General features: G+C 40.1%; 1 non-coding gene across 1 annotated transcript; it reads right to left on the reverse strand.

Annotated features, from left to right (window-relative positions):
- Window positions 1-124,145: 124,145 nt before the first annotated feature.
- Window positions 124,146-124,252, reverse strand: LOC111764241 (U6 spliceosomal RNA). The gene has a single exon (XR_002796903.1). It is a non-coding gene; the product is annotated as a U6 spliceosomal RNA (small nuclear RNA).
- Window positions 124,253-144,179: the final 19,927 nt, after the last annotated feature.

Raw genomic sequence — 144,179 nt, forward strand, 5'->3', positions numbered from 1 at the left:
TAACTAAAGGTTCAAAAAGAAGGGGCAGAAGAGCTGTGTGTAGGGAAATCATAACTAAGTCCAACTCTGTCACACTTGGGAGCATAAATTCCAAAGTAGGGCCCACTGTCAGGGTGCAAACTCCTGAGCAGTCTGTCCTGCCTGTGGTATCTGGATGTTTCCAGAGCCCTCAGGAGGCCTATTGTTTGAGGCAATATTTATTTTGGCAATCAATGGTTTCCTGCTGAAATGTGCATAAGCATAACTTCTGGAATGACCTCCCAACTCACTTTAAAGTCTCTTAGCCATATAAACTCATTTGTCTTTACCCTTTCCCCGTTTTGGTCAAGGTCTTTTTCCAATTGCATTACTAGTTGGTGCTTGGTAGTAATCCCTTACCACCTTTTGGTTATTGTAAATAATACTTCTATGAACATTCACATACAAGGATTTATTTGAGCTCCTGTTTTCAAATTTTTTTGTGTAAATACCCAAGAGTGGTTTGCTGTGTCATAGGATATTTCTGTATTTAACTTTTTGAAGAACTGCCAAACTGTCCTCCACAGTGACTACACCATTTAACATCTCCACCAACAATATATATGGATTCTAATTTCGAATGTTTTAATTCCTGATTTCAGGGTTGATTAATCTTTTTTTCAGAATTTCTCCAATGACTTTCAGCCTCTTACGTGGCAATTGAGAATTTTGATGGTGTTCTGACTCCTGATCTTTTATACATGAACTACATTTCTGTGACAGTTTGGCATTGTTTATGAATTCCAAAAATATATACTGGATTGTGTTTGTAAACTGGTCTGTTCCTCTGGGCATATTACATTGTTTTAGATTCAGAGGTTTCAGTTTTACTTCTTAAAATCAAGATTAGAGCTTTTATTTGACCATGTAATTAGGGCAACTTGGTTTGATCCCCAAGTTTGATACTCAGTCAAAGACAGGGAAGTAAATACATGGAGAAGGAGAACACAGAAAGTTGTTTTGGATGCTGGAGCCCTGGTGAGGGAGTCTCGCCTTTCAACTGATAGTTTGCAGCTAAAGAGACCAGAGCCCTGAACAGCTGAGGAAGCTCAGAAAGAAACAAGCCCTGGAGGGAGAGAAAAGTCCTGTCTATCCTATAGCTGAGATTGAAAGAAGATTGGACCACAGAGCCTTAGGAGGAAGAGGAAGACTGAACCCTTGCAGATATCGGCAGCCATCTTTCTCCAACACGTGGCAACAGACTTTGGTGAGGAAAGTAACTTACTCTTTATGGCCTTGTGACTGTAAACTTCTACCCAAATAAATACCCTTTTAAAAAGCCAAAAGATTTCTGGTATTTTGCATCAGCTACCCTTTGACTGACTAAAACATTTTCTCTTACCAGAAGTTTTGTTTATCCATAGAGCTGTGGCATTTTGTGATGATATTACTTAGTCTTTAAAAAAATTTTGTTGTGCCAGGAATTGAGGGGGCCCTTTCAGTTCTTGGGACTTGTATTTCTTTAATTTCTTCCCTTCAGCAGGATATCTGTTGTGTCCTTCCCTTTAACTTTGTCCTTGTGAGTTTACACCTCTTATATTGCTTTATTGTTATTTTAGTGGATTGCAAAAGAAGAGGAATAAATATTGGCCAGGTTTAACCAGGTGTTTCTGACCCATTGCTTTTTGAAGGTTTACTCAAAAAGAAACCCATTGTGAATCTGTGGCAAATGTTCATGGAAACACCAAAAATGGAAGTAGTAGAATATATTTAATTAAATGGTTTTTATAAGGGGAACATTTTAGAAAAGTCCACTTCTTCTTTTGAACCTTATTCTTGCTTTGATATCAGAATTAAAGTGGGAATTGTGGACACCAGAGAGAGGTAAAGTTCAAGAGAGACTGAGAATGATATCATCCACATGGCAATGTAAGACAAGCCTGGAAAAGTCTACTCTCAGAATATGCTAATATAAGGACAAATCCCACTTGCTTGGGAGTCTGGAGGACTCCACAAACACTGAATTGAAGAAAAAGAAAGGTAATCTTCAAGGACAGGTAAGGAATTTCCATCCTAAACCAGCAAACCTCTCTCCCTCCCCTCACTCAGTCCTGCACAGGTTGAGTCCTGCAAAGGCAGGATGGCCCCAGTTCCTTCAGCCATGATGTAGACTATAGAGCCACTCACAGCAGTGAGTTAGAACCTCACACATATTCAGAAATAATGACCCAAGTCTGCAGAGATCCAGGGCAGTCCACAAGTTGTTAACTGGCTGCATGCTGCACAAAAAGAGAGACTGCAGCAGAACTGTTGGCAAGATGTGTGCACTCTCAATCCAATTTCTGTTGGCTGGACCACCTAAACATGAAACAGACTTTTCTGAATTGACTCCACCTGGGTCCCTGGAGTGAGATAACCTAACTAGGAAGAAACTGGAGACAGAAAAGCCCCACAGAAAAAAAAAATAGTTGGGGAATCTGAACTGCTGAAAGAGGGGACAGGTCCCAGAAAAGTTTAAGGAAAAGGGGAAAACGAGTAAGGAAGAGAATTTAAACAAATCATAGGAGCTGGCAAGAAAATTCTGCACAAAAGCAGAAAAGTTCAAAATACCTGGAGAAGAAATAGAGGAAAGGAAGCTTTCTTGTGGAGGTGAAACAACTGCACAAAAAGTGCAGTCTTAAAAATTGTACCACCCATCCGGAGAAAGAATCAGATGAAAAAGAGCTGAGAAAATCTGAACAGTTAAATATGGGCTACTCTAAAGGTACAGAATAAGTTGGACAAAGCATCAAAGAAGAGCCTTAACACAAAGCCAATCAAAAATAAAATGCTACACAAGAAGGAGAAACTGACCTTTAGTGTTAACTCACCAAGATAACCAGATGCCCAGATATCAGCAAAAAATTAGAAGCCACATTAAGAAACAGGAAGATATGGCTTAGCCAAGGGAACAAATTAAAACTTCAGTGGAGATAGCATTTGGAACAACTAATCTAAGAAGTTCAAGCAAATCTCCTAAATCAATTTTAGGAGATGAAGGAAAATATGTATAAAGAGATGAAGGATATTAAGAAGACAAATTTTGAGTAAAGAAGAATTTGGAAGTATGAAAATAAACATAACAGAAATGATGGGGGTGGAAATCACAATAGTAGAGATTAAAATACACTAGAGGCATACAACAGATTTGAATAGGCAAGAGAAAGAATCAGCAAGCTATAAGACAAGAAAATTGATATCATATAGTCAGACGAACAGATAGAGAAAAGAACAGAAAAAATTAAGCAGTGTCTCCAAGTTCAGAGTGACAGCACAAAGCACATAAATATATGTGCCATGGGTGTCCCAGAAAGAGAAGAGAAGGGAAAAGGGATAAAAAGAATTTTTGAGGAATTAATGGCTAAAAATCTCCCAACTCTTATGAAAGACATAAATATACATGTCCAAGAACGCAACATACACCACTGAGAAAAAATCCTAATAAACCTATTTCAAGACACATACTAATCAGAATATTGAATGCCAAAAAAAAAGAAAGGATTCAGGAAGTAGCAAGAGAAAAGTGTTTCATCCGTGCAAGGGATCCTCTGTAAGTCTAAATGCTGATTTCCCATGAGGAACCGTGGGAGCAAGAAGGCAGTAGTATGATATATTTAAGGTACTGAAAGAGAAAAACAACCAGGCAAAATTCTTTATCTGGCAAAACTGTCCTTCAAAAATGAGGGAGAGTTTAAAATATTCACAAATAAACAGCAACTGAGAAACAAGAGAACTGCTCTACAAGATTAACTAAAGGTAATTCTACAGGTTTAAAGGGAAGTACAGGAGAGAGTGATTAATAGTAGTGTGAAGACATGATGATTATCAATGAGGATAAGTAAAACGATAAAGGCAAAACACAATAGTATTGTATCCTCAATATACAACTCTTTAAATCCTGTAAGAATCAATACAATAGAAAAAGAAAAAGGCATATTTTCTGCTAATGGACATGCAAAATATAAATGTAAAGTGGGACAAAAACAGCATAAAGATGTGAAACAGGGATAAAGGAACAGAGAATGTGTAGGCTAAATTGGTATCTTTTCAACTAAGTAGATTATAGATGTAGGTTGTGTAATAGAAACTCCAGGGTAACCATAAAGAAAGTATTTAAAATGTATACAGAAACAGAAATGAGGAAAAGATTGGTCAGACACATCACAAAAAATCAATTATACAGAAAAGGAGTTTGCAATAAAGGAAAAGAAAGATCTAAAAATATATAAAAACCAAAGGACAAAGTGGCTGAATTAGTAGGGCCTTTACAATAATAACACTGAATATTAATGGATTAAACTCCCCCATTAAAAGACACAGAATGGCAGAATGGATAAAAAGTATGATCTAACTGTATATTGTTTACAGTATACTCACCTAGGACCCAAAGGCACAAATAGGTTGGAAGTGAAAAGTTGGAAAAACATATTTCATTAAAATAATAATGAGAAAAGCTGGGGTAGTTCTACTAATATCGGAAATAATCAAGTTTAAGTCAAAGCTGTTATAAGAGACAAAGAAGGACACTATATATTAATAAAAGGGGCAATCCACCAAGAAGAAATAACAATCATATATATTTGTGCACCTAACCACAGGGACCCAAAATACATGAGGCAAACACTGGTAAAATTGAAGGGAGAATTAGATGCTTCTACAATAATAGTTGGAGACTTCAATACACTACTCTCATCAACAGATAGACCATCTAGACAGAAGATCAATATAGAAACAGAGAACTTGAATAATATGATAAATGAATCATACCTAACTGACACATACAGAACACTGCATCCCAAAAGAACAGGATATACCTTCTTCAAGTGCACATGGATCATTATTCAGGATAGACCACATGTTGGGTTACAAAACAAGTCTCAAAAAACTTAAAGAAGATCGAAATTATACAAGTACCTTCTCTGACCATGAGAGAATTAAGCTAGAAATCAAGAACACAAATATATGGAAGTTAACCCACTCAAACAATCAGTGGAGAAATGGAAAATTCACAAATATATAGAAGTTAAATAACACACTTAAAAATCAGTAGGTCAAAGAAGAAATTGCAAGGGAAATCAGTAAAAATCTTTAGACAAATGAAAACGAGAACACAACCTATCAAAACTTATGGGATGCAGAAAAGGCAGTGATGAGAGAGAAGTTTATAGCCCTAAATACTTACATTATAAAGAAGAAAGGGCTAAAATCAAAGACCTAACTGCACACCTGGAACAACTAGAAAAAGAACAGCAAATTAAACCCAAAGCAAGCAAAGGAAAGAAATAACAAAGATAAGAGCAGAAATAAGTGAAATTGAGAATAAAAAACCAACAGGAAACGTTAACAAAATGTTTTTTTGAAAAGATCAATAGACTGACCAAAAAAAAAAAAGAGAGGAAATGCAAATAAATAAATTCAGAAATGATATGGGGAATATTACTAATGACCACACAGAAATAAAAAAATGTCATAAAAGTATCCTATGAACAATTGTATGCAAACAAATTAGACCACCTAGATGAAATGGACAATTTCCTAAAAACATGAAAAATTTACACTGACTTTAGAAAAAATGGAAGCCCTCAATAGACCAATTACAAGTAAAGATATTGAGTCAGTCATCAAAAACCTCCCAGAGAGTGTGGGCTATGATGTGGACCATTGACCATGAGGTGCAGTGGTGCTTAGAGATGTATTCACCAAATGCAATGAATGTCTCATGATGATGGAGGAGATTGTCGTTATGGGGGGAGCAGTGGGGTGAGGGGGGTGGAGGGTATATGGGGACCTCATAGTTTTTGAATGTAATATTAAAAAAATAAAGAAAGAAAAAAAACCAAAAAAAACCACAAAACCTCCCAGAAGGGGAGCAAGTAGCTCAGTGGTTGAGCACCTGCTTCCCATATACAAGGTCCTGGGCTCAATCTCTACTACCTCCTAAAAAACAAAAACAAAACAAAAACAAAACCCAAAAACTCCCAAGAAAGAAAAGCCCAGGTGCAACTGGCCTCACAGGTGAATTATACCAATCATTCCAAGAAGAATTAATACTAACCTTTCCAAACTCTTCTAAAAAAATTGAAGAGGTGGGAATGATACCCAACTCATTATATAAAGTCAGCATCACTCCAATACCAAAGCCAGGTAGAGATACTGTAAGAAAAGAAAATTACAGACTGATTTTCTTATGCACATAGATACAAAAATCCTCAACAAAATACTTGTAAGTCACTCAGATAGCACTTTTTTAAAAAAAAAGATTTATTTATTTATTTAATTTTCCCCCCCTCCCCTGGTTGTCTGTTCTTGGTGTCTATTTGCTGCGTCTTGTTTCTTTGTCCGCTTCTGTTGTCGTCAGCCGCAGGGGAAGTGTGGGCGGCGCCATTCCTGGGCAGGCTGCACTTTCTTTTCATGCTGGGCAGCTCTCCTTACGGGCACACTCCTTGCACGTGGGGCTCCCCTACGCGGGGGACACCCTTGTGTGGCACGGCACTCCTTGCGCGCATCAGCACTGTGCATGGGCCAGCTCCACACAGGTCAAGGAGGCCCAGGGTTTGAACCGCGGACCTCCCATGTGGTAGACGGATGCCCTAACCACTGGGCCAAGTCCGTTTCCCTCAGATAGCACATTAAAAGAATTATACACCATGATCAAGTGGCTTTTATTCCAGCTATGCAAGGGCAGTTCAACATAAGAAAATCAATTAATGTAATACACCACATTAACAAAATGAAGGGAAAAAACTCTACGATCATCTCAGTTGATACAGAAAAGGCATTTGACAAAATCCAGCATCCTTTCTTTACAGAAACACTTAGAAACATAGGAACAGAAGGAAACATTTTCAACATTATAAAGGGCATATATGAAAAAACCCAGAGCTAGCATCATACTTAATGGTGAAAGACTGAAAGCTTTCCCTCAAAGATCTGTAACAAGACAAAGATGCTCACTATCACCACTGTTATTTGGCATTATACTGGAAGTTCTAGCCAGAGCAGTTAGGCAAGAAAAAGAAATAAAAAGCATCAAAATTGGAAAGGAAGAAGAAAAAGTTGCACTATTTGCAGATGAAATAGATCCTATATATAGAAACTCCTTTAAAAATATACAACAAAGCTACTAGAACTAATAAATTCAGCAAAGTGGAGAGATACAAGGTTGATACACAAAAATCAGTAGTATTTCTATACACTAGTAACAAAGAATCTGAGGAGGAAACAAGAAAAAATTCCATTTACAATAGCAACTAAAAGAATCAAATATCTAGGAATACATTTAATGAAGGATGTATAAAGGACATGTACACAGAAAACTACAAATCATTGCTAAAAGAAATGAAAAAAAGATCTAAATAAATGGAAGGATATTTTGAGTTCATGGATTGGAAAGTTAAATATCATTCAGTTGTTAATTCTACCCAAAATGATTTAGAGATTCAATGCAATCCCAATCAAAGTCTCAACAGCCTTCTTTGCAGAAATGGAAAACCCAATTATCAAATGTGTTTAGAAGGGTAAGGGCCCCTGAGTAGCTAAAAACTTCTTGAAAATGAAGAACAAGATTGGAGGACTCAGCCTTCCTGATTTTAAAGCATATTACAAAGCAACAGTAGACAAAACCTCATGGTATTGGCATTTAGGTTTCAGAAGTAGACCCTCACATTTATGGTCAGTTGATATTTACAAGGTCCCTCAATTGGAAAAGATAATCTCTCCAACAATGGTGTTTGGAGAAGTAGATATCCATATGCAAAATGGTGAAAGAGAACCCCTCTTTCACCATATACAAAAATTAACTCAAAATCGATCAAAGACCTAAATATAAGAAACAGGATTATAAAATTCCTAGAAGAAAATGTAGGGAAGTGTCTTGGGGCTCTTGTGTTGGGCAGTGGTTTCTTGGACTGTACATCCAGAGCACAAGCAACTAAAGAAAAAATAGATAAATAGATAAAAATTAAATACTTTTTTTTTTAAGATTTATTTTATTTACTTCTGCCTCTCCCTCCTTCCCCACTCCCCGGTACTCCTGTTGTCTACTCTCTGTGTCCATTTGCTGTGTGTTATTCTGTGTCTGCTTGTATTCTCATTAGGCAGCTCTGGGAACTGATCCTGGGATCTTTTGGAGTGGGAGAGAGGTGATTACTCTCTTGACTTTGTCATGAAAATGAGAAGACAAGATATTTGAAAACCATATATGCAATAAGGGTTTAATATCCAAAATCTATAAAGAAATCCTACAACTCAACAATAAAAAGACAACTCAATTAAAAATGGGTGAAAGATATGAATAGACATTTGTCCAAAGTGGATATACAAATGGCTAAAAAGCACATGAAAAGATGCTTAACATCACTAGCTATTCAGGAAATACAAATCAAAACCACAATGAAATACCATTTCATACCCACTAGAATGTCTACTACTAAAAAAAAAAAAAGAAAATTGGCAGTGTTGGAGAGAATATGAAGAAATAGAAGCACTCATTCCATGCTGGTGGTTGTGTAACATGGTGCAGCTGCTGTGGAGACAATTTGGTAGTTTCTCAGAAAGTTAAGTATAGAATCACTACATGACCCAGTGATTCCTCCTTTAGGGGCAGTGGTACTTTGGTACTCAACTACTTTGAAACTCGTTGAATTTGGAACTTGATGCATTTTGACATGAAAATTTTGTCCCAGTACTCATCTTTTGTTTGGTATTCAATGCACAATCTAGAACTTGTTGTGTCAGTTGCCTCATGACTTGCAAACTTTTCAAGTGAAACAAAGGGTCACATTTTTGTGATAGCTCTTGCCCTGTGCACCTCCCATTGTGGTTTTATCTTAGGTTCTGTGGTCATTTTGTGTATTTTTGTGTTTTTTTTTTCTCCTCATACGTCCTAAGAAAATGAGCAGTGATAGTGCTGAGCAGAAAAGAAAATTATTTCACACCACCATTGAGCAAAAAAAGAAATAGTAGGTAAATATGGGAGTGGTGTTCTCATTACGGATCTTGCTAGGGAATACGGTATGCCTAGAACAATGCTCTCCACCATCATTAAAAATAAAGAAGTGATAAAAAAAGACTGATGTTGCCAAAGGAGTTAAAGCAGTAACAAAGCAGTGTTCCCAAACAGTTGAGGAAGTTGAAAAGCTGCTATTGATTTGGGTGAATGAGAAGTAGTTAGTGGGTGAAAGTGTATTGAAAGCCATGATAAGTGAAAAAGCAAAAGTGTTGCATGCTGATCTTTTGAAAAACAAACCAGAACTGAGTGATGAGAGTGTTGAAGTTTTTAAGGCCAGCCATAGCTGGTTTGATGATGTTTAAAAGGGGACCAGCATTCATAGTGTCGTGAAGCATGACAAGGTAGTGAGTACTAATAAAAAGACTGCTGATGAATTTTTCAGTGAATTTCAAGACTACATAGAGATTGAGGGTTTTATTCCTCACCACGATTTTAACTGTGATGAGACCAGAGTTTTTGGAAAAAATGCTGAGTAGGACTTACATCACAAAAGAGAAGGCATTACCAGGCTACAAACCAATAAAGGACAGGCTCACTCTGTTGTTGTGCGGGAATGCAAGTGGGACTTAAAACTCAAGCCTCTACTAGTCTATCATAGTGAAAACCTGTGAGTTTTCAAGAAGGATAATGTCATAAAAAGCAAACTCCATGTGATGTGGAGGGCAAACAGCAAAGCTCGAGTCACGGAGTGTTTGGTTCTTCATTTGCTGGAGAAAGATTTGCCTCTGAAAGCTCTCCTGCTTTTGGATAATGAACCTGCCCACCCTCCAGGCTTGGAGGATGTCTTTCTGGAGGAGTTCAGCTTCATCACTGTATGGGTCCTGCCCCCCAACCCTGCTTCTCTCATCCAGCCCATGGAGCAGCAGGTCATTTCAAACCTTAGAAAGTTGTACACCAAGGTGCTTTTCCAGAGGTGCTTTGAGATCACCTCTGATACACAGTTGATCCTCACAGACTTCTGGAAGGAGCATTTCAATATCCTGCACTGCTTTAACCTTATTGAGAAGGCCTAGAAGGAAGACTCTTGTAGGACAATGAATCTGGCATGGAAGAATTTGTGGCCAGCAGCTGTGACTCAGAGCCTTCGAAGGGTTTGGGGCTGACCCCAAGCCTGCAGGTAGAGGGTGCAGTTGTGCAGGATATTGCATCTTTGGGCCCGTCCATAGGTCTGGAGGTTGATGCTGCTGATGTTGAGGAGTTAGTGGAGGAACATCATGAAGAGCTCAGCACTGAGGAGCTGCAGGAACTACAGAAGGAGCAGCAACAAGAGGTGACTGAAGAGGCTTCTTCAGGTGAGGAGGAGATAAGGGAGGCTGTCCCCAGTTCCTTGATAAAAGAAATGTGTGCAAAATGGGCAGAAGTTCGAAACTTTGTGGGGAAGTACTATCTCGACAAAGCTCTGACAAGCAGAAATGTGAATTTATTGAATGACCAAATAATTTCACACTTTTGAGTAATTCTGAAAAGAAGACAGAAGCAGTCCTCATTGGATAAGTTTTTAGTGAAGGTGACAGTGTGTCAGAGCCTATGGTGCAAGTTGAAAAAAGGCAAAAAAGAGAAAGAACACCCAACTGCAAGTGCTCAGTGTTCTATTGGAGGGGCCTCTCCTTCCAAGCAACACTCCGTGTAGCCTCAACTCCTCACGCTCTCCTCCCACCATCCCATTAGGCCATGCCTCGTCTCAGTACAGGTAAAGTGAAGTTTTCATTTTATTTAATCTAAGTATTTATTAATTTTTAGGTTTATTTCTCATGTAAAGTAACGATATACAACCCGATCTTTTTACATATTGCCTTAAAAATGTGCATTGTTTTGGTTTGGAAACACATTAAATTTATTTACATTATTCCTTATAGGAAAAATTTGGATGGTACTCATTGTGATTGGTACTCATTGTGCCTCCTGGAACCAATTAATGATGAGTACCCAGGTACCACTGTATATATAGTCAAAGGAATTGAAAGGAAGGGCTCTAACAGATATTTGCACACAGACGTTCACAGCGGCATTATTCACAATTGCCAAAAGATGGAAGCAACTGAAGCGTCCATCAACTGATGAATGAAAAAGCAAAAGGTGGAATATACATACAGTGAATACTATTCAGTCATTAAAAACATGATGCCCTCATACATGTGACAACATGGATGAACTTTGCAGACATTGTGCTGAGTGAAATAAGCCATACAAAATGGACAAATATTGTATGATCTCACCGATATGAAATTAATAGAATAAGCAAACTCATAAAGTTAGAATCTGGAATGTAGGTTACCAAGTGCTGAATTAGGGGTAGAGAATGTGGAGAAAAATTCATGCTTAATTTGAATAGAATTTCTATTTAGGTGGACTGTAAAGTTTTGGAAATGGATGGTGGTGATGGTAGCACAATATTGTGCTTGTAATTAACAGCACTGAATTATATATGTGAACGTGGTTAAAAGGCAAAACTTTAGGTCATATATATGTTGCTAGAATGAAAATTAAAAGGAAAAAAAGAGAAAATTAAAAGACAAAACAGGACTGTCTAACACAGTGTGCCCTATGGTAAACTATGGACTATAGTTAATAGTACAAGTACAAAAACATTCTTTTATGAATTATAGCAAATGTACCACACCAATGCAAGGAGTTAATCAAAGGATGGTTCATAGGAAAAAAATACACCTAATGTAAACTACAGACTATAGTTAAAAGCACAATTTTAATATCTTTACATCAATTGTAAAATGTTGCCATGCTAATGCAAAGTGTCAACCACAGGGGGTATATGGGAATGCTGTATTTTTTGCTTTGTTTTTCTGTAAACCTACAACTTGTATAATTAGAAATATTATTAAAAAGAGAGACTGACAAAGAAAAGCTAAAGGACATGGTGACTGCCTGGCTATGAAGGAAAAGAAGACCAAAGAGTAAAGATGCTTACTGTGAGGTTTGCAAGCCTTGGGGAAAGACTGGGGACAGAGCAGCAGCAGAAGCCACCTTTCTTCAGAGCTTCTACCCCTTCTTCTCCTTTAGACATGCCTCCGACCTCGGGTTCTATCTCCCAATCCAAATATTACCCGATGTGGCCCTTGCTTGGCACTAGACCAATTCCGATACTCTGGCAGACTTCTTTGCTCTTCTCTTCCATCAAAACTCAATTCTTACCATTTATTTTTATTTATTTATTTTATTGCTTTGATCGTTTTTTGTAGGCCTGTCATATACCAATCAGTCCATGATCACGAAGTTCCCAAACATGAAAGTACAGTGGAATTATTTGGGGAGTTTAAAAATTTGCAAACATCCCGACTCTACTTATTCTAAACCTCTGTGGCTAAGGCCCTTGAATTTGTACTGTATTTTCAACAGTGCTTCCCGGATGCTGAGCTTGGTGTGGGAACTAGTGAGGTAGCTGAAGGCTTCTCTCTCGTAGAGAATTACTCCCTCCTTAAACAGACCCCATTGCAGTGACATGAATGGTGACTTCTGTAGCTCTGACTTTGTCAGGGGGTCTTTTGGAGCCCTTCCCACCTTGTTGGTGAGAGCAGAGTTTGCTGAGTGATGAGGCAGAGAGGTATGTTTCTGTTTAAGCAACTGTATGTACATGCTATGTGTTGATAAGAAGGCCTGTGTCGTTCACTTAACACAAGTACTGATTTAGTATGGCTGTTGCAATGCAGGCCAAGGCATGATTTTCTTGGGAAAGACTGGGAGGGAAAGAAAATGGATTTTAATAACAGTATTTATTAAACTCTTTATAACAATGAACACTAGGGGACAGCAAACTACCATTCAAAGACAGGTTCTTCTAAAAAGGGTGGTCCTGATTTTAATCATTTGTGCTCCCTTTACTTTTTTTTCCTAACATTTTTCTCCGCATTATTCTGCTATCCCTATGTCATCTCATCAAGCACATTCACTTACTATACTCAGATTTTCACCCCACACTGGCCCCTTATGGGGAATGCTCCTTCAAAAGACTCCTAGCATTGATCTTTTGGGACTGATCTTTTGGGAAGGGGCAGCTGGAGACAGATCATTTCCTGTATATTGAGGGATGTGGAGCTGGAGGTCTCTACTCACTGGAACTCTCAGGTGATACAGAGGCTGCTGAGACCCACACAGGTGACAGGAGTTTCTTCAGGTGTGCGTTTTCATAGGGAGAACAGCTGAGAACCAGCCCTGTCCTCAGGGACTACTGTAGGGTCAAAGGCTAAATTGCATTTGGCTAGATATTTCACTCAACATCCCCCAAATCTGTTTTCTCTGCTAAGTCTTGGAATTATTACCCACTACAACTTTTTAATTAGAACTTTCCATAAGGGTGGGGGTGGGGGTGGGAGGAGAGAGCATGCTGAATTTTGATATATAACATGGTCAAATATGGTTGTTTTTGGTAACAGAGTGGAGCATTTCAGCTGGGACTTGTAAAGGCCTGGAACCATGCGCTACTTTCTGGTATGTGCTTCTAGTGGAGGTGCCACTGGAACCTGGGGAGTTGGGTTATGGTGTTCTCCCATTAGCTGTGTGACCTTGAGTGGGTCACGTAATATGTTTCCTCATTTGTAAAATGAATAAATTGGCTTAGACAGTGGCTTTTAATCAGAAGTGCACAACTCGATTTAATTTGAAACTTTAAAGTATTCACGCCCCAGGTCCCATCTTCTCCTAAGAATCATAATGTCCTGGGGCGGATCACTGACAGGTGTATCTGGGTGGGATGGGAGAGACAGGAACTCAACTGTCAGGGTGATTCTGATTTGTTGCCCAGGATGGGAACATCCAGACTAGATCATTGCTGATAATCTTTCTAACTCTGACAGTCATCCATCCATCCATCCATCCATCCATCCATCCATCCATCCATCCACCCATCCATCCACCCATCCACCCATCCACCCATCCATCCATCCATCCATCCACCCATCCATCCATCCATCCACCCACCCATCCATCCACCTGCCCATCCATCCATTCACCCATCCATCCATCCATCCATCCATCCATCCATCCATCCACCCATCCACCCATCCACCCACCCACCCATCCATCCATCCACCCATCCACCCATCCACCCATCCATCCAGCCAGCCAGCCAGCCAGCCAGCCAGCCAGTCAGTCAGCCATTTTTTTTCACCAAATATTTATTTAAAATATACTGAAATACAGGCCTTTATGAGTCCATTTCAAATTCTAATCCAGTAAAAGATTTGTCAGGAAGATTAGGAAGACTATGCAAACGTACATATACCCGCACACACAAGTGTTTTTAGTCTGTTTCAATTACCAATTAGTAATAGGAACTTGGTTAGGAGATTACATTATTTATATATTTTTAAATCTCAGTGACCTGAGAGTAATTGACAAAATGAAATCCCCTAGGACATATAAGCCAAGAGATGAGTGACATTGACTCAAGTGTCTGACACATAAATAACTGCAAAGACAATCTGGAGTCCTAGCACAGTCCTAGCTCTGCCCCCTCCTGGCAATGGGATCTTGGTAAACAGTGAATTGGTAAAATGTCTTAAGTTTCCTCATCTTTTAATCATTACTTTCCATCTTACAGTAGTACAGTACATTTGTTACAACTGATGAACAAATATTGAAGCACTGCTACAATCCTTACTTTCCAAAGGGGATTATAATAAACTCTGGTGCTATTGCCCAGGATGATGATTATGATTAAATGATACTATGTGTGCAAAAGCACTTTGTAAATGATATAGAGCCATTACTTTACTATTATTAATTATTGCTGTTAATGCTATCACTACCCTATCAAGCAGGAGTGATGGGAATTTTTCCTCTCAGGTTATAACATTTCAAGGTAGCAATAGACCAAGTTGGTTTTAGTTTGTATGTGGTGAATGATCTCTCTGGGTTTTCTCTTTTTCACTTTCCATGAACTCTAACAAGCCATGTCTTCGCATTTTTGGTCTCAGCTAACTCCCCTCCAAAGCTCCCTCACATAACGTCTGTCTCATCTACCAAAAAATGTATCCTGTGGTCTAAAGTACCTCAGCTGAAGCCTTCTCTGTTACAGTTGTTTACTTTCTCTGGGAATGTTAGGTTTTGTGGTGAACTGTGGCTTTGGAGATACAAAAGCTCTTTCTTGGTTTATTTGGAACAGGCTTCCTAAGAAAATAAAGCAGAATGAGTCTGAGAAATTCTGACTTAAGTGTACCCTTGCATTGTCTCCTTATGTCTTCCCTAGGAGGCAGGGGCATTTCACATCCCATCTTGGGTCTCAAGTTAAGCCTCTCCCGTTCCAGATATCAAGGGTCCTTTTCCATGTTTCCCTCTTCCCTCCTGAGCATCTGTATCCAAGAAGGATACAAGGAGGGATGGAACCTAAACACCATAATTCTTGATATGGTGTTTTGGGATCAGCTGACCAATGCAGCTGGTCTGAAGCCCACATACAGCTGACTGCTGTGCTTCCCTGGTGCTCCAGCCCCTCATATTTCTTTCTTTTTTAAAAAAATAGTTAATTAAAAAAAAAAAATTTAGATTACATAAATGTTACATAAAAATTATAGGGGATTCCCATGTACACCACTCCCCACACCGCCCTCATTTAACCCACATTAACAACGTCCTTCCTTAGTGTGGTACAGTCATTGCAGTTGATGAGCACATTTTGGAGCATTGCCACTAAGCATGGATTAAAGTTTACATTGTAGTTTACATTCTCTCCCACACAATTCTTTAGGTTATGGCAAGATTGAGAATGGCCTGTATCTGTTGTTGCAATGTTATTCAGGACAATTCCCAAGTCCCCAAAATGCCCCCTTATTATGCCTGTTTTCCTTCTCCCTGACCTCAGAACCACCAGGGGCCACTGTCTCCACATCAGTGATACAAGTTCTTCTGTTGCCAAAATCACAATCAACCTATAGTAGAATACCAGTAAGTCCACTCTAGACCATAGCTCACTCCCCAATCCTGAGGACGCTGGATGGCAGCACCCACTCCACCTCCAGTTGAGAGGGGGCTTCAGTACCACACAGCCAGCCGATGGAGGACACTCTCCCACCAGCAGCGGCAGACTCTCTCCGCTCCCTGGTATGGCGGTTGTCCATCATTACCTCACTGCCAGTTGCCTTGGGCAAGTCCAACAGACTGGAGAGTAGGTGCTGCAACTCTGCTGAGGCTCAGGACCTAGCAGGCACATAGACAGCCCAAAGATTCAAGTCTCTTGGATGTGCATCTGCCAACTCCAGTACCAACTAAATAGATGCTATCTTGCTGGAACATCCCCAGTGGAATGGGAAGGCATGAGATGACCTTATTCAAGGCCACGTTTAGTGCTAACATTCTAATGAAGGTGCTTCAAGAAGCTGAAGCACAATTTCTTCCTCCTTTTACATTCTTTTACTTTCCCAGGGAAAAGTTCTGGGATCCAGGAAAGAGAACTTAGGGGTAAGTAAACCAAGCCCGTGTCCCTGAACCACTGGCTCTCATGGCCCCTAGATCTTCTCAGTGGTCATTCTTAGTGGGAAGGTGACTCTTTGTAAGACACAGTCTCTGCATCAGCAGTGACTCGCCCTGGAGATGGAATGAGAAGTCAGGGTCCTTCTCATTCATGCTGAATGTAGGGATCTGTAAGCTTTGGGGGCAGTGCTCACCATGCTCTCTAGTGAAAGACCTTCTTTGTAAAACTCTCTAACTTATCACAGACTGATAATTATGTAAAAGTGAATATTTATACCTTTGTAAAAAGTGAAAGTGATGTGGAATGGATTTAGCTCAGTGGTTGAGCACATTTGCATGTACAAGGTCCCAGGTTCAATGCCTGGTATTTCCTAAAAAACAAAACAAAACAAACTAAAACAAAGGAAATAAAAACCCTGATAGAAGCCCCATTTAAACATTATTGCATTTGAACAGAGTGATATTGCTCTGTCAAATTATTATAAAAGTTCAAAATACTTACTGGACGAAATGGTCCATTAAGAAACATTTCTGAGACTGGAACAGGTGTATGGACCCCACTTTGAGAGGTGCTTTCTGGAAGACTTAGACAGCCTGCAGCTTTGAGTCCTAGGCCTGCCACTGTGTGACTGTGGCAGGTAGTTATCGTTCTGTGCCTCAGTTTCCTTACCTGTAGAATAGGGGCAGCAATAGTGCCTATTTCATAGAACTGCTGAAAAGATTAAATGGGTTAATACATATAAACCTCTTAGGAAAGAGCCTCACTATTCTTATTAAAGTGAGAGCCAAATGTGAGTAGCCGCTAAAGCTTCTTATTCTGGAGGCTCTTTGTGTCTCAGGAATAGTGGGCAAGCCAGCAAGAAGGGCAGGATTTCGAACCACCTGCTTTGTTCTTTTTTCATTTGATTGGAAACTTCCTTTTCTAACAAATGCTCATTTAAGGGAGTTGAAACTGTTGGAACTGCAAATATTTCAGAACTTTGCTTTTTCTGATTTTTACTGTTTGCCTACAGTTTTACTTGGAAAATGAGAATCTATTGAGCCAATCTGTTTACCTTCTATATTGTTGGTTAGTTTCTCTTTCTAGCTAAAATATACAGAATTGTTTAGGCCCACAATACAGCAGGGGGATGTTTGGAACTAAAATAAACTGTTTTGTCAAAACTAAAATAACAACAAGAACTCATTTAATCCATGTTCCTTTTCCTCTAGAAACCCCCAATTTTCTTGTAGACTAAGACTGCTGTTCGTTTTAATTAGTTTAGGTCATCTTATTTCTGGTGATGTTTCAGGTTTTGACATGTTCTAAAGATGGAACGTATTAGTGAGATGTTTTAAACAACTGAATCATTGCTATCAAGCCACCAACCTAAAGCATAAACACTCTAAAAAGGACGATTATACAGTATTCTACCAGAATGTGGCCTCGTGTTTATATTGGGGTTTTTCCTAAAATACAGAAAGAAAAAACTGGGTGAGGAATTTCTGTTTACACTGAGATTCCTATTGCTCCAACCACTTCTGTTTTGGCTTAGGAGTTGCATTTTCATGGGAGGTGTTTTTAACTTAAGCTCAAAATAAAGACTGTGTGGTATTTCTGTATTTAAATGCCCCATTCAGTCCTTGTGGGAAAGTTGGTCAGATGAACAATCGATCTTCAGAGTCAATAAACCACTGTAAAAGACTTCTCGGGATCTCAGGGATCTCATTTTTTCCCTTGTGTTGCCTAAGCATCTCACCTGTGTGTTTCTTCACCTCACCTGCCCATAAGTCGTAAAGGAACCAAATGAATGGTAAAAATTCACAATTCAATGGGTGGAGTGCCCACTGCAAATTCAGGGCTCCAGCCCCCTGATTCATAACTGCCCCTGCCTCATGGCCCTCTTCTAGAGAAGTGTCTAGACCCAGGGTTTCGCTGGCCGTTCCTGAATTGCTAACTGCTCGATTCCTTGCCATTCTGACTGAGCAGATGCCAAGATCTTGATGATCTGAGGAGCTCTCCTACTGCCAACTCGGAAGGTGTGCCCTTCGTGAAAGCAGTTTCTTCAGCTCCTTCCTCAAGTCCCTCTCACACTGGGGCTCAGCACTGAATCCTGGGTGCCTGACTGGGTGGACAGAGGGAAGGCTCTGTGCTATCAACCCCGCCCCTGCCTTACCCCTTAGGCACAGCCACCTAAAATGCCTCAATTGGCTGATGACCCCCATTCAAATCTACTTCTGCAGACCTTGCCTCCCAGTTTTCCAGATTTGCTCAAACATACCCTATTAATGTATATATTAAGTTTAATTAATTACGGAGTGCTTCTTTTTGGATAACGTGATAACCACTGGTGTTGAATTTTCATTTAAAGTGGCATGAGGTAATAATCTAAATATTGAAAGCTTTTTAATTGTATTTTTTATTTGAAATAGATAAGTGTGATTGATTCCCTCTATAGCCATCCTAGGCACGATGTCTGTCACCAAGTGGTAAGGTGAAGGATCACTTCCAAGAGCCATCCTGAAAATATCCACTGCCTGTCAGAATGGGGCAGTCAGCTGGAGCCTTTCTGCTTCTCACTCATTCTCTTTTCTTTTCTGGGTCTCCAGTTAAACATGTTTTCCTCATTTTGCACTCCGTTTCTTTCCCTTTCCTGTTTATATTCGATTTCTTTTTCTCTCTGTATTTCACTCTCTTTCTTCTGACATATCTTCCAGTTCACCAAATCTTTATTCAACCATGTCTCTCTAATTTGCTGGTAAACCAGGATGTTGTTTTTAACTATGGTTATTATGTTTTTCAGTTCCAGAATTTCTACTTGTTTCCTTTTCAAATCTGCAACATCACTTTCTCCAGTTTCCAATTTTTGTTGAAATTGTCCAGTTTCATTTTTATCTCATTGAGCATAATAATCATGTAGTTTTTTAGTTTGTATCTGGTGATTTCATTGTCTGGACTACCTGTGCATGCATTTCTGTTGTCATTTGTGCTGGTGGTTGTTCATGTTGTTCTGTCTCTTTGAGGCCTAGATGTATTTGATTGTGTGTTGGACATTGTATTTGAAAAAATTACTTGTTGAAATAATTTGAGGCCTAGAATATTATCTCTTCCAGAGAAGATTTTCTTTTGCATCTGCTAGGCTCCTGGAAGCACCTGGAAATTCAGTCCAGGATCCTGTTAATCTGATCACTTGGCTTGAGACTTTGTGAGCCTCCAAAATGACTTGCAACCTGGTTGCCAGTAAGAGCAGTGAGAGCAAGGATACTTATTTCTAGTGTGTAGCCCTCAGGATAACAACCCCAAGTACTAGGTGGCCACTAGTGTCCCACTCTTGGAAAGGTCTAGGCTCTAGCTTTTGCTCTTCTATCCGTGTGTGCTGTCAAATGTACTCTTTGCCTTTATCTGCCTCTTCAAGGCAAAGGCAGCCCCATATATGGGACCCATCTCTATGAATTTCCTTTTGTTGTTTTTTATGGACCATGGCCAGGTTATTCCTTTCTCTGTATTTGATGTATTTAGGAACATATTTTTGTATATTTAATCTAGATTTTTAAAAAGTTGTCTTCAGCAGAAGGGTTGGTTTGAATTACATAGTCTGGCATTAATGGAAGTAGAATTTGGGAGCAGATCTGTAAAGGCTTGTTAGTGCTTGTCTCCAAAGAGAAAACTTCCCTGTTGTTTGTTCCCTGCTCCTAAGCCTGTCAATAATCAGCTCTAAGCCCACCAGAGCCCTCCAACTGCTCAGACCCTCACTGCAGCAAAGGAAGCAAATTCGCTGAGCACCTATGGTCCTATAGTCCTGCGTCAGGGAGGTTGGGGATCCTAGGGGAAAATAAACCTTGGTAAATATAGTACATTTTCATGCAAATGTACTATATTTTATAGCTACTCATCACTCCTTTGCCAAAATCCTGAGTCTGAAATGTGACAAAGGACATGGTGATCAAGAGAAGGCAACAAAATCTCCCTCTACACACCTGAGCTGAAGCTCAGGAAAAAACACTTGTGACAGGGAATGTACATTTGCACTGATTGCTTTTAAACTTCTTACATATGTCTTCTCCACTGGCTTTCAAATTTTAGCATGCATCAGAATTATAGGAGAGCTTGTTAAAAAACATATTGCTCCCCTCAATTCCAGAGTTTCTGATTCAGTGCGCTGGGGCAGAGGCCTGAGAATTGGCATTTCTTACAAGTTTCCTGTGTTGCTACTGGGTTAGGGAGCACACTTTGAGAATTCCTTGTCTTCTCTTTTCTTTAACTAGATCATAAGTCTATAAAAGGTGGCAACTGTAACTCATTCTCCTCCGTCTATTTACCTAGCTCAGTCATGACCTGTATAGAATATGCTTATCTTATACTCACCGATTGAATAAATTCAGGTTTTTTTTTCCCCCTTATGTTGAAATTTATGCTAAAGGTTTCATGATTAGCTCTGCTATCAACGGTAAGAATCACCAGGGTCTTGATTTTAAGTTTGTTCCACCCTAGTGGTGGAGAGTGATGGCTTCATGACCAATGGCTGCTGTTGAAGCACCTTCCTCTTGGGAGAAGTTCTTGACTTTTGCTTGGAGAAATGAGCTTGCCCTTTTTGCAGAGCACATGTTTGTTGTGGCAGGCTATAACTGCTAGAGTCAGGGGTGGTTAAATTTAATCTAATCATGGAGACAAAGGAGCATGAATCCAGGAAGGGAAGCAAAATAAATGGGAACATAAACAGTGTAAAAAAGAGAGGGAGGAAGAACATTTAGAGCCTGAAGCAGGCACCCATATATGACTTTTGGCGCAGCCTGAATGTGTCTGAGGGAAGGCTCTTGTCAGGCAGACCCGATGTTTACCACCCCCCAGCTGGTGGGAGGGGAGAGACTGCCCAGGAGGGGTAGGACAGTGAGATAGGCACAGCCTGGTCTCCCTAGTGGGCTCTTCTCCCCACTGGGACCCAGTATTCTCCTGATCTTGTGTGTGGTGGTGGTGGTGGGGATGGAGGTGGTGGAGCAGGATTCCAAAAAGCTCCTGAGGGCAGATGGTGTTTGAACTGAGTCTTGAAGCCTGAACTTTTGCATTTTAAAGCAGGACCCCAAGGAAATGAGCAAGGCTTCTCCCAAATGACTCTACTGGTGGACTTTAAGGAGTGGTGACCTCTGGGAGTACACAAGGAGGAAGCTTTCAAATCATACTACTTTGGGTGACCACCTAGAGACTTCCTTTGCTTAATAAACATTTATTATTTATAGGGGCAGCTATTCCTCAGTTCAGAAAAACAAAAGGTCAATTCACTCAAAGCTCTAGAAGGCTAAGAGAAACAACAAATTCTCACTCTTTCTTTTCTTTTCTTTTTTTTTAGATAAAAAGTAAGTAAAGCTGATCTTTGAGCCAAGGTTTAACCAAGGTCAGTCCTAGGCTAGGAGATGACTGATTTCATTGCATAGCTTCCAATACTTAGGCAAAGCTAGATTCTTTGCATAGGAGCTAAATGGTGTCTACTCCGAGTCTGCATTCCTTCACCTGGTCTCAGCCCCAGGTCTTTCCTTCATTGCTAGCTTTATTTCCCAATTACCTTGCCTGGGTTTACTTTCTCACCTGCTGAGAGCACAGTCTCACAGTAGCATAATTGTGTAACTGTGACTGATATTGTGCTACTATCTGGAGTACAGTTTGTTGCAAATAAAGACATTTACAGTCCCTGGGAGACATTGAAATAGTGCCAAAATAGTAGATGTGCAAATGCTTTGCCTGATTAGTTGCTACTTATTAAAACATATGGTGTAAGACTGAGTTGCCAATTTAATGTTTCCATAAAGTACAGTATGGCTTTACATAATGAGAAAAATTGCAGAATACTGATGTTTATGGAACAGTCAAATCAGTGGAATTCGGAGACACAGACCATGAATTCTAACTTGGAAGTTCATGTTAATATAAGCTTTTGGCTTTACATGTTTTCAGTCTTTTACCACTGTAAGGATTGAGCTCTACTGGTTTCCCTTGTTGGGTTATAGTTCAGTGTACTCTCTTTGACCTTGCAGCAGGAGATGCTCTTGGGTGCACCCAAGTTGGGAAAGACCTAAGGGTTTTCTTTTGGAGCTTTGGCTCTAAAAGCCCAGTATCCGGCTAGGAAGATGGCTGGTGATGCCTGAGCCTGTAGGTCTCACGATGGAAAGGGCTCAAGGTGACCTGGATGCTGCAAGGTGGTGTGATTGAAAGTGACCTGGATAGAAGGTGAGGCACCCATCCTTTACGCGTGCAGGTTCCTCTGCCTGGAATGTTTTTAAGCCTCCCTGTAGTGGTGACAGTTCTGTCGGGAGAGAATGTGCTTTCCCCACTGTACTTAGGCAGGAGCTTTTTTGTCCGAAGGAGGGAGGGCCTGTTTGCGTGGAGCAAGCCCCAGAAAAAACCCCTTGTCTCATCCCCAAGCCCTGATTCCTGTAGCGCTGACTTCTATCCTGTAAGCCACTCAGGATCCATCCCAGCTACAAGATTTGATGTACTCCATTTCTGCTTGAGCTAGTTAGAACTCCTTGTTGTAGATAACCATCCTGCCCCACCTGCAAATGTTTCCTGACTCCTCCTTCTCTCCCTCCTCCCAGGCAAAGTCTTCCTTCCTTTGTGCTTCCATGTTCCTTCATTGGTCCCTCTGTTAGAGAACTGGGCAGTAATTATTTTGTTTCCAAGTTTTTGGATCCCATTTGACCATGAGCTTCTTGGAGATAGGATTTGTGTCTTATTCATATTTTTTGAGGTGGGGGTGGGGCTTTAAACTTATATTTTGAAATACTTTCAAACTTGCAGAACAGTTACAAAAATAACACAAGCCACAAACAGAGAATTCCAAAATACCCCAATTCCCCCAGATACCCAGATTCACCCATTTTAACATTTTGTCATATTTGCTGTATCATTCTATTTATCCATGAACCTGTCAATCCATCTCTCCATCAATCAATCAATCTGTCTATCAGTCCATTTTCTGAGCACTTGAGTGCTCCTTGAACATTTAATACTGTGATGTACATTTCCTAAGAACAATGATATTCACTTCTGTATCTACCTTTAGTACAGTTATCAAGTTGAAGTAGTTTAATATTGATATAAAACTAACAGACTATATTTCAGTTTTTCTAGTGGTCCAATAATGTCTCTTTGAGCCTTCTGTCCTCCCTTGTTAGATTCCATCCAGGAGTCACATATTGCTTTTAATTGTCATGGTTTCTTTATTTGTTCTCTTCATTCATTTTTATTTCTTAGCACTCCAAATATTTTTTTGGGGTTGACTAAGTGACCAATGAATAATGAACCAGATCTAATCAGATCATGGAATATTTAAGCTGTAAGAAAACTTAGAGTTGTTTCTTGTCTGGTGGTTTTCAAACTCTAGGCACAGGATTCTTTGTTCGAGTGAAATCTTAGGTTAGAAGCCCATATGTAAAGCACATGGGAGTAGAGTAGCTCTGGCTGAAGGGGAGGTGGGTGGCCCAGGATGCTGTCTCCTCACCCTTCCCTTGGACCCCTCTGTCCAGGTGGCTTCAGTGGATCACAGCTAGATCTCATAGACCTTGTTGAGCTTCAGCATCCTCACACGACGTCCTCATAAAGTGGGTGTGAGAAATCATAATTTGATGCTACTGTGTGCTCACATGCACACACACATGCTCTCTCTTTCTGGGGTCCTGGTGAAAATACTGGAGAGGATAATTTGGAAGGCTCATGGTCTCCTAGGGTGATCTGAGGATTTCGCTTAACTATTGGCCTTCTGGGAATAAATAGGCCTAGCTTAAAGGATTCCATTTTGACCAACATTTGTATGGGGGAATAGCCCTTCAAAATTATAACTCCTTTTCCAAAAATTTCCCAATTTGACTCTCCTACCTACCACATACCTTCATCAAAACACTTCTCATGCTATCATGAACCACTGTCTTTATCATGGTAGATTGAAGAGCAATAAGCTAAAGTGATCTTCCTCCTCCAGTTAAAGGTTTCCTTTGCCTTGTGTTTATAGGGCTCTTGGTATCTGGTGACATATAGCTCTTAATTATTAGTACCAGAAAAAATCCTCAAATAGATGTGGAAAATTCCAACATCTTGACACCAAGATGACCCTTTACTACGCCCAATGACGGCAATAAACTGCAAACCTCGAGGCTGCCTATTCTTTCAACAGATGAGTGTGAAGCTCATTATGGCAGGGTTTCCCAACTCATTTGTCCCAGGACACTCATCAAATTATAAAAATTTGGGTTGGTGAAGTACAGAAAGTAACTTCTGAAATAAAATGTGCGTGTATATTATAGGAGACAGTATGTATGGAATCAAATAGGAATTAATTACTGCAAGAAATAATTGAATTTTATTAAAAAATTTTACATTATAATGAGCCAAAATTAGATAAATGAAAAATTTGCTAAGAACCAAAAATAAACTATGTAAAGGAAAAACAAAAGTTTATTTTGCTTTTGATCATTTCCCAAGTGTGCTAAATGATATAATAATACTGCTGGGCCAGATTTTCATACTAAAGCAGTATAAAGAATATTCTTATATAGTTTTAAATTGCAATCTCATTTGAAAATTCTATTTTGCATTCGGGATGTTGTAACAAAGGGAAGATGAATACAAGCTCTACATTTTATAGTATCCAGGCCAATATGAATTAGATTGCTTTAAGATTCATGAATTGTTTTACCTTAGCTTCCTTCCTGATTTTTAGAAACAGAAGATGGCAAGTTTTCATTTTACTTTGGAGAATTCCAAGACTTTGCTTGTTTGATTTAGACACTGTTTGAGAGCTACAAATCTCTTTATTTTAGACAAAATATTTTTCTTCAGAAAATAGCATCACGGGAAATGAATGTGTGTGGTATACATGGTTAGTATTGAATAAAATAAAAAAATCTGTTGATATTTTAAGATCAAATCTGTACCCCAGATGAGCCATCATTTAGAAGACAAATGCTGGTGGGATAATCTGCCTTGGGGATATAATTTTCCCTGTCCAGGACCACCAAAAGTGCCTGACCAGCTGCATACACAGGTGGACGGCTTGTCTGCCTGATGGAATATCACAGGTCAGGCATCAGGTGGCCTCTCATGTTACATCATAGCGTATTTCCTTGATCTGAGACACCAAGGGTTGCACCATTGATTTAACAATAGCTTTCCAGGAAAAAGAAATAATGCCACGCATCAATTGCTAAGATCATTTTGATTGCAGAAACAGGAAAAAATTTCTTTATCTTAGAATCAAGGAAATAAAGTAAAGCTAGACAAATGTGTTTAGTTTTTTCGTATTTTTATATATAAAAAAATATATATACCCCATCCCTTCCCTCCCCTCCCTCCCCCTCCCCTTCCCTTCCCTTCTCTTTATTGGATGGCAGTTTGGGAAACACTGCTTTAAGTGAAAAGGGAATGCAGAGTGTCACTGAGCAGCAAAATAACCCTCATAAAGGTGGTACTAGCCAAAGAGAGCCCAGCTGGTGAGGAAGGTAGGCCAGGAAGGTTTAAAATGTTCACTGACAGGTGGTCTGGCACCTTCTGTAGGTTGGAAGCACATCTCACTCCACTACCATAGAGTCCCTGCACAGGGGACTTAGTGTGAAATACAGGCAATTGATCTGAAAACCACAAAAGAGCATCTGAATCTTATTTCCCCATGTTTTTCTTCCCTCTCTGCTTAGCTGGAAGAATGGGAAGTTACAGATGACCCTCAGCCACATGTTCTGAGGTTTTGGAGCCACTAGCAAGGCCTCTGGAAGGCCTAGGCTAGTATGGGCTGAATTGAGGCAATTATCAGGATTCCGAGGGGGCAGGGGTGGTGTGAAGGACGCCGGTGCTCTGTGTGTCTGTACAGTTCTACCGCATCTGTTCTGGCCCATTAGAAGACGAGGACAGTTAGGGACAAATATTTTAAAGAATGCAGAGAGCAGGCCGTGTTGGCTGGGCACATAGAGGCACTTGAATACTCATTGGATCATTTCTATTTTTTTTTTTTTCTGGTAATGCTTCTGAAAGTCTTTTAAGTATTTTGTATTAAGTTTCAGAAAGCAGGATATGTCAGAATTCCCTGTGGACACTGATGAAGGAGGCGACCAGTCTGAGGAGGTTCTAAGTGTTCTTGAACGTTCTACAAATGGTCTCTTTTCGTGCTGAAAACTTGATAGGAAGAACTTTCTTTCTAACTTAGAGTAGGGATTCTCAACCGGGGGTGATTTTGTTCTCCAACAGATATTTGGCAATGTCTGGAGACATTTTTGATGTCATGACTGGGGGCTTTGCTACTGACATCTAGTGGGTGGAGCTCAGGGATATTGTTAAATATCCTACAACGTGCAGGACAGCCCCTCACAGCAAGGAATCATCCAGTCCAAGTGTCAGTGACGCAGAGGCAGAAACTCAAGAAGACCACGCGGTGTGGGTTTAGCCCCTCGGGAACCCTCAGCCGCTACACACACTGATGAGTGTGCTCTTGGAGAAGGCCTGGCATATACTGAAATAGAACGTCCATCTACGTCAAACGCTCAAAGTTGATAAAAAGATCACATCAACAGCAGCTTTTTACCTAAACACCATTTGTTTAAATATAAAACCCTTCAAACATCTGACATTCAGGGAATGCAGCCTCTGCCCTGCTCTGGGAGCCCCAACCTAGACTATTTCATGCTAAAGTAAACAGGATAAGCCCTTTCAGCTGCAGAATTGTTTACCAGGAACCTGCTAGAATAAACTAGGTTGTTAAGCTTAATTTAGTGAACAGCCGTAATCACCACAATTCTCTCATTTGTTGAGAAGCAACAAATGTGAGGACACATCTGACAGATGCCACAATCTGGATTTGCCAAATGCTGAGGAGGACTTTGGAGAGTTTTCCAAGAGAATGGTGAATTTCCTTCTCTGACAGGAAAGAGCCAGCGTAAAAGCAAAAGGACAAGGCTTATCGCTCTCCCTGCTCCGAGGGCGGGGACTGGAAAAGGCCTCTAGAGGTCCCTGCTAGAGCTGTGAATCAGTGAGTCAATAATGTAATTCAGGAGAAAATGAAATATGAAAAATTCAGATATTACTTTTTCTTCCTACAGGGGGAGAAAATACCCAAATTAGAATTTCCATCTAGAGAGAAGAGAAGGAAAGGAGTAAAATGCTCATTAGTGAGAAGAAAATGAAGTCCAGACCAGTGTCCCTCAGAGGGTGAATACTGTTCTAATTAGGAACTAGACACCCCTTTTTTGACAGCTATAAATATACATCAGTGCCAAAATTCATTGCCTCTTGTCTAATCTTTGACCAGTCCGATTGACTTAAGAGAAAGTTTGTGTTCAAGTACAGGAAGCCCCACAGAGAAACAAATGAGTTCAGGTCCAGGGTGCCCCATTTCAGCTACAACTTTTCAATTATTTCTTTCTGGGTTTTGCTCCATTAAACATATTAAAGTTATAGTTGGTCCTCAATACAGTGGCTAGGAGTTTTGACTCTGGTTTAGAAGGTGTGGGCTTAAATCATTGCTCTGCCATTTCTTAATAAATGGCCTTAGGCAAGTTCCTGAGCCTGCCTGTGGGTCAGATCCTCATCTGTAAAGTAACGATGAAAATTCTTTAAGTGAGTCAATATTATCTTTTTCTCAAATTTATTTTTATTTATTTATTCCCCCATCCCCTCATCGTTTGTGCTTGCTGTCTGCTCTCTGTTTCCATTCACCGTGTGGCTCTCCGTGTCTGCTCATCTTCTCTTTAGAAGGCACCAGGAACCGGTCCACATGGGACCTCCCATGTGGGAGAGAGGCTCATTTATTTGGGCCACTTCAACTCCCTGTTTTGTGTGTCTCTCATTGTCTTTCATCTTTGTGTCTCCTTGTTGCATCATCATGTTGTGCCAATTTGCTGTGCCTGCCCATTGCTGTCTTGCTCGTCTTCTTCAGGAGGCATAGGGAACTGAACCCGGGACTTCCCATGTGGTAGGTGAGAGCTCAATCTCTTGAGCCACTCTGCTTCCCAGTCAATATTTTTAAAGTTCATGCAACATATTGAGGCAAATGGTGAATACTCTACTCGCTAAATAAATACAATGATGCCTGACATCTTCAATTGGAAATCCTTAATTCACTGCTAGTTTGTAACTTAAAAGCCTTTGGAAACTCAGTCATTACAGGGAGCATGTAGTCTAAAGCTAAATAGGCCCCCGTTTCCCCAGGACTGGCTGTAACTCCCTTTACAAAGGGTCCCACCTTCCCAGGACCTGTCCATGCCCAGGGCACCCTGGAAAAGGTGTCAGATGGTTTTCATTAGGTCAACTGAGTGTGTGCATTCCCATCCACTGGGCGAGTGAGATTTTGGACTAATTGAGGGTAATAGAAGTTTTGCTTGCACCAGGAGTAGGGATGTTAAAGAACAAACACTGTACTGTGTCAGGCATGGACGTGTTTATAGCAATTCAGGCAGGAGGTGACAGAGCCTGGGTCAAAGAGTAATTAAGGCACAGGGGAATTGGGAAGGGGCACTTGCTGCCTCTGTGGAAGTGTTTTTTTTAAAGATTGATTTTTCATTAAAAAAAAAAATTATTTCTCCCCCTTCCCTGCCCTACCTCCCCACCCCCCCCAGTTGTCTGCTCTCGATGTCCATTTGCTGTGTGTTCTTCTGTGTCCACTTGCATTCTTGTTAACAGCACTGGGAATCTGTGTCTCTTTTTTTGTTGCATAATCAGCTCTCCGTGTGTGTGGTGCCACTCCTGGGCGGGTTGCACTTTTTTCGCGCTGGGCGGCTCTCCTTATGGGGCGCACTCCTTGGGCATGGGGCTCTCCTATGCGGGGGACACCCCTGCCTGGCAGGGCACTCCTTGCGTGCATCAGTTCTGTGCATGGGCCCGCTCATCACACGGGTCAGGAGGCCCTGGGTTTGAACCCTGGACCTCCCATGTGGTAGGCAGATGCTCTATCCGTTGAGCCAAATCCGCTTCCCTGTGGAAGTGTTTTGATTATCATTTCCTTTATTACCTTTTGCTGAACAGCAGGGCTCCATCTCTTTCACCTCTGTGCCTCTAGAGTGATTGAACCCAGGCTTACGTTTCCCAGAAAATCAGCCCAAGAGGAAAAGTCTACAGATACTGACATTTGGGGGTCTCTCAATGTCAAAGCAAGTGGTTCCCCTCACCTCTGACAATGTTTCTATGGTGCAGCCCATCTGCTGATGAGCCTTGTTGGTGTACTTGAGCTTCCAATCTCTGCTTCAGTGCTTTCTCTTTAAAAGTAAAGGGTAAGCCAAGCAGCCGAGGGCAAAGCTCCCCATCACCAGGCCAGTTCTCCCCACAGCTTGCTCTTCCCCTTGTGTAAGAGAGGGATTGTACAGATACTCAGTAGGAAACCATCCAACCATGACTTGGGAAACAGTTCTACACAAATGGCTTGCCTGCTGCTTGAACCCTAAGAAAGTTCAACCAAAATGTGGAATTAAAAAATCCTCAGGTCCCAAGTCCCTGCAAGCAGGACAACAAAAGGGCACCACAGGCTTTATAGCCCAAGAGCAAAGGGACTAGGAAACATGAAGCACCTTCTACTTTCGACAATTTTTACTTTCTTGCTTGACTGTTTTACTTAAAATTTCCTCTGGACAATATTCTCGGTTTTCAGAGTTGAAGACTGTGAGTGAGAAAGAAACGGGAAGGAAATATTTTTAGGGGAGAGCAGAACTGAATTAAAACTGTCAACAGAAGGCTGGTGATTGGTTTTTCATGTCTAACTTCTTGCTTTAAATTCTAAGTGGAGATTTGGAAAAGGCCAGTTCTGAGGAGGGAAAGCCTCCTGAAAGCAGACCTGCTCTTCCGGAAGGCTTAGTGTGTCTGTTTTAGTTTTCTGGCTGCTAAACACAAATACCATGCAATGGGTTGGCTTAAACAACAGAAATTTATTGGTTCACGGTTTTGTGCTAGGAGAAGTTGGAAATCAAGGCGTCATCAGGGCGATGCTTTGTCTTAGAGGACCGTGACGTTCTGGGACTGGCTGCCAGCAGTCCTTGGTCCTTGACTTTTCTGCCACATGGCAGTTCACATGGTGGCCTCTCCTGGCTTCTGCGTTTAGTTGGCTCTGGCTTCTGGCTACTCCTCAGGTTTCTCTCTGTGACCTTCCCTATATAGCCTTCAGTAATTGGATTAAGAACTGTCCTGCTTCAGCTGGGGCACGCCTTAACTGAAGTAACCTCACCAAAAGGTGCTGTTTACTAGGGTTCACACCCACGGGAATGGGTTATGTTTAAGAACATGCTTTTCTGGGGTATGTGGCTCCAACCACCACGGTACCATAGGCCCATCTGCCTTGGAGATATAGGAAGGACGGTAACCGGAGAAACAGGGCTGGGGCATGACCACTCATCTTGAATCGTCTACTTCCTCATTCTCAAAGAAAACCTTTTGAGGTTAGCTCTTCCCTGAGGATTTCTGTGGCTCCGAAATCTGTCTTCCACAGCTCAGGCTGGTCAAAGTTATTTTAAAAAGACTAATGCATAATCTCTCTGCTTACTGTCCTTTCTGGGCAGTGTGACAAGCTTTGTTGTCAGGGTGCTTTATGCTGGGCACCAGCTCGAAGGTTTGGGCTTCCAGGAAAAAACCCCAAACTCATCACTGTAGGGTTAGTCTACCCTACATTGTCCATAAAACCTTATATTTGGCTTTTGCCAATAAGTTTTTTTGAAGCGACCCTTGGCCTCCTTCTGGCTATGGATCTCCTCTCTCTCTGGTGGAAAATTTCCTCGCTGCTCAAGGGTGTGTGGGGGACCAAGAATGGAGTTCTTTGTTTAGAATTTGCGTGGTATACATAAATAACGAGCATATGGGTAATTTTCAAGCCAGAGGCACTTCAGAATTGGGCAAGGAAAGAGAGTGTTCATTTGTTAAAGACATTTCCTGTTCAAATTCATCAAGAGCTTCCCTACATCCTCCCTTCCCAGTGTCCCTCTCCCGTGAAACACCCCCAAATATGTAAGAGGCTTTCTTTGCAGCGTAGGCCCAACAGGATGTTGAAAGAAGTGGATAAGAAAAAAATAGTACATCACATCAGATGAATGGAAAAAGCCCTATTTTTTTGGATGCAAATAACTTCAGTATTGTCAAAAGGAAACTGGTAAAATTTCTTTTAAGTGGACGCACCATTAAGTGTGTTTAAATTGTTTAGGCAACTGCCAGCATCTAGAAGATAACTCCAGTTGTTTCCCTTTTCATAAAGGGTCATTCACTGAAATCGTATCTTAGGGCTTTTAGTGTAGTCTTCTTGTTCAAGTGGCTCATGTGTCCATGTGCCCCAGGTTGTAAAGGAGGGTGGGTCAAGTTTAAGGTGCAAAAGTTGGTCTACTCCAAACCAGGTCACTCCAAAAAGGAGGAGGTAGGCTTGGTCCTGGGGGACAAGTTTGGATTCCCCAGTGTCCTGAATGCAGGGTGCCCTGTTTAGTTAATGCTGTTTTCTGTCAACATGTAGATATTCTATTGGCTCTTGAAAAGCCAATATAACAAATAAATACGTGAAAGTCAATATTTATTTATTTTAAAAGAAGCTTTAGATTACATAAATGTTACATCAAAAATACGGGGGGAGGGAAGTAGATGTGGCTCAAGACTTTGGGCTTTGGCCTACCACATGGGAGGACCTGGGTTCGATCCCTGGGGCCTCCTGGTGAAAAAAAGTGTGCCCATGCAGTGAGCCAGTGCCTGCACAGCAAGCTGAGTGTCCACACAGCAAGCTGGGCGCCTGCGTCAGTGCCTGTGTGGTGAGCAGAGTGCCCACCGGAGTGCCTGTGCAGCGAGTTGAGTGTCCATGCAGCGAGCCAGTGCCCACACAGAAATCTGAGTAACTGCATGACGAGCCAGTGCCTGCACTAGTGAATCATGCAACAAGATGATGGCACGATGAAAGAGAGACAAAGGGGAGAGTCAAGGTGAGGTGAAACAGAAACTAGGAACTGAGGTGGCACAAGTGACAGGGAAACTCGCTCCACATCAGAAGTCCCCAAGATCAAATCCCAGTGAATCCTAGAGGAGAAAAATGAGAAGAGAAGACAAAAAGAGAAATAGATACAGAAGATCATACAGCAAATGGACACAGACAGCAAAAACAGAAGGGCTGGGTGGAGGGGAAGGAGGAGGGGGAGGAAAAGTATGGGGGGAAGGAGCAGGTATAGCTCAGTTGGTTGAGTGCCTGCTTCCCATGTGTGAGGTCCTGGGTTCAATCCCCAGTGCCTCCTAAATATATATATGGGATTCCCATTTACCCCACCCCTCTCCCTTCCACACTTTGCATAATTAACAACATCTTTCATTAGTATGGTACATTTGTTACAATTGATGAACACATACTGAAGCATCGCTACCAACCATGGACTATACTTTATACTTTGCCTTGCACAATTTTATAGATTTTGACCAAATGTATAATGGCCTGTAGCCATCATTGTAATGTGATACAGGAGAATTTCAATGTCCCCAAAATGCCCTGTTACACCTCTTCCCTTTCCCTCCCCTCAGAACCTCTGGCAGCCACTGCCTTTATATCAATGATACAAGTTCTTCCATTGCTAGGATAATCATAAGTCTACTTAAGTCCATAGTTGCATCCCCCCCTTCTGTTTGCTCATTCCTCAATATTGAGATTTTAGGATAGTGATGCCCACTCTATTTATGGTTGAGAGGGGGCTTAGATTCCATGGGGCAGATGGATAGAACTGTCTTGCTTGCAGTTGTAGATACTCACTGTTTTTTGGAATGGGTGTTGTCCATCATTACCTTTTTGTTAGTTGTCCTGGGTGAGTCGGATAAACTGGAGAGTAGGTATTGGCTGCAACTCTGCTGAGATTCAGGGCTCAACCAGCATATGAACAGACCAAAGATTTAAGTCTCTGGGACATGAGGATAGTGTTAATAACTGTAAGTTCAAATAAAAGATGCAAGAGCGATGTGTAAGGAAAATTATAAATGAGGCTAACTCTGTTACATTGGGGAGCATATATTCCCAATGGCCCACTGACAGGGTGCAGAATTCCTGAGCTTGTCTGCCCTGCCTAGAGTGCCTAGATGTCTCTAGACCCCTCAGGAGCCCTGCTGTTTGAGGCACTGTTTATTGTGGCAGGCAGTGAGATCCTGCTGAGATGTGTAAGTGTAATCTCTGGAATTTCCTTCTGAACACTTTGAAATCTCTTAGCCATAAAAACTCAATTGTATTTAATATTTCCCCCTTTTGGTCAAGGTCTTTTTCCAAATGCATAACTAGTTGGTGCTTGATAATAATCCCTGAGTGCCAGAGATGTTCATTCCCAGGAGTTATGTCCCATGCTAATGGGGAGGAGAGAAGGCAGTGCATTTTTGCTCAATTTGGCTTAAGTAGAGGCCACATTTGAGCAACAAGGAGGCTTTCTGGAGATAAGTCTTAGCTAGGCTAATTTCCAATTCACAAGAAAAGGTTCATAAACACAACCATCAATATCAATGGCCTGGCATAATGGTCTTTCCTACTTCACTAGGCACTGCCCATGTACTCAGGGGATTCTTGCTGCTCTATCAGAGAATGCAGAAGGACCTCCAAGGATGGGAATTCAATATTCTTTCAGTTTTTGTGTAGGTCTCCATCCACTGAGACAATGCCCCATGAACACTTGAACATAATCATATGCCATAGAGGAATGTCCTAGGTGCACACCTCACCACACATCCCGCCATCGCCAACACCCTGCACCAGTGATCCTCCCCTGCCACAGTTGTGATGCTTCTATGATTGAAACCTTCCCCAAAACAGAGTCAAATATAAACAAATAAAAACAAAAAAATAATAAAAAAATAAAATAAAAAATAAAATTTTTTTCATTTTGTCTATTTCATCACTATAAGATCTGTTCTTTTATGCACAGTGACTATTTCTTCCATATGTTCCCCAATGTCTTTGTTTTTTTCACTTCATCTTCAAAGATGCTTTAGTTTACAGAAAAGTCACATAGAGGGGAGTAGATGTGGCTCAAGTGGTTGAGCACTTGCTTCCCATATGGGAGGTCCTGGGTTCAGTTCCTGAAGGCTCATTAAAACAAACAAAAAAAGCAACAAGCAAATAAAAGAAAAAAACAACTTAGGGAAGCCAATGTAGCTCAGTGGTTGAGTGCTGGCTTTCCACGTAGGAGGTCCTGGGCTCAATCCTCAGCTCTGGTACCTCAAAAAAAAAAAGTCACATAGAAAATAAAGGGGATTCCCATATATCCAACTCTCTCCCCCTCTTCCCCTCTCCCTTAGTAATAACATTTACAGGTGTATGGTACATTTGTTACAATTGATGTACAAATATGAAAGCATTGCTACTAACCATGGTTAGCGGGTTACATTACGGTTTACATTTTACTCTGTACACTTTCATAGGTTTCGACAAAATTAAAAATGGCCTGTATTCATCATTGCAAATCATGCAGAACAATTCCAATGCCTTAAAGGAGTCCTATGTTCCATCTATTTTATTCTTCCCTCCTCCTCCCCTCGGAACATATGGTAACCACTGAAGTCCAATGTTTGAAGAATAAGGTTCATAGCTACATGCAATATATTGAGAGCTTGACATAGCAGTCTATTTTCTTTTATCAGACACTGCCTATATTCTCAAGAGATTCTTTCCTCTCTAATATAGCAGGACTTCTCCGAATGGAAGTTAATATTTTCTTGTTTATTGGGTGAGTCTCCACCCACTGAGATAACACACTCTGACGAGATGAACCTTTCATATTTCACAGAAGCATGCACCAGGTGCCCCGTATTCCACATACCCCCCACTCCTGATGCCCTGCCCAGTAACTCTCCCCTGACTTATTTGCCAAAAGAATATTCCCACCACTGTAGTTTCAACCACACACCTACAAATCTCCAGAGTTCACCTGCTCCTTTCTCCAATTCTCCCCTGAGTTCTGTGGATAATCCAACCCAACCCCCTCACCCTTCTCCACCTCACATTCCAGCACCATTGAACCCATCATATCACTGCACCACTATCACCCCCATCCACTGCCCAACCTCCCCCTTCCACCTTATCATAGATTTTGCCTATATGGGCATCAGCTCACCCCACTCTATTCCCTTTCTGTCTCCTAATAATTTATCTTCTGGATTCTAGCCCTGTGAGTCTGCTCAATTTGCTTAAGTCATATCAGTGAGGTCATGTAATATCTGTCCTTCAGTGCCTGGCTTACTTCACTCAACATAAGTTCTTCAAGAGTCATCCATGTTGGGGAGTGGGGGGTATGGGGACCTCATATTTTTTGAATGTAACATTAAAAAAATAAAGTTGTCTTCTGCTGGCAAAAAAAAAAAAAAAAAAAAGAGTCATCCATGTTGTCCTGTGTGTTAATACTGCATTCCTTCTTACAGCTGTGTAATATTCCATTGTATATTTTAGTATAATTTGCTTATCCATGCACCTGTTGATGGACACTTGGGTTTCTTCCAGCTTTTGGCAATAGTGAATAATGCTGCTATGAACATTGGTGTGCCTATATCTGTTTCTGTCCCTGCTTTCAGTTGCTCTGGGTATATACCCAGCAGTGGGATTGCTGGATCATATGGCAGTTGTACATTTAGCTTCCTGAGGAACTGCCAAACTTTTCTCCACAATAACTCCAACATTCTATGTTCCCACCAGTGGTGGATGAATGTTCCCTTTTCTCCACATCCTCTCCAACACTTGTAGTTCTGTTTTTTAATAGCCATCAGTCTAATAGTTGTAAGATGATATCTTATTGTAGTTTTGATTTGCAGTTCCCTAATAGTGATGTTGAGCATTTTTCATGTGCTTTTTAGCCATTTGTATTTGTTTTTTAGAGAAGTGTCTATTCAAACCTCTTGGCCATTTTTTAAGTGGGTTGTTTGTCTTTTATTTTTGAAGGGTTAGGCCCTTATCAGATAAATGGTAACCAAATATTTTCTCCCATTGAGTAGGCTGCCTTTTCACTTTCTTGACAAACTCCTTTGAAGTGCGAAAGTTTTTAATTTTGATGAGGTCCTATTTATATATTTTATCTTTCATTGCTCATGCTTTGGGTATAAAGTTTATTAAACCATTTCCTACTACAAAATCTTGTAGATGCTTCCCTATGTTATCTTCTAAGAGCTTTATGGTCTTGGCATATTTAGGTCTTTGATCCATGTTGAGTTAATTTTTGTATAGGGCATGAGATGGTGATCCTTTCTCATTCTTTGGCTATGGATATCCAGTTCTCTAAGCACCATTTGTTGAAAAGGTCACTCTGTCCCATTTGTGTGGGCTTGGTGGCTTTGTCAAATATCAATTGACTGAATATGTGAGGATCTATAACAGAACTCTCATTTTGGTTCCATTGGTCAATACCAAGCTGTTTTTAATTTTTTTTAATTTTTTAACAAATCAATTTTATTGATACATATTTATAAATCATATAATTCATCAAAAGTGTACAATCAATGTTATTTGGTAAAGTCACATGGTTGTGCATTCATCACTACAATCATTATTAGTGCACTTTCATTATTTCAATAATAATAATATAATAATAATAAAACAGACTAACAAAAAATTCTTCACCCCTCAATCTCTCTCTGTTTTCCCTGCTGTCCATCGCTGCTATTTCTGGCTATTCTTGTGCAATTATTTATTTATTTAGCAGTTTTATTGAGATATATTCACATACCATACAATCTATCTAAATTGTCTAATCAATGGCTTTATTATAATCACAGAGTTGTGCAATACAATGCTGTTTTGACCACAGTAACATTGTAGTATGCTTTAAAGTCAGATAGTGAGATTCCTCCAATTTTGTTTTTCTTTTTCAATATGTTTTTGGCTATTCAGGGTCCATTGCCCTTCCAAATGCTTTTCATAAATAGCTTGGAAAAGCCCTTTTAAATGAAAGTATTTCATTAGTTGGCAGAGGACTGGTGAAGTAAGCTGTGAAAAGGCCAGTTCCATTTGCTTGTGTCTGGGAAGAAGGTTGACTCCTGATTAACACAAGAATCAATCCCATTTTCACACCCTATTAAGAGGGTGTCTGTGGTGTCCCTTTGATCTCCCCCTTTCAACCCAACCCAAGTCCTAGGGAAGCTTGCCAGTCTTCCAGTTGCTTCTTCCTGGCTTCATGGTCCAACCTAGCTGAAATGATCACTTACAACCATTTCGGAAGAGGCAATGTTGCATTCAAATGTAACCATAGAAACTCATTCCAGTGATAAATGTACATTACATAAGGATTGCCTCAAACTTTGAATTATGGTGCCTTCTCCTAGACAAATCTCCAGGGAACCATTTATATAATTGGTAATTTGTAGTAATATTAAGAATACAAAAGTAACAAGATAGTCATGAGTTTTACCAGTACAAAAATTTATTTAACGATATGATGTGAGAGATTGAACACAGAACATAAAACACAAAACTGAAGACATCAGTGTGCCAGGAAATGCAGGGGGTTCTTTATCATGTAATCTTATCTGAAGAGAGAGAGAGAAAGAAAGGGAGAGAGACCTACTTGGAGAACGTATCCTGGATCATTGAAGAAGGGTAATTTATATGAATGCCACGAAAAGTCATATAAGAGTTTGAGGGGAAGCAGAAGGGAGCTAATTATGTACTCCTATCCCCTTCAAAAACAATACAAAAAACAAAACAAAACAAAAAACATTTGATTTCAGAAGGGCCTAATCTCTGAATAATATTTTCAAAGGTCAAGGCCCAAGACTTGGCTTTGGAGTAATTGGCCTGTTGCCTGGAGTCAGGGGTTTGGCTTTTAGAGACAAATACTTACACTAATCAAAAACAACTTTCAGGAGGATTTTATTCTGTCTCAAGCCTACCAGAATTACTTGTGTATAGCACTACTGCAGATGAGAATTTGTCTAATGGACGAACAGAGTATTTTATATTGAAATATTGTTTGTAGCAGGAAGCACCCATACTTCTTTTTCTTCTAAACAAGAACTTGTCTGAATTGCAACAAGAGAAACCTAAGTTAGAACTCCCAGCTGCAAGCAGAAAGAAATATTGGCAAGAGCTTCAAGAGGGTAAATGAAGTTTTTTCTTGAGGTATTTCTGGTGACAGAAAGGTTAAGCACAGCCCCAGGTAGAAGGAAGGGGTAAGAGTTTTATGCTTTGCTCCTTCTCCTCCTCCTCCATGCCCTCTGCTTTGCCACCTGGTGAGAGCACAGCAACACCCAGAGGGGTACTAAATCTCCCTGTGTGATGGGGCTTTTTCTTATAGTCAAAACACTCAGGTTTTATGGAGACACCAGGGTTACTCAGTTCTATATTGCTTGAAACATGTTATAGTATAAAGGAGAGACTGTTTCATTTAGGATTTTGTTGAGCTGAGACTGAACTGAAAGATAACCCTAAAAAGCAATGGCATAAACAAAATAGAAGTTTAAGAAGTCTGGAGGTAGATATTTAGTTCACAAAGTTGTCAGGAACTACCATTCTTTTTTTTTTTTTAAAGATTAATGTATTTATTTATTTCTCTCCCCTTCTCCCCCATCCCCCCGCCCTGGCTGTCTGAGGAACTACCATTCTCAGCATGCAGTTTCCACTTTGTGGTCCAAGATGACTGCTTGAACTCCAACCATCATGTCTATTGTCTAGCTAGGAGGAAGGAAAGGATGAAGAAAGGCATGTGCCAGTTTTATAAGGATACTTCCCAGAGGTTGCAAAAGACATTTGTGCTTAAATTGCATTGACCAGAACTTATATGCAGACACCCTAGGTTTAGGGAAGGTTGAGTAAAGTGGTATCTATTTTCGGTAGCCAATTACCAGGGAAAACAGTAGGGGTTCTATTACTGAGAGAGCAGAGGAGAGTGGTTAGTGGAAGACAACTTGCAGTCTCTGTCATAGGGGTAAAATCCAGGATGTTTAATGTGAGGGCTTGTTACCTGGCCTGAAAACATTACCTCTTCTCTAATTGTCCACAGTAAGAATCCCATGTGAGAGTAGCTCAAATGGGAATCAGTCTACACTCCTTTCGGTTCTTCTCTGGGTTTTTCTGAGTAGCTTAATTTGATTTTGTAATCCTGATGGTAGGAACACCTTGGCAGAACTTGAAATTATTCACTAGACCTTTGGAAACAGCCTGAGTTCACTAGCATAGAGCACTGCTTACAAATTTTAACATGTAAATTCTATGTAGTCTGTGCAGACAAGGATCTTTGACCTCTCAGATCATAAGACTACAGAGATCCTGGTGTTCTGGAATTCCTGGGTTTTAGATATATAATTTAATTCATTACAGGAGAGACACTTTGCCAATCTTTATGGCCTAGGAGAAATTAAAAAAGACACTTTCCCTCCTTTTTGGAGCTATGAGTTTTGTTCTTCCAAGATGTCTCAGGGATTCTGCATCACTAAGCATGGTGCTGTCAAATTAACCAGAGGTTTGGTGGGGGTAGAGGCGGGTGTGGGGTCAGGGGTGAGGGAGAATCAGGGAAGGGAAGGAGGAGAAGGGGAAGAAGCTCAATTAGCTGAGCATCTTCTACAACCACCCTACCCTAAGAGGTAGTTATGGTTATCCCCATTTTGCCTCAGACATACATTTTAATATTCTTTTGAACATATTAAATATTTAATTTAAAAAGCAGTTGGAGGAAAGGAATGGCTTTTGTGACAACAGGGTACTTGGCCCTTTTTTGCTTCTTCACCTTCAGACCGTTTCTGTTTCCCAGGTCTTCTGCCTCCCTTCCTCCACTACCTCCCTCCCACCCCTAGCTCCTCACTATCTCTATCTTCCTATGGTCTCTACTTATAATGGCCTAGTTCAAGTGATAGGTAGACTTCCCTGTCACCCTTTCCAGGAATCCTAGGTCATGGACACTGCCAAAGACTCAGTCCTCTATCCACATGGAATAGAGTTTCCCATGTTTTTGTAATCAGCCTGGGGATTCATGCCCGACTCCTCGTACCACTAATCCCAGACCATTTAGCCACTGCCCTTCCTGAGATTGAAGGTTGCTTTTCTTGTGGCTCTGATAGCTTCAGGTTCTGTGTATTAAAGACGAACCCACTTAGCTTCTTTGGAGAGAAAAGTACAGATTGCCCTGGTGGCTCATTCTTTTTTTACCTTTAGGTGGCTTAGCAGAGGCCTGGCTCAGCAGGTCTGAGTTAGCTAAATTGAAGAACAGGCTGATTCCACCCCTGAGCACCGGAGACTCTCTTATAAGCCTAATTCATTGGAGCATCCGGTGTTATATAGTCACATTCCCTTCCCTCTGCCTCTATAAATGTTTGGAGCTTGATGGTGTTAGATCCTGCTCTACTGGAACACTCGACTTGGGGCTTGGGGTTCCTATATGTCCAGCTGAAGCTCTTGGGACAGTGAGAGTTCAATGCATTGTGTGCCCACTGCTACTTCTCTGCTTGTAATTTTCCCATCCCCCATAAGCCCTATTTCTATCTGTACCATGATGGCATAAGTGATGTAAGTCTATGACCCCTTTGTAAAACAGTTTCCAAACTTTGGTCATTAACTCTCCCTGTGCTTGGGGATAAAATGACTTCTGTGGTGACAGGAAGTTAATTTACCTCTTTGATAGATTGTGGACTAATAACAAATGGTGGAACCATTTCTTTATCCCCACCTAATAAATATCCCATGAATAACTGAACTTTATTGAACTAGTTGGGACACAAAGACTTCTTCCTCCTTTGCTGGGAAAGCAGCCAGCATTGTGCTTTAAAACATATGCACACACGTGCTCACGTTGAACAAATTCCCTGGCAGGCAGAAAGTAGTGGAGGAGTTAGAAAGGCAGGGAAAAGCAAAAAACAACTCCAGAGGAAAGAAATACATAAAAGCTTCAGTAGATTATACAAAAGGAGTGGCAATAAATTTCCCAGGAGAAGGAGATGATGCTGTTTGTGGCTTTGTACATCCTGTTTCTTTTTATGATTCAACTGAAAGAAATGAATAATGGAGAGAGGGAGGGAACACTGTTTGATCTGAGTCCAGAACCTGATAGCCTGGTGTAAAGATGCTGCCTTTTTCCATGTCTTTTGAATGCCAACAGGAGCTGCTTCTCTTGTTTAGTGGAGGAACAGAACTAGTTTCCATATATTCTAAGACAGTTGTTATTGGAGCTATGATACAGAATTTTCCATTTTTGGCCCAGTGGCATGTGCCTTTTCAATGAGTTCAGCCAAGTTGGGGTGGGGGTTGGGGAAACAATAGCTAGAAGTGTACATATCTGCCTTGTTCCCTGCCCACAGATGTAGACCACATGGGCAGACTGCTTGAGGTTTTGTCTTCTGCTTTGTGGCAGGGAGAGGAGAACTATCTGGAAGGCAGTCCTATAGGGTGGAGAGGAAGGAGGGCTCTGGAGGAAAGCTGCCTGGATACAAATGCTGTCCTTTCAGGGATCCCAAGACCTGGGAAAATTCCACAGTTTCTTCTAAAAACCTACACTTGCCAAGTAGAGTTTTGGGAGCTGGGACTGGAGAGATGAACAAAGGAAATTAGATGCCAGTGGGAAGGGTTTTCATTTGCTAAAAGCTGCTGGGAGCAGTATAACAGAAATGTGTTGGCTTTTATAATATGAATTTATTAAGTTAAAAGCTTACAGTTCTGAGACTGGGAGAAATATCCAAATCAAGGCAGCAGGGAAGCTCTCTCCCCAAAGGTTGGCTGCTGGTGATCCTGGACTCCCATCATGTGGCAAGGCACAATGGTGGAACTGCCAGTCTCCACCTTCTCCCCTAGGCTCGCTTTATTGCAGAACTCTGTTGTGGGTGATCAGGCACGTGGTGTCTGCTGGTCTCTCCCCTTTCCTCCAGGCCTCATTGCTGCAGCTTCAGGCTGCTCCATCTGTGGCTTTTCTCTCTCCCTGGTTCTTCAACTTCTGGAGGCTTCTCTCTCTCTTTGCAGGTGTTTTCAGCGTCTGTGGCTTTTTATTCCTGTTTATAAAGGATTCCAGTAAGATGATTAAGGCCCACCCTGGGCTATACCCAACCAGGGCCATCTAATCAAATGGTCCTTAACTGATTTATCTAATCAAAGGTTCACAATAGGTTCAACATAAGAACATACTTTTCTGGGGTCTGCAAAAGACTCAAACTAACGCAAGGAGATAGTCTAAGAACAGGTAAAGAGAAAAAAAATAAGAATAGCAAATTATAATCCAGATGACCAAGGAAACACAGAGGCTGAGAGAGTGATGGTGGAAGGGGCAGGGAAGAGGACCCGAGCACACATGATTCTTAGCTGTGGGACTCATATTCTAGCAGGATTGAGATACTTATACACATACAAACACACAAAGAAATCCTGAAAAGCCAAGAAGGAAATAAACAAGGGCCTCAGAGAGAAAAAAAGGCAGCGGATGAACCTACTTTAGGTGCGGTGATCAGGGGAGGCCTCTGAGGAGGTGACAGGTAAGCTGATAAACGTTGAGAAGAAGCTTGCCCTTCAACAGTGGAAAAAGAGCATTTTGACTGGGGCAGCAAGAACACTTGTGAAAGGATTTGAGAAAGAGCTTGGAGTGTTAGATACAGTAGAAGCCAGTATGGCTGGAGTTTAGTGAAACAGGAGGTCTGAGTGTGAAATGAAGCTGGGAAGCTAAGTTGGCATCCAATCACACGTGACTTGGTAGCCTTTGACAGGGATTTTCAATTCTCCTCTAAGTTCAGAAAAAGCCATTTTAGGCAGGGAAGCAATATAACCCAGTTTTTTTGTTTAAGAAGGTCATGTTTGTTGCTGTTCCTTAAACTCCATAAAACAGGACTACAAATAGTTCTGTTTTCAGAGGATTGTGTGAGAACTAAATGAGCTCTGAATATATAGCACATAGCCCAGTGTTTAGCACACAGTTACTTTAATGCACATAATCTATGGCTGGTTTATAAACCATTCAATCCCAGTACCTTTATTAATTCTATCTCATTCTTATTTTATCTGCTTTCATCCTAGGCAATTGGGAGCTGCCTTTTAGGGACAACTCAAGGTTAGACCATAGCTATCTGTCTGTCTACCTACCTATTTATATGTCTGTATTTATCATCTTTACATCTAAATAGAGTAGCCAAAGATGGGATTAAGATATTTCTCAGATCACAGATTTGGGTCTGGTCTAATACTCAGACAAATGGATAATCAAGTTCCAAAATCTCATATCATTCTTGGTTGTAAAAGTTTTATTCTGGAAGCTATGGAAAATCTACCTTGGTCAAAAATATCATAAGGCAACTATAGTTCCTAACTTTAAGCTAAAACTTTTTAGCCTTGTGCTGACCCCTCAGTAGAGGGATTCTTCTTCCCCTCCACTTCATTCTCCATCCTTCTCTCTACCCTGGGAGGCTGACCTTGATGGTCCACATCTCCTCAGACTTCTGGATGATTGTAGTCAAAGGCAGTGGATTGAGGGTGGACAGAAAGGTGTGGATATTTATTTGCCCCAGCTGCTTGGACATGGCTGTTTTAGTCTACCAAGGGCTTTTCTTCTACACTGCAGGCTTCTCTGGGTTCAGGTGACTCTTCTTTCCTCTTACAACCTCTTCCTGCTATTGCTAGCCTAGAGATGTTTTCTGGTTTCCCTTAGCCCTACCCACAACTTTATAAATAGTCTCCCCATTAAATTCTCTTTAATCATCCCTTTTTACATGTGCGGTGTTTCCTGCTGGTGTCCTACTCATGTAATAAAATGTTCTAAACATGTACTCTTGCTATAGAAGGTTCCTAGCTACTACCCAGTTAAATGTAGGTTAGTTAAATATTTTTCATTTTTCAGTGATTCTACGGTGACTCCCTCATCCCACTCATTCCCCTCCCACATTTTAGCATCCCTGAAATCAGAATGAGACTTGCAATTGGTGATTTTTACCCTGGTGACCAGCTAGGCAGTTACTGGTGTTTTCCTGTTCATGTGTGAATTTGGTTATTTCCGGTCATAGAGTCCTCATTTTAACAGAACTGTGTTCATTGTTGGTACTACTCAGGACTGTTTAAAATATTTTCAAAAAGATTACTTTATGATTCAGCTCTGGGATGAAGTAATTGTGTGCACAGAAATACAAAATGGAGGGTAGGCATAATTTTCATGTCATTATGGAAAATATTTTCTTGTCAGAATGGACACAATTCCATATTTTCAAGGACATTGTGGGACTTAAGAAAGGAAGTTACTCACATGTAGACCTAGCTGTGTTACATATGCTGCTGAGATGCGTGCAAAGGATTGCCTAAGCAATGTAACTAGAGGCAGTAGGAATTTCCAAATCCCCTGGAATAAATCAAAGACATTTCAAAGAAACAAGAAGTTGGTGTCACTGATTGGCAGTGTTTTTTCTTTCTTAGTGGTGTGTAAAATAATGGTGTGTCCTACAAATTGCTGACATCTTAGCTTTGGTGAAATATGTATTCCCTAGAATGTTGTTTCCTGACCTCTAGCATGTTTATTGGCTCCAGTCCTACTTGCCTGGCAAATTTACAGAAAACAAAAGCAGGTCTGTAGAGGGTGTGTTTCTCAACTCTCCCCCTCCCTGCCCTTGACCCAGCAAACTATAAAAGCTTTGATTCTGTGGCCCAGTGAGTTACTGAGCTTCTAGCGGGGGTCCAGAGGTTCCCAGAGGCCAAATGCTCCCCAAGTGTTCTGGAGTAGAGCAGGCAGGAGAAGACAGATTCACAGAGAGATGGATAGACAATTAGATGGACTGATAGAATGATGGACAGATAGCTAGGATGATATGGGAAATGAGACAAAATATTAAAATTGGTAGATCTGGGTATTCGGTGGGGGGGGATATTGAAGTTCTCTGGAATTTATATTATTTTTCTAACTTTCATGTAAGTTTGAAAGTATTTCAGAATACAAAGTTTTAAAATATGTCGAAAGAAATTCCAACATACAAAAAAATAAAATCCCTATTTTCCCAAATGAAAAGAAATATGATCTTTTTTGTGTGGGTCTTTCCAGGGGCTGTGTACTGATTGATAATTGGCTTTAGGGTGGACCCAATTTGTGAAGATGGCTCTAGAACTCTGTTTTCAAAATTAGAAGAAAAACAAATGGAATAAGCTTAAGTAAAATATAGAGATTTGTCAATGGGCCCTATGCATAAATGTGACTGACGGAGAAACTCTTGAGGGACAGATTTTATTATAAAGCTCCTGTAGGTGCTGGGCCAAGTCTCTGCCTTTGTCCCCATTCCCCACCCCCACACTCTACTTTTTTTTTTTTTCCACCTGGCTCTCTACCCTGAGATGCTTACCTATATGGACCAAATAAAGTGCTTCTATGTCTTCTGTCTGCCTGGTGGGTTGGAAATGAGGAATCTGAACTGGAGATCAGAGGGAGGGAGAAAAAGGAAGTTAAGTGTTTGTTCCTGGCTGGCTGCCTGCCTGCTAGATTGCCTGGATTGGCTGTGTCCCTGTACTGAAGGTCACAGCTCTTCTCAAGATATTGTTGCCACATCTTCTCTCCCCTTTGGCTTTGGAAACTTCTCCTCCTCCACTCTTCAAGCATAATGAGTAACAATTTGGGTACCACTAAGCCCTGGATTACTGTACTATCCCTATGTCCACAGCTTTATAAGTAAACCCTTCTTGCAGGCTCGTATTTCAAGTGTGCTGTCTGCTTTCCCCAAGAACACTGACTGATACAGTGCCAGCTCCTTCCATTTCCATGGAAGATGTCATCCTCTGCATCTTTGGAAATTAAGAGATTGCAATTACTTTGGTCCAGTTACTCAACTCTGAGTTTCGGGAGATGAATGTAAAGCCATAGTAATGGTGATCTAATTCCCTGACCTCTTCTGGGTGTCCAGGACTTGGGATGAGTTCACAGCATTTTTAGGAAAGGGTGTTTATTGCTCTAGATCTGGAACGAAGAGTGTAATTTATTGGAAATTGATATGCTGGCTTTGGTTGCCATCTGAACAAAGACAGTAGTGATGATCATTCTCATCCATCTTATTCTGAAACTCTTCCAATCCCTCTCAGAATGGCAAAATCATAGATAATTTCCAGGCTGAAAATTATTATTCAGAGCTGTAATTTTATTTTGTTTTTTTATCTCTCCCCAGGGGACACTGAATAATAATTCCCACTTGCTGGGTGTGGAGTTCGGTGAGTTTGTCTTGTTGCAAGTGGTATCCAAGGGGGAGTAGCGCTGCTATGTACAGTTGTTGAAGATAAACACTAACACCTTTCGGGAGCACCACTCACCTACGCTATTAGGTGGTACACAACCTGCACAACTGTGTGCATGGCCCAGAGAGAGGCCACAGCCATCTCGAGCACTGAGGTGGCAGAAGTCAGGTTCATACTACCTCTGGCCCCTCTGTATTTTAATCCTATCTTTAATTTCAAGTATATCTGATTTAAAGTCTGGGTTTTGCTTTTACCTTTAGCTCTTTAAAGATTGCAGCTGAATGTTTCACCTACAATGTTTCAAAACTTGAGTACTCTTTGCTAAATTTAATTTTGAAAGCACCAGGATGATGAGAAGGAGCACTGGGTCCAGTGCTGGGGACTTGGATTCAAACCTTGACTGGCCATTCTTGAGCAGGTTCTTTTATGACTCCCAGAGCCTCAGGTTTCTTGACCATGAAATGGGGTTAATAGTGCTTTTTTCATAGGTTTGCTTTGATGGATAAACAAGATTATGTATTTGAAAGAGACTGACACAATGAATACTTGGTAAATATTGGTTTACCCTTATAAGGCAAATCCCATAAAAATGATACAGCTTCTTACATATGTTGGCATATATGAATTTTTAGAAAGTATTAACAGATAAACCTGTTACACACTAGTTTACAGCTGATTTCTTCATGCAACAATAACTTGTGGGGAGGCTTAAATGAGGGCCATTTAGTTGGAGTTGAGGCTAGCTGCATGGGGCACTCAATTCCAGGGTCACGGGTGTGAAGTCTATGGAGAGATCACACTTGTTCCTGGCTTGTGATTCTCTCTCTTGTATCTTGAGTTTCTTTATCCATTGGCCGGGCTATTGTGAGGCCCTGCGTTCCTCTTGGCCTTGGAATGTTTGCACAGCCTCCTTTTGCAATGACAAAGTCAGGTAGTTAGAAGTGAAGCCTTTCACTCTCATCCTGACTTGTGCTCATGTCTACTTTTGAAATTTATCTCATCTATTGATGCTGGGTATCATGGAGGTGACATTTAGACCAAAGTGTTGTCCTTGATGCCAAGATGTTGGGACATCCCCTTTGCTAGGGGCAGGAGGTCCAGAAGAATAAGATAAAACTGTTCCATATGGATGGTGCCCTCCACAGGGAACTCCAGTTTGCAGGCTTGCTGCTCTCAGATCTTCTGGTCACATCTCTTGCTTATTGTGGACATTGGTTTCTGTGGTGATGGGACTGGGAGTGGGAAGTGAAGGATGTTATAAAGTAAAGAAAGGTTTAACTTGTACAGGGGATCATTGACTCTTCTAATGGGTAACTCGTGATTCTTAGTCAAATTTCTAAAACTTTTTCTGTGCTTCCAGGAGCCAAAACAATGAAGGAAGACATTGTTACAGTAACAGTAATGATATATTTTTGTATAGTGCTTTATATGTTGGAAAGTAGCTTTCCTTCTATGATCACATTTGACCCTCAAATAAACCCAATGAGGTGGTTTGGGAAGGATTATTTTCTTTATTTTACAGCTGTGAATTCTATGAAGTTATTGAGTTTCTCGCCCATGATCTTTTAGCATGTAAGTGATAGAGTGCAGGTCTCCATTTTTCTACTCTACTATTTTTTAAAATATTAAATTGAACCATCTTGAGCATCTATATTCTATTTAAAAAGTTTAATAAATTTCTTATTAACATGTTATATGTGTCCATGGCTTTATATTCAAAATATGGTAAAAAAACTCTTCCCTCCTTATTTTGTCTCACTCAGCTACTCACTTATCCTTCCTGGATGCAATGATTATTCCCTATTTCTCATGTGTTCCTCTGGCGATAATTATGCATTTGTAAGCATAAAGTATATCTTCCTCCTCCCCAACAGACTTTCAAAGAAAGACCCCAAGAAACACCTTGGATAACTGGGCTTGGAGAAATTGGTAAAAGATCTTGCTTAGAGTTTTATGAGAAATCTTTGTAATTTAGCTTTTGGGGATCTAATCAGTATATTTTAGCTTTTTCAAATATAAAAGACTATCCCTTGGGAGTTTAGATTGAGACAGGCTTTGAAAAGAAGTCCTAATAACAATTATTATCAGTGGTGGGTCTAATGATGATGATGATATTGGTGGTGATGATAGGCAGTAGTTAAGATATTTATTAAATGACAGTTTTTATTCTAAGTATTTTTCACGCAATATTTTTAAAATCCTCACAGTAATACTTTGATAGAAGTACTATTAGGACCCATTTATACAGCTGAGAAAACTGAGTTGCAGAAGGGTTAAGTAAGTTGCACAAAGGCACACATATAGTACGAGAGGGAGCTGGGATTCAAAGCAAGGCAGGCTGACCCCAAGGCCCATATTCTGACCTCTATATCAATGTGAAGAAAATAATTCCTGCAGGATGAATAGCTCCTGGGAATGATTCCGTCAAGGAAGCAAAAATTGTCCTTTTCATCTCTGGCTTACTTCTGGCATTAAAGTTGTCACTTAATCTTGGTTTGCTTTGCTTAGCTTTCTACCTGGAGTTTTCCTTTCTCCTGCCTAAAATTATGTTCGGGGAGCAGGAATTTGCTTTCTGGTTCATAAGGTCACTTCCCATCGTCTCCACACTCCCTACACTGGGGCTTTCTCTTTTGTCTGACCCTGTTTTCTAGAGCATGAGATCCTCAAATTGGAACTAGAGAAATGGCAATTGGAGAAATCTGAGCCCTCCCATTCCTGTATCTTAAAGTTAGCTCCTGCAATAAAGCCTTATGTTTCACAATGTCACAACGCACCAGCTCTTCTAAGTAGTGTATTGTTTATATAATAACTGTGCTTCATAAACTCTGTGGCAAAGGTTGGTTTTCTCCAATCCATTGCAGACCAGTACAAATGCCCAGTTCATTCCACCTAAAACACACCATTTGAGTTCAACACCTGAACTGGTCCACACCTTATTCAATGAGTTAAGTCCGCTGATCCCACCCTTGTGTCATTGTCAGGTTGCTGTACAAGTTTCTAAGTGCTTACTCTCGTTTTCTGTTCTTATCATTTTGTCAATTCAACAGGTTGGGGAGCAGCGGCAGTGTGAGGACCACACTTTGAGTAGCCCTGTGTATAGGATGCTGTGAACTGATTAGCCAAATAAATCAGTGTTAGCACCGGCTGCCTGACTGAGAGAACAAAAAGCAGTGCTTGAATCTTCTTATTTCTTTTTTTTTTTTTAAAGATTTATTTATTTATTTAATTTCCTCCCCTCCCCCGGTTGTCTGTTCTCTGTGTCTATTTGCTGCGTCTTGTTTCTTTGTCTGCTTCTGTTGTCATCAGCAGCATGGGAAGTGTGGGCGGCGCCATTCCTGGGCAGGCTGCTCTTTCTTTTCACGCTGGGCAGCTTTCCTCACGGGCGCACACCTTGCGCGTGGGGCTCCCCCACGCGGGGGACACCCTTGTGTGGCACAGCACTCCTTGAGCGCATCAGCACTGCGCATGGCCAGCTCCACACGGGTCAAGGAGGCCCGGGGTTTGAACCGTGGACCTCCCATATGGTAGACGGACGCCCTAACCACTGGGCCAAAGTCCGTTTCCCTTCTTATTTCTTTATAGCTTTAGGTAAGAAGCTCTCATATTAGTGGACCCTTTTCTTAACCTTTTTTTTTTGGAGGGGTGTCACTGGTGGACATAACTTTTATCTGAATCTACCAGAACAGGTAATCATTTTTCAAAGATGGAAGAAAATTGCCTGTGTATTAGAGCATAGAGTTTTCACCCTTATGTGCTGCCATGCAGGAAAAAAAAAATCAATAGGTCCCAGCTGGGGAAAAAGAAACAGACAAATAGTAAAAAGAAGATTGGAAGACCAAACAATGAAGAGAGACAACCCATCACCCGTTCTGCCTCACACCTTTGCAAGGAGCTCAGCCTGCCCTGTAGCAATCATTCTTTCCAAATCACTTCATTGCCACCCACCAAAGAGAAAATCTGATATTTACTTGACATTCTGAAAGCCAGTTCCTGGGCACTTTGTGTCTAGGTTTACCGAACTGGTTATTTTTACTAAAAAAAGTGATATCTTCAATTGAGATGTTTTTCTCTTAAGTCAGGGAAAAAAAACCTCTCCCAAATCCTGTTGATCATTATTAACTGGTCAGTGGATGCTAGAGACCTTTTGCTCCGTAGAGAATAAAACCCTTGTGATATTTTATTGTAAGGCCAGGCCACTTAGGCAGTACCAAAGATTCTGAAAAGCTCTGTGGATTGCAGTGCATCATTGCAAACTTCCCCATGGATAACAAGACTTTGTTGAAACTTCATAGGAATTAATCGGGAGAGTGGAACTGCCCTTTTTTTTTTTCTATCTGGTTGCATCATGGTCTTTTCGGTGCGTCGCTTTGCTGCGCCAGGGCCTGTGCCTCTCTGCGCTGTGCAGGTCTGGGATGCCTTTTTACCTGAGCCACAGCCGCTTCCCTGGAACTGCTTTTTGATGAAAGTTTAAGGAGAGAAACTCTTCTAGCAGGGACTCTTAAGTAGAATCGCGGAACTGCCCAGATGAGATCTTGTAAAAGGCAGATACCAGAGCGACTGAATCAGAACCTCTAGAGTGGACGTCACAGAATCTGAATTTTTAACAACCTCCCTACTGAGTCTCAAGCACTCTAAAGTTTAATGACCACTGTTCAGGGGTAGCACTCAATTCAGCTTAATCATTAGGCCCTGCCTGCATGCTTCCAGGTGTTTCTCCAGACTCCATTATCCTGAGCATGCTAAAATGAAGGAATAACCCTAGCAACAATGAAAAGGCCTAATCATCCAAATATCCTGGTCTCCCTGGGAGCTGTCCGAGTTGCTGAAGGCCTTGGCTCTGCGCTTGTGCTTCCCTGCTCTGTCTCCTCGCTAACTTGGTGCTCCTCCCCTTGGGCTAGGCTGTGCTTTGGACTACCAGCACTTTCTCAGGAGTTCATCATTTGCTGGTTGTTGTCAGTACTTGAAAGGACAGATCCAGGGGTCTCTTAGACTTGGGTGTGTTGCTGCCTCTGTTACTTACCATTGGGGAGCTTGTGGGTTACGTTCCCAGACTTGGATTCCAGCATGAATACCTATCATCCTTTATTTAAAAAGAAAGCATGCATCTTATGTTTTTTTTTTTGGATATATTTTTTATTTATTTCTCCCCACCCCCTCATTGTGTCTGTTTGTCTTTCCTGTTTCTTTAGGAGGCACTGGGAACTGAACCTGGGATCTCCGATATGGGTGGGAGGAACCTAATTGCTTGAGCCACCTCTTTTTCCTGCTTTGTTGTGTCTCTCATTATGTTTTTCTTCTTGTGTATCTTGTATCAACTTGTTGTGTCAGCTTGTTGCACCTGCCTGTTGCACCAGCTCACTGTCTTGCTCATCTTCTTTAGGAGGTACTGGGAACCTCCACTCCCTGCTTTGTTGTATCTCTCATGTTTTTTTTCTTGTGTCTCTTGTTGTATCATCTTGTTGCATCAACTTACTGTGCCTATCCATTGTGCCAGTTTGCTGTCTTCTTTAGGAGGCATTGGGAACCGAACCAGTGATCTCCCATGTGGTAGGCAGGAGCTCGATTGCTTGAGCCACATTTCTTCCCCATCATATGATTTTTCAAAATAAACTTGTTATTTTGAAATAATTTCAAACAGCAAAGTTACAACAAAAATAGAGAAACAAATAGAACGCCAATGTATCCTATACCCAGATAGTCAAATTTACAACTATTAGCATTTTGTCACATTTATTATATCATTCTATGCTTATCTATATCTATATATCTATCTAATCATCTAGCAATCATTTAGGGTCTTTTGTCCTCCATAGTTAGATCCATGCCAGGATCCTGTATTGTGTTTAATTTTCTTTTTCTCTTACTTTAAAAATTGTGATAATATATATACAACATAAAAATTTTCCATAGTAACCATTTCTAAGCCTGCAATTCAGTGGTATTAATAACTTCACAGTGTTGTACTACCCTCACCCCTAGCCATTACCAAAACTTTTCCTTCATTACAAACAGAAAGCTGGCATCCTTTATGCATTAGCTCCCCATTTCCCCTTCCTCATAAGCTTTACTCTACTTCTTGTCTCTCTGAATTTGCAAGTTCTAGTTATTTCATGTAAGTGGAATCATACAATATCTGTCCTTTGGTGTTTGGCTTATTTAACTCAACATGATGTGGTCAAGATTCATCTATGTTGTAGAGTACCATATGATTTTAATAGAAATGTTTTAAGTGAAGCAGGAGTGAGTGTTTGGGTGGGAGGAAAAGGAAAGAAAGAAATGCATTGTCTGAATACTAATGATTTTATTCCATTAGTTCTTCTTTCCTCACCGGACTTTGGGACTCAGTAATAGCTCCAGGCTACAGAAAACACCTCTCATTGGAAAACAAAGTATCCCCTGGCCAAATGTTTGATATTTCTTTGATTTATTTTTTTAAATAGAGAGCAGATTTTATCTAGTAAGTTCTACTTGTGTTGGTTTCTTGTTATTAGAATAGAATAGTATATTTGATGTGTATTTTATCAATTATATTTAGTTGGATGCAAATAACTTTGATATTGGCTTATGAGTATTAATAATGTATACCTGAAATAAGGGTCATGGAGAGCATAGTGAATGATCATCAATATCCCTTCCACCCTCAACGATCAGAATATTCTGTATAACCATATGGACATCCCATTCATCTCGGTCATGAAGATGGTCTATGATCCAATGACTCACCTCAGATGGTCCAGTCCTAGCCTTTTTCTGATTGTTCACGATTAATGTCACCTGCATTTGGCCAGCCTTTTTCTCAGAACCAACAGAGAGCAAATGAGCAGGACTTAGGAAGAGGAGTGAGTGTCCTGCACTTGGCTCTTGACATTCTCCCTTCAACACAAATAACCCCTTGGATCAGGTAGGTGAACCACCTGTCCCTTTTGCCTAGGTCTTTTGATGTTTAAGGTTTCTCTGAGCTACTCTTGTACCATCCTGTTCCTGGTCGTACTGAGGAGGTTCCTCTGCTTTGTGCCTCAGCAGGATGACAAGAGCTCATTTCATGTCTTGGACCTACAATCCCACTCTGCTCTCCATTTCCTCTTATCAGATGGAGCTCCTGAATCAATCTATCTCTATTTGATGCTAAAACCATATCTATACCATACTTTTAAAGTCATACTCCTGTTATATCCTGGATCAGGTGTCACTGATTCTATGTCCTGCCTCTGCTGGGTCTGGTCTCTACTTTTTGACTCTCCTGGAATTCAGCACCTTAATTCCCTTTTGCTCCTTTTGGCTCACTGCTAATTATCTGCCCCTAATTCAGTCCCTCCTTTGCTCCCACTGGCTGGGTGTCCTATGCTACTGTCTGAAAGCAAAGAGCTAACCCTGACTCAGTTTAATTAGTTGGTAATATAGCCTATGAAAGGTGAGAGTATGGATTTCCTTTTATTCTCTTCTCTTATTTTTCTGTGTTAAATTTCCTATAATGATTATATTACTTTGTTTTGTGCAACTCTCTCTATATATCATAAACTTTCCCATCTCAACCACTCCCAAGCTTACCATCCAGTGGGAATAATCACATTCATGATGTTGTGGCACCCTCATAACTATTCAGTACTAGAACTTTCCCATTACTACCAACAAAAAACCTTATACCCATTAGCATTATGTATTACCTCCCCGTTTTCCCTGTCCCCAATGCCTGGTAAGGCTCTACCATCTGTCTCTGTGAGTTTGCATATTCTCTGATGTTAAAAATGAAAGTTATTTTTCATTAAAAAATATGTAGCAGTTTTTTTTCCTCTTCAGTACTAGAATCAATGGCATGCATTCCTGGTTCTTATTATTAAAATTTCCATAATACAGAAGTAATTAGTAAATGATATAACTTAGCTGTAATTAGGAGAGGAAAAACTTTTCAGGCTCTTTGAAGGAGGTAAATCTTTTTTAAAAAAATTTTTGCTTTTCCTTATTTTCCTTGCCATATGTACACTTCAGGGAAAAGTTATCTTTTCTAGATGTTTGAACTTCCTTAACACAACCAAGTTAGAATAAATAGGCTTAGTTGTTAGAAGGACCTGGTGGTTGAGAGTTCCTGAGAAACTGAATATGTCCTCCATTTTGGAAGATGGGCCTATAAAAAGAACATGCATATGGTTGTTTTGGGACCTCATTTGCAAGACTTTCCTAGCATGCCTGCGGTTTGGACAGGGTTCATGTGCCAAGGTGTAGGATGAAAAGTAAACAGACCCAAAATAAACCAGGTAATAGGACAAGTTTTGAATTTTAATGCATCTTAAAAATGTCAGCTCCTCCTGGGGTTGCATTTTGAAGAGAAGAAGAAAGATGAAAGTAGGTTGTTTTTTTCCCTTAGATACCGAAGGCTAGGCATTGAACCTGAGACCTCATATGTTAGAAGCTGGCACTCAACCGCTGAACCACATCAGCTGCCCTGAATTGACTTTTTAATTTGTTTTACTTGTTGTTTGTTTTTGTTTTTTCAGGAGGCACTAGGAACCAAACCCAGGACCTCCCATGTGGGGCGCTCGAGCCACATCTGCTTCCCAAAAGTAGGTATTTGAAGGTATGTTTTCCTTGGAGACTTTGTTATAGCACAATACAGGTTGACAAGATCTGTGTTGAATGGCAGCTAATAGGAATTCAGTCACCATTAATTTATTTTTGAACCATTGTAGAATAGGAGTTAAGAGCATGGACTCTGAGGTCAAACTGGTTGGGTTTGACTCTGTCATTTACCAGCTAGTGACTTTGGGTGAGCTCCTTAACCTATATGTGCCTCAGTTTCTTCATCTATAATGTTGGGTTGTTATGAGGATTAACATTCTGGTGGTAATTCCAATACAAGGTGGTAATTCCAGTACAAGGTGGTAATTACTCAGAAAATATTAGCAAATCAGTGGGTCAGTTTGGGAGATCAAGAAAATCTACCTGAAGGTATGAATATTTCCAGCCTGCAGTTTCAACCAAGTAGATTTTTTTTTTTAGGAGGTACCAGGGATTGAACCCAGGACCTTGCACATGGGAAGCAGGTGCTCAACCACTTGAAGCTAATCTACTCCCCCCAAGTGGATGTTTTCACACTGTTAATTTGATTCTGTGTATGTGCATTCTCTGTACTGTATTTGTGATGTGACATTTTCCCCAGCATTTCATTTTTATTAGAGCAGTGGTCGGTTTATGGAAAAATCATGCAGAAAGTACAGAGTTCCCATATACCCTGCTACAGTTTCCCTATTGTTAATATTTTACATTAGCATGGTACCTTTGTTACAATTGATGAAACAAATTATTTTAAGTATACTGATAATTATAGTCCGTAGTTTACATTAGAGTTCACTCATTGTGTTGTATAGTTCTGTTTTTAAAAAATTTTTAATTATTGTAATATATATACAACCTAAAATTTCCCATTCACACCACTCTCAAATACTCAGTGGTGTTATCTACATTCACAATGTTATGCTACTATAATCATCATCCATTACCAAACTTTTCTGTCACCTCAGACAGAAACTCTGCCCCAATTAAACATTAACTCCCATTCCCTACTCCCATACTAGCCACTGGTAACCTGTATTCTAGTTTCTGACTTAATGAATTGGCTTATTCTAATTATTTCATATCAGTGAGTTCATACATATTTGTCTTTTTGTGTCTGGCTTTTTTCACTCAGCATAATGTTCTTAAGGGTCATCCACATTGTTGCATGAATCAGAACTTGATTCCTTTTTATGCCTAAATAATATTCCATTGTGTGTATATATACCACATTTTGTTTATCATTCATCTGTTGATGATACTTGGATTGTTTTCCTCTTTTGGCAATTGTGAATAATACCACTATGAACATGGGTGTATTTAGTCAACCCAAGGGGTGCTGATGCAAAATACCAGAAATCTGTTGACTTTTTAATAAAAGTATTTATTTGGGGTAGAAGCCCAACAGCTATCAGGCCATAAAGACTAAGTTACTTCCCTCACCACAGTCTGTTGCCACGTGTTAGAGCAAGATGGCTGCTGATGTCTGCAAGGGCTCAGGCTTCCTGGGTTCCTCTCTTTCCGGAGCTTGTTTCTCTCTGGGCTCAGCAACTCTGCTCTCTCCACGAGACCAGCTGTAGACTATCAGGCAAACAGCTTGTCTCTCTTCCAGGGGCCTCTCCTGTGTCCAACTGAGCCCTCTCTCCTTCCACACATATCTGCTTCTCTATGTGTTTATTTCCAGGCTCCAGGATCAGAATTCCAGCATCAAAACGTCAGCTAATTCCTCTGCTCTGCCGTGTATTTTTCTCTACTACAAGGGGTCAGATACTCAACGTCCTACTGATGTGGCCCAATCAAAGCCTTAATCATTATTTAATCAAGTAAAAGTGAAACCCCTGAATCTAATATAATCTAATGCGCAAACAGGCCAGTTTACAAACATAGTCCAGTATCTATTTTTGGAATTCATAAATCATACCAAACTACCACAGTGGGCATGCAAATATCTGTTCAAGTCTCTTCTTTGGGTATGAATGTAACGTTTTTAATAGTGCTATCTCAACTTGATAAAATTTCACGAGAGCAAGTTTTCTGGACCTAATTTCGTAAACCAATTCAATGTCTCTACTAGTTTGAACAGTGTTCTCCTAGAGTTCATGTCCACCTAGAACCTATTAAAGTGACTTTATTTGGAAATAGAGTCTTTGCCAGTGTAATCAAGTTAAGTTGAAATCATACTGAATTAGAGTGAATCCTATGTCCAAATGGCTGGACTCCTTATAAGAAGAAGGAAATTTAGATGCAAGCACACTGAGAGGAAATGCCACATGAAGACAAAGACACACAGGGAAGAAGGCCATGTGATGATGGAGACAGAGATTGGAGTTGTGCTGCCACAAACCAAGGAGGGCCAAGGATTGCTGGCAACCACCGAATCTGAGGCAAGGAAAGATTCTTCCTAGGAATCTTTAGTAGGAGTACGGTCCTGCCAACACCTTGATTTTGGACATCTAGCATCCAGATTGTGAGAGAATAAATTTTTGTTGCTGTAAGCCATTCAGTTTGTGTACTTTGTTACAGCAGCTCTAGAAAACTAACATAATGCCTTAACTATATATTTTTCCATTTTTTCCATTTGCGTTATTATTTTACTGAAATAATTTTCCTTTGGAACAATTCTTTGTCACAGAAATTTTGCAAAGATGATTTACCTATTTATCATTTTGTACTGTTTTATTTTGTGGTTACTGTGTAAAGTAAGCAAATTTGCTCAATTAATATACTACAGATCCAAATTTAGTCAAGAATGTTTGATTTGTCTGTAAAACTTTAATAATCCATAAAATGCTATTTGAACTTTTAGTTGTGACTAATTTTGTGTGCTTTTAATTATTTTTCCCAGGTCAATTTTTGGTTTTCAACAAAATATAGTTCTTCAATTAGGTATTTTTTTAATCTAAAATTTTTGCTACATATATTTTAGTTATTTCTACCAGTAACATTTATTATAAATTGAATGAAAAATTACAAGTTTATATATTTTTGTCAACTAATCTATGAGAAAATTGGAGCAATACTTCTCAGCTATTCCAGGACTGTTGCACTATACAGGATTGCTATTTTGAGAATCCAGTCATTCTGGTTGTTTCAGATTGCTTTACATGCTATGTATCAAAGGCTCAGCCTTGGCAGAGAGAAGAGCAAATGGAGATGACAAATGTGTGCATAAAAGAGGGTGGGTCATGGGTGGGCTTTGCATGGTTCAAGTCACTGGAAGGGAGTAGACAATGGGGACACAAGGCCACAGAGACCTGACAGGTGAATGGGAAGCAAGCAAGCACAGAGAATGAGTGAGGACTGTGCCTCCTGGAGGCCTCACTGGGGAGAAATAGAGGCAGAAGCTGGAGATCTGGAACTTTTTAGTATGGTGACGATTTGACATGTTTCTAGGCCAGTGGGAAAATATCATTTGGGAGGAAAAGATGGAAATGCAGGAAAAGGGGATCATTGATGGAACAATACCAATGAAGAAATATGAAGGAACAGGGCCAAGGGCACAGGTGAAGAGGTGGCTTTGATGGAGGAAAGGGGATAAAATTGGTGCAGGTGCAGCTAAGATAGGCATATGACTCAGACTGGGCCATTTGCTGAAATGGGGGAAGCCTGTTGGAAGAGCAAGTGGATAGAATGCAGGAGTCAGTCTCGGCCATGTTAAATTTGAGATGTCTATTACACATCCAAAAGCAGATGTTAAGTAGGCAGTTGGATATGAACATTTGGAGCTCAGGGGAGAGGTTAAATGTCATCTGAGTAAATGGCATGTAAAGACCTAGAACTGGATATCACCTAGGGGCTGAGTTTCCATTAGTTGGAAAGAGGACCAAGCATGAAGTCCCGGGGCACCATCCAGCACTTAAAGAAGAGGGGGAGGAGAAAAGGTTCTGGGCTGGGAATGAACCTGGGAAGTGTGGCTTTAATGAAAGGCATGTGGAGAAAGTGAAGAAGGAAGGAGGGATCAGCTGTGCTAAAGATGCTGGAAGTAAAGTAAATTGAGGACTGTATAGATGCTTTTAAAACATTTTTATTTTTTTTTAATTTTTAAAGAAACTTTAGATTGCATAAATGTTAAATCTAAAATATAGGGAATTCCCATATAACTCATCCTCTCCCTCTCCCAAACTTTCCCCCATTAACCTCTTTCATTAGTGTTACATGTGTTACAATTGATGAACAAATACTGAAGTATTGCTACTAACCATGGACCATAGCTTACATTATGGTTTACACTTTGCATAATTTATAGGCTTTGACAAAATGTGTAATGGCCTGTATCCACCATTGCAATGTCATGCAGGACAATTCCACCTTAACGCTTTGACAAGAGTAGTTTTAGTGCAGAGGTAGGGGATTAAAAGCCTCATTAGAGGAGGTTGAAAGAAAGATTGGAGTGGGTTGAAGAAGAGGAGACAGGAAGCATAAGTGATATTTTGAGGAGTTTTATTCTAAAAGGGAGCAAAGAAATGGAGTAGTAGTGGGAGGAGGGTGTTTTGTCTCACTTTTTAAAAAGTAGATAGCACCATGTGCTGGTGGGAACGATCCTATGGAAAGGGGGGCATTGAAGATGTAGGGCAGAGAAAGAATAACTTCAATAGCAAGGACCTTGAGAAGGTCAGAGGGGATGGGATGAGTTCCAAGTGATGTTTTCTACTTAGGTAGTACTACGTTCATCTTTTGTCCCTGAGGTAAGGCAGAGTGCATGGTACATATGCAGCTGGGTTGGTAAAGTTGCTAGCAGGAAAATGAGGCCGTTTTTTATTGATTACTTTTAGTTTCTTAGTGAAGTAAGAAACAAGATTATTAGCTGTGAAATTAGTCTTGGTGGTTTCCTAGGTAAGGTGGACAGTCAGTTTGGATAACGTGAACACTGTGAATTAACCACTAGATTTGAAGAAATGGAGGTCATTGGTGACCTTGACCGGAGCCTTTTCTGAGGCACTTTGTAGGGGTAAGGTGGTGGGGTTGAAGCTGGGGAAAGAATGGTCTTACCAGGAGTGGGAGTAATGTGAGTCTTTCTAATATTCTGTTGAGGGCAGGATTACGCCCTGCAGAGGGGTGGGTGGTTGGCGATGGTGGTGACTGAGTGTATAAACAATGAGACAAACTGGGAGAGAGAAGTTTTTCTGCTGTGGTTCCAAAGTGATACCATGTAACCCCTGAAGCTTGCCTACTTTCGTGGAAAAAGCCTGGCTCCAGAAGAGGAGAATGGCACTGGTACCCAGAGGGAGGCTAAGGCTAGAAAATGGACAGAGGAGTTGTGAAGCATCACTTGAACTGATGGATCCAGCCATGCCACCCGTTCATCCTTTTATGGTCTTCGAGCCTATATATTCTCTTTTTGGTTGAGTTAGTTTGTGTTAGGTATTTGTCACTTGTGCTTATAGATGTCCTAACTACTAAAGAGAGAGATCTTGGGGGCAATTTGAAAAAGAACAGATTGGAGGGTGGGGTGGGTAAGCAAAACAAACTACAGTGATGGTAACTACCATTTGTTTTTTTACCATTTACCTTCTGCCAGGACCCTGCATATACTATCTCATTTAATCCTCACAACTATCCTATGAGAAAGGTTATCTCATCCATTTTTAAGATGGGGAAATGGGCTTAGAGTAGTTGGGTAAGTTACCTCAAGCCATACAGTGGCAGAGCCAAGGGTTCAAAGTCATCTGTTCTGAAACCCAAAGTATCTGATTTTTTAAATTCCTCCCTACCCCCCCTGCCCTTGTGGCTGCTTGCTTGCTGTTTGCTTTCTGTGTCCATTTGCTGTGCATTTTTCTGTGTGTCTGTATTTATTTTTTATTTATAACCCACCCCCTCCCCCCACCTCCTTGCAGCTTGCTTGTTGTTTTGCTCTCTGTGTCCATTCGCTGGGCACTCTTCTGTGTTTTTACTTGTCTCCCTTTTTGTTGTGTCACTTTGCTGAGTCAGCTCTCCGCAGCACTTGTGGGCCGGTGGCCCTCCACAGCGTGCGGGCGAGCCTGCCTTCACAAGGAGGCCCCAGGACGTGATAACAGGGCCTCCCATATGGTAGATGGGAGCCCAACTGATTAAGCTACAGCCACTTCCCCAAACTATCTGATTTTGATTATGCTAATTTGGATCCAACAGAAAATGGATTTTCCTCTGCCCAGGTCACCAGCTTTTGGTCACCACACCATGAGACCCAGAAAGACACTTACAGATTGCATGTTGAATGCATCATATTTATAGGAAACCTATGAACTTGTAGCATATTCATTGGGTTGACATTTATTTTGTGACTATGTCATTTTAGAGAACAGTTGTGATATGGATGAAGACTTAACATTTGAGTGCTTGACCAGAGAGTTTTTGCATCCCCATCACATCATTTTGAAACTCATGGAGTATTCATAAATGAGTTATTGATGTTAACAATGATTATGATGGATAATTCTTCCAAGGAAATTGGTCCATAAAGCTTACATCTTCTAGTCCAAAAGATATTATCTCTTGATGTTAGTAGGTATGTATTAAAATAATTGAACAGACAATAAAAAAGCAAATGATGTATGTGATATTGAGGGAGCATTTTGTGGGAAAAGCAAAGTTATTTCTGAACATGAAGAAGAATGTCTGTCCTTTGGGAGGGCTGTGGGTTAGGGAAAAACAGTCTTTATGACATGAATTCCTTAGAACTGGTTAGAAATTAGCCTGATTTTGGGGCTCCTCTCTCCCTACTACCAGCTTATATATTTTTTCAGCCCAGAAAAATTTTTCCTCTCCTTGAATGACTGGGGAAGTCCACGGTTTTCTGGATATGATTGGAGTACTGAAAATAAACCCAGCTTTCCCCTTATATAAGACCCTTGTTCAGAACTTGATTTTCACTCATTTCCCTTTTCTGTTGTCTACTTTAGAAACTTGTGGTAAAGCTAACATATTTATTGCATGCAGGTGATAAAATTATTGATGTTCCTAAGGTTGTTCCTCCAAGACAAACAGAATATTTCTCTTAGCATTCATATGTGTGACAGAATTTAGATACAAATATGCAGTTTGAGTCATCAAAACAATTTAGGAGGGGAGGAAAGATGCACCTGGATGGGTTATGATGATTGCCAGACTTGGTCCAGATCCACAGACCTTGATGAATTTGTTGTAATCCATCATGTAAATTTTGTTAACACCTCATTAATTTATTAAAGCCAGAGGGGAAAACTGAATAAAATAATGGCTGTGTTCCTGGAACAATTTCCCACAGATGGCTAAGTGCGTCTAGTAAACACAATAAAACAATACAAAACCTAGGGTATCGTTTAGCCTGTATGTTGACGGTAGCTTTGAAAATTTCATATTCTCTTTTTAATGCCTTCGAGATGGGGTGAATATCCAGCCAACCTTCCTGAAGTAATTAGGATTGGTTTTCAGCAGTTGTTCAGGCAGCCATTTTGTAATAAAGAAGAGACTGAGGGAGCATTCATTGGGTTCTGTCTGCTCAAAGTCACAGTAGCTTCTTTTGAGGAGCTCAAATTTTACCAAGGGCTATATGGACAAAAATAACCTCAAGATTGTGACACATAAATGTTGGCATTAAAGGGGGAATATTGATATATTTCTTGAAGGGAACAGTTTGCTTTAAAAATTAAGACATTTTTCATACATATAAGCTATATGTATGAGAGAAGACCCTTGTACCCACTATTCAGCTTGGAAACAAAAACATTTCTGATAATTAATAGCCCTTTTCATGTGAATTTCTCCGCAAGCTCATCTTCTTTCCACCCTGTGCAACCATGTTCCCCAGGAAACCACAATCTTGAATTGTATATTTATTGTTCCATTGCCTTTCTATTTTTCTGCGATGTGTGATTTATTTAGTTTTGTATTTAAAAATTTTATATAGCAGTGTCTATGCTTCTATTGCCTGTTTTCCCACCCTTCCATATAATGTTTGGTAGGTGGTTTTGGTTTGTTTCTTAATAATTCTGGGGTTCACATGCCAAACGCTATCAATTCAATGGAGGGGCCAGAAGTAGAGACACAAATTGACTGAAGTCTTGGGAAATAGAACCCATGAGAAAAAAATAAAGATATTGGACTAATTTATATACAAATTAAAAGGTGGTCAGAAAGTTATAAGAACAGTGATTTTTATAATGGATTATTATAAAAGACTCTGGATTCAAACAGACTTGGCTTCAAATCCTACTTTCATAACTGTAGGAGGATTCCTAAAGAATAGTGTTATTATTGTTTTGTCTTTGGAAAAAGTTGGGTGTGAATCATTCTGAAAAAGGTTAGGTTAAGATATTGAATGTTTTGGATTTGAATGCTTTGTTTGGAATAAATAAAACATGACATCTCTCCCTGGGATGATTGTCCAGATCTTGAAAAAGTTCTGTTCTGGCATCCTGGCAGGGTGTAGGGGTGAGGTGAGGTGGGGAGGGAAGGTGGTGGTGAGGCATTTAACAACACTTCCTCTCCTTTCCCCCTTTAACTTCTTTTAAAAAGCATCTAGAGGGAAAGGGACTTGGCCCAGTGGTTAGGGCATCCGTCTACCACATGTGAGGTCTGTGGTTCAAACCCCGGGCCTCCTTGCCCTGTGTAGAGCTGGCCCATGCGCAGTGCTGATGTGCACAAGGAGTGCCCTGCTATGCAGCGGTGTCCCCTGCATGGGGAGCCCCACGTGCAAGGAGTGCGCCCCGTGAGGAGAGCCGCCCAGCCTGAAAGAAAGTGCAGCCTGCCCAGGAATGGCGCCACCCACATGGAGAGCTGACACAACAAGCTGACTCAACAAAGAGAGACACAGATTCCTGTGCCACTGACAACAACAGAAGCAGACAAAGAAACAGGATGCAGCAAATGGACACAGAGAACAGACAATGGTGGGGGTGCGGGGGGAGGGAGAGAAATAAATAGATAAATAAATCTTAAAAAAAAAAAGTGTCTAGAATAAGCATTCACATCAATTGGTTTTGGTGGATGAATTAGGGAAAATTAGAATCTGTCCTCAATTTTTGTTTATCTGGCCTTCATTGAAAAATCATTTGGAAAAACCCTATACTAATGTTGTAACTCTCATCAAATTTTTAAACGTAAGTCTTAATCTCCTTATCTGTAACATAGAGATCCTATCCAGATTGTGGTAAAAACAAATAAGATGAGGCATGTAAAATGCTAGGCATAATGCCTTGTTCATAGTTAAACTTGGAATGGTTGTGTCCACTCCACAGCTATATCAAGACGGGGCTTAGATTCCACATGGATGCTGGATGCAATTCTCCTGCTTTCAGTTGTAGGTACTCTTGGCTCCCTGGTGTGGTGGTTGACCTTCTTCACCTCCATGTTAGATGAGTGGGGTAAGTCCAATAAACCAGAATGTAGGAGTTGCAAGTCTGTGAGGCTCAGGGCCTGGCTATCACATGGTCAGTCCAGAGATTCAGGTCCCCTGGGTATACACTAAACCCCAGCACCAACTACAGATCTGTTAAAAGTAACAGGAGAGGCTTGTGAACAAAGATCACATCTGAGTCCAGCTCCATCACACAGAAACACAAACTCCAAAGTAGGGCCAACTGACATGGCACTGAACTCCATCTGCCATGACCTGGGGATCTCTGTAGCCCTCAGAAGAACCAATACCTGGGGTTGTATCTACTTTATCTGTCTCTGCGACTCTGCTGAGGTGTGCATAAGGGCAACCCCTCTGATAACCTCCCGGCTCTTTTTGAAGACTCATAGCCATATAAACTCATTTGTCCTTTCCATTTCCCCCTTTTATTTCCCAAATCTCTTAAGTGATTTTTTAAAGCACTTACTGTTTTTTTTTTGGCACTTATTGCCTAAAGCTGGCTAATTTATCTGTCCTTTTCACTAGGCTGTGACTTCTTTGAGGGGAGTAGTATTGTACTGAACTGCAGGGTCAGGGTATAGAGCTATTCAATGCATTTTACCACATGACTAATGAAAATTAATATCCCTTAAGATATGAATATTACATTTTATAAATATGAATTCAGCCAAATATATTATCTTTTTCAGGTAATTCATGAGTTACAGTTATTTAACATTTATTGAGCATGTATTAACTCTCCAAAACACGCAAATGAGAGCATTATGTGCAAGAATAGTTTAACAGCAGCATGGATGGAGAGCCAAAATTCGACATGGGACACAACACTTGAAAACACATCGCTCTCAAGGAACGACTGGAACAGAACAAGGAAAACAACATATTAGAGCTCAAAACCCACCCCTCAAGTGAAAGCATCTATTTGAATTTCTGAAAAGTCTGAAAGTTTTAAAATGTATATTATTTTGATTGAGGACCCTTTATGTAAATCTGGGGAAAATCATCCTCAACTCTGAGGCACTGCTTTTATTAGAACTAATGCAAAAGCTACTGCTGTAGATGGGAGGAAAATGCTGAACAAAAGACAAAAGAAAGCACCTTAGAAACCATTTTGACCAACATTTTCATAAGAGGTTAGACTCTTCAATTTTAAAGGAATAAAGAAAATAAAGTTGAGGGTGGTTGACAGATTTATCCAAATTTTTTTTCAGGGGGACAAATTAGTTCCAAGTTTTATGTTACCTTTCTTAATTCGGTTGAACAATTCTAGCCTGTTCCGATGTTCGCCAGCCCTCAGACACTGCAGAGGGTCTGCCTCTGATTACATTAGCAATGGTAAGATGCTCTATGCTCTGAATTAAAGTTAAAATGTTCCTTACGATTAGCAACTTGCCCTTGGATGATTTTTTTTAGGGTTTAACCTAATGGCCTTTTCATATAGGTCCATCTTCCCTTTTGGTTATTCTCTCTGTTCATTCTGAGAACTGTCACTAGTGAAGAGGAGGGGGTAGACTAGACATGTCTGAGAATGAGTTAAGGTCCTATTTGCATAGCTGGTTGAGGGCAAGGAGTCCAAGGTGAACTCAGAGGGGTCAGTGAGATAGAGAATCAGGCAGTCTGTTTTTCCACAAAAGATGCCAGCAGTGAGACAACATCCGCTGAAGAATAACACTGATCAGTGGCATATTTCATCCGAGGACCTCAAAGCATCCTGGATATGCTTAGTCATTGAGCTGCCAGCCACACCTGTGCTGTGTCTGTGGCTCTTTTAGAGATTAAGAAACCAAATTTTAGCAGGTTTGACTCTGCGACTCAAAGAGTAGCTGAGGAATGGATAAGAACATGCCCTAGGTTTCAATTCTTCCAACTGAAAATATGGATAGCAGAGAAGGGGATGTCAGGAAGAAGTGACCAGGTCATTGTTACCTTTAAGCCATTCTTTGATCATTATTTTTCTCTCTCCTTCCTCCCCGCCCCAGTTACCTGTTCTCTGTGTCCATTTTGCTGCGTGTTCTTCTTTTGTCCGCTTCTGTTTGATCATTATTTTGTAATGTGGGAATATAGGGAGTGAAGGGGCAGAGTTTCTGCTCTCTTGGATCTTCCAATTCAGTTTGGGAGTTTTGCCTCATGTGCAAAAATAAGAAGCACATGCAAGTGGCATATGCTAAGTAACAAAATAAAAATACGGATAGGTAGTACAGAAGGGAGCTCTTACGTAGGCAGCTAGCAGAGACTTCATGGGGAAGGAAGTCAACCTGGGCTGTGAAGAAAGGAAGGATGGGTGCCGAGGGAGAGGTGTGGGGAATGATTTCCAGGCTGAAAGGTGTGAGGGGAAGGTGGGTGAGGGTGCTTGGAGTGATTGGGGGGTGCAGCTACACCCCACTGTCTGAGTAGTAGACTTGGATAGGGACCCATGGGCTGTAGGGTAGGTCCGCCTTAAGTGCATTTTCTTATTCCCTTCAGAATCTCCTACCAGGGAACAAGCTATCTTTCCTTGGATTTTTGAAATGTAATTTCTTTTAGGCTGAGGTCAACCCTTCTGCTTCTAGCCTGACTCCCGCCTTGGCAATCTCTTCCTTGATTGTTGTGATGACCAGCTCGAGGTCCTACTTCACAGACCACATCTCAGTGGTCAGAATTCTGATAAGGGAGGCAGGCCCCTTACTGCTTCTTTCTCCTGCGAGGTGAAATCATCCATGGCTGCAAGAATGGCCTGAAGCAAACTGGGACAGTACAGTTTTGTGAAAATCAAAAAAGAAGAAAGTTGTTTTTTTTTTTTTCCAAGGAGTACCAGGGATTGAACCCGGGACCTCGTACGTGGGAAGCAGGTGCTCCATCACTGATCTGTACTTTCTCTCCAGAAAGGATTTTAATAGGGGAGGATGGGCAACAGCTTTGACTGATGCTAAATAGTCAAAGAGAATGATATTTGCTGGGCCTAATTTTCTCTAGACTCTAATAAAGAACTATATATTAATTTCCTCTTGAATTAAGGGGAACCAGTTAATATGTCATCCTTTGTTGGCTCTCCAGCTCTTCTGCACAAAGCTTTAGCAAACTTTCCTATGATTCCTATATATGTGATTGAAAAATAATCCAACCATCAGAAACATGCTAAAAGCAACAAACTACTTTAATTTACGGTCCCTCAGGATGAAGATATCTGATGTATGTTTTCTGTAATATTTTATTATGTTAAAGAGATTTATTAAAATTAACTGATTTATTTCCATATTAGGGATTTCACTATTAACATTCTGAGAAATTTATGGGAAACTCCTTTTAAATTGACACATTGATACAACTGATGTTAATTTTAACATCCCAGTAAAACTCTTCAAAAAACTTTTTTTGCAGGAAAATGGAAGGAGGATCTTCAAGCAGAAGAAAGGACCCATTTGAGTTGGAAATTTAGGGAAGCCTAGTAGTAATTCAGCAGGAGGGCAGGGATGGCTTCATATGCATGAGTGTTTCAATGTTGTTGCAATATGGGGTATGTAAAATGAAGTATTCTGTCTTTTTAACTTAATATGTACCTGATGTGTTGATATTTCTACATAGTCTTGAACATTAATTTAAAAATTGCTGCATAATAGTCCAGTAGGGGTTTCTTTAAGTTTCCTGCAACTTGGCCAGTGACTTCCATTTCTTTCTCTGCACAATTGTCAACCCTTCACCCAGAGGGAACTTTGAGTTTGGGATCTTGAAAATAATTGCTTTCAGTCGTTCTTGCCAAGGATATGTGATCATTGGGCATCTCATGCCAGCGTCAGCCTGAGGAAGGCAAGGAAGGAAGAGAGAACAGGATCGTTAGTGTGGGAGAGAGTGGGGAGTCCAGGAAGAGGGAGAAAGGTGAAGGTGGAGGTGAAGGAGATTCATCCTTGCCCTGAATCTTTTTCCTCTTGACTTTTTCTTTCTGACCGTGTTCACCTTTTCTTCCTGTTCTTCCTCCCACCTCTCTCTCTCCAGGGCCCTCTCCTAGAGTGTGGTGGTGTTCAGAGATCCTCAACGCCAGCAATCGACGCTGACCTTTTAAATACATGTTTTGTAAGTTTGCATTTGTTTTGCCGAAATGAAATTCAACACATAGCTAATAAAAATATCAATTTATATCTGTAACTGTAATATAAAGAAGAAATAGAGGAAATCAGTTTAAAATAAAATTGCGCACACGTGTAAATGCTCAGGCACAAGTGTCCTGGAGGTCTTATTGAAGCAGATGTTTGGACCTAATGATATTATGTTTGGTTTAAGAGAAGTGGATATCACTCAACTGAATATTGCTGGCACTTAAAAAATATATTTGACAGTATGGAATAAGGGCTGAGATATGCAGCATCTTCATATCAGGGCTTGAGGATGAGCATTCGGTATGCCTCACAAGGATGCCAGGCTGGAGCAGATCCATCCTTTCCTTTTCTCTTCAAACTGTGGGCCACGTCTACCTGAAGGTGGAGCCTTTTCTAAATTACTACAAAGGATCTTCATACGTTCTGGTAGCCCTGGTATGTGTGTAAGTGTGTGTGCAGGCATGCGCACACGCACACAAACAGATTCACAGTGAAGTGCGACTTAAAAATGCAGAGCGTGACAGATAGGCTGTACTGGTGATTCAAATACTATGAAAGGTGTTTCAATCTGTGATGAGATTTTCTGAAATGTTGACTGACTTTTGGTATAGATGGGAAAAAAGTAAGTGTAATCTACCCTTGATTTATATGGTAGCTGCATTCCTGGAAAATTCAATGTATATTAAAACAGTGCAAACATCATTCACTTGTAAAATAGAGTTAGATTCTAGGCTCAGATAATTAGAAGCACATGATCAAATTATGGTGACTCGATAAAATTCTTAGTTTTCAGGGGCTGAAAACATTGAGAGCTGAATAGCATTCTTGGCTCCTGCCCACTAAATGCCAATAAGACCTACTAATCATTGTGACGATCAAAAATATCTCAATAAAATCTAAACACCCCATTAGGGTGTGGTACCACTTCCATTAAAATCATCAGTGTGGAGAGAGAAATGGTGGATTCTAAATTTGGAAAACTGGACCCAAGTTCCATCTTAGGGCAACCCAAAGGATCCTAGCTAACACAACTGCATTTCTGTGCAGTCTTCCGTCACCCAGGGTCATCCTGGGACTGCAGTTCTTCCAGAAGTGTGCTGTCCCATGGTAGCCACAAGTCACATGTGACCTCTGAGAATCTGCAATGTGACTAGCTTCAATTGAGATGTGATGGAAGTGTAAACTACACACTGGATTTCAGGGACAGTACTACAATAAAGAATGTAAATTATCTCATTAATAATTTCCATATGATTACATGTTGCAAGGACACTCTTGGAGATATAGGGTTAAATAAAATATATTAAAATTAATTTCACGTGTATCTTTTTACCCTTTTAAGTACGGCGATGAGAAAATTAAAAATTACATATGTGGTTTGCATTGCTTTTCTTTCGGCTAGGCCTGTTCTAGAATATCAAACCCCCAGTCCTTACCTGCCCCTTCAATTTTCCTAGGAATTGACTTGACAGGTTAATTTCATAGGCTCAAATACAAGAATGTTCATAAATGCAGATTCCAACTTCTTAGTTTAGTTCTGCAATTGGTGAGTGAACTTTGGCCATGAGACTGAATGCATTTCAAAGCACACATGTAGACTCAGCTTCTAGTCACTGCACAAACACCTCTGTTTAAAGTGATAAGCAATATCACAGTGTAACAATTCCAGCTAAGGACAGGCTGCTGGTTTCCACTGAGTAGATAGTGGTATTTTTCTATGAAAAGAAAGAAGCCTATAATCTCTGCCCTTCACTCCACTGACATTTATTAGTACTTTCTAAAAGACAGTGGCATGGATTAAGGAATTCAACTTGCAGGTGCAGTTTCTACCATGTTATAGAGAGAGGTGGATGGAACAAGAGATTTTATATGGCTGTCAGCACCTCCAGTTTAGTCATTGAAAATAATTGTGGGGTTCATGAACATTAGAGATTCTTAAATTATAGTTTGACACCTCACACAAATTAGGTCCTGATTAGCCCCTGGAGGTGTCTGGTGGTAATTGATTGTGAGAGGTGAAATGGCAGGCATGCGTGCACACACACACATGCAAGTGTTTGTGAGTAATACCCTAAAATGTTCCTCATTTCTAGAAATGATAGAAGTGCTCTAGGTAAGCATGTATGGTCTAGATTCTGTGGAATTTATTTGTTCAGAGAACATTTATTGGGGTTAAGAGCATTTATTGAGGGTCTCAGAGCTGGGCAAAGAACAGTGATCGTCTTTAGTCATGGTTTCTTGGGGATAGCTGAGGATAATGGTCACTCCAGGGGACTTTTCTGCAGTTAGCCCAGGACCACCAGCAGAGCAGAAAATGGGAAAACATTGGAAGATTTTGATGAGTAGTGACTGTGCAGCAAAAAGAACATGAACCGTTGAGTTACAAGACCTGGATTTGAGTTATAAAAGCCATCATTTACTAGCTGCTACAACAATTTAGCATAGTTCTCAAACCTGTAAAATAATAATGATGTTAACAACAGTAAACACAGGAATGGACATAGCTCAAGTGTTTGAGCACCTGCCTTCCATGTACAAAGTCCTGGGTTCAATCCCTGGTACCTCCTAAAACAAAAACAAACAACAACAGCAACAACAACAAAAACACAGTAAAAACAGTAATCTCCAACTAGCAGGGTTGTTTGAGGATTTGAGATGAACTATCTAAAAGCATTTTTATTTAAAAAAAGTCACTTTATAAATATCACTCAACTTCCTGATTAATAAATACTTTGCCTATAGGGAATTGTCATTTATAATACAACATATACCTACAGAGGGGCAATTTTCCAGAAAATAGAACACAATAAAATACATTAATAGTAAAATTCCACTGATATCATTTAATAAATTTGAATTATTCTGAGAATTGTAAGGGTTTTGTCATGCCTTAGAATCCTAAATGCTACATGAATTACTCCAGGGGATATGGGAGAGTAGGATAATCAGCTACCCTTGGGACAAACAACAAAGACTTTACTATAAATGCTTATAAATTAGCCCTGTCCTTTATTTTTATATATATATATATATATATATATATATATATATACTTTTTTATTTTTAAAAAGATACTTAGATGATATAAATGTTAAATAAAAAATATAAGGGATTCCCATATGCCCAATTTCCTACCTCTCCCACATTTTCTCACATTAACAACATCCTTCATTAGTGTGGTTCATTTGTTACAATTGATGAATACATTTTGGAGCATTGCCACTCAGTGTGGATTATAGTTTACATTGTAATTTACACTCTCTCCTGCACAATTTTGTAAATTATGACAAGATATATGATGGTCTGTATCTGTCATTGCAATGTCATTCAGGATATTCTCAAGTCCCAAAAATGCCCCCAAATTACACCTATTTTCCCCTCTTTCTCCCTGCAGAACCTCCAGTGGCCACTGCCTCCACATCAGTGATAAAAATTCTTCCATTGCTAGAATCACAATAAGTCTATAGTAGAATAACAGTAAACCTACTCTAGTTCATCATTCATTTCCCAATCCTGAGGATTCTGGGATGGTGATGCCAACTCTGCCTCTAATTGGGAGGGGGCTTAGATTCCATAGGGCAGATGGATGGGACTAACTTGCTTGCAGTTGCAGACTCTGTACCTTGGGATGATGGTTGTCCATCCTCATCTCCTTGTTAGTTGTCCTGGGTGAGTCCAACTGAAGGGTAGGTGTTGCAACTCTGTTGAGATTCGGGGCCCAGCTGGCACATGGACAGCCCAAAGACTTAAGTCTCTTAGATATACACCTATCAATTCTAGTACTAACTATAGGTTCAAATAGAAGGGGCAGAAGAGCAACGTGTAGGGAAACCACAACTGAGCCCAACTCTTACACTGGGGAGCATAAATTCCAAAGCAGGGCCCACTGGCAAAGCGCCAAACCCCTGAGCTCTCTGCCCTGCCTATAGTGTTTGGATGTGTCCAGAGCCGTCAGGAGTCCCACTATTTGAGGCAATATTTACTTTGGCAGTCAATGAGATCCTGCTGAGATGTGCATAATCTCTGAAATGACCTCCCATGCCCTGTCCTTTTTATGATCCTTAACTAAAACCTTACATCCATTATAATTTGCTTGGAAGATTCCTGTAACTGCTGTACTAGACCAGCCCACAGTGACTGATTTGGGTTTAAGGATGAATGAGAATGGTACTTGGGACTTTGTTCTACATGCTTTTACTTGGTTTTCTCCTAAGGCAGTTTATCAACAGTGCAAAGGGTACACTTAACATCAGGATGTAAGTGAGTGGATATGGGTCCCCATTGCTTCCTTTGATCCTGTAGAGGCGACCCCAGAATTTGTTGGACTTAGCAGACCTGACTGGGTAGAAAGTCTGCCATCTTTGAAGAGCACAGAATAATTTGTCTTTTATACCTCGGCATGTAGAAATATCTTATTTGGCCATATAATGCAATAATTCATCCTCGCAGCAAACAGAATCTTCAAAGTCCAAGTTCTGGGCCTTGAAATTCTTATTAGGCCAGCATTGTGACAATATTTCCTTGTCCTGGCCATGGACTGTGCCATTCTCATGGAAAGTCCCTTCAATAGGTGCTGATGTGGGCTTACCACACCCAAAACACATTTCTGTGCTCTTCTGTCCAGTTCAATCCGTTGTACCAGATGAGACAGAATGACAGACAGATAGACCAATAGATAGAAACAGTACCAATTCTGGCATTAGGGAGTCAGTTCTTCCGATTAATGTTGTCCTGTCTCAGTGATCCTGTTTTAAAATGTAATTTCCCTTGCAAGGCACCAGCATGCTATTGTGAGTTAGTTTTTATCTGCTTTATTAGATTTCTGCCATAACAGGAACAAGGCAGCATAAACACCCTGGGTCCCTAGGGGATGATATGAGGTTTGGAAGGGTGGGGAAGCTAGGCAGAGAGGGTAAGTGGAGGTGACTACAAACAGGTTGACCTCTTTGATGAGCTTGCCTGGACTGCCTGGCTGTGGTGACTACTTCTCTGGCTTTCCCTAGTCAGAGCTGTGCTTATCCCCCTGGAGCCACCCGGGTGGAGCAGCTCCCAGTACAGGAGTAGGACCTGTTCCCAGCCATGGCTGAGCAAGTCTCTTGTGACCCCCAGCACACTCGTTGGTCACTGACTGTTGGGTGCAGAGCTGCATTTATGCTGCTGAGAGGATGTCTCCTCCCCAGCAGTTTGTCGTGCTTTCAGCGAGAAGGGTTTGGGTTTATATGGGTGCCCAATTTGTCAAAAGTAGTCTGGAATTCCCACTATGACCTGTGTTTTGGCAATGGCTACTGTTCAGTTTTGCTTCTTTCAAAATGAGCTGACAACTGGATCAATGACTAGAATTCCCATCCATTTCATCATCCATCTTCTTTCCATCTGTCCATCTGTCCATGCTTCTTTCATTCATACCTCCAATCTACCACTTCACTCATTTCACAAGTGTTTATTAAGTACTTGCTACTGTGCAGAACACTGGCTAAGGGCTATGAAGGATGTAGGAGGAAGTTAGAAATGGTCCCCACAATCAAGGAACCTCCACTTTAATAGGGGAAATAAAACAGCTGCACATTGAACTTAAATTGCCAGCAGTAAAATTATTTATAATCTACTACAATACAACACATCATGCAATATATTAAAATTTTGAGGATGACAGTCTCTTTCTACTTTCATGGAAGAAAGTTTACAATAGTGTGGCTGGATTTGTCAAGTGCCTAAATAAGTATGATAAAAGGTGTATTATGATACATAATATGAAAGGGACACAAAGAAAATACCTTAGGAGTGCGAGAGGGAAGGTAATATATTTAGTTGGGTGAGGCTGAGGGCCAGAAGGAAGCTCAGCTCATGAAGACGGTGGTATTTGAGCTGAACATGAACGATGTCCTGTTTTAGGAGAGAGAGCGCTAATGGGGAGCAAAGGCATAGAAGCAGGAAACCAAGTCTCATGTTTAAGGAATAGCGAGTTGTCTTGTTTAAATGAAGTATAAGAAAATGTGTGGAGGGAAGTAGAAGAGGAATAGAAAGTCGGAAGTCAGCGGGGAGCGATTAAAGGTTGTTGAGTGGGGGTGACAGGAATGGAACTGATCTGGGAAGATTAACTGGCAGCAATTCACAAAGTTGTGCCAGAGAAGGCAGAGAGGGTAGGTGGGAGGTCTGTTTTGGAAGCAATTAGAATCATCTCCAGCGAGAGTTAATGAATGTTTAAAGTTGAGTAGAAAGACATTTTGGATTTAGGGACCTTTAGAAGTAAAATCTATATTATTTGGCAACGAATTAGATAGTACATTTCAATAGCAATACTTAAAGAGAAGAATAGCAAACATTCCATGAGCACTTTTTAGGCACCAGACACTATGCTAAGCGCTTTTTCTCATTTAATTTTCAAACACACGCTTTACAGTGCAGGCTTGTTTTTAATCTGCCCATTACTGGCGAGGAAACCGCATTTTCGAAAGGTTAAGTAACTGGTTTAGCATATATGGCTTTAAGTGGCAGAATTTGGACTGGAGTCGACCTCTGCCGGCCAAAGGAGCCTCAAACCATTAGGCCACACTGGCTCTCCGGGTTCTAGCACGACAGAACACTCCCTTGCCCAGCCTTTAGATGCGATTTCATTCTCTCAACCAGAACAATTATGTCTTGAGGCTCAAAAAAAGATAAGATCAATGGCATTTTCCCCCTTTAGTTAACTATTTTAAATAATGGATGCTATTGTATTAATTTCCCTTTCCAGGCCTAGTTTGTGCAAACTATTCAGGGTTGGTTCCCGCCAAAGGCCGGGCTGGAGCCCAGGGTTTCAGCAGCTGCACCCGCCCTGCTGCTGCGAGCGGCCTGCCCGCCTGGGGCTGCCCCCTCCCCCGGCTCTGTGGCAAGAAGGTTATTGATCACTGTGAAAATCCTAGAAATGTGGGGGTCCCTTGATAAGATACCTAAAAACAGAGGAACTGGATTGGTGGGGCTCCAGTTTGTGGTGATATAATGAAATTACAGATTCAAGTGGATGGAAAGGGAAGACTGTAAAGGACACAGTTAAAACATTTGACTGTGGTTCTGCGATTGCTTCCAGCTCCGTTAGCCACGGAATGGGTGAAAGGGAAAACGGTTGAAGAGGACTCGACCATCAAAAAACACAGATGCCACGGAGGAACTCGGCCTTCCTCCTGCGAAACTGCTTGTGGGGGCCAAAGGTGCAATCCCGGCCGCCCTGGCTGATCACAAACTGAAACAAGAATCCAAGAAAGGAGAGGCCGAGAGGCGAAGCCTCCAGCAGGTCACACGGGCTGTTTCCCCACCCGCTGTGCAGTCACCTTAGATGTCCACGAGCGCTGTGCGCCACAATGAAAGAGCTGTGAGATACACGCAATAGTTGGTGTGCATGTTATGGCTCTAATTAGCAAGTGAAATATATTTAATTATTTTGAATCCTGTGGTTTCTTTAACTCCACTTTTATCACCTTAGCCCATTAATGTGTACTTTGAATTGTGTGTATGGTCTCAAAACTGAATTCAGTAATGGAATCTCAAGTGCTTGGTAGCCTTTGAAGTCCATAAATATATGATTTTACCTACAGCTGATTTGGGGAAGAAAACCAGAATGCCTTGATATGATTGTTTGATAGAACCAATTATTGTACACAACACAGATCTGCATGTGTGTGTTTGTGTATATAAATAAATATATATAATAAGGAATAAAAGAATGTAAGACAAAAAAGAACTAATTAGGGTCATCCTTCTTTGCAGCTTCATTAAGACACTTGTCCCTTTGTTTTGCTGTGTTGCAGATAGTAAGAATATGGGAAGGCTTTTTTCCTCTACCTTTGGCTTTTGGTCTGCGAGTCCCATGCCGTTATCACCCTAGAGAACTACCATAGCACAGACTCTGGAGCCAGTCTATCTGGCTTTGAATTCTGCCTCCGAAAATTATTAGCTGTGTGATTTTGGACAAGTCACTCAACTTCCTTGTGCCTCACTTTTCTCACGTGCAGTGGGGATAATATCAGTACCCTTTTACGGAGTAGTTGAGAGGCTTACATGAGGTATCTGCCAAATACTTTGGGCAGCGTCTGGAACATTAAGTTCTAAGCATGATAGTTATTTGATTACTTGGGGGGAATTTTTCTTTTAGGGTCTTCTCTGATCCCCTGTCCTCTACCTCTCCAATCTACCACTCTCGGCAACTGTTAAACAGGTCTCAGAAACTTTTCTATTGTCAAATGTCACAATAGCCAGTTTTAAGGCATCTTCCTTTCCCTTTCCCAAGGTTTTACAATAAATGTAGGAGGCAATCTTTTCAATTTGTAATAGCCTGGACACTGGAGACAAACAGTGTCAAATCCTAGTTTTGTCATTTACTCACTACATAGCCTTGTACAAGTTACTAGTCTCGCCTTTATCAGTAAAGGTAATGCTAGTTGCTGTAATCGATAAATGTTCAAAGCTCAGTGGCTTGATTCAGTAGATATTTGTTTCTAGTAGAGTAAAAAACTTTACTTGGGTGGCTCCCTCCAAGAGGAAATGCAGGGTCCCAGGCTTTCTGTTTTCAGCACCTGGCTTCCAGGGGTGCTGTGGGAGAGGAAAGAACACGGAGGAGTCACACGGGGGTTTCAGGGCAGAACTTGGAATGGTCTACGTCACCTCTGCTCCCTTTCAGTGTCTAGGACTTCATTAAATGGCCTCATGTAATTTTAAAGGAGGCTGGGAAAGTATCAGCAAGAATAACAACAGTTCTACTTAACAAGTCACTCCACAACTCAGTGGCTTGTAAAATGGTGAACATTTATTGTCACGCCCATGGGTTTGCAGGTTGAGTGCAGCCTGGCTGGCCTAGGCTGGGCTTGGCTGGAAGGCTCTGCTTCAAGCTGCAAAGGAAGTGTGGTTCGGTTTGTCTCTTGGCTCTGGGTTGGGATCAGGTCTCCTTCACATGTGTTCATGCTGGTACCGGGCCCAAAAGAGGGGCAGCTACCGGAAGGAAGCTCTTCTGAAGAGCTTGCCAAGGTGTGGCAGAAGCATAGAAAGTGTCCTAACTTCCTAGGGCTGCTGTAGGAAAACACCACAAACTGGGTGGTTGGAAACAATAGAAATTTCTTCTCTAGTTCTGGAACCTAGAGGTCTTAAGTCAAGGTATCAGCAGGGCCATCCGAAGGGTATCTGAAGGCTCTGGGAAAGAATCCTTCCTTGCCTCTTCTAGCTTTGAGTGGCCCCAGGAATTCTTGGCTTGTAGCAGCATAACTCCAATCCTGCCTGTCTTCTGTGGCCCTTTTCTTTGCGTCTCTGTGTATCCTTTTCTTATAAGGACACTCTCATTGGATTCGAGGTCCACCCTATTCCAGGATGATCTCATCTCAATCCTTATTTTAATTACATCTGCAGAGACCCTGTTTCCAAATAAGGGGACGTTCTGAGGGTCTGTGTTGACATGGATTTTTTTGGGGGCACTATTCAACCCACTTCAGTAGGTCAAGTCCAACCAGGTTCACATCCCATTGGCCAAAGCCCAAAGTTCAGGGGCTGGGAGGTACATCCCACCTCTAATGGGAGGAATTGCAAAGTCACATGGCAAAGGATGTGCATACTGGGGGAGGTGAAGAACTGGGGCCACTAATTCAAACTACCACAAAATGTAATTTCCTGTGAGCACAGAAGAAGAGATTGATTGGTGATTAGCTGGTATTCTCTGCAATGCTTCCTAGACCTCCATATCCTAATCTGTATAAATAGGTTCACTTCTTGGTAAACCCTTAAAGGGTTGCTGTGATGATCAAATGATAATGCATGTAAATAAACTGCTTAGCACAAGATGTGCCTGTAGTAAGTACAAAATTTGAGTTAACTATTATCCTTATAGAACTTCCATTCCTTCTGTATCATCTGCTTCTGCTTATTATTATTAGGTTTATTTCCTTGTTTTAGTAATTTTCATCACCATAAATAATTTCCATTTTGCATAATTCATGTAAATCAGAAGAGAAATTCTCCTGGTGAAAAATACTGTTATATTAGTATTGAGAATAAAAGCATTTCAATGTTAGGGAGTGATCACTGCTTCAGACATTAAATATTAAGTTAGTGCTTATAATTATGGCCCCAAAACAGATCAGACAAACACTTTGACTTCCTAGAAGGGAGATTGCTGTGGGTTGAATATATTTGGTGAGGCTTTCATGAAAGCAGTGGGAACTGAGCTGGGCCATTCCTTTGCAGGGAGGAAATGCTCCAAAAATTTTTTTTAAAACAAATTTTATTGATGCATATCAATAAAGCATACGAATTCATCTACAGTGTACAATCAATGGTATTTGGTATAATTACATCGTTATGCATTCATCACTTCAATCATTATGACAGCATTTTCATTATTTCAATAATAATACTGAACAACAGACAAATAAGAAAATTCTTCATCTCTCAATCTCTGTTTTCCCTGCTGTACACAGCTGCCATTTCCAATTCGTTTTTGAAGCAAAAATTGATCAGATTAGGACAAAATAGCATAGGATGCTATGTCATCACCCAGGATGGCTTCTTGGCCTGGAGGTAAGAATGGGTTCTATGGGAGCGATTGCATTCTGTTTAGAACATGAGTTGTTCTATGCTAATGAGTCATATCTGATCATTTCTGGGAGTTGATGCCAGAGAAGGAATTGTTGTCTCATGAAATGGTTTATAATAACTGTTTATTTGGTGGGGTATTTCTGTTTAACTTTGGTACCAAAATAACTCCTGAATGTCGATTCACTTTCAATCTACGTGGCATGCACAGATGCAGCTAACGTGAAATGATGTTGATGCCAATATTCACTGTTTTCATTTTAAAGAGCCAGAGGGTGTTTTTGCGAAGTTTCAGGGTCTATTGCGATTTCTGCTAATGCTGTTTTGCAGAGCTGGCTTCTAGGCAATGTCTGATGGGAAAGAGTGCTGACCTTCTAAGGTCTGGGTGATACTTCCAGTTGGAATGTACAGGGGGACCAAACACTGGTAAAGGAATTAGGGACCATCTTTGCACATGTAAGGCTGCCTGTCACTCTTATGTATCAACCACAGCAATAGTGTTGCTGTATATGGATTTTATTTATATGTGAACCTATATATTGTTAGGAATGATGTAGTTAAACCAGGGATTAGACCCAAATGTCTTGAGTGACCAGGCAATTTATGTAAATGATTGAAACACATGCCTAATTTAAAAGGAGCAGTTATTACTAACCTCCAGCCCAGTGTTGCCCAGAATTTCTTTTAAGAGTAGCTGAAGAAAAGAATGACTATTATGTTAATCCTTCTAATTTTACAAGTTGACAATGAAGTCCAACTTTTTAAGATGCTGTGGGGCCCAAGAAAACATAGCTGAAGGCATACCTGACTGATGGGTCACTAGTACACTCCAACGTAGTCTTGACAGGGACCTAGGACCTACCTACAGGTACTTGAGAGAATCCTAGAAGGGGAAGATTAGAGAGAGATGGAGAACTCTGTGTAACAAAGCTGTTTTTTTTTTTTTTTTTCAATAAAAGCCTGAAACTAACAATTTGCGTATTGAGAACAAACACAGACCTTCTTATGTATCTACTTATAGAGGATTTGTTACGGAGCGGCTATACATAAGCAAATACATAAAAGAAAACCATCATAAAATATCTGTGACTGAAAATAAGGGACTTGATATAAAAAGTGGACAATTCAGTATAGATAATGTGAAACAAGGGAAACATAAAACAGATGGAAGAGGAGCTAGACAGGATGGGGAATGTTCTGTTAGCTATAATATTTAAGAGTTATCTCCAATTCTTTAGGGAAGAGGAATTCAAAGTTGATATCAAGGGAGCTGGTGTAGCTTAGTGGTTGAATGCCAGGTTCCTACATGCAAAGTTCTGAGTTCAATCCCCGACCCTGGTGGTGCCTCCAAAAAAAGAAAAAAGGCATCAGAATTCCTTTAGACAGCTTCATAAAATCCCATGCTAAAGAATTCATCTTTGGGGAGTAGATGTGGCTCAAGAAGTTGAGCGCCTACTTCCCACATGGGAGGTCCCAGTGCCTCTTGAAATTTGAGAAACAAAACAACAAGAGAACAAACAAAAAGACCAATCGGGAAAGCTGATGTGGTTCAGTGGTTGAGCACCAGCTTCTCACGTACAAGGTCCTGGGCTCAATCTTCCAAAGAATTCATCTTTGGTTGATAGATAGATCCATTGGATAGATGGGTGCCTAAGTGAACAGGCAATTATGTGCCTTGACTGTGGATGGAATCTACATAAGTATCAGAATTATTAATAAGATTTTAGTGACCCTATTAAGTAAAACTAAGTGAGCTCTGCCTCATATTGATTTCTGCCTTCATTTTTCTTTGGATGTGATATGTCCACTTGTAGGAGATGATGTGTGGTATGACAGTTTGAAGTTCTTTTATGAATCCCAGAAAGAAAAAGATTATGTTCTTGAACTTAAGATTATTGCTGTGGATGTGGGGCCCTTTTGGTTGGACTACAGGGACACATGGCTCAGGTTGGGTCTCTATCCTGTTACTGGAGTTTTATATAAATGGACACACTGAGAAAGTAAGCCACTATTTTTGATCCACCCATATGAGAGAGGACTCAAGGATCATTAGCAGCCAAAGCTTTAGGCATGAAGCCCCCAGGAGGCTAGGCCCATGGAGCAGCTCAATGTTGAAGAGACGAGCCATATGCTTGATAACCCACAGCTGAACTCAGGAAGAAAGCAGAGCAGCTGAGACTGAGAGAGAAGACCAGGAAAGAGACAAGCCCTATGCCTGGTTGTCCACAACTGAGCTCCAGGAGAAGGTAGATTCTGGAGGGGAAGGCAGGGACTTTGGCAGAGATCAACTGCCATCTTCACCACGTGGCAGCACACCAGGATCACCAGTATCTGGTTTTGGTGAGAAAGAATCTCTGGCGGTGCTTTGATCTGGACATTTAATGGCTTTAGAACTGTAAAATTTTACCTTAAATAAAATCCCTATTGTAAAAGCCAACTCATTTCTGGTACTTCGCATTGGCAGCCCTGTGGCAAAGTAAGACACATGGGGAAGGGACTCTATCTGGCTCAAAGTAATAGTCCGATCTGTAACATACCAAACAAAGTGGGGTGTGATGGTTGGGCTAATGTGTCAACTTGGCCAGGTAATGGTGTCCAGTTGTTTGGTCAAGCAAGCACTGGACTAATTGTAATACAAGGGTATTTCATGGACTTTAATAATCAGTGAGTTGATTGCATATATGACTCATTACATCTATAACCAACTGAGGAGATTATTGTCAGCAATGAGTGACATCTTATCCAGTCAGTTGAAGGCCTTAAAAGGAGAGGTGATTTCAGCATTCAGGAAGAAAATTCCCATCTCTACTTCAGACAGCCAGCCTCTCATTGGAACTCATTGAGGACCTTCATTGTAGTCCTCGGCTTGCAGCCTGTTCTATGGAATTTGGACTTGTGCGTCAAGTGAAACAATTTTATAAAATCTCATACCATTTACAGTTATCTCCTGTTGGTTCTGTTTCTCTGGGGAACCCTGACTAATATGTGGGGTATTGGTAAAAAATTCTTATTTGGAGTCTTATTTGATAACAATGATCAGAACAAGTGATATCTAAGCACTGCATCGTATGCTTGCATCTTCTTTCCTCTTCACACTAAAGTCCAAGGAGCATTCCCACCATAACCAAGGCAGCACTAACGGGTCTAGGCCAGGCTTCTGGCAACAGGGTCTCCCTAATACACAGCAATGTGACCACATTTTCTCAGTTTTATTGGGCGTGCTCATTTTAAACCAGATCTCATCTATAGAAATGTTTCAAGGAAGAAAGGAATTGTGATGATGGCTTTCAGTGTGCTATACCCTTTGGAAATGATTTTCAAAAAGGACATAAACCAACCTGTTGTTTTTGTTGGTGGTTGCACTGGGTTGAATAGTGTCCCCTTAAAATTCATGTCCATCTGGAACCTTAGTTGGAAACAGGGTCTTTGCATATGTAATCAAGCTAAGATGAGGTTAGATTAAATCTGGTGACTGGTGTTCTTATAAGGAGTCCAGGTGGAGACTAAGACACACAGAGGGAAGAGAGACATGACGACAGAGGCAGAAACTGAACTGATGCAGTTACAAGCCAAGGAATGCCAAGGATTGCTGGAAACCAGCAGAGCTGAAAAAGACAAGGCAGGATTCTTCTTTAGAGTCTTCAGCCTTCAGAGGATCCTGGCCCTGTCCACATCTTGATTCCAAATTTCTTGGTCTCCTGAATTGAGAGAATAAATTTCTCTTGTTTTAAGCCATCTGATTTGTGGTGAATTGTTAGGGTGGCTCTAGGAAACTAATCGAGTGGTGGAGGCAGCACGTTCATCACTCATGTTCCCTGACATGTAACTTGATTCCCCCGGGAACACACCTGGCCCCTCACTCACTCACTCACTTGGGAGGAAGAAAGGCTTGGTCTGATGGTTGACTTTGGAAGTCAACTGTGCACATGTGCTCCAGCCCTTCCCCTCTTTTCATGTCTTGGGAGCAAGCTGTCCACAGAGAGCATGTGTACCTGTTAGATCATAACAGAAGCCATATCCTCCAAATCATCCCTATCAGTAAAAAGTTCATACTTTAATTCCCTAACATGATTTTTGATCTTATTTCTCAATTTGTTTGACGTGTATATGGGTTGGGGTTGGGGAAGGAGAGACCCATCAAACCCCAACACTAACGAAGTTTTTTCAGCAAAGATATGTTTGGTTTCCACTGACAGGAACATTGTCAGGATGAATGGGCATGTTCTTGCCTCCAGCCCGGATCATCATACCTTGATCTTACTACACACACAAGAGAAAACATCTAGCATTCCTATTTTCCAGGAAAGCACCTTCAACAGCTTCCAAAAGATCTTTTTAACTATTTACCATAGTTTTGTCAGAGAATCTCTTAAATTGCTTGGTTGATGGTATGAAAATGGTGGAAGGGGTTGACAAATTTAAAAAATAAAATAGTTGCTCTTTTAGATTTTATTAATAATTATTATTATATTTTCATTTCACTTTTTAATTTTGAAGTAATAATAGATTCACAGGAAGTTGCAAAAAAATGTACAGAGAGGTCCTGTGTACCTTCACCTCATTTCCCCTCAGGGTAACATCTTGTATGACTATAGAACAACAGCACGACAAGGAAATTTAGAGTGGGCAATGCACAGAGTTTATTCAAATTTCAAAAGTGCGCCAGATGGTCCTTCCTCCCTGGCTGGGCTGGGGTAAGTCCCTTCCCACACCTGCTCACTCAGGAAAGCCTGCTTTCCCAGCCCTGTTCTGCTTTTCTGGGGACATTTAAAGAAAACTGGGCAAGAGGAAGCTAATGAGAGATTTGGAGAAGTTTCTCCGTGTTTTTTTAATTTATTTTTTATTGTCTCTGGTAGTGTTTTTTTAAATTATCCTTTTTTTTAAAGATACATAGATCACACATCACACACAATGTTACATTAAAAAAAAATACAAGAAGTTCCCATATACCCCATTCCCCACCCCCAAACCCCGACTTCTCCCACATCAACAACTTCTTTAATCTTTATGGCACATTCATTGCATTTGATGAATACATTTTGGAGCACTGCTGCACAGCATGGATTATAGTTTACATTGTAGTTTACACTCTCTCCTCTCAGTGTGTTTTGAGGAGAGCAAATTTGGCATGTAAGTGAAAAGGATAAGGAAAAAACGAGAATTTGAATATTACTGTAGTTTCTGGATGCCCCAGTGGCTTTAGAGGAATTCAGCTTCTTTCAGGTGTGTGGTTCCTTTGACTATATTGCTTCTCTGGGATCATGACTATGTGTTTTAGGCTAAAGGGTGGTAAAAAAGAAAGAAAAAGTAATGAAGGAAGGAAGAAAAGATCACAGCAGCTGTGTGTTTTGTATGCCTGGCTCTTCTGTGCCATTGTAGATGGATTTTAGGGTGCCAGGAAGGATGTGTGATTGGTCATCTTGGGTTGGAGTAGGAGAGCATTGTCATTTAGAGCCTACTTTAAGTGTGAGTAGTTTATGTGTGAGATTGGATAATTTTAAGATTATTTAATGTGTGTGTGTGTTTTCCTCAATGGGTTTCATTAAAAATTCTATCAGTACAGGAAGCAGTATCAACTACTGCAATTATTTTAATGTCTTTCTTGTCCTTTTTTGTTTTTTTTTTAAGATCTATTTATTTATTTTTCTCACCCCCCCCATGTTATCTGCTCTCTGTGTCCATTCACTGTGCATTCTTCTGTGTCTGCTTGTCTTCTCTTTAGGTGGCACCAGGAACGGATCAATCTCTTGCACCATCTCAGCACCCTGGTCTGCTGTGTCTCGTACTGTCTTTCCTCTGTGTCTCTTTTTGTTGCATCATCAGCTCTCGCTTGGGCCAGCTTGCTGCATGGGCTGGCACTCCTGTGTGGGCCAGCACTTGGCTTGGGCCAGCTCGATTTCGCCTGGAGGTCCTGGGAATCGAACCCTGGACCTCTCATATGGTAGATGGGAGCCCAATTGCTTGAGCCACATCTGCTTTCCTCTTGCTTTTTCTATGCATTTATTTTTTCTTTATGTGGATTAGGTTTATTTCATGTATATTTATATTTGTACTATTTTATTGCATAACATTAAAACTTGAATATGTCATAAAGAATTCATCACTGCAATTTACTCACACTGACAATTTTAACTACTTTATTATTATTTTTTGTTTATTTTTTAAAAGATTTATTTATTTATTTATTTATTTGTCCCCACCCCCCCCACCCTGGTTGTCTGTTCTCTGTCTATTTGCTGCATCTTCTTCTTTGTCCACTTCTGTTGTTGTCAGCAGCATAGGAATCTGTGTTTCTTTTTGTTGCATCATCCTGTTGTGTCATCTTGTTGTGTCAGCTTTCCGTGTGTGCGGTGCCATTCCTGGGCAGGCTGTACTTTCTTTCGCACTGGCTGGCTCTCCTTATGGGGTGCACTCCTTGCGCGTGGGGCTCCCCTACACAGGGGGGCACCCCTGCGTGGCAGGGCACTCCTTGCGCGCATCAGCACTGCACATGGGCCAGCTCCACACGGGTCAAGGAGGCCCGGGGTTTGAACCGTGGACCTCCCATGTGGCAGACGGACGCCCTAACCACTGGGTCAAGTCTGCTTCCCTTAACTACTTTATGATATTTCATTTTATAGAGGTACAGGCATCTCGTTTGATTATACTTCTCTTTATTATGCTTTGCAGATATTGCGTTTTTTACAAATTGAAGGTTTGTGGCAACCATGCATTGAGTAAACCTATTGGTGCCATTTTTCCAACAGCATGTGTTCACTTGATGTCTCTGTAAAATTTTGTTAATTCTCACACCATTTTAAACTTTTTCATAATTATTACATTTGTTATGGTGATCTGTGATCAGTGATCTTTGATGTTACTACTGTAATTGTTTTGGGGCCCCACGAACTGGACCCATATAAGACAGCAAACTTAATTGGTAAATGTGTGTGTCCTGACTGCTCCACCGACCTGTCATTCTCCCATCTCTCCCTCTTCTTGGGCCTCCCTATTCCCAGAGTCACAACAAGAATGAAATTAGGCTTATTAATAACCCTACAATGATCTCTAAGTGTTCAAGTGAAAGGAAGAGTTGCACATCTCTTACTTTAAATAAAAAACTAGAAATGATTAAGCATGGTGAGGAAGGCATGTTGAAAACCAAGACAGGCCAAAAGTTAGGCCTCTTGCACCCAACAGTTAGCTGAGCCGTGAATGCAAAGGAAATTAAAAGTGCTTCTCCAGCTTTGTTGCTAGTATGGAGAAGGTTTTCCTGGTCTGGATAGGTCAACCCAGCCACAATATTCCTTTACGTCAAAGTTTAATTCAGTGCAAGACCCTAACCCTTCAATTTTTTTTTTTAAGATTTATTTTTATTTATTTCTCTCCCCTCCCCCCCCAGTTGTCTGCTCTCTGTGTCTATTTGCTGTGTGTTCTTCTGTGACTGCTTCTATCCTTATCAGCAGCACTGGGAATCTGTTTCTTTTTGTTGCATCATCTTGCTGCTTCAGCTCTCTGTGTGTGCAGTGCCATTCCTGGGCAGGCAGTACTTTCTTTTGCGCTGGGTGGCTCTCCTTACGGGGCTCACTCCTTGTGTGTGGGGCTTCCCTACGCGGGGGCTCCCCTACGCAGCACGGCACTCCTTGTGTGCATCAGCACTGTGCATGGGCCGGCTCCACACGGGTCAAGGAGGCCCGGGGTTTGAACTGCAGACCTCCCATGTGGTAGATGGACGCCCTATCCACTGGGCCAAGTCCCCTTCCCTAACTCTTCAATTTTATGAAGACTGAGAGAGGTGGGGAAGCTGCAGAAGAAAAGTCTGAAGCTAGCAGAGATTGGTTCATGAGGTCCAAGGAAAGAAGCCATCTCCATAACATAAAAGTGCAAGGTGAAGCATAAAGTGCTGATGTAGAAGCTGCAGCAAGTTATCCAGAAAATCTAGCTAAGATAACTGATGAAGGTAGTTACACTAAACAACAGATTTTCCATGTAGATGAAACAGACTTCTAGTGGAAGAAGATGATATCAATGTCTGGCTTCAAAGCTTCAAAGCCATTAATATCTATGCAATACCCTCCACTAGCAAAAAGATTATGACTTGCTGAAGGCTGAGATGATAGCTATCATTTTATAGTAATAAAGTATTTTTAATTAAGGTATGCACATTTTTAGACATATGTGATGGCTCGATGCATGTTCTTAAATCTAATCCATACCTGTATGTGTGAACCCATTGCTAATCAGACCTTTTGATGAGGTTACTTCAGTTAATCCTGTTATTAGAGTCCTTTATAAGAAGAATGAAATACAGACAGAGAGAGGAAGCCACAGAAAGAAAGAAAGAAGCTAAACATCAACAGAATCCAGAAGAGAAGGGAGAGACCAAGAGATGCTGCCATGTACCTTGCCATGTGACAAGTTAAGGGTCAATGGTCACCAGCAGCCAGTCCCAAAATGCCACAGTCTTTGGGAAGAAAGCATCACATTGATGATGCCCTGATTTGGACTTTTTCCCAGCCTCACACGGTGAGTGAATAAATTCCCATTCTTTAACCCAACCCCTTTCATGATATTTGCTTCAGCATCCAAGGAAAGTAAAACAACCTAACTTGTATATTCATTGGGAAACCAAAAAAAAAAAAAAATCATGACTTGCTTTATTGCAATATTTGCTTTATTGTGGTGACCTGGAAGTGAACCTGCAATACCTCCAAGTTATGCCTGTACGTCATTTACTCAACCATTGTTCTGTTTTTGGTGATTTAAAGTCTTTTTCCCACTGAAATAATGCTTTTATAAACTTTTTTGTGCAGAAACATTGCCTGCCTTGGGATTGTTTCCTGTTGTGGGAAACTGACTTGTCTGTTCCCTATTTGTTGCACTTGCCCCCAATTATTGTAAACGTTGCCGTCCTGATGAAGAACAGCTGCTTTGGAGTTCCTAATAAATATGATGCGGAAACCAGGGTCAAGGCTCTGCGTTCCAGAAGCTGCGAGCCCCCTGGTTCCATCCTTGGTTCCTCTCTCATGTTTCTCTTTGTTGGTTTTATCTGTAAGTTCTGCGTCACCTTCCCTTTGAGCAAACCTATTGCTGGGCTCATTCTCAGCAACTGGCGCCCAACATGGGGCATGAAGGGAAGCTCAGCAACTGGTGCCTGACCAGGAACTTGAAGGGAAGAAGGATCGCCTCAAGTGGAACTAAAGTTGGTGTAATGACGCAGAGCCCTGAATGGTTTGGAAAGCCTTCGCAGTCCTCAAGGGTTTGCTTGTGTTTCCCCAGAAGATGGAGAATGTCTTGTGTGGGTACCAGCTCATAGGATAAAGCCAAACCATGAATGCCAAGAGATGATGAAAGTTTCTGTGGAACCCAGAACCTCTGGTCATGCAGATGGAGAGATGGATGCTGGAAACTGCATGGCTGGGTCTCATTCTGAAGATTAGAATGACTTTACATCAAAATAGCTAAACTACAGAATTTGTTCAAGCATCGCGTCATAAAGCAAGTATGTCTTGGGAACAGAAAGAGATCAAGAAAGAAATTGAGAGGAGGAAAACTGGAAAAGAAATGTTGAATTATAAAAGGAAGCAATGAAGAAATTCTAGATTAATAGATTTGGAACTGCTTTTGTGTTTGTTCACTGTCAGTGTGTGTGTGGTAATTGTTTCAGTGTGTGCAATTGTTCAAAAAAGAAAAAGAAAAAAAGAGAGAAAAAAGAAAGAGTGAAAGAAAGGAAAAAAGAGAAAAAGGAAGGAAAAAAGAAAGAGAAAGATAAAGAAAGGAAGAAAGAAAAAGAAAAAAGAGAGAAAAGGATAAAATGAAAGATGTACAAGTTAAATTTTGAAAAAGGTAAAAAGTTTGTGGGAATGCTAACTGACATGTAATAAGGTGTATTTTGTTCTAAAATAAAATGGTTAGTTGTATAAAATCAGAAATGGCAGACCAGTAAGGATAAATGGAAGATGTAAAAGTTAAGTGAATAATGAAAAAGGTAAAACGTTTGTGGGAATGCTAACTGAAATTTAATAAGGTGTATTTTGTCCTAAAATAAAATGATTAGTTTTATAAAATCAGAAATGAAGATATGCGGGACAGAACTAATATGCATATAACCAGTTGCAAAATATTGTAGCATTCAGTGAGATAATGTGTTTCGTAAAAGTGAATCAAACCTGAATGAATACAAAAAGTACAAAAATTGTGTGAAAAGGTCAGCAATAGACTTTTGCAGTTCTTCCTCAAGGCTTTCTGCCCTGGCCTGATGGCAATGAATCTGGCTGCATAGAAGAAACCTGTAGCAGTGACCCTACTAAGAAACATCAGAGACAATGGCATCTTAAGGGCCTGGAATAGGCAAACAATTGGGACAAACTGTAAGGTCCCTGCTACTCTATCAAATTCTTAAATATTGTTTGGTTGGGTAAGACAAAACTACATCATCTACTGTATTTGATAAAGTACAATGTTTTCTCATGTTAAAAGAATTAGTAATATTGTTGGAATACTAAAAATCTTTTATCCCTCACTAAGATGTGTTAATTAGGAAAGGTCCTTCATGGGAGTAGGAGGACCTCTAGCAAGCTGTTTAAAAAAAAAAAGAGGGGAAGGCAGATATTTACGTAGCCTGTGAATTGGCTGTGGCCAGCACCAATATTGGCTTTGGCTGGAGTTTGTGGCAAAGGCAATATTCTAACTGAGTACTCCTTGGGTTTTAGTCACAAATGTGGGAAGAGGCCAAAAGTGCAATATAAAAAAGCAATTGTTTGCAGCATAGCAAGTCCTGCTGAAAGTGAAAGGTCTAACTCAATAGTGTCTGGTCACTCTGAAGACTGCCATCCCTATCCAGAGGTAGATTGCAAAACAGAAACAATGGACTGTTGTGAATTACCCTCTAGGGGGAGAGATCTGTAGAAGGACATCTGGACGCCTGCCAGCAGTGACAGGTAAATGTCTGTCATGTCCCTGCCCATCCTCTAACATCCCTCTCAGGACTGTTGAGGCAGATGCCTCGTGAAGATCCAGAGCCACACAATTGACACCTGAGAATGAAGCAGAGTGGCTCCACCGGAAAAGCGAACATCATGAACACCAGACCGTGTGGTGCCCAGCGCAGCAGTTCCCCTGCCTGCTATTCACCAGCAGCGTGTGGCCTTAATGCTCACTGCAGTGACTGTGACATCAGCACCCTCCTGGTCTTGGAAGGGGCAAGATATGCTTTCACTACTACAGACACTGCAGCGGGACTCTTGTAACAGGTCAGCTATTGTTTTCTGCCTGGAAAAAGAGTCCTCACAATGATGGACTAAGTTTAAATTCAACACCAAATTGTGGCCCCAGGTCCAGTGAAGATGCAAAGAGCAGAACCAAAAAAGGCATTGAAATTATGTGATAAACTTCCAGCTGCCCCACAGCCCCAAATGGGGAAGTAACAGTAAGTTGTCATTGCCGATGCCTCAAACCACACAAACTGGGGAAAATGAAGTCACTTTTGATCGCGTACTGGCCTATGTAGCCTTGCTGGTAGGAAATCTTAAACCCAAAAGAAATAAGTCATCACTAGTTGGAAGTTTGTATAATCTGCTGTAGTTATGGATTATGTATAAATGCGGTTCTAAACTTGGAAGAAAAATTACAAAATGTAACAATGACTGGAATTTCCAATGGACTATAGTCACTAAACCCTATGACTTGGGGAGAAGTCGGGGAGGAGGTATTCTGGGAGAAATGTTCCTTGTTTGTCCTTGTGTCTTTTGAACTTAGTCCTCAAAAGCACGCAACAAGCCCTTCAGGGTATGAAGCAGCAAGAAACCACCGAATCTCCCTTCCTTGCTTTACAAAAACAAAATGGGGGAAATGTGGGAAACTGGCTAACCTGTTCCCTCTTTGTTACACTTGCCCCCAATTATTGTAAACATTGCTGTGCTGATGAGGAGCAGCTGCTTTGTAGTTCCTAATAAATACGATGTGGAAACAAGGGTTGCGGCTCTGAGTTCCAGAAGCTGTGAGCCCCCTGGTTCCATCCGTGGTTCCTCTCTCATGTTTCTCTTTGCTCATTATTTCTGTAAGTTCTGCGTCACCTTCCCTTCGAGCAAACCTATTGCTGAGCTCGTTCTCAGCAGTTTTCTTAGAATAGATTCTTTGAATTAAAATTATTGGGTTAAAAGGATATTAATATTTTTTCTCTTAAGTATTCCATATTCCATAATATTTAAGAATATTAATAAAAAATTTTAGAGGTAGAATTTTTAAAATTAAAAAACCAAATCAAATGCCTTGACATATTGTGGAATGAAACTAGAAACTATGTCTAGAAAATAAGATAGCCACCAAGATGTACTGAATCTAAATCTCTTGAAATAGGACCTTGGAACGTACATTTTTAACAAATGCACAGATGACTCTTATGTACATTGTAGTTCATTTTATTTTACAGTAGAGGTATGGGGACTCAGATTTGTCTTGTTTAGGGACACAAGTCCACAGTTTATAATGTGAATGGTTTTGAGCACACAAAGAAAATGCTCATCCACGAGCCATTTAGAAAGAGCCATTAATATGTATAGCCTCCTGCTCATTGGAGCCATCTCCTGGTCTAACCTGCTCTAATTAATAGTCAGGAGAGAGTTCCATTGCATCTCTTTTTAACTTGGTGTTGTCATTTAACTTATTTTTGCTTCACTTGACAGAGGAGGCCTATTTATTCAGCCATTAGTCAATTTGCTCTTTTTAAAGACAGGTTGTGTCCTTTGTCCTTTTCTAGTGCCTGTTAAGTCTCCATTTTCTCATTAGGAAACTTATTTTCATGACCTGGCATTTAGTCCAGTAATTTGGAGGAAATTGAAAAGCAGTTGGAGATCTGGAGGACAGACACCAGGTCTTAGAGTTAAGGTTATGTTTTGTCTTGGTGGGGAAGTAGGGAGGGTGAATACTTGATCATCTTGCTGCCTCATAGGTGGGGAGCATATTTGAGGATATGACTTGCCAACCTGTTTCTGAAGACCTGCCTTTGGACTCTAATCATGGGCATTTCCTGGGAAACTGATGACAAAAAGATTATTTGCTTCTCAGGTATAATTCACAGAAATGTCATAATTTCTGAGAGTTTTTTTTTCGGACGTACTGGGGAATGAACCCAGGACCTTGTACACAGGAAGCAGGTGCTCAAAAAAAGAACTACATCCATTTCCCAATGAAAGTTGTTTTTTTTTTCCTTCTTGTTTTTAGGAGGTACTGGGAATCTAACCCTGGACCTTGTCCATGGGAAGCAGGTGCTCAACCACTTGAGCTATATCCGCTTCCCTCTGAGAACTTTCAATAGTAGAAAATCTAGGAAACCTCCTCTATTATGGTAATATTTTCTTGTAAAGCACACATACCTCCATTGCTTCTCATGCTTTTTTGGGGGGGTTAGCTACCAAACATTTCTGGAATAGTGATGCAAACCTCTCACCAAGAATTGAGAGGGCTGTATGGCCAGCTTCAGATGGCAGAGTGTCCCATCCCTGCTCTGCTCTTTTTCAGATCTTTCATTTAAATCAGATGAAGAAAAAAGTTGATTGCAAAATTTTGACATGGAATTGGCCCCCAAATCTTTTCCTTTAGTTCATCTTCCAGTCCTTTTGGCATTTTATTCACTTGTTATACATCTCTCTTTTGCCTTTTATTCCTGAGATGACTCCATGTTATGAAAATTTGAAAAATAGATTAACCTCCTCTTACAACTGAAGTTCTAAATGTGAGTACAGATACTTAGTTTTCACAATATGTAGCTGAGAAAGATGATTTCCACTTTTAATACTATTTCTAATATGCATGGATAAAATTTTAATATCCCTGCTGTCCTGGTTTGAGTCTTTTGTGGACCCTATAGAATCCTGTTCTTAAAGCAAATCCACTCCTGTGCCAATAAATCCATTGTGGATGGGGTCTTTTGGTTAGATTTAGTTAAGGGTCCTGCTGATTAGATCACTTCTGATTAGATCAATTCAGTTAAGGGCCTTTGATTAGATTTCAGGGCCCAGTGTGGGTCTTAATCCTTTACTGTAGAGGAAAAACTGCTATTTTACCCTGCCTTGTTAGAGGACTCCAGGATCAGCCTGCAGCAGCAGAAAAAGAAGCCACGGGTGGAGCAGCCCAAAGCAGAACTTATGAGCCACAGGCCCAGAGGAGAGGGGTTAGAAAAGCAGGCCACCATTTTGCCCTGCCTTGTGCCTGATTGCCCACAGCTGCAACTTGGCGAGACAGCTTGGTGATGCCTTGATTTGAATATTTTCACAGCCTGGGAAATGTAAGCTTTTATCCTAATAAAACCCCATTATAATAGCCAGCTGATTTCTGGTATTTTGCATTGGCAGCCTCTGGAAAACTAAGACATCGGCCTACAAACAAAAATGTGGTCGACAGGACAAATGTGATCATGTTATCTTAATATATCTTAACATATGTTCATGTTATCTCATGAACGATAACAATTATATAATACTGATATAGGATGTTAATGATTGGGTGGGTTGGGGGGAAAGTGCACTGAGTGTAGGATATGGGTTAATAGTATTCTTTTGATGATGCTTTTTCATAGTGTAGAAAATGTTTCACAACAGTGCAGAGTGTTGGTAGTGGGGAGATGTATGGGAGCCTCGTATGATGATATGCATGTTTGTTTTGTAAATTCATAAATTTTACTATGCACTCATTTTTTATGTATGTTCATGTATGGATGATATACTTCAATAAAATTGTATTTAAAAAACAAACAGGCAAGAAAGGGCATTAGTGCAAATCTCTCTGGATTTTTTTTAAAGATACACATAGTCTATACAAATCATGTATAAGTTCTCCTAAATTCTATAAAAACATGAACAAGCTGATTGTTACTTAAATGTTTCGTTAATGTTGGTAACCTCTTAGATAAGTATTAGTTTGTGCCAAATCCATGCTCCTTCAAGTTTTTAATTTTTTCTATATTCCATTGGGATCACTTATGCTATTATTTAGATCATGGATATGCCAAGTCTTAAAGTGGAGGACAGAGTCTTCTATTATAATGTCATTCCAATGGGAAGATGTAAGCTGCTTTATGAAGATGCCTTTTGAAATGATCTACTTTATACTAATTTCCTTTCTAATGATCTGTTTTTCTATGTTCTTTTTAGACATATACTGTTGAGTAGAGCAATATAAAAATTCATAGGCTTTGAAAAATTTTACCTGTCATTCAATTCAAACCTGCTTTTGGTACCTTTATCTTTTTCCATATCAGTTGCTACAAAACTTTCAGGGAATAATTATATCCATGTTATTTCACTTTCATTTTCTTTATTCATTTCAGTACAAGACATTTCTAACAAAATGACATTTAAAACAACTGAGAGATATCAATTTTAGAGAAAGACATTATGAAACTGCATAGAAAGGGAATATAATCTTTTCAAATTAATTTAGTCCATATATATTGACAAAAGATAAAAGAATTTCATATCCTGAAGGAAAATAAATATAAGTCTAAGAATAGTCTATTTTTTCTCCAGACAGTTCACTTACTATTCTTAGAAAGTATTTGATCTTTTGTGTTTTTCCAAGGTCTCAGCCAAAGTGAAAATTGTCAAAAAACATCCTATTAAATGAGTAGATGGTTCCTTGCAGGCCTTAAATTTGGTGCAAACACAGTTGTTAATCATGCCTGCATGCAGGGTAGTGACAGATGAGAGAGATACAATCAGAGCATTAATTCTTTCTCAGGGATAAAGGCAGTATTAGAACAAGACAGGTCCAAAAAAAGCAAGTTCTATTTATTACAATGTGGAAAACTTGAGCTAGTTACTGTGGTTACAAGGGAGAGGAAGAAGCCATGGTTTTTGCCCTCAAGGAACTTACATTCCTGGTGGGAGGAAAAGAAAGAGAGAGAATGAGAGAGAGAGAGAGACAGACAGAGAGACAGAGAGAGACAGAGACAGAGAGAGACAGAGAGAGACAGAGAGAGCAAAGAGAGAACAGAGAAATAACTATAATCATAAACCAAAAGTGGTGTAAAGTCATAGTAAAGGTGCCATGGTACACAAGCACCCTAGTCTTAGTCTGTGGGCTCAGTTTCCCTGAGGAAGTGACAGTTAAGCTGAGACAAAGGATGATGCATCAAAAATATAGGGGAATTCTCACATACCCTCACCCCCTGTCCTTCCCCCACTTTCCCCCACTAACAACATCTTTCATTAGTTTGGTACATTTGTTACATTGACAAACACATATTGAAGCATTGCTACTAACTATGGACTATAGTTTACGTTATAGTTTACACTTTGTCCTGCACAATTTTATAGGTTTTGGCAAAATGTTTAACAGCCTGAATCTGTCATTGCAATGTCATGCTGGACAATTCCAATGTACCAAAAATGTCCCCTTGTTACACCCATTCTTCCCTCTCTCTCCCCTCAGAACCTCTGGTGGCCACTGCCTTTATATCACTGTTACAAGTTCTTCCATTGCTAGAATAATAATAGAAGAATAATAGGTCTACTTTAGTCCATAGTTGCATTCTCTCCTTAATGTTTTTTAATTCCTCAGATGCTTACGTAAGTCTCAGCAGGATCTCATTGACTGCCACAGTAAATAGTGCCTTAAACAGAGGGGCTCCTGAGGGCTCTAGAGACATCTAGACACTGCAGGCAGGGCAGACAAGCTCAGAAATTTGGCACCCTGTCAGTAGGCTCTACTTTGGAATATATGCTCCGCAATGTAGCAGAATTAGAGTCATTTATAATTTCCTTACACATGGCTCTTCTACCTCTTTTATTTGAACCTGTAATTGGCACTATACTACTTAAGTATATGTTCCAGAGACTTAAATCTTTGGTCTGTTTATATGCCAGTTGAGCCCTGAATCTCAGCAGAGTTCCAACAGCTACTCTACAGTTCATTGGAATCACCCAGGACAACTAACAAAAGGATAATGATGGACAATGCCCATCCAAAAAAACAGAAGTACCTACAACTGCAAGACAGTTCCATCCATCTTCTCCATGGTATCTAAGCCCTCTCTCAAACAGCATCAGAGTGGACATTATCATCACTAAATTCTCACGTTTGAGGAATTAACAAACCTAAGAGCAGAGACATTCTTTACAAAGGTATGGTCAGGTATAGGAATCCATAAGGGCTAGTGCTCCCCTAGACCTAAAGGGTGAGAGAATAGCTTTAGAAAAGAGGTCTCTGTGGAGAGAGCTGGGACCTTTGGTTGAAGGACCATCTACCCTGAAGTGACTTTGCAGGGAAGAGGCTGAGGAAATAGATACTGCAGCTTTAGCACCTATCTCCCTCCTTGCAACTGCTAGGGCTTCATATGGCTCAAAATACAGTAAACACTCTAAAATATTATTCAATTCCTGTTAAAATATCTATGGATGCAGTTTAAGGACTTAAATGTTTTATATTTACAGCATTAGCATTTATGAGGAAAAATAATAACTTAAGAAAACCTTTAGAATATATAGCAATTGAAATACATCCGAGAGGGGGGTCTTAGTTTTTAAAAAATGGGCTATATTATTACTTCTGTAGGATAAGTTAATATTTTAAAATCTTTTTTAGGAGTCATAAACTCAGACAATTAAGGAAATAGTATGCAAGTGATTTATTTATGTGGGGTGTATTTGAATTATTAACTAAAAATATAATAATATGGTTAAATTATTTCATTAATTAGAGTTACGTCCAAAATGGAGAGGAAAAGAAAATAAAAATTAGCAGTGCTTATCTTGTATGAGGTCATATATTAATAAAGATTCTTGGTTGCAAGTGACAAAACTCAAATGGGGAGAAATACACAAGGGAATTTGCTAGATGCATAACAGAATACAAGTATCCACAGACATCTGTTCCAACGATTCAAACAGTGTTGACAGATTGTACTTCCTCCATCCTCACACTATCTTCTATCCTTTTACCCTTGCTCCTTCATACTCTCTGTGTTTCATTTTCTCTCTCTCTTTTTAACAATCAACTCCCCCCCAACTTTTTATTAGATTTTGAGAAAAATCATTCAGGAAGTACAAAGTTTCCATATACTTCCTCCACACAGTCTTCCCTATTATTATCAATTTACATTAGTGTGGTAACTTTGTTACAATTGATGAAATAATACTATTATAGTTGCACTATTAGCTATAGTCCATCAGTTACATTGGGGTTGACCATTTGTGTGGAACAGTCTATGTTATTCTAGCAACATATGTACAATTAAAAAATTCCCCCTTTAACCACATTCAAATATGTATTTCAGTGGTAGTAATTTTGCATAGACATCCAGTTTTCCCAGCACAATTTGTTGGAGAGACTGTTCTTTCCCACTGAACAGACTTGGCACCCTTGTCCAAAATTAGTTGGCTGTAAATGTGAGGGTAGATTTCTGAACTCTCAATTAGATTCCATTGGTCTATATGTTTGCACTTGTGCCAGTACCACACTGATTTCTTTTTAAGCAAATCAATTTTATTGATAGATATCAATAAAGCGTACAATTTATCCAGTGTACAGTCAATGGTATTTGGTATAATCACATAGTTGTGCATTTATCACTTCAGTCATTAAAATGTTTTCATTATTTCAATAATAATAAAAATAAACAAAACAAACAAACAAGAAACTTCTTCACCTCTCAATCTCTGTTTCCCTTGCTGTACATAACTGCCCTTTCTGGCAATTCTTGCACAATTATTCATTTGTTTATTAAGCAGTTTTCTTGAGATACATTCACATACCATACTATCTATCCAAAGTGTATATATCAATGGCTTTTTTTAGCTGTTAAAAAGACCTTTTTTGTAAAATTATAAAATAATTAGAAAAATAGATTGGAAGAAATTATAAATTTTAAATGAGAATACAAGGCCAGGTTAGGTATAATATAATCAATTATGAAAAATAAATAGCATAGCAAGAAACATTTATAATGTAAATAATATTTTAAATATAATAGAAATTAATTATAACATAATTCTGATTTTTATATTACAGCTATAACTATTGGGCATAATCTCTAAGAATGAAATAAATTATTGGTTTAGTTATTTAACTTCCATTTTATTTATTTATTTAAATACATTTTTTCTTTATTTTTAAGAGATACATAGATTACATAAAATGCTACATCAAAAAATGTAGGAGAACCAGCAAGATGGTGGCAGAGTAAGGAGCTCCAAGAGTCAGCTCCTGCTACAGGGCAGTTAGCAAACACCCAGAGCTCTCTGGAGCTAACTGAAGGACCTATTTGGGGACTCCAGGAGGCCAGAAGAGCATCCTGCAACGTCCTTGGGGGAGTGGAAGGAGGAGACTGCCCGTCTGCAGGGAAGACTCATTAGTAGAGCGCTCCACGCCATGGAAGCTGGTGCCCATCCTCCACTGGAGGCACAAGCCGCCTCGGGAGCTGTTCTGCGGCTGGAATTGAAAGCTCTACTTCCGCAAAATGGGGGAGGAAGAGACGGTTGGGCACCAATTTCAGCTGTGATGAGGAAACTCAGTGGACTACAGTATGATCCTGAGAACAGCTAAGGTTTGAGCCTGTCCAGGTCAGAAAGAGGCTGGGAGCTGCCATCTTAACTCAGCGCCTGGCACGAGGGGAAGCGGGGTGGACTGAAAATCCCAGTGCTGATGGGGACCAGCTTCTTCCCATCCAGATCATATTGCAGGTCTAGCCTAGGCCCCAGCGCCACCTCCAGCAGGGAGGAAACTGTGGGGACCTGCGCCAGCCTCTCTGGGAAATTACCGGCCAAGCCGCAGAGGCCAGTGATTGTACTACTCTGGTGGCACAAACCGCCTCAGGAGCTGCTCTGTGACAGGAATTGGAAGCTCCATTTCCCAGAAAAAGGGGAGGAGGAGACGGTTGGCTACTGATTTCAGCTACTGATTGGGAGACTTGGCTGTCTAAGAGATGACCCTGGGAACAGCTGGGGTGATAACCAGTCCAAGTCAGAAGAGGCCAGTAGCTGCCATTCTGACTCCACCCCCAGCCTGAGGGGAAGCCGGGCTGAAAGTTTCTTTCACGCAGATCAGCCTGCAGCCGGCCTAGGCTTCAGCCCCACCTCTGGTAGGGGGAAGGCTGAGGAGCCCTGCACCAGCCTATACAGGTAACTGCAGGGAACTTTAGCTGGTATAGACTGAAAATCAAAAGTCTACCAGGGCAACTGCGGTCATCTTAGGACCCACACTGCATAGATTGCTGCCCACACCTGCAGCTCCATCCCTGCCCCAGGTGGGGAGAAAGGGATGTGAAGTTTCATCAGTCTCTCTGGGCAACTACAGTCTAGGCCTTCACGTGGATTATTCCACATAGCTGTGACACTGTCCCTACCCCTGGCAAAGGAGAAAGTTGGAAGAAGCTTCATTGGTCCCTGGTGCAATGAGGGCAGCTTGAGCCTCCACAGCTTATGGCACCAACTACATGCTTGGCTCTTACTGCATAACCAGCAAGGAAGAAGTGATCGGAAGCCCTAAACTAAAGAGAAAAACTGCACCCTGAAAAAAATACGCTAGTAAACCAGATGCGAAGACACCAACAAAAAATTACAATCCACACCAAGAAACAGGAAGCTATGGCCCAGTTAAAGGAACAAGATAAGCCTTCAGGTGACATAAAAGAGTTGAGACAACTAATTATAGATGTTCAAACAAATCTTAATAAATTCAATGAGATAGCTAAAGAGATTAAGGATATTAAGAAGACATTGGATGAGTGCAAAGAAGAATCTGAAAGCATACATAGAATGCTTTCATTATGGGAATGAAAGGTACAAAAAATGAAATTAAAAAAACTTTGGAATCATATAATAACAGATTTGAGGAGGCAGAAGCAAGGATTGGTGAGCTTGAAGAAATGGCCTCTGAAAGTGAACATCAAAAGAAGAGATGAAGAAAAGAATGGAAAAAATTGAACAAGGTCTCAGGGAACTAAATGACAGCAAAAGGTATGCAAACATAGATGTCATGGGTGTCCCAGAAGGAGAAGAGAAGGGAAAAAGAGCAGAAGGAATATTTAAAGAAATAATGGTAGAAAATTTCCCAACTCTACTGAAGGACATAGATATCCCTATCCAAGAAGCACAACATATTCCTATCTGAAAAAATCAAAATAGAGCAACTCTAAGACACATACTCATCAGAATGTCAAAGGCCAAAGACAAAGAGCGAATTCTGAGAGCAGGAAGAGAAAAGCAACGCATAACATATAAGGGACATCCTGTAAGATTAAGTGCTATTTCTCACCAGAAACCATGGAGGTAAGAAGACAGTGGTCTGATACATTTAAGATACTACAAGAGAAAAACTTCCAGCCAAGAATCTTATATTCTGCAAGACTGTTTTTCAAAAATGAGGGTGAGATTAGAATATTCACAGATAAACAGAAACTGAGAGAATTCCTAAGCAAGAGACCAGATTTTCAGGAAATACTAAAGGGTGTGCTAAAGCCTGAAAAGAAAAGACAGGAGAGAGGGGCCTGGAAGAGAGTCTAGAAATGAAGATTATATCAATAAAAGTAATTGAAAATGTCAAAAGAGTGGTGAAAATAAAATATGAAAGATAAAACTCAAATAGTGTGGAATAAACTTAACCAATGATGTAAAGCACTTGTATTCAGAAAACTGCAACTCAATGTTAAAACAAATCAAAAAAGGCCTAAATAACTGGAAGAACACTCCATGCTCATGGATTGGAAGACTAAACATAATTAAGACATCAATTCTACTCAAATTGATATACAGATGTAAAGCAATCCCAATAAAAATTCCACCAGCATTAAAGAAAACACTGAAAACACCATCATTAAATTTATTTGGAAGGGTAAGGAGTCCTGAGTAGCCAGAAACATCATAAAAAGGAAAAGTGAACCCTCATCTCCAGACTTTAAATCTAATACCTATCTGTAGTGGTAAAAACAACATGGTACTGACCTAAAGACAGACACAATAGACCAATGGAACTAAATTTATAGTTCAGAAACAGACCCTCACAGGTATAGTCAAGTGATTTTTGACTAGCCCTGTCAAAGTCACACAGCTCGGGCAGAAAAATCCATACAACAAACGGTGCTGAAAGAATTGGACATCCATAGGTGAAAGAAGAAAAGAGGACCCCTATCTCACACCTTATCCAAAAACTAACTGAAAATGGATCAAAAAACTAAAAATAAAAGCAAGATCTATAAAATTTCTAGAAGACATTATTGGAAAATATCCTCAAGACCTGGTGGTAAGTGTTGGATTCTTAAAGGAGATAAGAGAAGGACTGAGTGGACTACTAATGTTTAATGTATGTAGAAGTATTAATTAGCTTTACTGTAAAATTGTGAAAATGTATAGAGTGGACATTAACACTCAGTGAGTAGCAGCTAGTTTATAAATGGGAATGTGACTGAAAATGGTAGTCTAGTTATGTAAATGCCAATTGACATAATGCTTGAGAATAATCTAGGAACTGGATAGCACAGTAAATCAAGAGGTGGCTGAGAATTGTGGTTGATGGTACAGATGCAAGAGTGTCCTTTGTTAGCTAGAACAAGTATATATCACTACTGCAGGGTGTTGGGAATGTGGAGAAGCATAGGAAAAACACAGCTGGAGTGACCTACGGACTGTGTTCATAGTGGTAATATAATATTCTTGCATCTATGCAAAAGATGTACTGTGTTGATACTGAGGCAGTATGGGAAATGTGAGCCAAATATAAACTATGGACGTGGCAATAATCAGATAATATTATTCTATCTGTAGCAAATGACACAACATTGTGGTGTGTTGATGGAGGGGTGTTGTTTGGGAATTCTTCACATGTGCATGATTGTTTTATAAGTTTACAACTTCTGTCATAAAAAAATATATTTAAAAAATAATAATAGGGTTGGTTGGGGGAAAAACACACCAAACATAAGAAAAGAACTATGATTAGTAAGATTTTGACAGTATTCTTTCATAGTTTGTAACAAATGTCTCATGACAATGCAAGGTGTTGGTGGAGGGTTGATGTATGGGACCCCTGTGTGATGTTATGCATGTTTGCTCTGTAAGTTTACAACTTTTAGTATATCCTTAAATTTTTATGTATGTACATATATAAATGATATAAAGATAATAATAATCGGATTGGTTAGGGGAAAATTGTTTAGTAGTAATATTTTGACAATGCTCTTTAATCATTAGTTAAAAAGGTTTAAAAACAATGCAAGTTATTGGTGGTAGGGTGAGATGTTATATATGTTTGTTTAATGTTATATAAGTTCGTTTTGTAAGTTCACAACTATTATACACTTATTGTTTATCTATGTTTATGTATGAGTGATATATTTCAATAAATTTTTAAAAAAGTAAAAAAAAAATAGAGGATTCCCATATGCCTCACCACACTTCTCACTTTTCCCACACTAACAACTTCTTTCATTAGTGTGGTACATTCATTGCAATTGAGGAACACATTTTGGAGCATTGCCACACAGCATGGATTATAGTTTATATTGTAGTTTATACTCTCTCTTACTCCATTCTGTAGGTTATGGCAGGATATGTAGTGTCCTGTATCTATCTTTGCAATGTCATTCAGGACAATTCTAAGTCTTGAAAATGCCCCCATTTTACACCTCTTTTTCCCTCTCCCTGGCTTCAGAAATTCCAGTGGCCACTGTCTCCATGTCAAAGATATAATTTCTTCCATTGCTAGAATCACAATAAGTCTATAGTAGACTACCAGTAAGTCTACTCTAGTCCATATTTTATTCCCCAATCCTGAGGATTCTGGGATGGTGATGCTCACTACACACGTATTTGAGAGGGGACTTCAATCCCATATGGTTGATGGATTATTTAATTTCCATTTAGGCCATAATTCTTTCTAGATCATCAAATTCCTATTTGGGAATTCTACATATCTTATTGGAATGAGTTACAGCAGATAAAACTCAAAATCTTTTTCAACATTAGTCATGCTAAATCACTATTGATCCAGATAGATTATTTTGATAAAATATGAATAAGGGTTGGGAAACGGACTTGGCCCAGTGGTTAGGGCACCCGTCTACCACATGGGAGGTCTGCGGTTCAAACCCCGGGCCTCCTTGACCCATGTGGAGCTGGCCCATGCGCAGTGCTGGTGCGCGCAAGGAGTACTCTGCCACGCAGGGGTGTCCCCTGCGTAGGTGAGCCCCACGCGCAAGGAGTGCGCCTGTAAGGAGAGCCGCCCAGCACGAAAGAAAGTGCAGCCTGCCCAGGAATGGCACCGCCCACACTTCCCATGCCGCTGATGACAACAGAAGCGGACAAAGAAACAAGACGCAAGAGAGACAGATAAAGCAGATACAACCCCCAGATATTGGTTCCTTTGAAGGCTAAAGAGACCCATGGGAGTTATGGTCATGGCCGATGGGGTTAACTACCAGGGCAGATGGCCCCTCTTTGGAAATGGTGTTTATGTGTGATGAATCTGGACTCAGATGGGATCTCCCTTCATAAGACTTTCATGCTAATGTGCTGGAGGTGCAGTTAATGTTGGGGTTTAAGATATATTTAGGGGATTTGAATCTCTGGACTGACAATGTGATAGCCAGGTCCTGAGCCTCAACAGACTCCAGCACCTACAATCTGTTTTATTGGACTTACCACACTCAGCTAAGATGGAGTTGAAGAAGGACAACCACCACACCATGGAGCCTAGAGTGATTACAACTGAAAGTGGGAGGATTGCATCCAGCATCCATGTGGAATCTGAGCCTCCTCTTGACATAGAGGTGCAATGGACACAACCAATCCAATGTCCACATAGAAGAGGTGGCATTGGATTGGGAAAAGTGGACATGGTGGCTGATGGGTATGGGAAAAGGCAGGAAGAGATGAGAGGTGGAGGCGTCTTTGGGATATGGAGCTGCCCTGGATGGTGCTTCAGAGGCAATCACCGGACATTGTATATCCTCACAGGGCCCACTGGATGGAATGGGGGAGAGTATGGGCCATGATGTGGACCATTGACTATGAGGTGCAGAGGTGCCCAAAGATGTACTTACCAAATCCAATGGATGTGTCATGATGATGGGAGGGAGTGTTGCTGGGGGCGGGGGAGGGGGGGGGTGGGGGGGTGGGGTTGAATGGGACCTCACATATGTATTTTTAATGTAATATTATTACAAAGTCAATAAAATAAAATAAAAAAAAAAGAAACAAGACGCAGCAAACAGACACAGAGAACAGACAACGGGGGGGGGGGAGGGGAGTAAATAAATAAATAAATCTTTAAAAAAAAAAAGAAAGAAAAATGAAGTGTCCAAAAATATATCTCTTCTCCAGTCCTCCTCAATTAAAAGAAAGTGTTGACTGATTTTGTATGAAAAAAAATCACAGAATACTGATCACAGGAAAAATTTGCCAGTTGCATTGAGTAATTATTGTTCATATAGTATAATGTTGTTATTTTACATTTGTATGGTCTACTCTTTTTTGGTTACTATTTGCATGGAATATCTTTTTCCAACCTTTCACTTTTAATCTGCTTTTGTCCTTACATTTGAGGTGGGTCTCTTGCAGACTACATATAGATGGCTCATATTTTTTATCTATTCTATCAGTCTATGTCTTCTGTTTGGGGAGTTCAATCCATTAATATCCAGTGTTATTACCGAAAAGGCATTATTTACTTCATCCATTTTGTCCTTTGGCTCTCTGTTGTCATATTGTTCTATTGTCTATCTTCTTATCTTTAAATTTACCCTTCCTAATAATCTTCATTTCTAAACTCTTCTCCAAATCTCTTGCCCTTGTTTTATCCTTTCAGGCTGCAGCTTCCCATTTAGTACCTCTTAAAAGTCTGGTCTTTTGGTAATATATTCTATCAGTTTTTGTTTGCCTGTGAAGGCTTTGAACTCACCCTCATTTTTGAAGGACAGCTTTGCTGGATACAGAATTCTTGGCTGGCAGTTTTTCTCTTTCAGTACCTTAAATACATCATACCACTTTCTTCTGTCCTCCATAGTTTCTGATGAGAGATTGTAACTTAATCTTATCAAGTTTCCCTTGTATGTGATGTTTTGCTTTTTTCTTGCTGCTTTCAGAATCCATCATATCTTTCATTCCCATAAGGTCTGTCACTTTTCTTTGCAGGCTTTGAAATTGTTCTTTATATACTCCCAATATCTTCTTAATATTCTTTACTTCTTTAGTCATATTTTCTATAATTTTTTTGAAGTGATTTAGGAGAGTTGTGTGATTATCACTGATTAATTGTCTTAAATTCCTGTGTCTCTTCAGGATCTATAGTTTATTCTTTTGGCTGGGCCATCTCTTCCTGTTTCCCACTATGGCTTGTAATTTTTTGCTGATGTCTAGTCATCTGAATATGTTGGTGAAATTACCAGCTGCCCAGGTTAAGTTTTCAAAATTGGGCCAAGGACTCAGTAGTGGGGTGCAGATTTTGCTGATGTCTAGTCATCTGAATATGTTGGTGAAATTACTCTGATCGCCAGTTTCTCTCTCTTGCCTATTTTTTTTTTCACAGCTCTTTGATATTTGGTTCAACTTAGTCTTTAAAACTGCCCAGGTTAAGTTTTCAAAATTGGGCCAAGGACTCAGTAGTGAGGTGCAGATTTCCTCCCAGGGGTTGGATACAGAGTGCGAGCAATTTTTGTCCCTGCAATTTCCAGACGGCCAGCAGGTGGCGGTGGTCAGCAAACTTTTCCAGGGAGGTGTTTCAGTCTCAGCTTTCCTGTGTTATTATGTTGACTCTCCAGATCAGAGATTCAAAGTGGACTGTGTTGGCCAAATTCAGTGAAGAAATCACCCTGACTTCCCCTCCCTTTTCCCTTGGAACAGCTGACAAGGAAGATGTCTGCTCCCTTCTCAGTTGGCTGTAGTGATTCAGGAGTTTTACCCGAGCTTAATATCTTGGGGGTGGTGGAGGAGAGCCCTTCCCAGCCACCACGGGGGCTTGGTAACTCATGTTTGTCATTTTGGCTTCTTTGATTCTCTGTTGCTTACCCTCCTGGAAGTTGTGTAGCACTGTCCTGGTCTGCTGAACCCCAAAGCAAGTCCCTTTGATAGCTTTTGGCTCTTTCTTCATTGTTTTTGTGAGAGCATTCATCTCTGCCTGTTAGTCCATAACCATCTTCCCATGAACTCTTCATGCTGTTTTGATTATTGTGGCTTGGTAATAATAAGTTTTAAGATCAGAAAGTATGTGTCTGCCAAATTCATTCTTCTTTTTCAAGATGTCTTTGCTATTTGGAACCCTAAGGGAGCTTCCCAAAAATGAGATTGGCATTTTAATTTTTTGAAAGAAAGCTGTTGTAATTTTGATTGGGAATGCATTGAATCTGTAAATCACTTTGGGTATAATTGACATCCTAACAATATTTGATCTTTCAATAAATGTACATGGAATGTCCTTCCTTTATTTAAGTCTTCTTTGAATTCTTTCGGCAATGTTTTGTAATTTTTTGTATACAAGTTCTTTACATTATGGATTAGATTTATTCCTAGATATTTGATTCTTTTAGCTACTATTGTAAATGATTTTTTTCTTGATTTTGTTTTCTGATTGTTCATTACTAATGTATAGAAACACTACTGATTTTTGTGTGTTGATCTTGTATTCTGCTACTTTGCTGAGTTCATTTATTAGCTCCAATAGCTTTTTTGCAATATTTTCAGGATTTTCTGTGTATATGATCATGTAGTCTGCAAATAAGGAAAGTTTTACTTCTCCCTTTGCTATTTAGACGTTTTTTGTTTCTTTTCCTTCCCCAATTGCTCTGGCTAGATACAATGTTGAATAACAGTGGGGACAGTGAGCATTCTTGCCTTGTTCCAGAACTTATAGGGAAAACTTTCAGTCTTTCACCATTGAGTATGATGTTAACTGTGGGTTTTTCATAGATGCCCTTTATAATGCTAAGGAAGTTTCCTTCTATTGCTAGTTTTCTATGTGTTTTTATCAAGAAGGGGTGCTGGATTTTGTCAAATGCCTCTTCTGCATCAATTGTGTTCACCATGTAGTTTTTTCCCCCTTCCTTCTGTAAATGTGGTATGTTTTAGTAATTGATGTTATGTTGATCCACTCTTGCATACCTGGGATAAATCCCACTTGATTATGCTGAGTGTTTTTAATGTGCTATTGGATTCAGTTTACTAGTGTTGTCTTAAAGATTTTTGGATCTATATTCATAGGAGATATTGGTCTGTAATTTTCTCTTTTTGTGGTGTCTTTATCTGGCTTTGATATGAGGGTAATTTTCACATCATAGAGAGTTAGGGAGTGGTCCCTCATCAAATTTTTTAAAAATTTAATTTAATTTTTAAATTATTGTTATTTTTAAAGTTAATAGATCACACAAAACGTTACCTTAAAAAACATAAGAGGGAAGCGGCTGTGGCTCAATCAGTTGGGCTCCTGTCTACCATGTGGGAGGCCCTGGGTTTGCATCCCGGGGCCTCCTTGTGAAGGCAGGCTTGACTGCAAGCGCTGCGGAGTGCCGCCCAGCCCGCAAGCCCCATGGAGAGCCGACTCAGCAAGGTGACACAACAAAAAGGGAGACAAAGCAAAAACAAAGAAGAGCATGCAGCGAATGGACACAGAGAGCAGACAACAAGCAAGCTGCGGGGGGTGGGGTGGGGGGGAATAAATAAGTTCCCATATACCCCACACCCCCCTCACCCTACTCCTCCCACATCAACAACCTCTTTCATCATTGTGGCACATTCATTGCATTTGGTGATTACATTTTGGAGCACTGCTGCACCACATGGATCATAGTTACATTGTAGTTTACACTCTCCCCTAGTACATTCAGTGGGTTATGGCAGGATATATAATGTCCAGCATATGTCCCTGCAATATCATTTAGGACAACTCCAAGTCCCAAAAATGCCCCCACATCTCATCTCTTCTACCTTCTCCCTGCCCTCAGCAGCTACCATGGTCACTTTGTGCAGGAATGGTGTTAATCATTCCTGGAGTGTTTAGTAAAATCCCCTGTGAAGCCATCGCCTCTTGTGCTTTTCTTTGTTGGGAGGTTTTTGTTTACTGATTCTTAGAATATGGTTGAGATATTCTATTTCTTCAGAGTTAGTGTAGGTAGTTTGTGTATTTCTAGGAATTTGTCTGTGACATCTAAGTTATCTGACTTGTTGGCATAGATTTCTTTTTATTTCGGTGGGGTTGGTAGTAATGTTTCTATTGCTACTATAACGAATAACCATAAACTTAGTGGCTTAAACAATGCATATTTATTATCTCATAGTTTTGTAGGTCAGAAGCCCAGGTTGGCTTGACTGGTTTCTCTGCTCTTACTTTTCAGAAGACTGAAATCAAGGTGTCAGCTGGACTACATTCCTTACTGAAGCTCTGGGGAAGAATCTTCCAAGATCGGTCATTCAGTTCTTTGGCAGAATTCAGTTCCGTGTGATTGTAGGACTGAGATCCCCATTTCCATCCTTGCTGTTAGCTGGTAACAGGGGGAGGGGCCTCCTCAGCTTCTTTATTGTCTGTTCCCTCAGGATCCTGCAACCCATATGCTGTGATTCTGGCAGAAGGGCTGTGACACAACTAGATCTGGAATCAAAAGAACGCTGGGGTGAAGGTCAAGGGTCTGTTGCACAAAACTAGATATTTTGCCTTGAGCAAGTTACTATCTTTCTTCATCTATATAATGATGTGGTTGGATTCTAGAATTCTGTAATTCTATGAGTCATTAATAGATGTGGATTACCTATATGATTTAAAATGTGGAATCTGAGAAAAAGCATGACATAAAGCTGAAGTTCAAACTCTGTCCTCTCTTCCTAGGAAGTTCTGAGAACTTCATAACTTCGGTTGTTCTGGTGCTTCTATCGCTGCCTTTCATTTAGCTATTTGTTTTAATTGAAAGGAAAGATTTCACAATAACCTCTTTTTGGACAGGATTGAAGTTCAACTCAGGAAATCCCAAAGATTGACTGCTAATTTGCTTTCTATTTTTAACCATGCTGCATTTCAGAAAATAATGTTTTCCTCTATTTGAGTGGGGCCGTAGCAACAAAAACACACCCCTCAAAAGCCCTGCATTGCTCTAAAGAGCACCTACTGTACAGAGTATGCCCAAGGTCAAAATGGGGAACTCTGAGATGTAAAATTTTCATCTGTTATTAATTATCACTGTATGTATTTTATTTTCTAAAGTCAGATGGTTTGTGTTAGGACATCGAATTTTCATGTTCAATAAATATTTGTATGTACATCTGAATGTGTGGAGTACACAGAATGATTTCCAACTTCTTGTAAATTAAGCCTATTTTGATTTGAAATGCTTGAGGAGGAAAAAAAGTATCTGGGTGAAATTATGAGATTCTGTTTTAGTTTAGTATTTCATTCAGCAAAAATAAAAGCATGAAGTACAAAGTCTAGATATGAAACTATAGAATTCTTGCTTGGGCAAAATTTCCATTAGCTTCAGTCTGTTCTCTAATTGGAATGTGAAAATATCCTTTGAGCAAAGTCTAGACCTGAGACTAAAAGGTTTGAAAACTCTTTGGGGTCCTTCATAATTTTTGAGAGTTTTGTTTGTGTGTGTTATATTGATTGATATTAACTATATTAGAAATGAAAACTAAGAAAAATTTAAAATAATTACATGAAAATAATAAAACTCATTTGTGTTAAATAAAATAAATTTTATGAAAATAGCTGTATTTTAAAGTAAAAAAGATTGAAAATATATTTTTTACATATTTTGCAAATTTCTTCAAAGTCTGCCTAAATAAAGGGCAGACAGATTCTCATATCTTCTGCATTCAATCTGTTGTAATATTACATGTCATAGGGTTTCTGGAAAATTCAACTGTGTAATTGGGAGAGAGTAAAAGTGAAAAAGGTATGTCACTGTCTTATGTAAACTACTTTCCCCACCACTATTCTATTATTTCTATTTCAGGTACTTGTTTGTTTCCTCTATTAGATTTTATATAATTTCTAATTATTTCATTTGTTCTTGTTTTTCTTTTTTTTTGGTCCAGTCTTCCTTCTTGGACTATAAATTACGTAAGAATAGGGACTACAACTGTCTTGTTCATCACCATTTCACAATAGTAGACATCCAGTAAAAGCTCAATATGCAATTGTTGAGTGAATGACGTAAATGGACTAAGGAAAGTATAATTACAGAAGATTTGAGAGAATACCAGTTGGTGAATGTTGTTGAGGAGAGTAAGAGAAGCAGTGAGGTTGCTGAGTGAGAATTTTCTGAATGCTTTGGATTGGCAATGAGAATACAGGGCTGAAAACAAAGTCCTACTGGCATGTCCTTCACTCCAGCCCCAGATATATGGAAGGGGAGGGCAGAGTCATTGAGAGAGATAGAGGCTTGGAAGAGAATTGAAGGTGAGAGAGCATTTTCTTTCCCATTCCTGTGATGGAGTAGGAAATGGGAATGCTCCTTCCACCATCACAGAGCCAAGACAATCACTCGTAGACCGAGCACATCTGTAAGAAAGGGAGACTGGCAATTTTCTACTTAAATGGATGCTTGCTGAGGAACATCTTAAAGCTTAAACAGCAATGAACTTGAAATCATTTCAAGTGACCAAAAATTGTCAAATCTGCCAAAAACTTTAAGGGAAGGGAAAATGGGACCTCTGGTTAACAGCAACAATTGGGGAAAAATAAAATCATTTTATGTTAATGCTTCACTGAATTAAGAGGTCTTAATTACCTAGCTGTAAAGTAATCCATTCACATTCAGGTTCTATGAGCTTTCAAGTGCTTTGTGGGCAGAGACGATAAATTGATAAGTTGGCTCTTTGGCTTTGGTTAGCTATGTGTTATGTACAGTGGGAACCCTGTAAGTACTTGATGAGTTGCACAATTCTTTTCCAGGGAGCCAAGAACACAATAAGCAATGTGGAAAGGGTTATGTGTGTTCCTTTGGTCTTGACCTCCTTTGGTAATAGACCTAGGAGGGATCCAATGAAGGACAAACAACCCTCATCATCAATTCTCTTTTAGTTTTACTCTTATGCTTTTGAAGCATTCTTTAGAACTTGTGGATGCAATGATAGTAATTATCAGACCTAAGATAACAAGCAAATGAGGTTAAAATGGAAACATAAGCATACTTGTCCATGGAGCCAGATTTTAAGATAAGCAGCATAACTAGGGAATGGAAAGGGAGATGGAGAGATGAAAGTGATGGATTTAGGGTGACCTCTTGACTGAGGAAGTCAGTGCCTATTCTGTTTCTTTAGGTATAAAATAAGACATTTATTGCCCTTTTCATGAAGATTACTTGAAAACTGTACTGCATGTTTAAAAACCCAGATGATGTATTTACAGAAATATTTTGCAGTGGTAATCTTAAAAAGTGTGGTGGAGGGGGCTGTGGGGTATATGGGAACCTCCTATATATTTTAATGTTATATTTTTTTGTGATCTATGTGTCTTCAAAAAAATACAATAAAAAAAATGATGGGGAGGGGGGTGGGGAGTGGGGTATATGGGAACCTCTTATGTTTTTTAATGTAATGTTGTATGTGATGTATTAACTTTACAAAAAAGATAATTAAAAAAAAAAAGCCTTCCTGTCACTGGAAATCTTTACAGCATATTTAGATAAGAGAGCTAGAAATGATATGGTAAACAGCTTTCAATGCTGTATTTCCAAATCTAATGACCAATTATGGAGGACTGATTCAATTGGCTGGGCTCCTCATGGCCCCAGACACTGTGAAGGGCTAAGTAATGGGTAAAATGGAATATTACTTAACCCCAAGGCTGAGGACAAGGGCTGAAGTGTCTGATTTTGGAGATATATTGACTATGGCTTACTGGGAGAAAATGACCGTGACCAAATCGGTTCACGCCTGAGTGCAGATTTAGGCAGAGACAGCATTTGAGTCAGCATTTAAAGACAAGAGATGCAATGTTGTTGACTAGAAACATTTTACTTAGGGCTAGGGTTATTAGATACAGAATGCCCAGTTAAATTTTGAATCAGGTAAACAAAATAATTTTTAAAATAGATGTGCTCCATGTTACATTTAAGATAAACTTACTCTAAAAAAATTATATGTTGCTTATCTGAAAATCAAATTTAAATGGGTATCCTATATTTTTCTTTGCTACATCTGGCAACCCTACTTAGGAATGAAGTCTTATCACCGAGAAGCTGCTTTTCTCTGTTCTTAGTTCATGCCAGGATCTTGTCAAGAGTGACAGGAAAACTAACAATTTCAAAAGTTTGGGTTAGTCCTGGAGAACTTCCGTGTGTCTTAAGCTGCAGAGGGAAGACGTCATCTGAGAACTGGCAGGTTTAATGATATGTCCAGTGGCCCCTGGTGTTGCTTTTGTAGACATAATTTTTAAGGATGGTTTGTTGCTTTTGCTCCTAATTTAAACAATAATAGTTCATTCCTTCTTGTCCCAGATCCATAGTGGCAATTAGTATTCACAAAACATTATGTATTTACTGCACAAGTTATGAGTATGAAGTTAGGAAATGGAATTCCCAGTCAGGCTTTTAAGCCAGCTCTGAAGGTACTAGCAAAAGAGGAGTGTTAGAAATGTTTCAGACATTTCAAGCAATGATAGTGTTGTTCGACTAAGCATATAACCCCCTTTTACTTTATAGGGGATAGCATACGTTTCTTTATGCAGATTCTGGTTGGTTTGCTGAAACACACGTACACAGTCACACTCACATACATGCATCACAATTTTGTAATTATACCTCATAGATCCATACCGTGGGATCTGGGTAGATTTTTGGCATCTGCGATTAGGGTCTGTTCTTGGATGATTAGTTCCTGAGACATCCTAAATTTTCAGGAAGAAACTCATGCTGGCAGTATCTGAGATGAGAATGAGCTAAATCCAAGTTTGGGGCAGAATTCAATTTCTCCCAATTCTAATTATTAGCCACCTTTCTGAAAATATGGGCTGACTGTTTCTATGGCAACAGAAACCTTAAAGCAAGAAAGCATTCACTGGCCTGGAATTTTCAGCCAGCTCTACTTTGATCAAACTTTCTGGTAGAGGGAACCAAGACCCTGGGCCAAATGTAACCTCCTTGGCAGGGGACTTTGTTTTCCTAGCTCACCCTCTCTCTGTAGCTTTTCAAGAGAAAATCAATCCCTGGGCTGCCATCTTCCTGCCTACCCCAGGCCCCTTTCCCTACATTCTGGTGTGTGTATATGTTTCCATATTTATCCATAGTCTGTCCGTCTTACTCATCTCTGTGGAAATCTAGATGTTCTTCCTTGTTATCAGGGACTCATTCCAGGTGCACTTATAGCTCAGAATTGAATACAACCATAGGAATAAAAAGATTTTTATTATTAAAATAGTATTTCTTGAACAGGGCTTTATTGGATTGTTTAAGCACAGGTTACATTTTTTTTTTAGCTGTTCTTTCTTTATTTGCCTTGACTTTTAACCTATTTCTCATGGGTGAACACTTCTGGATTTGTTAGTTTCATTTTGATGGTTAACAATTGTGCTTCTTATGGTTTCTTCTCTTTTAAACGCACAGTTGAGCAGCCTGCTGGTTGATTCCCTAGTCACAAATGCCACATTATTTCTGGTATCCTCAGTCCTACTGAATCAATCTTATTTAAATTATATGTGGTGTTGTACTTATTGTTTGCTTTATGTTTTTTAAAAACAAATCAATTTTATTGATACATATTAATAACACATACAATTCATCCAAAGTGTGCAATCAGTGGTATTTGGTATAATCACATAGTTGTGCATTCATCACTTCAATCATTATTAGAGCATTTTCATTACTTCAACAACAATAATAATAAACAAAAATTAGACAAACAAACAAGAAAATTCTTCACCTCTCAATCTCTGTGCCTGCCCCACTGCACATAAATGCTGTTTTTGGCTATTCTATCCAAAGTATATAATCATGGCTTTTAGTATAATCACCATGTTGTACATTCATCATCTCAAGAATTTTAGAACAGTTTCATTACTCCAAAAAGAAAAACTCCATACCACTCAGCAGTCCTTCCCAGCCCTATATAAACACAAATCTAATTTCATCTTTATAAATTGATTTATATTTACATTTTATATAACTGGAATCATACAATATGTAGTACCTTGTGTCTGGTCTCCTTCACTTAGTACAATTTTTTTTGTCTGATATTAACATTTTGTAGTATTAACTTGTATTTGTTCAGCTTCAAAGAAAAATGGCATTATATATATGCAATTTTACCCATATTCATATTTCATATAATATATTTATATTTCACATAATGTATTTAGTTCATAATAGTGCAGTCATACTGTATTTGTCCTTTTGTGTCCTGGCTTGCTTCGCTCAACATAAAGTCCTCCAGGTTCATCCATGTTGTCATATGTTTCATAACTTCATTTCTTCTTACTGCTGTATAGTATTCCATTGTGCATATATGCCACAATTTGTTTATCCATTTATCAGTTGATGGACACCAGGGTTGTTTCCAACTTTTGGCTATCATGGGTAATGCTGTTATGAACATTGGTGTGCTGATACCTATTTGTGTCACCGCTCTCAGTTCTTTTGGGATATACCTAGCAATGGTATTGCTCGGTGCCATGGGAAGTCTATATTCAACTTCCTTAGGAACTACTCAACAGTCTTCTACAGTGGCTGTACCATTCTATTTTCCCATCAACAGTTAACAAGCCTTTCTATCTCTCCACATCCTCTCCAACATTTACAGTTTTCTGACTTTTTAATAGCAACCAGTCTAATAGGTGTGAAATGATATCTGCTTTATGTTTCAATGTCATAAGCAGACAATGATATGAATAATTGAACACTCAGCTCACATGGACACTACTTCATTGTTGAATCAAATTCACTCTATAACATAATTGATCTGCTGCGTTGAGTGTGCCTAATAGACACTTGATAAATACCTGTAAATGACAGTCACCATGAATGTCAGTGGCATTATGTTTATTCAAAAATGTTACTTCTCTAGCATTTACAAACAGTTAATCATGAGTTTTTTTTTCTCATACCATGTATATATAAAAGTCTATAAATATCTACATAATGAAATGCACATTAAATCTTTCTCTCTCTCCCTTTTCCCCTGCTTCTAACTGCACATGTGTACTCCAGAAGCACCTTTCCTGCTAAAGGACAAAGATCTTGAATTCACCTTTTCAGGAGACACATTTTCCTGGACTGTAGAAGTGGGAAATAGAACATGAAGTCATGGTCTTGAGTCTGCTTGAAAAGTAGGAACATACCGTGTCTCCTTTCCCTACCTAATAAAACTCTCGTAGCAAGAGGAGAAGTTTTGACTTGAAGACAAGACTAAAGTTTTAAAATGCACTCGGATGAGTCTTGAAGAATTGAAATAAACCTATCTCCATGACTGTATGTGTCTGAAAACTAGGAGCCTAACATCCAGTGGGAAAAGGGGCCTTGACACAGTGCTGTTAGGAGAATTTACTAGAAACATAGAGTGCTCTCATGTTAAATTCCAGAGAGTTGAGGCTCTTCACTAACCTCCTCACATCCCTTGTTTCTGGTCTGCCTTCCCTCACGCAGAAATCTTTTAATAGTGCATCTAGGTATTATCTCCTCTCAGTCGACCAATCCTGAAGGACTAGCCTCAGTGCTGAGGGACCCCATGCAGTGGAGATGCTGGATAAAAGCCGTGCTCAGAACTGTTGATAACAAGACTCCAATTCTGAAGAACAAACCTTAATTTATTAAAATTGCCACAAGAGAGAGCCATGTATTCAGGAACACAGTCTCCCTAAGCTGTGCTTGTGCAGAATTTATATACTTTACTATGAAAGCACAGGTGATTTTGATTAGCTTCAACAGCAGTGGAGAGGGGGACACTGAGTCCAAGACCAAAGCAGGGTTGCTTTGACACACTCAGCCTTCTGATCTGTCTTAGATTAAAGTCTGTTTATTTTGGCCTTGCAGTTTATTCTAGGATTTCAAACAGCAAGGTTTTTCAAGGTGTATGATTTTTAAGAACAAGGTTTCTCAGTGCTATGTCCTTGATGCTTATATGATTAAAGAAAAAGGTTCTTAGGGTTATGTCCTTGATTCTTGCTAGCAGAAGCAGTTTTATAGTTTTACAGCATGATAATCAAACTTCATGAGGGTGGGTATGCAGCGGAGGTGGAGGGACCCTGGCCATGTGTGATGGTTGTGAGCAGTGGAGGGCATGTTAAAAATAGACCCTGAATCTTGACCACATAAAAGTGCTGGCACAAAGAATGGAGGAGAGAACCTGTGGACAGAGTCCCTGAGGACAGGGACTGTGCATATTGATCTGCCACTCTACCCCCAAACTCATGGTATCTGTCATAGCACAAGTGTCTCCAAATATTTGTTAAATGAATGAAAGGTTGGGGGGGGGGCGAGAAGAAAACAACTTGATAGAACTCTTTAAGACAGGGGATTCATGCCTGAGTTTGTGGTTGGAGAAGTTGTTAAACTTGAACTTAGGTTCCATGACCTCCAGTGATTCCTGGGACATGGACTCCACTTGCCCTTTGCCTCAAACACATTCACATCAAGTGGTGACCAATATCAGATTAATCTTTGCTCCATGATAGAAGTTGTGGGGAGGAGAGAAGAAATCACAAGGACATTAGGTTGTTGAAGGAGGATGATGCAAAATGAGTGAAAACATCTCCATCTTCCCTTTTTAATCTACTGTACACTTATTCTGCTTCATGCCCTGTGCTAGACTAGACTCTTCACAAACATTATCTATAGTCCTTATAGCAAGCTTCTGAGGTAGGGGTTATTATCTCCGTATTACCTACCAATGAGGAGTCTGCAGCTCAGAATGGTCAAGTGACTTATCTGGGATCACAGACCCTGAGAGCATGGCCAGGGCCACAGCTGTGTCCATTGGGCCCCAAAGCCTCTTTCCCTCCACATGCAGTGGGATTGCGCAGTCCCACGCCCCTCCTGGATCCACTGTCTCCTGAGTGAGCCATTTTAGTGGTCCTGGTATTTTGTCTTGCTCTCTGAGGTCCTGTAGCCACTGCTGCCTGGACCCAAGGCAGGTGAAGTGGGATCTAGAGAGGGCTTTTGCCAGGCTTCCTTCATGCTGACTCTGGCAAAGTGCATGAGGGCTGCCTTCTAGACCTTGGCAACCGTGGACCTCAGAGGCCCGCCTTTCCAGGGTACTCCCTGCTTCTCCTACAGCGTGGGACACAGAGTCAGTGGAAACCTGAGGAACACAGCACTTCATTTCTTCATTCTTTTCTTGCTTCATAAAAGAGTTAATGGAACTTGAAAACTTGATGGTAAAGTTGGCCTGTATAAGAAGTGCACAAGGATAAATGTGAAAAACCATAATAATCCATGAGGAATGTGAGTAATATCTTGGACTGCCAGGTAATAAAAATAGATGATAAATCTATAAAATTAAACAATATTGGCACATTTTTAGAGGACATTATAGTAATAGTAATAAAAATGGACATAAAGAGCAGTTTCATTTCTAAGAATCTATTCTATAGAAATACTTGAAAATGTGCATAAATATATACATGCTAGGATGTTTATTGCAGCACTGTTTGTAACAGTTTAAAGTGTCCAAGTGTACAATAGTGCTTAAATTAATTAAGTTATAGCTACACCAGTGAATACCATGGAGTCATTAAAAGAGGTTAAGCAGACCCAAACGTGCTGACATGGAAAAATCTAAAACAGACTGTGAATGAAGGGATGAAAAAAGCAACTCAGAAAAGTTGCATTCTTAGGTGTGTAAATACATTGGAAAATATTTGGAAGGATACACACACATTATTTTCAGTGATTACCTTTGCAATGAGAAGAAAAGTCAAGGGGGTCTTTTACTTTTTACTTGATATGTTTCTGTATGGTTTAAATGTTTTATAATGAGCATATTCATATGTTAATATGTACTTATAAAAACAAAAAAAATGGTGAAAACAGAATCTGGTGATTTGGAAAACAAGGGGAACAGATGAGTTAAGTTTCATCCTATAAGTAAATTGACATCAAATTTAATGCACTCAATAAAATCCATTGCTATCATTGGTATGGGCCACCAAGGTAGAGCATCTCTTGGGAACTAAACTGAGTTAAGTTTTGTGATCAAAGGGACTGTGGTGCCCTAACATGTTGTGGGAGCTGTTAAAAACTATTAGATTTTTGCAGTAAAATTAACTATGGTCTTGGCAGCTGTTGTCAAAGAAGTATTAGGTAGTAGGTCTCTATTAACATGGAAGAAAGGAAAAAAAAAGGCTGAAATTGTAGTAATATCCAGTAGAAATAAGTAAGGTGGTATCCATTGGGAAAGTATGGGGGTCTGTATAACACTCTGGAGATGACTAAGAACAGAGCTACCTGTGATGTTTGGAGATGCTTTCTCCCCCAAGTCAGCTGCCACTTGTTGAAGCAAGATGGTGGGCGATCTCTGCCGGGTCTCCCAGGCTTTTTCTCTCAGGCTCAGCTGTTCTACTTTCTTCCTGATTTCAGCCGCGTTCTTTCAGGCATAAGGTTCATCTCTTTTTGAATTGCTCTGTGGGGCCAGCCTCTTGGGCCTTCATGTTTAAATGATCCTCTTGCTTATGCGGCAGGATCAAACAAGACATTCCCTTTTTCCTCTGTCTTTTGGTGCGAGTCTGTATATATCTGACACAGCAAGGGGTCCTGAGTGAGTCGTGCCTCACTGACTTAGTCCAATCCCAAACCCTAAAGCAATATTATTAAATAATCTAATCAAAGGTCTCTTGACAGAATTTAATGCAATCAAGTATCACACCCTGAGAAATAAATTAGTTTACAAACATAATATTTCTCTTTTTGGGATTCATAAAATAATCTCAAACTACTATACCACTCAATTATTAATACCTTGCTTTGAAGTGGAACATTTATTATAACTGATAATACATTTTTAATACACTTTAAAAATTTTTAAAAAGATCCTTAGATTATATAAATGTTGCATAAAAAATATAGGGGATTCCCATATGCCCTGTTCCCTACCCCTCCCACATTTCCCCACATTAACAACATCCTTAATTAGTGTGGTACATTTGTTGCAATTGATGAACACATTTTGGAGCATTGCCACTAAGCATGGATTATAGTTTACATTGTAGTTTATACTCTTTCCTGCACAATTTTATAAGTTATGACAAGATTTATAATGGCCTGTATCTGTCATCACAGTGTCATTCAGGACAATTTCCCAAGTCCCCAAAAAGCCCCCATATTATACCTATTTTTCCCCTTTTCCTCCTTTCAGAAGCTCTGGTGACCACAGCCTCTACATCAATGAGAAAAGTTCTTCAATTGCTAGAATCACAATAAGTCTAGTAGAATAACAGTAAGTCTAATCTAGTCCATCATTCATTCCCCAGTCCTGAGGATTTTGGGATGGTGATGCCCACTCTGTCTCTAATTGAGAGGGCACATAGATCCCATGGGGCAGATGGATGGGACTATCTTGCTTGCAGTTGCAGACTCTCTCTGTTCCTTGGGATGGTCATTGTCCATTATCATTTCGTTAGTTGTCCTGAGTGAGTCCATTGAGCTGGAGAGTAGGTGATACAAATCTGTTGAAATTCAGGGTCCAACTGGCACATGGACAGCCCAAAGATTTAAGTCTCTTTGACATATACCTATCAACTCTAGTACTAACTATAGGTTCAAATAGAAGGGGCAGAAAAGCCATGTGTAGGGAAGCCACAACTGAGTCCAACTCTGTCACTCTGGGGAACATAAATTCCAAAGTAAGGTCCACTGGCAAAGCACCAAACTCCTGAGCTGTCTGCTCTGCCTATGGTGTCGATGTGTCCAGAGGCCTCCTCAAGAGCCCCTCTTTTTGAGGCAATAATTACTTTGGCAGTCACCGAGATCCTGCTGAGATGTGCATAAGCATAATCTCTGGAATGACCTCCTGATTCACTTTGAAGTCTCTTAGCCATTTAAACTCATTTGTCTTTACCCGTTGCCCCACTTGGTAAAGGTCTTTTTCATTTGCACTGCTAGTTGGGGCTTGGTAGTGATCCCTACTAGGAGGCTCATGTCCCATGCTGGGGGGAAGCTATTTCATTTATATGCTGAGTTTGACTTAGAGAAAGGCCACATTTGAGCAACAAAAGGCTCTCAGGAGGTGACTCTTAGGCACCTTATAATATTAGGCTGAGTTTCAATTTTAAAAGCAAAGGTTCATAACTATGATAGTATATTTTTATAATTGTATTTTTATCTATAGACCATGGCTCTTGGTTCATGAACTTGGGACTCACTGTTTGTGTAGTGTAGTTCCATGGCTTTTTTTTTTTTTTTAATTTTTTATTCTCTTACCATATAAACAATCTAACATTTCCCTGTTTAATCACATTCAGATATATATTTTAGGACAGTTAATGCATTCACAGTGTGCTAACATTACTACCATCCATTACCAAAATATTTCCTTTGTTCCAAATAGGAACCCTGTACATTTTAAGCTTTAACTTCCCATTCCCTATTCCTACCCTGTCCCCTGGTAACCTATATTCTGGATTTGACTCCATGAGTTTGCTTATTCTAATTACCTCAAATCAGTGAGACCATACAATCGTTGTCCGTTTATGTCTGTTTATTTTATTCAACATGATGTCTTCAAGGTTCATGCATGTGGTTGTATATATCAGGACTTTTTTCCTTTTTATGGCTGAATCATCCATCAATTGATGAATGGATAAATGAAATGGGGGGTATGTACAATGGAATATTATTCAGCCACAAAAAGGGAGTGGCTTTAGATTTTAGCAAATTTTAGAATGTGGTTAAGAAATTAAGCTCCAAAAATCTGTGAAAATTATTTAACCTATTAAATAGTGAGCTTTGGATACCTCATTTTGAAAATGAGAATATAATGGCGCATCCCTTGGAACCAGGCTCTGAGGCCTAAAGGAGAAACTGCCTGTGAAGTGCTTACTGCAATTTACCGCATGTAGTGACTGCTCAGTAGTCAGCTTTATCTATGATTTCAGGCCTTTATTTATGCCTGTTTCAGGGTTTCTTTCAAAAACCTATCATCCTCTTATAGTTCAGCTGAAAATTGCTTTTCAAAAGGCTTTAATTGCTTGCCTTTTCTTTCGTGATCTAGGACTTTGCTATTTTCATCTATCATATCTGCTTCAACATGCCAAGCCTCCTACACAACATTTTGGAAATGAAGCAGGAATAAACCAAAATGCCTCACAGTTAAATGAGTTATGGCTGATTATTTCTTGCCTCTTTTTTTATCCAACAATTTCATCTCTTGGTTGATTTAATGATATAACTTTCTGAATAGATGTTTGGTTTTTGACACAGGTCCTAAAAAGTTTTTTTTCCCCCCACCTGTAAGGGTTTGGCTGCTTTTGTGCTTGTGACAGTTTACCCTTGAATTTATTGTCCTATATAGGATTGCTGTATATTAATTTGGTATTAAATCAAATCATTGGGAAACGGACTTGGCCCAGTGGTTAGGGCGTCCGTCTACCACATGGGAGGTCCGCGGTTCAAACCCCGGGCCTCCTTGTCCCATGTGGAGCTGGCCCATGCGCAGTGCTGATGCGCGCAAGGAGTGCCCTGCCACGCAGGGGTGTCCCCGTGTAGGGGAGCCCCACGCGCAAGGAGTGCTCCCATAAGGAGAGCAGCCCAGTGCAAAAGAAAGTGCAGCTTGCCCAGGAATGGCGCCGCCCACACTTCCTGTGCGGCTGATGACAACAGAAGCGGACAAAGAAACAAGATGCAGCAAATAGACACAGAGAACAGACAACAGGGGAAGGGGGGGCGGGAATTAAAAATAAATAAATAAATCTTAAAAAAAAAATCAAATCATATCTTAATTGTATGTTAAAATCCTTCATTCACTTATCAAGGAAATACTTATTTAACTGTCTTTAATTGAGCATCACTACTCGCCACGTATTTTACTGTGTTCCAGGAAAACAGTGGTAAATGAGACAGTCCCTCCTTCTCTGAAGCTTAGAGTCTGTGAGGGGCCATAGACACTAAACGATGAATTACAATTGCAGTAGTGCTCTGCAGGAGTGCTGCGGCATTCCTAAACTAGTCTGTGAGAAGGACCAGGGCAGGCCTCCCTGAAGCACATTTGTGAGTCCTGAAAGAGGAGTAAGAATGAGTCAAGTGAAGAGTTGGAGAATATTCAAAGAATATTGGAGGTAGGAGAAATCTTGGAGGATTTGAAGAACTGAAATAATTTCCTAATGATTGGAATGGAGAGAGCAAGGGAGAGTGTTAAGAGTTGAGGTAGGAAAGAAGGCCTGCTAAGCCATGTGAAGGGTTCATTTCTTCCAGGGGTTTCTGATTTCTGATGACAAGTGGTGGATTAGCCTAGACTATTGCTAAGTTTAGCAATGATGACAATATGTTTGGGTCCCTCTGAACTCAGTAATATTTTTTGTTCTTTGGTGATTAATGAAATACTGTCTCTGTTTCAGTCAATGGTTTGGTTTCTTGGAGTGATGCATTTAAATTCAAATCCAGAATACAAAAGTACATAGACTAGTGAATACCTCAAGTGAAAGTTTAGTGACTTCATTAAAAAGAGAGAGGAAATAACTATAGTCTTATGACAAATGAAACACACATACCTTAAGGAGAAAATAGAATACCCATAGTCCCAACATCCAGTGATAATCACAGTTAAATTTTTAGTTTATATTATTTATGATCTGTATAGAGATAGAAAGAAATTAAAATGAGATTGTCTCTCTTTTGCGTTCTTTTTCTCTTCTTCTTTGTTGGGCTTCCCCTTTCTTCTATTTTTATTTTTTGGACTTTATCTAAATGTTGTCAAACAGAGCAAACAAAACAAAACAAAAAACATGCTGCTCCAAGTCTATGAAGCGCATGGCAACCTCAATGCTTTAGTAATTATAATTTTCCTTTCAGTCTCTGTACTTGGAACTATTTGCCGTACCGTAAGGGGTAGCAGAAAGTGAGTTTTCATGATCCAAGTTTCAAGGCATGTGGGAATATAGCATACAAAGGAATTCTAGCCTTTTATTTTATGTAGAATTTTAAAAAATGTATTTTTAGTTAATTTTTAAAAGATACATATATCACACAAAATATTACATTAAAAAATATAGGAGGGGAATTTGGTGTGGCTCAACTGATAGAGCATCTGCCTACCATGTAGGAGGTCCAGGGTTCAAACTTAGGACCTCCTGGCCCATGCGGTGAGCTGGCCCATGCGCAGTGCTGCCACATGCAAGGAGTGCCATGCCATGCAGGGGTCTCCCCTGCATAGGGGAGTCCTATGTGCAAGGAGAGTCACCCCGTGGAAAAAGTGCAGCCCACACGACTGGTGCCACACACCCCAGCAAAATGACACAACACAAAAGAGACACAGACTCCCCTGCTGCCTGACGAGAATGCAAGTGGACACAGAGAGCACGCAGTGAATGGACACAGAGAGCAGACAACAGGGGGGAGGGGTGGGGCGTGGGGAGTGGCAAGGGGAGAGATATAAATAAAAATAAAATCTTTAAACCACTCCTCACATCCCCCACTTTTCCCACATCAACAACTTCTTTCTTTAGTGTGGTACATGCACTGCATTTGATGAATACATTTTGAAGCATGGCTACATACATGTATTATAGTTTACATTGTAGTTTACACTCTCCCAGTCCATTTAGTAGGTTATGAAAGGATATATAGTGTCCTGCATCTGTCTTTGCAATATCATTTAGGACAACTCCAAGTCCCAAAAATGCCCCCATATCACACCTCCTTTTCCCTCTCCCTGACTTCAGCAACTCCAGTGGCCACTGTATCCACATCAATGATATACTTTCTTCCATTGCTAGAGTCACAATAATTCTATAGTAGAATACCAGTAAGTCCACTCTAGTCCATTTTTTATTCTCCTGTCCTGAGGACTCTGGGATGGCAATGCCCACTCCACTTCTCAATTGAGAGGAGACTTTGATCCCACATGGCTGGTGGATGGGACTCTCCTGCCCTCAGCTGCAGACTCTCTTGGTTCCTTGGTTTGGTGGTTGTCTATCCTCACCTCCCTGTCAGCTGACCTGGTTAAGTCCAATGAATTGGAGAGTAGGTGCTGCAACTCTGCTGAGGCTCAGGGCCCAGCTGGCACATGGACAGCCCTGAGATTCAAGTCTCCTGGGCATACACCAACCCCAGCACCAACCACAGGTTCAATACAAGGAACAAAAATAAGGGATGCTTCAAGAATTTGTATGTCATCCTCGTGCAGGGGCTATGCTAATCTTCTCTGTATTGTTCCAATTTTAGTATATGTGATGCTGAAGCAAGCACTTATGTAGAACTTTAAATCTTATTTTCATTAGCTAAGGACCTCAAACATTTAGAATGATCTGATTTAGAACAACTAATAGATATATCCATAAAAATATAATAGATTTTTAAATTTTAACAGATTCTGAATAATACTTAAAGGGTTTCAACTATGGTTTTGTTTCATTTTACTCCATAAGCAGGACAATTTCTTTCTTAGAAAGTTACCAGCTCCCAACTGCTCAACCCTAGTCTTCTTAGGGAATCATTATCCTTTCCAGCCCAGATTTCTTGCTGAGTTTTCCAATATGTGTCTGGTTTATTTCTGAATATTCTGAGACCTTGAAATCATAGTCCTCTCTCTTCAACAAGCTGTAAAGGCCCATATGAGCACTTGTAGCAGTTTGATAAAGCTGTGAATTCCAAAAAGAGACATTGGATTATATTTGTAATCTGGTCTGTAACTGGGCATGATTAAGTTATGATTAGGGCTTTGATTGGGCAACGTCATTAGGGTGTTGAGTCCCTACCCCTTGGTGGGTGGGGACTCACAGATAAAAGGCATGGCAAAGGACAGAGTTGAAGCTTTTTGATGTTGGGGGTTCTTAGTGTTGGAGTTTTGATGTTGGAGTTTGATGCTTATGTCTTAAGCTGGAGTCCTGGGGAAAGAGACAGAGCAGTTCGCATGATAGTCTACAGCTAACCTTGTGGAGAAAACAAAGGAGCTGAGCCCAGAGGAACCCAAGAAGCCTAAACCCTCACAGCCATCAGCAGCCATCTTGCTCCAACAAGTGAAAATAGACTTTGGTGAGGGAAGTAACTTACGCTTTATGGCCTGGTATTTGTAAGCTTCTACCCCAAATAAATACCCTTTATAAAAACCAACCAATTTCTGGTAATTTGCATCATCACCCCTTTGACTGACTAATACAGCACTCTCGTATCTCAACTTCAGTAGAAAAGGACTAAAGAGTGTCTCAATACCACTATTTGATTAACCTATTAAGAATCTTATGTATCTAATCTTTCTTTTACCTTTTCTTTTTCTGTAATTTAATGGGTCCTTGTAAAAAACTGCTTTAAGATAATAGGAAACAAGTAAAGATACTAGCAAAAGGGTTTTTCCCTTTAAAAGCCAATTTATGACAAAATGGAACATTTGACAGCTACTTAACTTTATTTACTGGTTTGTTTATTTGCACTTTTAAAATTTTGGTCAGGTAAACTTGGCCAGAAGGGTTTGTGCAATGATGAAAAGCCTTTAATGAAGAAGTAAATTTTAAGGAAAGATTTCCAAATTACTACATATACTTGGCAGTATGGAAAAATACCCTTCTGGGACTGTGGGGAGTGTTGAGATGAGTTGGATGGAAAATGAATGGGAGGAAAATCAAACAGATAGGAGCGTGGTTGTCAAGAGCCTTGATTTTGATGACAGAGTGGAGGGAGTGTTAGAAATAAGATGTGAGAAAATGACCATTGGAAAACTGGTTAGAAAGAAAGTAAAATTTGGTTGAAGTTAAAATGGACCAGAGTGAAAAGTGGCATGAAAAGCAGCATGACTATGTGGGTCATGATGAAAAGAGGAGAGGAAATTGCAGAGAGAGGAAGGGCCTTTGCACAAAGTAAAAAATGTTAATAATAATAATTCATGGGATTTTTAACATGGCCACTGCAAGAAGGAACAAGGACTGGAGACAATCCTTGGTTATTTTACTGTCTTTTCTAAGTTTTGTCTTTTGTAAGGTAGTTGAAGAGCTTGTGCATGGATATTGCAGTACCTACCAGGGCACCTCCTTCATAGGCTTAATTAAACATTCAGAATCGCAAGTTGATCACAAGCCACCCTTGGCCCCAGTCTACTCAGAATGATGGAAGGCAGAATGCATCAGGTGATCACTGCTGTGGGAGAAGTGCATGCAGCAGTCTTTGCCACAGTAGATAAGGTTGTCTTGGGTGACTTTCTTTGGCCCCCTGTGTGCAAGGAATGAGACTCACATTCGGGGAGGCAGGGGGGTGGGAAGCGGGTAGAAACAGGCTTCATTGAGAAGCCTTATGCCCCATAGGAGCCAGTACCTCCTGTAACTACTCCCTATCAGGTGTTTATGGTTCATTTTTAGTTTTGCCCAGTCCAGATACAAGTTACCAATCAGGGGTTAATTATCATCAGCAATGTGATGTGGCAACAAAGTTGGCACCATTTTTTATCTGGCTAGCCAGGGGAACAAAGGGAGAAAGTTAATTGAAGGTCAGATTAGAAAAAGGGGTTTGGTAACTCTTTACCCTCAGATGCTAAACAAAGCTCTAAAGGAAAACTGTGATTAGTCGACTCTTGTTATAATCAGCTGTAGAGGGAGGTTTAGGAGTTTCCTGGTCCAGTACAACTGTGATAAATGAATGTTGCTATTGTTCTGTATTACCAATGTAGAAGAGATTACCCTTGTATGCCTTAGACTTCTGCCTGGGACTTTCATCTTCCTCTCCTTGTCATTGGGTTAACCTAATTAATTCCCACATGTCAGCTTGGATATATTTCCTCCAGGAAGCCTTGATTGAATCCCCAACCCAATCTAGGTTACGAAGCCCTTATGTATACCTAAAAAATCCTTTTAGTTCTACATATAGTTACATTTTATTGTCTGTCTCCTCTGCAATTGAGAATGGAGACATTCTTGTATTCCCAGAACCTAACGTAATTCAGGGCACATGGTTGGTACTCAATAAATAATTATTGAATTAAATTAATTTAAATTGAAATTTTTATAGGTAACTGGACAGGTAGAAGAGGGAGAGAGGTCAGAACTCACTCTTGGACTGGTTTGGTCAGTGATTATGGGATTCGAGAAAGTCTTGAAAGGTGCTGTTGTGTGTTGAGAGAGAGAGGGAGGGAGGGAAAGAGAGAAGACTGAAGAAATGGAACATCAATAAATTCAGCCTTGCATTTTCAATATTCTTTTAGAGGCTAAAGGTATTGTAGCAGTTTGATATTGTTTATGAAATTCAGAAGTACATATTGGATTATGTTTGTAAACTGGTTTGTTCCTCTGGGCATATTAGATTATATAGATTCAGAGGTTTCACTTTTACCTTAATTAAATAATGATTAAGGCTTTGACTGGGCCATGTCAGTAGGACGTTGAGTCCCCACCCTCTTGGTGGGTAGGGACTTACAGAAAAACCTCACTGCAGGGAGGGGAGGTTGGAATTTTGATCCTGGAGCCTAGGAAGTAAACATGCAGGAGAAACAAATATGTGAGGAAAGAAAGAAGTTTCCATTAGACATGGCAGAGGCCCTGGGAAGGGAGATGAGCCTTTCGCCTGATAGTCTACAGCTGGCCTTGTGGAGAGAGCAGAGCAGCTGAGCCTGGAGAGAAATGAGCCCCATAGAGAGACAAGATTTTTCCCAGCCTGTGGCTGATTTTGGAAGAAGCTGGGACCATGGAACATTGGGAGGAGGAGGAAGACTGAATGCTTGTAGACATCGCCCACCATCTTGCATCAACACATGGCAATAGTCTTTGGTGAGGGAAGTTAAGTTACACTTTATGACCTGGTAACTGCAAGCTTTTACTCCAAATAAATACCCTTTGTAAAAGCCAACAGATTTCTGGTATTTTGCATCAACAGCCCTTTGACTACTACAGATATAAATTGCATTTCCAATTATTTTTTATTCTTATACTTCAGTGAGGAGATATTTAAACCTCATCTCCAACCTAGCACTTAGTATACCCTTCCCTGCTTTATCATAGCACTTACTGTTCTCTGACGTAAGTTACATAGTATTCATTTTTTACTCTCTTCCCACTAGAATGCAAACTTTATAAGGGCAAAGATTTTTATTTGTTCACTGATTTATCCCCAGCACCTATATTGAGGCCTTGCACATAGCAGGCACCGAATAAATACAGATTGAATGAATGAATGATGGTGAGACTTCTTTTATTACAATGCAAGTCTATGATGAGACTGAATGATGTCGGACCCTAGTGCTATATAATTTACAAATAGGATATCCTAGTGTTTATTTGCTTTATATAAGTGTCTAAAATGTCAAGTTCAACATCTTCTGTAGGTGAAATGTTCCCAAGCCTGTCTAACACTAAAATATATATATAAAGTGAATACATATAGATGTTGCATACTTTATTCAAACCAAACTAGTATAAACAAAATGGCAACATGTTCACATACACTACTGGTGTCCCCTTTACTAGGTTAACCCCGGTGTTGGCAACTGTGGAAGTCTGTGATCTAGAAAGGTCCTTGTACATGTGAAACTATAAGGATGCTTAATGCACCTCATGGTAGCTCCATCCTAGCCCACAAATGTTGGTGATCTAGCAACATCTGCTGAACTTATATGGGCGATGATGTGCAAGCAGAGAAACATGAGTTCTCTGAAACTAAAGGGCTGACACTTATAGTTCAAATGATCTGAATCATGCTTCAAATTCCCCACCAGGTCTGTGAAGCCAGATTACTCTTCCATTAGTTATTCCGTTAGTTATTCCTCATATTTTGATAACGGCAAGATTTTAAAAAATAAATGTACATATTAAAGAGGGATTGTGGCTTTATGTGTACACTTTGTACTGTCTTCAAATGAATGTCATATCATCTCTGCTCTGCCAGGCAACACTTTGATTACTTTCATATACAAGTAGTTGTGGTTCAAAACATTGAGGACAGAGTGTTTTTGAAGAAATGTTAAGTTCAGTAGAAAGGCATCTTCTTATTCACTTGCTTTCTGTTGAATTTCCATTTTAGGTTGGACTCACCTATTTCCAGTTTTTCTGCTATTTTCTCCCCTGATGACTTCTTTAATCCCTCTTCATGCCTGGAGGATTTTACTTTCTTCCCTTCCTTATTCATGTAGCTCGTGTTGAGGGGCTTCCATATAGTCCCTGAAGGATCACTGACAATCCTTTTCTGATCATAAGACTTACAGATTATTCGGAGACATACTTGTCTGGTGAAGTTCCTACTGCTAAGTTCAAGAGGGAAATCAAACAACAGCCTCACAGTGATATTGCTGTGTACCTGACAAGTACTTAATAATCCACTTTGAAGGGTAGCTGATTACGACAGGTGGGTCAGCTTAGACAGTCTTCCCTTCACTTGGTCACCACACAGGCCCACACACCGGTTGTGCACTGTACAATTCCAGCGGCTGCCATTCACACAGATTGTGCGTGGAGTGAATGGTCTCTTACAGGGTTTGTACAACATAGCAGCTGGGTTCTCCCAGAGACAAAAGAGCAAGCAATTTATTTGGAAGTACAGAGAACATCACTAGGGAAGAATGATATAGAGAAGGGAAGGCAGCGACTAATCCATCTACTATAGTGGGAAGCTGGAGCTTAATCCTGTGAGATAGTTGGAACACACATCTCATAATTCTCCTACCTGAGGGATGAGGGAGGTGGGGCATTTATACACCACCTCCCTAGAGTCATTGTTTGAGGGCTGCTCCATGAAGGTGTTAATTCCCTGGCATTTTTGACCTGCTGCCTGTGGGCAGAGCAGACTACGGGAAAAAATCCTTGAGGCAACAGATGGAGATATGAGAATGGCATTTAGAAGTCACTTGAGTGCCATGAATGAGCCCAGGGGTCTAGGCAGGACATGAGCAGCTTCTGTTCCAGAAGTCTTACATTTTGTTTCAGTAGTGTAGTGGTTATCATGTTTGCCTTACAGAAGTCTTACATTTCAAGTTGGGAAATGGCTTGTAAATGCAACTCCCTTCCATTTACACATAGTCCCAAAAGAATTTAATTGAAAAAAAAATTAAGATGAAGCTCTTAATCCGATGTAGAAGAAACAGTATAGCTGCGTGGTTAAGAGCTCTTGGGAGTCACACTGCTTGGACTTCAGTCCCATCTCTATTTCTTAGTAGCTGTGAAATTTAGTTAACTCTGTAACCTCCTATAACCTCTCTGTGCTTCTTCACCTCATTTGAGAAATTGGCACAGTAAGGATTGTTGTGAGAACTAAATTAGATGATATAAGTAAAATACTTTAATAGTATACATTGCAAGAGTCAGAGATGAATAAGTAAGAGACTTTGCCTTCATAGAGTTTAAGTTTTACTGGAGGAAGACACTTGAGCAGGTGGATCATTCTTATTATAGCATGATAAAACGTTTAAATAGTGGTAGGCACAAAGCATTTTGAGCATATAGAGAAGGGGCATTTAACACACCCCAAGGATTTGTAATGACTTCCTGAGAGAGATGATGACCAAACTCCCACACCAGAGGGAGTGGTTAGAGCGACTTGCCAGGCCGAAGAAATAGTATAAATAGATGTAAAGGGAGGTGTGCTTCTCTAGCCCTCTCCTCATTTGAGTTGGTATGAGGTGGAGACTAGGGAATGAGCTTAGGTGACTCCGTCTACAGCTTTACCACTTGGAGGCCGGGTGGGGGGTGAGGGTTGGAGCCCCAGCTGCGTGTCCCATCACTGCCTCTAACAACTTGTGTGGCTGCAGGCAAGGCGCTCGCCTTCTCCAAACCCTCATCTCCCCATCAGAGCAACGAGGGGCTTGGGTTTATGACTGTCCAAGCACCCATGGATAGAACCTTATGTTCCGTAGCAAAGTCTGGAGCTGGTTATGCAGCTGCAATAGACAATGATTTAGAAGGTTCTGACAAGTGCAAGGCAGTGTCTGCTCTGCTCTCATGCTTCCCTTCTGGAGTTCTAACATTTTTGCCAAGTTTCTTTCAGCTACTTGGTGCAGAGGCAGTGGTGGCCTGGTCCCAGAGTGGGCTGTACCTTCAAGTTTGTCTTTTTGTGGTGTGTTCTCCAGCGCAGGACCATGAGGTGTTTCTATTTTTTAAAACATAGCTTCAGTTCTTTTTTTTTTTCCTAGTTTTTAAAATTAGAGATGTTGTGGGTTTACAGAAAAATCATGTATAAAATTTTGCATTCCCATATAATAACCCCACCACCAACATCTTTTGTTAGTGTGGAACATTTGTTACAATTGATGATAGCATTTTTTATAATTGTACTATAGTTTTTAAATGGTAGCAGCCAGCATTTATAGAAGGATTCTATATTCTAGGCACTGTGTGAAGCAATTTCCATGAATTACCTCATTTAAAACATACTAAAAATAATGTCCGATTATTATTACTTTTTTTTTAATTAGAGAAGTTGTAGGTTTACAGAAAAATAATTAAAAAGTACAGTGTTCTTATATAGTCCTCTATTATTGGTACCTTGCTTAAGTGTGGTACCTTCGCCGCAGCAGATGAAGTATTATTAAAATAGTACTATTAGCTATCGTTAATATGGGTTAATTTCCCCCATATACTATTCTATTATTTTTACCTTGTATTTGTGTCCCATATTTGTTATAATTCATGAAAGAATATTCTCATAATTGTACAAGTAGCTATATTCCATAGTCTACAATAGGGTTCACTGTGTTTTACAGTCATATTTTACCTTTTACCTTTTACCTTTTACTTTAGTAACATATAACCTAAAGTTTCCCCTTATTACCACATTCACTTATATGATTCAGTGCTGTTAATTACGATCACGATAATGATCTTGCATCACCACCATCCACTTCCAAACCTTTACAATCAACCTAAAGAGAAATTCTGTACATATTAAGCATCAGCTCCACATTCTCTAACCTCAATCTATACAATAGTAACCTATATTTTAGATTCTAACGCTATGAGTTTGCTTATTATAATTAGTTCATGTCAGTTTGCATATAAAATATTTGTCCTTTTTGGTCTGGCTTATTCCACTCAGCATAATGTTCTCAAGGTTCACCCATGCTGTTGCATGCATCAGGACTTGGCTGAATAATATTCCATTATACACACACATACCACATTTTGTAATTCCATTCATTGGTCAATGGGCACTTGGGTTGCTTCCATCTTTTGACAATTGTGAATAATGCCACTATAAACATCAGTGTGCAAATATCTGTCCAAGTTGCTGCTTTTAATTCTTCTGGGTATAACCTAGCAGTATAGAATTACCGTATGACCTGGCTATCCCACTTGCTCTCACTCTCCGCTCTCTGTGTTCATTCACTGTGCATTCTTCTGTGTCTGCTTGTCTTCTCTTTAGGTGGCACTGGGAACTGAGTCTGGGACCTTCCAGAGTGGATGAGAGGTGCTCACTTTCTTGCACCACCTCAGTTCCTGGTCTGCTGCATCTCTTATTGTTTCTCCTCTGTGTCTCTTTTTGTGGTGTCATCTTACTGCACCAGCTCTCTGCATGGACCAGCTTGCTTTCACTAGGAGACCCTGGGACTTGAACCCTGGACCTCCCATATGGTAGATGGGAGCCCAGTCGCTTGAGCCACATCTGCTTCCCTTGCTCATTTTTTAAATTGGGTTTTCTTTTTATTGTTAAGTTGTAGGATATTCTGGATATTAAATCCTTATGGGAGACGCAGCAAAATAGACACAGAGAGCAGACAACTGGGGGGGAGGGGAGAGAAATAAAATAAATAAATCTTTAAAAATCCTTATGGGATGTGTGGATTCCAAATATTTTCTCTCATTAAATAGATTGTCTTTGCACTTTTGTGACAGTCTTTTGATGCACAAAATTTTTTTCATTTCGAGGAGGTCCCATTTATCTATTTTTTCTTTTATTGCTTGTTCTTTGAGTATAAAGTCTAAGAAACCACTGCCTAACATAAGATCCTGAAGATGCTTCCTTACATTTTCTTCTAAGAATTTTAAAGTTCTGGTTCTTATATTTAGGTCTTAGATACATTTTGAGTTAATTTTTGTATATGGTATGAGATAAGGGCCCTCTATTGATTCTTTGCTTATAGATATCCAGTTCTCCCATTTGTTGGAGAGATTATTCTGTCCCAGTTGAGTGGACCTTGTAGTGATTCTAGCAATCGAAGAACTTTTATCATTGATGTGGAGGCAGTGGCCATTGGAGGTTCTGAGGGGAGGGAGAGGGAAAATAGTTATAATTTGGGTGCATTTTTGGGACTTGGGAATTGTCCTGAATGACATTGCAATGACAGATACAGGCCATTATATATCTTATAATAACTACAAAAATGTGCAGGAGAGAGTGTAAACTACAATGTAAACTATAATCCATTCTTAGTAGCCATGCTCCAAAATATGTTCACCAATTGTAACAAAGGTACCACACTAATGAAAGATGTTAATGTTGGAAACTGTGGGAGGGTTAGGGAGCGGGGCATATAGGAATCCCTTATATTTTTTATGTAACACTTACGTAACCTAAGTATCTTTAAAAAAATTAAAAAGTATATTAAAAAAAATCAGTTGGCCATAATGTGAGGGTTTGTTTCTGAACTCCCCACCCAATTTCATTGGTCAGTATATCTATTCTTGTGCCAATACCACGATGTTTTGACCACTGCAGCTTTGTAATATTATTTAACGTCAGGAAGAGTGACTCCTCCAACTTCATTCTTCTTTTATCAAGGTGTTTTTAGCTTCTGGGGGCTCTTTAACCTTCCAAATAAATTTAGTAATTGGCTTTTTCTTTTCTGCAAAGTAGACTGTTGGAATTTTAATTGGGATTGCATTGCATCTCTAACTCACTTTCAGGATAATTGACATCTTAAAAAATAATTTTTTACAAAGGAAAAGTTAGATTACATAATAAATACATAAAAATATAGGGGATTCCCATGTGCCCTACCCTCTCCCTCTCCCACATTTTCCCACATTAACAACATATTTCATTAGTGTGGTACATAGGTTACAAATGATGAACACATATTGAAGCATTGCCACTAACCATGGCCTATGGTTTACATTATAGTTTACACTCTGCCCCACACAATTTTATAGGTTTTGACAAAATGTTTAATGGCCTGTATCTGCCATTGCAGTGTAACTCAGGACAATCTCCATGTCCCAAAAATGCCCCCATGTTTGGGGGTATAAGTGTATTTTAGTCCATTTTCCAATCTTGAGATTTTGGGATGGTGATGCCCATTCTGTTTCTAATTGAGAAGGGGGCTTAGATCCCATGGGGCATATGGATGGAACTATCTTGCTTGCAGTTGTAGACACTCTCTGTTCCTTGGGGGTGGGTGTTGTCCATCATCATCTCCTTGTTAGTTGTCTGGATGAGTCCAATGAACTGGAGAATAAGTGTTGCAATTCTGCTGAGATTCAAGGCTCAACTGGGACATGAACAGACCAAAGATTTAAGTCTCTGGGACAAATATTTGACAAGTATTGTGATAATTATAGGTTCAAATAAAATGGGCAGAAGAGCCATGTATAGGGAAACAATAAATGAGTCTAACTCTGCTACACTGGGGAGCATATATTCCAAAATAAGACCCACTGACAGGGTGCCAAATTTCTGGGTTTGTCTGCCCTGTTTATAGTGTCTAGATGTCTCTAGAGCCCTCATGAGCCCTGTGTTTGAGGCACTGCTTACTGTGTCAGTCAATGAGATGTACATAAGTGTAACATTGAAATGACCTCCCAACCCACTTTGCAATCTCTTGGGCATATAAACTCATTTATTTAATATTTCTCCCTTTTAGTCAAGGTCTTTTTCCAGATGCGTTGTTAGTTTGAACTTGGTAATAATCGCTCAGTGACAGGGTGGCTCATCCCTGGGATTCATGTCCCATGCTGGAGGGAAAGTAGTAAATTTTACAGTGAGTTTGGTTTAGAGAGAGTCCACATTTGAGCAACAAGAAGGCTTTCAGGAGGTAACTCTTAGGTAACCTATATAATACTAGGCTACGTTTCACTTTCAGAAGAAATGGTTTATAAGTACAGTCATCAATGTCAAGGGCCTGGTGTAATGGTCTTTCTTCCTTTACTAGGCACTGCCCGTATACTCAGGGTATTCTTGCTGTTCTATTAGAGAACGTAGCAGAACTCCCCAGGATGGGAAATCAATATTCTTTTGGTCATTGTGTGGATTTCTATCCACTGAGACAACGCCCCATGACCACTTGAACATATTCTTATGCCTTAGAGGTATACTTCTTGCACACATCCCCCTATCACTGACAGCCACATCAATCATCCTTTTCTGCCATATTTGTGACCCTTCTTTGATCCAAAACCTCTCCAAAAATGAACCAAAAAAAAAAAAACCAAGTAAAATTAATAAGAAAATAACATAATAATAATTTAAAAAATAAAATAAAAAAAATTGAAATCCATAAAATTTTTTTATACATTATGTCTTTCACCATGGTAAGATCTGTTATCTTGCATGTACGGTGACAATTTCTTCCATATGTTCCCCCAGTGTCTTATTTTTTCATTTTATTTTCTTTTTTAAGATTTATTTATTTATTTATTTATTTATTTATCTTCCCTTCCCCACCCCCACCCCCCAGTTGTCTGCTTTTTGTGTCCATTCACTGCAGGTTCTTCTGTGTCTGCCTTTATTCTTGTCAGTGGCACCTGGAATCCATGTCTCTTTTTGTTGCATCATCTTGCTGCATCAGCTCTCCATGTGTGCAGCACCACTCCTGGGCAGGCTATACTTTTTTTGTGCTGGGCGGCTCTCCTTACAGGGTGCACTCCTTGCGTGTGGGGCTCCCCTATGTGGGGGACACCCTTGTGTGGCATGGCACTCCTTGTGCACATCAGCACTGCTCATGGGCCAGCTTCCCCACACGGGCCAGGAGGTCCTGGGTTAGAACCTTGGACCTCCCATGTGGTAGGCTGCTGCCCTATCCATTGGGCCAAATCTGCTTCCCTTATTTTATCTTTAAAGAAGCTTCAGGTTACAGAAAAGTCACATAGAAAATATAGGAAATTCCCATATACTCAATGCCCTCCCCCTTTTCCACTCTCCCTTATTAATAACATTTTACATGTTGATGATACATTTGTTACAATTGATGTACAAATATTGAAGCATTGCTACTAACCATGGTCAATGGTTTACATTGTTTCCATTTTTCACTGTACACTTTTATAGGTTTTGATGAAATTTAAAATGGCCAGTATTCATTAATGCAAGATCATGCAGAATAATTCTAATGCCCTAAAAATGCCTTATGTTTCATCTATTCTATTCTTCCTGCCCCCTTCCCTCAGAACCTATGGTAACCACTAAGTTTCAATTTTTGAAGAATAAGATTTATAGTTGCTTGCAATAATATTGAGGGCTTGACATATTGGTCTGTTTTCTTTTATTAGGCACTGCCTATGTTCTTGAGAGACTTTTGACCCTCTATTTGAGAAGATAGCAGGACTCCCCAGAATGGAAGTTTAATATTTTCTTGTTTACTGTGAAGGTTTCCACCTACTGAGGTAACACACTATTACAAGATGAACACTTTCATATTCCACAGAGGCATGCACCAAGAATTGACATCTTAATGATAATTAGTCTTCTAATCAATGAACACGCAATGTCCTTCCATTTATTTAGGTATTATTGATTTCTTTTAGCAATTATTTGTAGTTTTCTGTGTACAAGTTCTTTACATCCTTGGTTACATTTATTTAATCAAAAGATATTTGATTCTTTTAGTTGCTATTCTAAATGGATTTTTTTCTTGATTTCCTCCTTAGATTGCTCACTAGTAATGTATAGAAACACTACTGTTTTTTGTGTGTTGATCTTGTACTCTACCACTTTGCTGAGTTCGTTTATTATCTCCAGATTTGTAGATTTTTTAGAACTTTCTCTATGTAAGATCATATCATCTGCAATTAGTGAAAGTTTTATTTCTTCTTTCCCAATTTTGATGCCTTTCATTTTATTTTTCTTGCCTAACTTCCCTGCTTAGAACTTCCAGTACAGTGTTGAATAACAGTGGTGACAGTAAGCATCATTGTTTTTGTTCCATATCTTAGAGGGAAAACTTTTGGTCTTTCATCATTGAGTATGATGTTAGCTATGGATTTTTCATAGATGCCCTTTGTCATGTGAGGAACTTTTCTTCTATTCTTAGTCTACTAAGTGTTACCAAGAAAGTATGCTGGATTTTTTCTAATGCCTTTTCTGTGTCAACTTAGGTGATGTTTTTCCCCTTCATTTTTGTTAATATCATTGTGTGGGTATATTATGTTAATTGATTTCTTATGTTGAAACACCCTTGCATACCTGAGATAAAACCCAATTAATCATGGATATAATTATTTTAATGTGCTTTTGGATTTAATTTGCAAGTGTTTTGCTGAGGATTTTGCCTCTATTATATATTCATAAGAGAAATTGGACTGTAATTTTCTTTTCTTGTAGTATATACTTTTTTAAAGATTTATTTTATTTATCCCCACCCCTTTGTTGTTTGTGCTTGCTGAGTCTATTCATCTTGTTTCTTTTTCTTTTCTTCTTTATTTTCTTTTAAATGTTACATTAAAAAAATATGAGGTCCCCATATAACCCCCACCCCACCCACCCCACCCCTCCCACACCAACAACCTTTTCCATCATCGTGGCACATCCACTGCACCTGGCAAATACATTCTGGAGCACTGCTGCACCACATGGACAGTGGTCCACATTGTAGTCCACACTCTCCCCCAGTCCACACGGTGAGCCACAGCAGGACACACAATGTCCAGCATCCATCCCTGCAGCACTACCCAGGACAACTCCAAATCCTGAAAATGCCCCCACACCATAGCTCTTCTTCCATCTCCCTACGATCAGCAGCCACCGTGGCCACCCTCTCTACATCACTACTACAATTTCTTCCCTTACTAATCACAATAGCTCCACAGCAGAACACCATAAGTCCACTCTAATCCATACTCTATTCCTCCATCCTGTGGACCCTGGGATGGTTATGTTCAGTCCCCCTCTACATCAAGAGGGAGCTTAGATTCCACATGGATGATGGATGCAATTCTCCTGCTTGCAGCTGTAGACACTCTTGTCTCCCTTGTGTAGTGGTTGACCCTCTTCAATCCTTGTTTCTTTAAGAGGCATTGGGAACCTAACCCAGGACCTCTGATGTGGGAGGGAGGCACCTAATTGATTGAGCCACCTCCATTCCCTGCTTTGTTGGCCTGTCATTATGTTTTTCTTCTTGTGTCTTGTTGTGTCATCAGTTTGCCATGCCTGCCTGTTGTGCCATCTCATTGTCCTCTTTAGAAGGTACTGGGAACTGAAACAGGGGCCTCCCATATGGTAGGCAGGAGCCCAATGACTTGAGCCACATCCACTGTTCTATTTTTTATTATTTTTATAAACAGCTTTATTTCAAATTCACAAAAATAAAAGACCAGAAAAAGGCAGCTCTTGTTTATCTTTATCTGACTTTGGTATTAGGGTAATGTTGAACTCACTGAAGTAGTTAGGTAGTGTTCCTTCCTCTTCAATTATTTTTGAAAGAGTTTGAACATGATTGGTATTAATTTGCTTGGAATAATTGGTAGAATTTATCTGTGAAGCCATCTGGTTCTGGACATTTCTTTGGGAGGTTTTTGATGACTGAGTCAATCTCTTATAATTGGTCTATTTCTTTTAGAGTCAATGTAGGTTGTTCATGTGTTTCTAGGAATTTGTTCATTTCATCTAGGTTGTCTAATTGGGTGGCATACAGTTGATAGTAAGCTCTTATGATCCTCTTTATTTCTTTGGGGTCAGTATTAATGTGCCCCTCCCTCCCTCCCTCCCTCCTTCCCTTCCTTCCTTCCTCCCTCCCTCCCTCCCTCCCTCCTTTCCTCCCTTCCTTCCTTTCCTCCTTCCTTCCCAATGTATTTTTTATTTATTTTTAAAAGTTACATAGATCACACAAAATCCTTTCTGATTTTATTTATGTCTTCTTTTTGTCTTTGTTATCTAGTTAAGAGTTTGTCAATTTTATTGATCTTTCCAAAAAACCAACATTTGCATTTGTTAATGTTCTCTAATGGTTTTTTAATTCTCAATTTTATTTACTTCTACTCTAATCTTTATTATTTCTTTCATTCTGCTTGCTTTGGGATTAGTTTGCTATTCTTCTTTCTAGTTCCTCTAGGTGCGCAGTTAGGTCTTTGATTTTAGCTCTTCCTTTTTAAAAAATGTATTGAAATATATCACTCATACATAAACATACATAAACAATAAATGTATAAAAGTTGTGAACTTACAAAACAAACATATATAACATCTCACCCTACCACCAATAACTTGCATTGTTTTTAAACCTTTTTAACTAATGATTAAAGAGCATTGTCAAAATATTACTACTAAACAAAGTATTTTCCCCCTAACAATCCGATTATTATCTTTATATCATTTATATATGAACATACATAAACAAGTGTATAGTAAAAGTTGTGAACTTATAACGCAATCATGCATCACACAGGGGTCCCATACATCAACCCTGCACCAACACCTTGCATTGTCATGACATGTTTGTTACAAACTGAAAGAATGCTGTCAAAATCTTGCTACTAACATAGTTCTTTTCTTATGTTTGGTGTGTTTTTCCCCCAACCAACCCTATTATTATTTTTTAAATATATTTTTTTATGACAGAAGTTGTAAACTTATAAAACAATCATGCACATGTGCAGAGTTCCCGAACAACACCCCTCCATCAACACACCACAATGTGGAGTATCATTTGCTACAGATAGAATAATATTATCTGATTATTGCATAGTTTACATTTGGCTCACATTTCCCATACTGCCTCAGTAGCAACACAGTACATCTTTTGCATAGATGCAAGGATATTATATTACTACTATGAACCACAGTCCGTAGGTCACTCCAGCTGTGTTTTTTCCATGCTTCTCCACATTCTCAACACCCTGCAGTAGTGATATACACTTGTTCTAGCTAACAAAGGACACTCTTGCATCTGTACCATCAACCACAATTCTCAGCCACCTCTTGATTTACTGTGCTATCCAGTTCCTAGATTATTCTCAAGCATTCTGTCAATTGGCATTTACATAACTAGACTACCATTTTCAGTCACATCCCCATTTATAAACTAGCTGTTACTGTGTGTTACCAGCCACTCTATATATTTCCACAATTTTACAGTAAAGCTAATTAGTACTTCTACATACATTAAACATCAGTAGTCTATTCAGTCCTTCTCTTATCTCCTTTAAGAATCCACCACCTACCACCAGGTCTTGAAGATATTTTCCAATAATTTCTTCTAGAAGTTTTATGGTTCTTGCTTTTATTTTTAGTTTTTTGATCCATTTTGAGTTAGTTTTTGGATAAGATGTAAGATAGGGGTCCTCTTTCCTTCTTTCAGCTATGATGTACAATTTTTTCAGCACCTTTTGTTGAATGGATTGTTCTGCCTGAGCTGTGTGACTTTGACAGGCTAGTCAAAAATCACTTGACCATACCTGTGAGGGTCTGTTTCTGAACCATAAATTTGGTTCCATTGGTCTATTGAGTCTGTCTTTAGGTCAGAACCATGCTGTTTTTACCACAATAGGTAAGTATTATGGTTTAAAGTCTGGAGATGAGGGTTCACTTTTCCTTTTTATGATGTTTCTGGCTATTCAGGACTCCTTACCCTTCCAAATAAATTTAATGATCGTATTTTCAATTTTTTCTTTAATGCTGGTGGAATTTTTATTGTATATCAATTTGAGTAGAATTGACATCTTAATGATATTTAGTCTTCCAACCCATGAGCATGGAATGTTCTTCCAGTTATTTAGGGCTTTTTTGATTTGTTTTAATACTGAGTTACAGTTTTCTGAATACAAGTAGTTTACATCATTGGTTAAGTTTATTCCTGACTATTTGAGTTTTATCTGCCCTATTTTATTTTCACCACTCTTTTGACACTTTTGGTTACTTTTATTGATATAATCTTCATTTCTAGACCCTTTTCCAGGCCCCTCTCTCCTGTCTTTTCTTTTCAGGCTTTAGCACACCCTTTAGTATTTCCTGAAAATCTAGTCTCTTGCTTAGAAATTCTCTCCATTTCTGTTTATCTGTGAATATTCTAATTTTGCCCTCATTTTTGAAAGACAGTTTTGCAGGATATAAGATTCTTGGCTGAAAGTTTTTCTCTTGTAGTATCTTAAATATATCAGACCACTGTCTTCTTGCCTCCATGGTTTCTGATGAGAAACAGCACTTAATCTCATGGGATATCCCTTGTATGATATGCATTGCTTTTCTCTTGCTGCTCTCAGAATTCTCTCTTTGTCTTTGGCCTCTGACATTCTGATGAGTATGTGTCTTGAAGTTGGTCTATTTGGATTTTTTGGATGGGTGTATATTGTACTTCTTCGACAGGGATAGCTATGTCCTTCTATAGGGTTGGGAAATTTTCTACCATTATTTCTTTAAATATTCCTTCTGCCCCTTTTCCCTTTTCTTCTCCTTCTGGGACCCCATGACATGTATGTTTGCATGCCTTTTGCTGTCATTTAGTTCCCTGAGAACTTGTTCAATTTTTTTTCATTCTTCATCTCTTCTTTTGATGTTCATTTTCAGAGGCTATTTCTTCAAGCTCACCAATCCTTGTTTCTGCCTTCTCAAATCTGCTATTATATGATTCCAAAGTTTTTTTAATTTCATTTTTTGCACATTTCATTCCTGTAAGATCTACTATTTTTCTATGTATGCTTTCAAATTCTTCTTTGTGCTCATCCAATGTCTTTTTTTTTTTTTAAGATTTATTTATTTATTTATTTATTTCTCTCCCCTCCCCCCCACCCTGGTTGTCTGTTCTCTATTTGCTGCATCTTCTTCTTTGTCCGCTTCTGTTGTCAGCGGCATGGGAATTTGTGTTTTTTTTTGTTGTGTCATCTTGTGTGTCAGCTCTCCATGTGTGTGGAACCATTCCTGGGCAGCCTGTACTTTCTTTGGCACTGGGTGGCTCTCCTTACGGGCACACTCCTTGTGCATGGGGATCTCCTATGCAGTGGACACCCCTGCATGGCACGGCACTCCTTGCATGCATCAGCACTGCACATGGGCCAGCTCCACACGGGTCAAGGAGGCCCGGGGTTTGAACCGCGGGCCTCCCATGTGGTAGACTGACGCCCTAACCACTGGGCCCAGTCTGCTTCCCCCAATGTCTTCTTAATATCCTTAATCTCTTTAGCCATCTCATCGAATTTATTAAGGAGATTTGTTTGAACATCTATAATTAGTTGTCTCAACTCCTTTTTGTCACCGGGAGGCTTATCTTGTTCCTTTAACTGGGCCATAGCTTCCTGTTTCTTGATGTGGATTGTAATTTTTTGTTGGTGTCTTCGCATCTGGCTTACTAGAGTATTTTTCTCTGGGTGCAGTTTTTGTGTTTAGTTTAGGGCTTCCTATCGCTTCTCCCTTGCTGGTCATGCAGTAGGAACCAATCTTGCTGCAAGCTGTGGAGGCTCAAGCTGCCCTCATTGCACCAGAGACCAATGAAGCTTCTTCCAACTTTCTCCTTTGCCAGGGGTAGGGACAGCATCACAGCTATGTGGAATAATCCACGTGCAGGCCTAGACTGTAGTTGCCCAGAGAGACTGATGAAGCTTCACAGCCCTTTCTCCCCTTCCTGGGGCAGGGATGGAGCTGCAGGTGTGGGCAGCAATCTATGCAGTGTGGGTCCTAAAATGACTGCAGTTGCCCTGGTAGACTTCTGATTTTCAGTCTATACCAGCTAAAGTTCCCTGCAGTTACCTGTATAGGCTGCGGCAGGGCTCCTCAGCCTTCCCCCTACCAGAGGTGGGGCTGAAGCCTAGGCGGGCTGCAGGCTGATCTGCATGAAAGAAACTTTCAGCCCGGCTTCCCCACAGGCTGGGGGTGGAGTCAGAATGGCAGCTACTGACTCTTTCTGACTTGGGCTGGTTCTCACCCTAGCTGTTGCCAGGGTTATCTCTTAGCCAGACATGTCTCCCATTCAGTAGCTAAAATTGGCAGCCAACTGTCTCCTTCTCTCTTTCTGGGAAAAGGAGCTTCCAGTTCTCGTCACAGAATTGGGGTGGCTCGCCAGAGTTGGACAATTACCGGCCTCCATGGCTTGGCCGGTAATTTCCCAGGGAGGCTGGTGCAGGTCCCTGCCGAAGGTCGCACTGGCGCCTAGGCGCGACCTGCAGTGTGATCTGGTTGGGAAGAAGCTGGTCCCCACCAGCACTGGGATTTTCAGTCTGCCCCGCTTCTCCTCATGCCAGGTGCGGAGTTAAGCTGACAGCTCCCAGCCTCCTTCTGACGTGAACAGGCTCAAACCTTAGCTGTTCTCAGGATCATACTGTAGCCCACTGAATTTCCTCATCATAGCTGAAATGGTGCCCAACCATCTCTTCCTCCCCTGTTTTGGGGAAGTGGACCTTTCAATTCCAGTCACCGAACAGCTCCCGAGGTGGCTTGTGCCTCCAGTGGAGGATGGGCACCAGCCTCTGGGGCGTGAACCGCTCTACTTACGAGTCTTCTCTGCAGACGGGCAGTCTTCTTTTTCCACTCCCCCAAGGACGTTGCAGGATGCTCTTCTGGCCTCCTGGAGCCCCCAAACAAGGGGCATTTTTAATGTAGGCATTTAGAGCTATCAATTTCCTTCTCAGAACTGGCTTTTAATGTAGGCATTTAGGGTTATCAATTTCCCTCTCAAAACTGGCTTTTCTGCATTCCATAAGTTTTTATATGTATGTTCTTGCTTTTGTCTCAAGATATTTACTGATTTCCCTTGCAATTTCTTCTTTGACCCACTGATTGCTTAAGAGAATGTTATTTAGCTTCCCTATATTTGTGGATTTTCCAGTTCTCCACCTATTCTTGATTTCCAGCTTCATTCCATCATGATTGGAGAAGATGCTTTGTTTAATTTCAATCTTTTTAAGTTTTCTGAGACTTGTTTTGTGACCCAGTATGTGGTCCATCCTGGAAAAGGATCCATGTGCACTTGAAAAGAATGTATATCCTGCTGTCTTGGAGTGCAATGTTCTGTATATGTTAGGTCTAGTTCATTTATCATATTATTCAAGTTATCTGTTTTCTTATTGATCTTCTGTCTGGATGTTCTGTCTGTTGATGAGAATGGTACATTGAAGTCTCCAACTATTATTGTAAA

Source organism: Dasypus novemcinctus, chromosome 2 (genome assembly GCF_030445035.2).
Source record: "Dasypus novemcinctus isolate mDasNov1 chromosome 2, mDasNov1.1.hap2, whole genome shotgun sequence".
In the NCBI taxonomy this organism is placed as follows: Eukaryota; Metazoa; Chordata; class Mammalia; order Cingulata; family Dasypodidae; genus Dasypus; species Dasypus novemcinctus.